This window comes from Oryzias latipes, chromosome 10 (genome assembly GCF_002234675.1).
Source record: "Oryzias latipes chromosome 10, ASM223467v1".
Taxonomy (NCBI): Eukaryota; Metazoa; Chordata; class Actinopteri; order Beloniformes; family Adrianichthyidae; genus Oryzias; species Oryzias latipes.
Window position 1 is genome coordinate 6,233,985 of NC_019868.2, and position 144,179 is coordinate 6,378,163.

A 144,179-nucleotide genomic window follows, 5' to 3' on the forward strand; every position below is an offset into this window, starting at 1 on the left:
TGAGAACTAATTGCCCAGGGGGTCATGATGAACTCAGGTATGTCCTTTAATTGACATGACAGCTGTTTTCAAACCCATAATCAGTCAGTCTGCCTATTTAAAGGGAGACAAATAGTCACGTTGCCGTTTGGTGAAAAGGTCTGCACCACACTGAACATGGACAACAGAAAGCCAAGGAGAGAATTGTCCCAGGACATTAGAAACAAAATTATAGACAAACATCGTAAAGGTAAAGGTTATAAAACCATCTCTAATCAGCTTGAAGTTCCTGTGACGACAGTGGCACATATTATTCAGAAGTTCAAGACCCACGGGACAGTAGCCAACCTCCCTGGACGTGGCCAGAAGAAGAAAATTGATGACAAATTGAGGAGACTGATAGTTCAAACTGTCTCCAAAGAGCCCAGAACAACCTCCAAAGACATTAAAGGTGAACTCCTAGATCAAGGTACATCAGTGTCAGATCGCACCATTCGTCATTGTTTGAGCCAGAGTGGACTTCATGGGAGATGACCAAGGAGGACACGTCTGTTGAAAGGAAATCATAAAAAAGCGAGACTGGAATTTGCAAAAATGCATGTTGATAATGTTGTTCTTTGTAGCCCAGTTTTATTTTATCTTTCTTTAGTCACTTGGACAGTCTGATCCTTCATTAATGGAGTTATGTGGGTTTTAATAAGCTGACAAAATTTAACCCTTGTGCTATCTTAGATGACCCCACCCTTTCATTGACGTGTTCGCCCTACCATGACAAAGGTGGATAAAGGTGGAAATATTTCATGTAATCCATGGACACCAGTGAAGATCACAAATCATTGAAGAAAAAAGGTTCAGAGCACTGTCTAGTGGGTCTAGATGACCCAACTACCAATGTTAAAGTGCATAGGATAGCACAAGGGTTAAAAGGATTCATGCTAGAGTAACAAGCAAACATATGTTTTCTATGCAACTGTAATTGTCACTTTAAAAAGTTATAATAAATAATCAGTTATTTAACATTAAGTAGTTACATTTATTTTTTCATTACATTTAGTTACATGTATAAGTTATATCTGGCCCTTTGAGGACAGCCACTATGCTAATGTGGCCCTTGGTGAAAATGAGTTTGACACCCCTGCACTAAAGGTACCTCCAACCCTGTTCCTCTTGAGCTATTGCCCTGCTTGTTTTGCAGCTAAACCCGCTTCAGTAATTCCTTATCAGCTAAATGAGTAATCGTAATTGATTCTGAACATTTTTTCTGCATGATGAAATGTCAAATTGACATTATTTTTAATCTCTGACAAAGTAAAATAAGAAAAACAAAGCAAATAATAAATGTGAATGTGAGTCTTTAAACTGGAAAATAAACATCCAGATGACTTGAAAGAAAAAAAATATATATATATAAAAACCTAAAACTGCATCAACAAAGTAAATCATATTTGCACATTTCGGTCTTTAATAAACTGCACATAACGAACATCCACAAACAACAATCCTTCAGTATTTAGTTGTTTACAATCTGCAAACATCCATAGATTTAGGTCCTGCTTTGACTGAATCTACTACGTGTTTTACGAAGCTGCTTGTACTGTTGTGTACAAACAGGCTGAAGACTCTCCGCTCTCTTGATTCCTCCTAGGTTCTGCTCTTTTCATGGAAAAGTCAAGTGCTGCATACATCTTTGCCGGCTCTTCTTTACCCTAAAAAAAAAAAGTCAAGTTAACAGATCGGAAATTCAGAGATTAAATAACAAAAAATTTATTTTTCTTGCATAAAATAAACGACAAACTCATTCAGGCAATAAAGGAGCAAAGTTGTCATAGTTTTACTATTGAATTAACTCCAAGGTTACAGAGCTCTTTGACAAGATAAAGATTGAGAGGTTTGATCTTTAAAGTAGAAGTATATGTAGAAAAGTAAAATGAGTTTTTTCCATTTAGTTTGCAGTAATTACCTGATTTGGATTTAACTGTTCTTCTGCTAAACTGAAAGTAATTGTTTCTGCAAAAAAAGCCACAGAATAAAAATATTAGTTATTGTGCAAAAAATCTGTCTTGTGAATTATTAATACATTGTAAGATATTACACATTTTAACAGTTTTTTTCACATTTTCAACAATTTCTTTGTCATCACAAATCATTTAATAGTGTTGTTTACTAAGTATGAAGTAACATCACATAAAGATCTAGATCATTGTGGTTAACTTGTAAATAACCGTAGTATTAGAATACTTTAAAATTGCAGCAATGCAAAACTGCAAAATATTTAAAAATTAACCTTTCTGATGTTCAGAAGTTCTTCTTCTGTATAAATAAGTAAGCAGGAGCACACAAACAGTCGCACAGCAGGCCAGCAGACCTCCCAGCACAGGAACAAGTGGATCCAGTTTGGCTACTAAAGATGAAACAATGTTCACTGAAGAGGTTTATCATTTTTATATATTTTATCACACATAAACTGATTCTCTCCTATTCCCCATAAACTCCTCAGGTTAAATCAGATGCCATTTTTTCACACATTGTTGTATGTTAAGCATTTCACAAAACAAGGTCACTTAGAAAACATCGATTTAACAGCCTCAAGATAAATCAAGATCTGAGGAGAACATACCAGAATACTTCATCTCCACTCTGGTTCCATTTCCAAACAGTATTTCTCCACACATTGCCACAGCACAGTAGTAGCTTCCAGCATAAGAGGAGTCATTCAAAGTTTTGGTGAGACGATAGACACAACTTTTTCCAACAGTTTGATTGTTTAAATCTGTTGGAGTAAATATGACACCAGGATGAGATGATCCTGATGCAGATCTGAACCAGTGAACATTCTGATTTCCAGGACATGTGATGATATTTTCTTCATTCTTGGAGATCAAACACTGGAAGTTCACAGACTCTCCCAGCTGTGCTGCTGCCAAGCCTGGGCTTTGTCTGACATAGACAGCTGGCTGCTCTTGACAATCTGTGAAAAAGTGGGAGGACAACTTGAATTAGCACTTAATGAATAAATGTATTGAGACTGAGTGTTGACGTGTTTTATTGAAAATGTATTACCTTTTACAGTCAGCAGGAATCCAGCTTTAAAAACTTGCAAATATTCTCCTCCACCTTGACAAAAGTATTCAGCTTCATCCTCTTTAGTAACTGAAGTGATGGTCAAAAACATCTGATCCTTTGAGTTGTTGACTTGAAGACGTTGGTTATTAAATGGTTTAAGTAGCTTTACATTAGAATAGGCCCCTGAAGCGACTGTTTCAATTATTTTCCCAGGAGACTGCTTATACCACTGGACAAATCTGCTCTCATCTTCAGTGAGTGAACAGTTAAAAGTAACCTTCTCACCAACTTTAACTTCTATTGTGGTGATCAGGCGAGGAGGAGCAGCAGTGTGAACAAGGCCTGAAGAAAAGAGACAACAACTGTTACTATAAGAGTTTAAAACACTTTTAACTTTGAATCTATACTGCCAAACGTGAAAATACTTGAATTAAGTAGTCAGATGATAGCATTAAAGCCCACTGTTCTTATCGTTCAGTACAAATAAAGTTTACTTACACACTGTAGACAGAAAAGTCAAAGCAGCCAGTTTTCCGATCATCGTGGTAGAGCAGTCTCATCTCTCACCACTGAAGTCTTCTTACCCAGTTAAGCATTTGGTCACAAGGTACTTTGGGTTTGCAGAGAGGAAACAATGTGATTGGCTGGAATGGAACTTAACTTTGGCCTACTATGGAGACCTCTGGGAACCTTAGTTTTGTTAGTTAAAGCAGTCACTTAAAGAAAATAATTAAGTCTTCAGTCCAAAGAAAAACAGAATTAGTCTGCTTGTAGAAATCTAACATCCTTAATGGTAAATTCTAAGTTCAGAAACAATTCACAATGTTCACAATGCAGAAAATAACCTTTTTTTAAATGTCAAGTCTAAAATATGACATTTGTTTTAGCTATATAACACATAAAAGTGTTTGTTTGTCCGTCTGTCAGTCTATTAAACACTCAACATGATGACTCCATATGTTTTGCCCAGAAGGAAAGTTAAATCCAGTATCCATTGATTATCAAGATAAGGAACAGTGAGCCTCTGGAACCTTTAGGAACCTCTTCACTTTAGATCTTAATTTAGGCCGGCTCACCTCAGTAAAGTGCAGGTAATCACTGCTCTGAGGCACCTTTTCTTCGTAAAAGACTCTGAACTGGCAGTATAGTAAACCTCTGCAACATCTAAAGAACACATGTTGATTTGAAACATGGTGTCTTTTCAACATTCGCTTCTTTCAACTTCTCCACCAGAACTACAACAGAACTAATACTCATGCTGATGCTCACAAGAGAAAGACTAAATCCCAGGTGTACATATTTTACATTTTTAAGCAGTCATGCATGGAGCTACACAAACCCACAAAGAAACATCACAGACCTACTCATAGCAAGCAACTTCTGTGCCAGACCAATAATTCCCATTTGCTCGGCTGGTGTGATCCCCTCCACGGTCTATAGAGAATGAAGAAAACCAAATCATGTCTGGGTTTTAAACTCTGGTGTCATAAGATCTGTTGCATCAGCAAGCTGTAATGTCAGTAATTGAGCATCACCCTTTAGAGTTGTCAAAAAGTGCCCTGATACCTTTTTGTGCTGTTTTGTCCCATGAGTCTTAATGAGAAACTGGCTGCAGCTGGGTAGGTGGTGGGACTAGCTGAGCAGTGGTCCACACTTTTTTTCAGGCCACTGACCAGTTTAATGTCAGATGATATTTTATGCACTGGCCTGTACGAGGCTGAAGTGGGTGTTCATTTTTTTTGTTTGTTTGTTTTATTTATTTTCCAGTTTCCCTTCATTTTATTTTTCAAGGCAGGTTCATCTTCATCCTCTATAAATTATCTACAGGTGGCTTAAACCTTATTTGTACACTAGATTTTGTGTAGGAACTATTAAAAATGTAATATAGATTTTCCCTTAACCCATATCTGTGATAGCCGCTTCTTCTCCATAGTCAGCTATAAACATCCCTAGCCAAGAAGGCTGTCTGTTCACAGAGTGCTGAGTCCAAGCATACCAAAAGAAAGTCTAATGAAAGGGTAGAATGTGGCAGGAGAAGATGCACCACCAAAAGAGACGACTGTGGAATTAATCAGATTATCAAAAGAAAAAGATTTGAGAATCTGCAGACATCCAGAAAGAGTAGAATGTGGTGAAGGAACAGCTTCAAAACCCCCACATTTAGATGCATTCAGGAAATGGACTACTACTGTCACTTTTCGACTGTCACTTCTGAGCCTGGACCAACAGAGGAAACGTCTCAACTGGGCCAAGGAGCAGAAGGGCTGGACTGTTGGCCAGCGGTCCATGGTCATGTTTTCTGATGAAACGAAAGAGTGACTTTCATTTTGGGAATCAAGGTCCAAGGATTTGGAGGAAGACTGGTGAGGAGCAGAACCCAAGCTGCTAAAGGTCCAGTGTGAAATCTCCACAGTTAGTCATGATTTGGGCTGCAATGTCCAGCGCTGGTGATGGTAAACACTACTTTCCTCAATCCAGAATCACTGCAACAGCCTACCAGAATGTTCTTAAGGACTTCATGATTCCTTTATGCTGAGGATTGGGATGGAGATGCAGATTTCATCTTCCAGCAGGACCTGGGCGCTGCCCATCTGCCCATACCCCCAGAAACACCCAAATCTGGTTTGGTGAACATGCCTTCACAGTGCTTGACCAGCCTGCCAACATGCCAGATCTAAACCCAAATCAATTAAACAGTGGGCTCTGGATCTATGTCCTATGACCACAGACATTTTTACAGGAAATTATTAAAATCAATATGCTTTTCCATGATGTAATCATTTTTTGGAAAGAGTCTGCATACGTATTGTTGTGAAGAACAGGTCCAGAGGACCAAAGCAGCAGACTACAGGCTGGTGGTGAGTGAAGGCTTATTGAGATGTTCCAGAGTGGAGATGGGAGTAGGGCTGACGGCCGGGAGCACGACTCAGGGCTGATGGCAGGCAGACAAAACAGGCTGGGTACAGAGCCAGAGGTCCAGACGGCAGGATTCAGCTCCCATAACGAGGACAATCTTTTAGGAGTCTGGGTGAGCAAATAGAATGAGGCTTGATGACAAAAGTGGCAGCAGGTAAAAAGGCGGGACTAGTCGAAGGGGCCGACGTTGGAACAAAAAACTCTCCGCCCAGCTCCTGCAGAGGCAGAGAAGAGGAAAACAAGAGAACACCAGGGAGAACAGGGATCTTATCACCCACCATATGTTCACTTTCTTGAAGGCCAAATGGTGATACCCAACAGATCCGTACTCTGAAATTCAGTGTCACAACATCTGCTTTTGAAGGAAAAAAAGAAATTCTGTGGAGACAATCAGTACTTGAATTTCAACTGTTGTTTTGGTTTCGGTTTCTGTACCACATTTACAGATTTGACATTTATGTAGTTTTGTCAACTACATAAACTTATTGAGACCTCCAAAGATTTCTTGTTCAGTGTGAGTCACTGTGCATCTTTTAAGAAATTAATGAAACATCCTGGTTACCTTTTTCATTGAAAAAACACACATGACTGTAGGAAGTGCGCTGTTTGGCACAAGCTTGCTTTTCAAAGTCACACACAGGTTGTGCAAAGAAATGCAGCTTGTGGTGAGCCACGTCTCTGCCTTTTGACCAAGCAGTCACGTTGTTTACCTAAAACAGACCTCATTCGGGGCTTCAACAGGAAGTGCTGAAAAGGTGAAGGTGCAACAAAAAGTCTTTTAACTTGATGCATTTGATCAGAATGATTTTTTCCTGCATCTGTTTGCCAGCAAAAGTGTCCAATATTCATGATTCCTTTAATTCACAACCACAGTGAACAGAAATTACATTAAAAATAGCTTTTTGAGTTTCAAACCATAAAAATAACCACAACAGTGAAAATGTTTCCCTGCATCTATACACTAAAAGACAGACATTTGTGTTTCTTACTGTTAGGAAGGTATCAATTCAAATCAAACTTTATCTATAAAAAAGCTTTTTTATACTCTACAGTTAAAAAAAAACAGAATAAAAGTAATTAAAATAAAAAGAGCCCAGCCCACCCTTTACCTCCCCCTCCCTCCATGATCACACACTAACAATGACCCCACGAACAATGAATACCTGTAGAAGTAAATTCTAAGAAAAGATAAAAAAACAACTATAAATAGTAGCAATATAGTTTGTTAAATTAGTGAAAGGTTTAGATTATGTTTCAGTTTAGAAATATAAACTATATTTATTTGCATGTGCAGAATATGCAAACTCCACAGAAAAAAGACCTGAAGATTCAAACCAAGCCCTTCTCGCTGTGAGGGAAGAGCGATAACAATCGCCCACTGTGCAACTTCTTACAAGTCATTCATTTATTCACAAGTCAGTCGTTCAGATGTTTGAAGGTTCTGAAAACGCAGCACAACATCAACTGGTGCACATTTCAAAGTCTTACTTTAGTTTTAAAGTTCAAACAATTGACTTAATAGAGCTTTAATGGCCACCACAACTGAAAACAGCTACCACAGAAAGGAAGACAAATGTGACACAATATTATTACAGGAAGGATAACATATCTCTGTGACTATATAGTAAGCTGTAAACACAAAGATTTGAAGCAGGTCTGTTTTCACATAGACCACAAACACACAATTTTAACTTGTCAGATTTACATGCCTGTTTTAGGTATTATTCTGGTTTGTGGAGTATTTCACTTCATTATAAACCATATCTTGCTTTTCTAGGCCCATTTAAACCTGAATCTGAACCTAAAACTACAACACAGCAAAAATATGCAGCAATATTTTTACTATAATTTTTTTTTATTTAAATTGTGAACAGAATCTATGCCTGGCATTAGAGGAGCAGAGCTTCCAACCTGCAGTTCACTAACATTTTATTTTTTTCTTTCTGTGCTGCTATCTCCATGATCTGTTTCCTGATTGGCAAAAACTGTATATGAATGTTTGCATATTCATATCTTGGTAACTTGGCCCGTTTATGGACAAATGGGGGCAGATTGTGGGAGTTGCATTCATGCACAGCTAACCGCAGTTTGGTATTCACAACAAGACTCTTGCATGAAAGCAGATGCTGCATGATTTTATAAATGTAGAAAGCATCTTCTGTCTTCTAGTGTTGTTTAAATCTACTCATAGTTTTAAAATTGAGGCCCCAGGTTACCACTGGGGAAAATATCTGTTCATTGTTGTACAGACAGACACTTAGAACATCTACTAATTCATGTCACTAATTTCTCATTTTTAAAGCACTTTAACAATATTTAACTGCATCTGTACATCTTTCTCCTACCTGGACAGCATCTGTCCATCCCAAAATTAGGATCAACATTTGGAATTATACATTTTAACCATTTAACCTTTGTCATTTTTTAAAGCGATATAAAAGTGCAGTTCAAGGCCGGCTTCTAGATAAGGAAAGACCCTTTACACTGACACCTCTGTTTGAGAGCAAAACCACAGCAATGCTCATGTTTCCATGCATCATTTGTTTGTTTTCGCATGCACAGACATGTGAGAGGGGCCAGAAATGAAAAAAGAACGTTGCGGTTTATCTTTTCTACAGAACAGTTGAGTGTGTTCATGACAATGTGCATTCATTAGATTTTTTTTAAACCAGATTAAATAACGAGGACTTCATCAGGAAGAGTGTTACGTTTTAAATCAAATATAAAATTGCATTCATAACGTCAAGGATTGAAACTGATGGTGGTGACCATCAGAGATTATGACCACAAGAGGTCACACTGACAATGAAAAAAAGCTGAGATCATTCTGATGGGTTTAAAGGCTGTACCACAGATTGGTTGATTTAGTTTGAACAGAAGTATAAAAATACATCTCTGTTCATATTTACATCCCTTTTGTATTTCACACAGAAAAAAGAGGTAAGAAAAAAAGCTGGGCGATGAGCCTGTAGTGTGTATTACCCGTATTTTCTATGGCGCTCTTTTTAATAAAAACCTCACAACATCTAAAGTGAATCCTGATCTTTTGATGACTTAAGTTAAAAAAAGTAAATATAGTTAGGCATGAGTTACGTAACAGTCAACCCAAATACACAAAGCAAATCCACCCAACCCCCCATTAACACACACACTAAAGGAAACTGTGTTCACACCTTTTCCTGCATGCAAACACTCTTTACAAAGCAACTTGATGTGGGTGAATTGAATGCGTTGAGGCCCTGCAACAGACTGCCGACCTGTCCAGGATGTCCCCTGCCTTCATCCACTGGGCCGGGATAGGCTCCAACCAACCAACCAACGAACGAACGAATGAATGAATGAATTTGTTGAGGTAAAGCTGGTCCTCGTTACACGTTTTGCTATAGAGACAGAGACCTCAAGGACACAGAGGACCAGTTTTCTACAGCAGAAAAAATAAAAGATTCATTATTTAGGCCGCAAAACAATGAAGAATTCATATTGAACAATATCAACTACATGGTAAACTCGATTTTTTTTTAACCGACTTGAGTTAACGAGTCACTCACCAAAGGGAATTGAGTTTTTAAAGTCATTTTAGTTATTAAGTCACTTATCCAGAGAGTGCAAAGTAGTCCACATGTTCACACAAACTTGACTTGCTCTCATGTCCAAATTATTCTAACTGTTATAATATTTAAAATAAAACAGCTTGCGTTTTTCTTTCTTAGAAACACAATGAAAAAGTGTATACGGCATGCACACAATGTAAATATAGTATATGGCAAACTTAAAATGAATGTAAATTAACCTTAACCCATAATCTAAATATCTCATAAAGAGCAGGGCTGCTAGGACTTAATGAGTAATTCTCTTCTTTTGTAAGTTTGGTTCTGAGAGTGTTTGCTTTCCGTTGCAGAGAGGAAAAAAGAATTACGTTACCATGATAACCTGGATAGTTTTCTACAAGTGCAGGTTAGAAGTAGAATAGAACATAGGTGGGTAATGAGTCAGTGGGCAGGAGGAATTGTGATTCATGAGTCAGTAAAGTTACTAACAAGTATTGAAGGGTTCGTTCATGACTCGCATATCGTTAGTTTTTAGAGCCATGACACCAATCTGACTATAGAAGCTAAGCAGAGTTGGGCTTGATGGCTGAGTCAGAAAAGTTATCTTTTGTAAAACTGATGGGGAATAACATAGAAATTATTAGTGTTTTACTGTAGCATCCCACAGTGGAGGGAGTTGCTGAAAGGAAAAACAAATCTGAGTAGACCAGTGGGCTTAATCACTCTGAAACGTCTTGAAGTCATTTTCCACCCACATTTATTTACAACAATGTATTAATTTGACTTTTTTTGTCCATGAACTGTTAATGCCCCTTTAGAAAAGTAAGCAGGTTTATTCTGAATTTTACTCTTGCTCAAACAATATACCCAACTGTTGGCAGGTGAACGTATCCTCTTCATATCAAAGTCAAAGTCAGCTTTATTGTCGAGTATGGAGAGGGGGGAGGGCAGGGAGGGAGTGGAGTTTCCTTATCGCCTGATGGAGGAAACTGTCCTTGAGTCTGCTGGTTCTGGCCTGGAGACTTTGCAGTCTCCTCCCTGATGGCAGCAGGCTGAAGTGTCTCTGGGATGGGTGGGAGGGGTCCCCTGCAATCCTGATGGCTTTGCGGGTGAGGCGGGGGTGATACATGTCCGAGAGGCCAGTAAGAGGGACACCGATGATCTTCTCAGCTGTTTTTACAATGTGCTGCAGTCTTCCGGCAGGATGCAGTGCAGGCTCCGTACCACACGGTGATTTAGCTGGTCAGGATGCTCTTGATGGCGCCCCTGTAGTAGGTCTGCATAATGGGGGGAGGAGCTCTGGCCCTCTTCAGTTTGCGGGGAAGTGCAGACGTTGCTGGGCTTTCTTGGCCAGTGATGCAGTGTTGTGTTCCATGACAGGTCGTCGGAGATGTGCATCCCCAGAAACTTGGCGCAGCTCACTCTATCCACTGCAGCACCATTGACGATCAGTGGAGTGTGCTGCATGTGAGTTCTCCTTAAGTGCTGCGTGTGAGTTCTCCATTTTCAAATTCTCTACCTCTGTTCCAAAAGCTGCCAACTGATGGCCTTGCTGCTCAAAGGTCCTTTTTTTGACAAATGTGTATTGAATGATTAAATTAATAGTGGATTGGAAATCGACAGAATTATTGCTGAATGAAATATCACAATATTCACAATCACTTTTTTTCCTACACCCCTATAGAAAACAGGAGATGCTGCTGTGAAGAAATTAAAGTACATCACCATAAAGAACTTAAAGGATTAATTATAAGCAAAAACATAAATGTAATAAAAGACACAAATATGAACACTGAAGGTATGGATAAATGGATATTCATTAGTCAAGGTACACTTTCAGAACTGTCAGGTACTGGGGCCAGGGTGGTTTGGTTAGGCTTTTGTTTTTTCACTTCCGGGTTGTTACTGGGCTTATTTTGGTGTTTCCGGTTTTTGTGCCGTTTCTCATTCTCGCAGTCTTTACGTTCTGTCATTATTTTCACCTGTGGCCAATCACGCTGAAAGTATTTAGCCTGTGTCTCCCCTGTCCTCATCATGGGACCGTTTTGCATGCTTTGATTGTGGTTTGTTCAGCTTCTGACATCAAAACTGTTTTCAACTTCAATCTCCTGCGTCCTGCGCTTGTGTCCTCACCTCCAAGTCCTGACATTATGGTCCCGTCAACATGGACGCAGCAGGCGCAGAAGATTCGTGGTCCGGCCTCGGTGACCAGGATTGGGTTATCCGCCAGCAGAAGGAACGGCTCAACTTTCTGCGGAGGGGAATGCTGGAGATGTCCGCCCGCCAGGAGCAGCATCTGTCTGCGATAGGTGATCGCCTCGACCAGTTGGCGCAACAGATCCAGCAGCCACCGCCAGCTCATTAATTCCAGCCGTCCTCCTCCGTGTCCATTCCGGTGGCTCCGGACCAGACGTCCTTTACCCCTGCAGTTCCGCTGGCCCGACCGGAGAGGTTCTGCGGTGCTTCGGGGGACTGTCGGGCGTTCATCACCCAATGTGAACTTCACTTTGAGCTCCAGGCAGCCAATTACCCCACGGATCGCGCCAAGGTGGCGTTCATCATTTCCCACCTCACCGACAGAGCCGGTGCTTGGGCTACGGCGGAGTGGCAACGTGGTGCCGTTTCCTGCCCTTCACTCCCAGCCTTTCTGGAGGCTTTCACCCAGGTGTTCCAGCATACGAGGCCAGGCAGGGAGGCTGCCCGGGCACTAATGTGGCTGCACCAGGGGAGGTGCCGGGTGGCAGATTACGCCATCGATTTCCGGACTCTCACGGCTGAGAGCGCATGGAATCCTGCGGCGCTTGCTGACGCTTTCCTGGAGGGTCTGTCAGAGGAGCTAAAAGAACATCTTTTCATCGCCCAAGTGATCCGGATTGACAGCCAGTTGCAGGACTGCCGTCCTTGATCTTCCTGTAAAGGGGGGAGCGGCAGTGATCAGACGTTACGATCTTTTGACGCTTTTCCTGTTCCCACAGAACCCCCAGCACCTCCGTCGGACGAACCTATGTGGTTGGGTCCTGGGCATCTCTCCTCCTCCGAACACAAACGACGGATGGCGGCAGGTGAGTGTATTTACTGCGGTTAGCGGGGTCATCTCTGCATTACTGCCAAAAAGCCGCCGCTCGTCATTAAATGTGGGCACACTGACGAGCGGAGGAGTAACACTAACTGGTTCAGGTGCCAATACCTGTTTGTTGGAGGGGCATCCTATGTTTCGGAATGGGGAGGTCCCTGTTCGGGCTTTGTTAGACTCTGGGTCTGAGCAGAACCTCCTGGACGCTGAGCTGGCCAAACAGGCCGGTTTTTAAGACTGAGAGGCTGCCCTGTCCTTTGTGGGTTGTTTCCCTAAATGGTGAGTCTGTTGCCACTATTACTCTGGTAACAGAGCCCGTTCACCTTATCATTTCCGGCAACGACCATGAGTTTATCCGTTTGGCATCTGGAGAGGACTATCAGGGACGCTCAAGCCCGGGAGCCGGACCGCCAAGTAGACTCTTCATTCCCAGGGCTGTATGGAGTCAGGTCCTCCAGTGGGGTCATGCCACGCGCCTTACCTGCCACCCCGGAGTCCGCAGAACCATCACCTTCCTACGCCGCCGGTTCTGGTCACCCAGTCTGCCGCAAGACACCCGGGACTATGTTGCTGCTTGTTTGGTTTGCGCCCAGAACAAAGTGAGTAACTAACCGCTTGCTGGCCTCTTGCCTCCCCTGCCAGTTCCGAGTTGACCGTGGTCCCATATCGCGCTGGACTTTGTGACCGGGTTGCCCTCCTCGGCTGGCAGGACCGTGGTCATGACAGTGGTGGATCGGTTCTCCAAGGCAGACCATTTGGTGGCCCTTAAGAAGCTGAACTTCTAAAAAGTTACAGTCTATGAAGACTCTCATTCATCCAGGTTGATTCCATCATAGTAGTAGGTTTAGGGGCTGTCATCTAGACTTTTTTTTTTATAGACAAAAGACGTTTCACCTCTTATCCAAGAGGCTTTGTCAATTCATGTCTGACAATTGACAAAGCCTCTTGGATAAGAGGTGAAATGTCTTCTAACTTTAAAAACTAACTCCAGATGACAGCCCCTAAACCTACTATGAAATAGTTACAGATACAAAAACAACCAAGTTATTTTCATCATCTTCTTTTATTTTGAATTTGCTGTAAATATGTGGAACTCAAACAAGCCTGATGTAGAAACACAGTCATTGCTTTTTTGGCTGTAAATCAAACATTGGCAGCATTCCGTATCTTTTTTTCTTCATTTTTTTTTTTGGTCATAAGCTAAAGAAAGAATCAGAAAGCTGTTCTCATGGTAATTGGACTCTACTTAGAGTGCAGTTTTCTTAACTCATTGTACAATGGTTCAAGTTTTTCCCTCTTTAGATACAAGCATTAACCACTGATAAAAAAAAAGCAAGTACCGGTATTAAAAACGGCCACATAAACAACAACAAAATCACAAATCAGCAGACAGCAGATCGGTGAAACTGCAAAAATTTTCAAGTAGATCATCGTTTTTTTTAGAAACCTTTGTTTTTCTTGGTGGTGGTGCTGCTTGGTATAGTTATGAAAGAAATTCCTGTCTTGCTTTGTGTCGTGAACTGAACATGACTTTGAATTCTTGTTTTATTGTTATAATAGTAAAAAGAAATTAAACTTCTTTAATTAAAATTAGTTAAAAACAATTGTAAAAAAAAAAAAAATTTCACAGATAAACAATTAATAATAATAAAAAATAATTGAAAGTTGAAAAATTAAAAGAGTCTAAACTCAAATCCCATACTGTGTTTAAGGATGGCAACCTTAGGATGTTAGCATTGTATTTATAAATCTGATGACTGATCTTATAATCAAATTCAGTTATAAAGTCCCTGCAGAGTGTGATGCCTATACACACAGACTGAATACTCCATGGTTTTTTTATCCCACCCAGGTTCTTTTTTGGTAGAAAAGTGAAGTGTTGCAGACGTCTTTGCCGGGTCTTCTTTCCCCTGAAAATTGTTGTGTCAACAAATGAGATTAATAAGAGAAATATTTTCATTTTTCTTGCATTAAACAAATAACATCAAACTCATCCAGACAAAATGAAATCCAGGAGCAAAGTCACGAACACAGATCGAGCTTTGTCATAGTTTCACTATTCATTTAACTCCAAAGTTACAGAGCTCTTTGACAAGATAAAGATTTAGAGGTTTGATCTTTAAAGTAGAAGCTTTATGTAAAAAAGTAAATGAGTTTTTTTCCCATGTGTGGATAATTTAAAGTAATTACCGGATTGGCACTTGACTGTTCTTCTCCTGAACTGAAGTTAATTGTTCCTGCAAAAAAGCCACAGAATGCATATCCCTTGAAATCAGTTATTTCCATCCATCTATTTTTTAAAACCTGCCACATCATATTTCCCAATGCATCATAGGGTTACACAGAGATAAACAACCAAAATATCATATTTAAGGGACAATTTAAAGACAACTAGTTGACCTATCATGCATGTCTTTGGACAACAGGAGGAAGCTGTATTAACCAGAGAAAACCAGGGCCTTCTAGCTGTGAGATTGGAATGTCAACCCTCAAAACCACCATGAAGCCCAAGGTTTAATTACTTTTATGTTACTTGTAAGAAATGGCAGAGTATGCAAAAACTGTCATTTAAAATAATAAAAATATAATAACAATATTAAAATAACGTATTGAAAAGAAAAAATTTAACCTTTTCGAAGTTCAGCAGGTGTTCTGTGATATAAACAACTAAACATGAGCACACAAACAGTCACACAGCAGACCAGCAGTCCTGCAAGCACAGGAACAAGTGGATCCAGTTTGAATCCTACAGACAAAACAATGTTCAGTAAAGAGTTCTGTCATTTGTTATTTATTGCAATGTATGAACTGTTTTTGTCATGTTCACCATAAAAACTGACGAATGTTAAACATTTTACAAAGGAATCTTGGTCTTCTTAACCCTTGTGCTATCCTATGGGGTCAAGATGACCATTGACATGTTCTCCCTACCATGACAAAGGTGGATAAAGGTGAAGAGGATTTCATGTAATCGATGGACACCAGTGAGGTTGACAAATCATTGAAGAAAAAAGTTCAGCGCACTGTCTAGTGGGTCTAGATGACCCAACTCCCAATGTTAAAGTGCCTAGGATAGCACAAGGGTTCACGGCCTTTATGTCAAGTAAAACCCGATATAAATCAAGATCTGAGGAGAACATACCAGAATACTTCATCTCCACTCTGGTTCCATTTCCAAACAGTATTTCTCCACACATTGCCACAGCACAGTAGTAGCTTCCAGCATAAGAGGAGTCATTCAAAGTTTTGGTGAGACGATAGACACAACTTTTTCCAACAGTTTGATTGTTTAAATCTGTTGGAGTAAAAATGACACCAGGATGAGGTGATCCTGATGCAGATCTGAACCAGTGAACATTCTGATTTCCAGGACATGTGATGATATTTTCTTCATTCTTGGAGATCATCAAACACTGGAAGTTCACAGACTCTCCCAGCTGTGCTGCTGCCAAGCCTGGGCTTTGTCTGACATAGACAGCTGGCTGCTCTTGACAATCTGTGAAAAAGTGGGAGGACAACTTGAATTAGCACTTAATGAATAAATGTATTGAGACTGAGTGTTGACGGATGATTCTTGACGTGTTTTATTGAAAAGGTATTACCTTTTACAGTCAGCAGGAATCCAGCTTTAAAAACTTGCAAATATTCTCCTCCACCTTGACAAAAGTATTCAGCTTCATCCTCTTTAGTAACTGAAGTGATGGTCAAAAACATCTGATCCTTTGAGTTGTTGACTTGAAGACGTTGGTTATTAAATGGTTTAAGTAGCTTTACATTAGAATAGGCCCCTGAAGCGACTGTTTCAATTATTTTCCCAGGAGACTGCTTATACCACTGGACAAATCTGCTCTCATCTTCAGTGAGTGAACAGTTAAAAGTAACCTTCTCACCAACTTTAACTTCTATTGTGGTGATCAGGCGAGGAGGAGCAGCAGTGTGAACAAGGCCTGAAGAAAAGAGACAACAACTGTTACTGTAACAGTTTAAAACGCTTTAAACTTTGAATCTATACTGTCAAACTTGAAATTACTTGAATTAAGTAGTCGGATGATAGCATCAAAGCTCAGCATTTCTAGCGTCGGTAGAATTCAGTACAAATAAAGTTTACTTACACACTTTAGACAGAAAAATCAAAGCAGCCAGTTTTCCGATCATCGTGGTAGAGCAGTCTCATCTCTCACCACTGAAGTCTTCCTATCCAGTTAAGCATTTGGTCACATGGTACTTTGGGTTTGCAGAGAGGAAACAATGTGATTGGCTGGAATGGAACTTAACTTTGGCCTACCATGAAAAACAATTTCCTTCGGGATATTAAAGTATGCCAGCCTGCCTGCCAACATTTTCACACCTTATGTTTATCCTAGAAGGAATGCTAAATCCAGGATTTGCACAATCAGGAAGAGCCATCTTACCATGGAACCTTAAAGCTTAGTTCACTCAGACCGAGATTCGCCCGACAAAATCTTGTCGGCCGGTCCTCTTTTGTCGCCTGGTAAATTCTCTGCTTGCAACCTGTCCAAGGAAAATGGATGGAAGTTCAGGAGGAAAACTATTGGACCATTCCAACATGTTGGATATATATTTTACCCGCCGATGGAAACACTGAAAAGTCACGTGTCCAAAGTTGAGTCCCTGATTGGTTGCCGATGCGACCTCTCCAAAGTTTAAACTTTTGAACTCTGGCTGTGCTGTCCAAATTTCCGCTCGAAAAGCCAACCCACTAAAGCAGGGGTCACCAACCCTGTGCCCGCAGGCGCCAGTGCACCCCTTGTGGCGCCCGCAGGGAATGCACCCAAAAAAAATCTTTTTTTTTTATTGAAGCAAATATTCAACAAACAACCACGGCATGTCTGTCAATGACAACAATATCAATTCTGAGATAAAGGTAGACAAAGAAAACCCAAATATGTAAACAAATATAACTTAAAAAATAATCACTAAAAGTAAGGGTCTATTACAAAAGTTTAAATAGATCAAATAAATTACACAATTTCTGGACATTCTTATGATTCATGTAATGTAAAGATTTTGAGAATAGGTTGAGGTGGTTGAGTAATCCATTAATGTGAGGATTAATATTCCTGTCTGTTTTTATTTACATTTATGTTTAAAAAGTTAAAATTAAGTTAAAGTTCTAAAGGTTTAAAAGTTTAGCTTTAGTGTGTTCAATAAATATTTATCTTGTTCGGCTGCAACCTAAAGTCTGTTTTGAAATTAGGCTCCCTCTGCAACTGAGTTTGACCCCCCCCTGTAATACGAGTCTAGAAAATTCATGCATGTTTTTGTGTGTAAAATGAGCAAATAAAAATAGGGCACACAAAAGGAAGTCCTCAAATTGTGTTTTTTTTTTTTTTTGGCGGGGGGTGGGGGTGGGGGGGGGGGGGGGGGGGGGCTAGGAGGTTTTTAGTGGCGCCCTTCATACCACTTGGTGCCCATGAAATAGCCCTCGGTCTCAAAAAGGTTGGTGAACCCTGCACTAAAGGCCTTTTCTCAGAAAAGACCTGACAATCATCAACCACAGATGAGAGGGCTTCACAGAGTTTCAGGAGGCTAATTTTAGGCAGGTGTTGTCATCAGTCGTTTCAGTTTTGTCTACCAAAAAAAGGAAGAGGAAAACTTTCACATTATCCAAGTTACATAAGTCCATCTACTGTGACTGCTCAGTCTTGTGCAAGGTCACAAGGGTCATTGTCTTTTTCATGTGAGATGGACACTTTTTCACAAGCCAAAGACATATCAATGAAAAATAAATAAATACACAATACAAACTATGAATAAAACATTAAACAGCCTGTTGCTTCTGTTGTTTCATTATTTCTTATGATCTTTAATAGGTAGGACAATGTTGGTGTTTTTTCTTTAGCTCAAAGTTGTCTCTTCTTTAAAGCACTTGTGAGATATGAAACATTAGTTTTTAGAACAACAGTAAGTTAACAAAAATTTGATCTTATACATATTTCTCTTCCTGAGGAAACTATTGTTTCTATGCTTACCGTATCGATATATCATACATCTTAAGCATACAAGGTCCTTTGTCTTTTCAAGCCAAATAAAAGTGCAGTTCAAGGCCGGCTTCTAGATAAGACAAGACCCTTAACACTGAAACGTCTGTTTGAGAGCAAAACCACAGCAATGCTTTTGTTTCCGTGCATCATTTGTTAGTGTGCACAGACAAAAGAGGCACAAGAAATGAAAAAAGGAAAGAAAATTGCAGTTAATCTATTCTACACAACAGTTAAATGTGTTTATGACATGCATTCATTCATTTTTTAAACTAGATTAAATAACGAGGACTTCATCAGGAAGAGTATTAAGTTTTAAATCAAATATAAAATTGCATTCATGACGTTAATGATTGAAACTGATGGTGGCGACCATCAGAGAGCATGACCATGAGAGGTTAAACTGACAATGAAGAAAAGCTGAGATCATCACTGTTTCTGATGCTGTACCACAGATTTGTTAATTTAGTTCAAACAGAAGTATAAAAATACATCTCTGTTCGTATTTACATCCCTTTTTGTATTTTACACAGAAAAAAGAGGTGAGGAAAAAAGCTTGGGGATGATCCTGTAGAATGGATTACCAGCATTTTCTATGGCGCCCTTTTTATAAAAACCTCACATCTGAAGTGAATCCTGATCTTTTGATGACTGAAGTTAAAAATCAGTAAATATAGTTAGGCAAGAGTTACGTAACAGTCAACCCAAATGCACAAAGCAAATCCACCCAACCCCCCACTGACCCACACTAAAGGAAACTGTGTTCACACCTTTTCCTGCATGCAAACACTCTTTACAAAGCAACTTGATGTGGGTGAATTGAATGCGTTGAGGCCCTGCAACAGACTGCCGACCTGTCCAGGATGTCCCCTGCCTTCACCCACAAGGGGCCGGGATAGGCTTTGGTAGCCCGAAAGGGATTTAACGGGTTAAGAAGATGAATGAATGAATGAATGAATGAATGAATGAATGAATGAATGAATGAATGAATGAATGAATGAATGAATGAATGAATGAATGAATGAATGAATGAATGAATTTGTTGAGGTTAAGCTGGTCCTCAGCACATGTTTTGCTACAGAGGCAGAGGTCACAAGGACACAGAGGACCAGTTTTTTACAGCAGAAAAAATAACAGGTTCATTCTTTAGGCCCAAAATCCATAAAAAAATCATATTGAACAATACTGAGCTGAGAGGCTAAGCAGGTTTGGGCCTGGCAGGTTATAGGGTGGTTTTCTGTCTGGATGAGAGCCGCAGAGAGCATTAATGCTTTTAAGAAAAGGCTCAAGACCCATCTTTTTTAACCTGGCTTTTAGCTAATACGTTACTGCTTTTATGTATTTATTCAGTTATTTATTTATATTTACTTTTTATTTTATTTATTTATTCATCCATTTTATCTTGTTTTATGAACTTGAATCTGATTTTTAACGCGTTATTTTAATTTACCTTATTTTAATGTTTTATTGTTTTTATCAATATGTTGACTTGTTTATTCTCATTTTTATTCATTTTTCTTTCCGGTGCTTCCTCAGCTGGAACCTCTCCCTCTGGGTCGGCTGCTGTTCAGGCACTGCAGCTCTAGATGGGGACCTGCATCACCACTTAGCTGTGGTGGAGCGGTCCCCGCCTGTGATGCTGCATTTGGCTGTCTATGCGGCTGTTCACGGAGGGGGACGTTCCAATTATTAGCGTTTCCAGCATCCTGTTTTTGTGCTCAGCCTATTTCTCATTGTCCTTTGCCATCACTTAGGGGGTGGGAGGTGTGAAAGGAGTGGGGGGCTAGGTACGGGGAGGGGGGCCCTATTTATTTATTTATTTTTATTTTATTTATTTTTAAATCGTCAATGCTTGTTTTTATATTTTGTTGTGTTTTAATGTAAAGCACTTTGTGTTATATTTTTATATGAAAAGTGCTTTATAAATAAAGTTTGATTTGATTTGATTTGATTTGATGTATTGTTGTGAGTTCTGGATAGGGTTCCTGCAAACACTCTGCAGTGTTTCCATGAGGAATTCCTAAGACTGTAAAAGTAAAGTGTTTCATCAGAAAGGTCATTTTCTTTTTTTTTTTTTTTTTTTTTTTTTTCGGTCAAAAAGGTCATTTTCTGCTCTCCTCTGACCTCACAGAGTGACGGAACTCCTCACCTTAATGACCCTGGTAGAGTCTCCCATGGCAAACAGGTCCCAGGTGATGATCCAGAAAAAGAATGATTCTGAATCTCTTTTGGAGAAGAAAGCCTCACAGGTGTGCGCCTGGTGACAGAGGTTCTTCCTACAGACTCTGGTTGGGTCCAGCCCAAAGTGACAATGTCGGTTCACTCCCTCATGTGCCCACCGCCTGTACCAAAGCTCAAAACGGCTGTTGCGACGTGGTTTAGGTCACAGGCGGGTGTCTAGGCAGCTCAACACCCAGTTAGGAACTTGGCTTTTGGGATTTCTAGTAAATGCTGCTCCAAAAAAAATAAAATAACATTAATTTGCCACCTATGTCAACTAAAAGTGTATCGTACAGAATATGTCAAATGGAATTTTCTTGAAAATAAAAGTAAAATAAATTATTTTTTTTCAAAATTCCATATAAAATATATTCAATTTGAATAAGAATTTCTGTTTTCTGTTCAGGTTTCATAGTTTTAAGGTTAGATTTATTGTGAAACCCTTTGAGCTGCTACATATACTTGATAAAAACATGAATTAAACAAACTAAAGACAAAGCACTTTTTTAGAGTTTGCACTGTAAAAGTTAAACTCTCTTAATGTCATTTACAGCTAAGACTTTAGATGAATCACATACGTCTCGGAATAAGAAAACCCCTCTAAGTATGTGAGTATCAAATTTAAGATGAAAAGAGCTTTTTCACCAGGTGTTACTTCAAATGCTGGGTTGGAAAGTTAGATCATGATATTTCCAGTGTGGTAAAACAAAGAATTAAGGCACCAATCAGATTGCTCAGTAGCTGCCCCCTCCCACTGTATAACATCACATTGAGGTGAATCATTTTAATGTTAATGTTTCGATTACCGGAGTCTAATCAAAGTGGAGTAAGACAGAAATGCATCTTATATTTTATTTTCTGCTGTCATTCCTAGATGGGTGTAAGTACAATTTTGAAATTCTCCCCAAAGACAAATTTTGGATTTCTTTGTATCTTAAAACATGCCACGATTGATTTGCTGGTGACTTTTCCAGTCTCTACAGATGACCTGACCTTTCAGACAAAAACTGTGGTTGTTGGCGATCATGTGAAGTTGGGATGTTCGCGCAGATCTGCAGGCAATGTGTTTTGGATGAGAACCATTTCTGGAAATCCTCCTGAATTTTTGGACAACTATTGGAGCAAACCAAAACTTGCATATAAAGCTGGAATACTTGAGCTGCAAATTGCTGATACAAGTCTACATGATACAGCATTTTACATTTGTGTGAGAAAAAAGGATGGAACTATTTTGTCTTTGAATCTAACATACCTTATAGTTCAAGGTAAGCACACTATCATGAAGTACAGACATTTTTTTATGTTTTTAACTATCAATAAATAATGTACGGTGTTAAATACATTACAGTTTATGTATGATTTATGATCTATAAATTGGTGATTCTTTTTTTTTCATTATTTATATTAGCTCTATGTTTTTTCTGTGTCAGAACCTGCTGTGTCCAAAGTCCCTTCATCTGCTCCAGAATGTTCAGAGAACTCCCTGACTTTGCAATGTTCGGTTCTTCAGGATTTTCAGAATAAGTCGTGTCCATCAGATGAGAACGTGTTCTGTTTCAGTGCGGAATCAAAGCACTCAAACACAAACAGGACTGCAGAAAGCAGCGGAGATGCTGCTGTGAAGGATTTCTGTTTCTCAATTTTCTTTAAAAATCTGACTTCTTCTGGGGATTTGAAATATTACTGTGCTATACCCAAATGTGAGGAGAGGATCCAGAAAAATGAATCACTGTCTCAATTTGAAGGTATGGATATGTGAATATTTGTTAAATTAGATGGTGGTGCACTATCAAACCTAATAAAACGCTAAAGATACAAGAAGAACTAAGCAATCGTAACTACCTTATTTGTTTTAAATTTGCAGTAAACACATGGAACTCAAACACGGCAGATGTAGTCAGAAACATGCTCATCGCTGCTTTGGTTGTAAGTCAGATGTTGATAGCATTCCTGTTTTATTTGGTAAAAAAACTAAAGAAAGAATCAAAAAGTTGTTGTCATGGTAAGTGGACACTTCTATAAATTAAGACGCAATTTTCGTAACTAATTTTACAATAGCTTAATTTGTTTCTCCATTTAGATGCAGTCCTTCAACAAATGCAAATATCGACCACAGACCTTCAAAATCAACAGGCAAGTAATAAAAACAAGTACTGCTGCAAAATATTCCAGTTTTAGGTATTCTTGTTTTCTCTTAAATTGTTCTCCTTGCCATCAATTTTATTTTCCCAGGAAAATGAAGACGTGCTGGTTTATTCAGCAGCAGTTTTCAGCAGAAGAATATCCTCTAAAAAAGAGACAAGAGACCAAGATGATGACAACAAAGAAGAGACTATCTACACAAATATTTCTGTTCATGAGCTTTGAAATGCATAACAAAATAAAAATAAAGATGTATATATAGCACACAGTCAAGGAAACGTTATTTGTTGTTATTCAGGTTAAGGTCCTTTTTTGATTGTTCCCTGAACTAAAAGCAGCTGAGATCTGTTTTGTACTCTATATTATATTTTTGTAGTTAACGCCAGTATTGTATTGAAAGCCAGTAAGACATTTTGAAACATTTTTGCAGTCACAACTGCCCTGGGTTATTGGGTGGATTTCATGTGTGGATACGGACTGTCGGAGGATGAAAAAAGGGGGAAACCTGTCCTCTCAGTGAGTCCTTAGAGCAAAAGTATTCATGCACATTTTTTACAGGCATGCTACCGGCGACGTGTTTTAGTACACACTTATACAACATGTAAGGGTGGGAGAAGTAGGGGAGATGCAGAGAAGTAGGGAAGATGCAGGCACGGCATATGGTTCCCCCCCCCCCCCCGCCCCAAGCCCTGCCCACAATGCAAGGGGCCCGTTTGTTCTGTTCAAGCAATAAGTGCAGTGGAATTTTAAATCCTTCTGCGCCACTTTTCTGAAGTCTGACTGTTAAAAATGAGGAAATTAGACAATCAGAGTGTAGTTTGTGCGGACATCCTACGAGCACATCCTGTGCGTGCAGGATTTGGGTCAGCCGGTGAGAAATAATAATGTTTATCATTAATAATTGGATTTATCTATACTTTTCCAGACGGTCAAAGCGCTTACACTGTGACCATTATTCATTCATTCTTCATACTTGGTGATGGTAAGCTACTGATGTGACTAGTGTGGTTTAAGGGCACCATACGACATTCGTCATAAACGTGTGCAACTTACATTAGCCTTACAAATACTTTACAATACATTTACCAGACGCGTGTCAATGGTACGTTCCAGTTTGATGACATGCCTTAAGGTGGCCCCACAAGCCTGAATGGAATAACCCAAAAACCTGCAGCCCCCGTACGGGTCAACTCCCTGTATGCCTGAACGTGACTAAGGCTTAAGGTGCTGTAACAGCCAACAACTCATTCATGATTTCAGGTTTTATGGTGTTAAACCGAATTTGTAACATGGCTTCAACCATATTTTTAGCACATCTAAGTCTGTTTGTACCACAGTTTCTACAGCACCACCAGTATGCGTAAATTTGTTAATTGCAGGCAAGCTGGGAGATCCTCTAGTAGTGGTGCTTTATAACATGCACAGTAAAAGGCAATCTTAGAAGTTACTGATGTGGGATGTTTACCACACCTGCCCCAGGTGGAGGAGTTAAAGTATCTTGAGATCTTCTCTTTGAGTGATTGACAGGTGGGTTGGTGCAGCATCTGCTGTCATGCGGTAGTGTCATTCCATTGTGGTGAAGAGGGAGGTGAATCAGGAAGCAGAACTGTCTAATTAGCAGTTACTTATTCTTCCAGTGGCATCACCGACATAGCATCTACAGTCACTGGCCATTTTATTAAGCACACCTCTCCAATCCGTTAACACAAATTTCTAAACAGCCAATCATATGGCATCCCCTCAATGCATTTAGGTTTGTAGACATGGGCAAGACGATCTGCTGCAGTTCAAACCGAGCATCAGAATGAGCATAAAAGGGGATTGAAGTGACTAAAAACAAACACCGTGGGATTAGGGGGGTTGCCTTGCGACATGATGGAGAAGATGTCAATAGATGATGTAGAAAAGAACCTCAAATGAAGTTTTTACAGCAGCGGTCCAACCCCTGGGCCGCGGACTGGTACCGGTCGGTGGGTCATTTGGTTACGGGCCGCACACAACTTACATTACTTCCGTTTTATTTATTTCAGAATCTGAAAGACGTTTTATTTAGAAAAATTGCCCGTTTCTCTGTTACATCCGTCTATGTTACTCTTGACGCAGGCCAATTCGCTCTTCACGGTCACGTGATAGGATACCGCTAAAAATAAAACCCAGGAACTAGCTAAATGAATAAAAAACAAACGTCTGGAAAGTTTCTTTGCTAAGTGGAAAAGGCCCAGCCAGGAGACAGAAGAGGAGCCTTCCGCTTGCAAAAAAAGAAAGCTACATTTAATAGACAGTATCAGGAGTCCTACTTAAAATACGGATTTATCCCAACGGGAGATTCCCTCCAACCATTCAGCATTGTGGTGAGTCGGATTTCCATGCACTTATTTTGAAGGCATTTTTAAATGTTATAAATATAGCAACCAGAGAGTGTTGCGGGCAGAGAGGACGTTGCTCATGTCATAATTCATGTTTATTGTTATGTTTAGAAAATATCACAGTTTTCATGCAGGTCATATCATATTATTTTGTTGTATTGTTGCGTCGGTCACGTGCACGTTTGGTCTGCTGTCAGAGTTCCACAGGCTGAGGAAGAACTCAGCTCAAATAGGGTTGAGCACGGGTGTTTCTTTTTGCCTACGGGTCCTTTCATCAGGCAGTTATGTTGTTTCACCCTTTGTTATTTGTTCATGTTTTGTTTACTTTTCTTTAGGTTGTGTTTACTTCTTTTTAGCACCATGAGTGTGGGAAGGGGAGAGGATGATGATAACACCTCTGTGATGTACAATGTTTAGCGTGTCAAAATAAAAGTGCAGAGTACGTCTTATCACGTGTCTCTGCCTCTGTTGTAGCGTTGCTGCAGCGTGTGTCCGGCACAAAAAACATACGTGTTTTTTTCCCCTGCGGGACGGGAGAAGACATAAAATCAATGCATCTCTATTATTGTGCGGAAATACATTTTTAGAGGTTTTGCGGGTGCGGGCGGGAGTGGACATACATATTGTGGGTGCGGGCGGGAATGTAACGCATACGTTGCGGGAGCGGGCGGTAATGGTCAGAAATTGGTCAGAAACAGGATGAACAAAACAGTCCCGCGCAGGGCTCTAGTCTGGGGGATATTTTCTTAGCACACTTTGGGCTCCTTAGTAACAACTGGGTTTGGTTCCAACACCGCAGCGTATCTGAGTATTGTTGCTGACCATGTCCATCTCTTTATGACCTTTATGAGAGCAAGCGTTAAGGGCAAGACCCTTAACACTTAACACTCCTACCAGCATGACTGTGCATGAATGATCCTGGTGATGCTCAGAGGGACTGTAGCTGCGAACTGGCAGTCACGCCTCTACCATCACAAGGTATGAATGAAGAGTGAATGAATAATAGACACAGCGCTTTGAGCATCTGGAAAAGCGCAGATAAATCCAATCCATTATTATTATCTTCTGATGTCAACTTCCAGCAGGAAAAGGCGCCATGTCAAAAAGCTGGTATTATCTCAGACTGGTTTCTTGAACAGGACAATGAGTTCACTGGACTCAAATGGCTTCCACAGTCACCAGATCTCAACCCAATAGATCACCTTTGGTATGTGGTGGAATGGGAGATTGGCATCATGGATGTACAGGCGACAAATCTGCAGGAACTGTGTGATGCCATAGATACTTTTGTACCGATATGCACTGACCATGAGTTTTTTTTTTTAATAAGTTTGAAAAAGACATGTTAAAATATAATTTTTAGGGTTACATGTTGGACATATTTCATCAGAGCTATTCTTTTCTTAGGCCTTTGTTATGTATTCCCATAACATAAAAACAAAAAAATTAAATTGAACTTTTAACTAAAGTCATTTTTTTAGTTTGTCAATTTGTGAGCAGTAAATACAAAATATTTATTCAGTTCAAAAATATTTATTTCAGAAATGTGAAAACATAGCAAAATAAGACAAAATTCGAGAGTGAGAAAAAGAAGGATCTTATGAATTCTCACCCCTGTACCTTATGCCATTTTATTCCTAAACCCAGTACTCCAGCTATCAAAGTTCAGGGCCCTATAGCTGAGAATACATTCAGTTACAGTTATACATGTACACCCATGTAAATCTCATTTCCAAAAGCACCAAAATGAATAACACATTATAATTTTAATCTAATGTTTTGTTTTATATATGTACATATTAATCAATAATCATATTCCTGTATTTATTCTTAAACTGGTTCTGTTCCACAACTTTACTTCACATCTTGAAACACAGAACATTTTTTTGTTTGTACATGCTTTATTGATAAGAAATTCCATTTTTCCCTAATATTGTATTTTTCTTCTCTTTTACACTGCAAATTTTATAAATAACCTTTGCATATGACTATGTAACCAAGTAGAATCCTTTAATAACAGAAATAAATAAATAATGGCAAAATAATTACACATCATTTATAGGTCTCTTTATTTGAAATATGCAATTATTCCTCTTACACAGTTTATGAGAACAGTTTTTTATGCATCAAACACATTCTAGATTTGTTCAGATTATGGATCTCACAAAATTCAAACTTCTTAAAATTTTGTCCAAAATGTAATTATTTCATCATTTTTGTTAACCGTCTTATTCATTATTAAATGACTAAAACTGAAATTGCATCATTTAAAACGGATTATTAAACTTCAGGATATGGTTATTAAATCTCGGAGAATGGAGGAGAAGAACAAAGATGTTAATTTTTAAGGAAGAACGGGTTAGATGTGGGCATTTGTGAGCAACACAACTCCTGTTAAAATACAAAGAAAGTCAGAAAAGGAAGTCAAGAGTGGCAGAGAAGTAAGTTGGAGTTGTCAGGACATGTATGGGACCTGGAATACAGTGGAGTGGAGTGTATCAGAGGCGGTAAAGGTAGAGGTGGGACTTTGAACTTTGAACTCCTTCTTGTTTGCCGTGGTGATGGACAGACTGACAGATGACGTTAGACAGGAATTTCTGTTGACCATGATGTTTGCAGATGACATTGTGATCTGTAGTTAGAGCATGGAGCAGGTGGAGGAATATCTAGAGAGGTGGAGGTTTGGTCTGCTGCACCTTGTCAGAGTATATGTGTAAAAATGGGAAAACCTCCAGTGGAATGGTGACGTGGAGCAGAGTTGAAGAAGGTGGAGGCCTTTTAAGTACATCGGGTCAACAGTCCAGAGAGTGCATAAAAGAGGTGAAGAGGTGTGTTCAGGCAAGTTAGAACAGGTGGAGAAATGTTACAGGTGTGGTGTGTTACAAGAATGTCATTCTTGTTGACACTCTTGTCATCAAGAAGGAAAATAAAGGCATGGAAGATGTAGTCAGAGCAGCCATGTTGTTTGTTTAGAGACTAAGAATGAGGCAGGAGCCTGAGCTGGCAGTAGCAGAAAGGAAGATGTTAAAGTTCTCTTTGGGACTGACAAGAATAGATGGAATCAGGAATGAATCAACCAGAGGAACAGCTCCATGTAAATATTTTGGAGAAAAATTCAGGGAAACAGATTGAGATGGTTGGGACATGTTGAGAGGAAGAATAGTGATTATTTTGGTAATAATTATGGTTGAGGTGGAAATAACAGGAAAGAGACCTAGAAAAAGACCAGAGACAGTTGATCAAATTAGTCAAGGAGACTGGTATGAATGAGAAGGAAGCAGAGGAAAGGGTTCGATGGGGGCAGGGTTCGCTGTGGTAACCCCTAAAGGGAGAAGCCAAAAGGCAAAGAAGAAACTAATCTATCCCAGATTTTTGATATCAGAATAAAAGGTCTCCTGAGGTGTTTTCTGCTTTCTTTTCGCTTTGCCAGCTTTCCTTTGAGTGAAGGTTGGTGTTGAATATGTCAGTGAATCTTCTTTATTCTGAGAAAAACACAGTCACTAAAATCACATATTTGACAATTAAAGATTGTAGTTGGATTTTTGGCTTCATTTTACCTTTTCGTGTTTCCGGTCATCAGAGGAGTGTAAGCCATCTACTTCCAGAGCAAGAAAGAGATAGCTTTAAAAAACAATTTAAGTTTAAACAGCTGATAATAAATAAAAATAATGAAAAATATTTCACCATTGGAAGTAGTGCCTGCTTTTCTCTTCATTTTATAAATTAAGAAAATTATGACAAAGATGCTGGCAGACAATGTTGCAAACAAGACAAGTAGAACAGTGTTGGCTTTTTGTAAATCCCACATCTGGAGTTCTGAAAAAATAAAAAAACACAGTTAATGACTGTAAATGGTTTAGGAAAGTTGAAAAAATAAATAGTTTTGGATGTTGCCCTTTTTCTTAAAACCTACGATGAAATATTTAGGCCACCCAAAAAATTAAAAAAATCAAAAACATTTAGAAGAATTAAGTTGTAAAATAATGAGATAAAATTCTTAATTTAAAAATTAAGTTCTAAAATTATGACAAAAAAGTCAATTTTATTAAATTAAACACCTAGATTTATGAATAAAAATGTTAATACTTAACAAAAATAAAGTTACAAGTTATAAGTTGAGACAAGATTACAAGATTAAAGTCATACATTTGTGATACAAAAGGCTGTTTACTTTGAAAAGCAGAAACAACAACAAAACAATATTGTGTTCAGAATTAGAGACGTAAAGCGCATTCTAAGCGGTTACTTTAACTTTGGTTTCACAAACAAGGAAATACCAAATCTTTTAGTGAGTCCTCATCGACTTTTTATTAGAATAAGGGTATTGTGACTAATTTGCAGGAAACTGAGCCTTTTCAGAAAAAGATTCTTGAACCATAAGTAGTGGATTCCCGATCCGCCCCATACAGAGATCCAAATACATTATGGCTCATGAATTCTTATGGTAAACTAAAGCCTTATGGCTTCACCATTAACGGCTACATTGATGAATTTAGTCAGCAAGTAATGTGGATGGAGGCTTACACCCCCAACTTTCTTTTTTTAAAAGAGCATGGCGTCTTCCTCATAACACTGAATTATTCCTAATAATTTCACAACTTTTTTATGGCCCGCAGCAGTCAAAGACCGGAAGTACCATATTGTATTTTTTTAATGGTGGCCCTAATATTACATTATAAAAAAAAAACCTATTGTAAAGAGAAAAAAAAGAGAAAAAAAACACATACCGGTCAATGTTGTTCCATTTCCATAAAAAATCTCTCCACATGCAGCCACAGCACAGTAGTAAGTCCCAGCATCAGAGGAGATGAAATTCTTGTTAAAGCTGTAGACACATTTCTGCACAGAGGGAGCTTCAGGAGTCCTCAAACATTCATCAGAACTGTTTCCATGAGCATAAATAACATGAGGATGAGATTTGTTTGATTGGGTTTTGAACCAGAACACTCTCTGTTCTGCTGCACAGGTTTCATGGTCAGAGCTGGAGAGGACTGAACACTCTAGAGTGATGGGGTCTTCTGGATAGACTTGATCAGATAAAAACCTCTCAGTGACAGCAACAATGTGTGGTTCTCTGCCTAGAAAATATAGAGTAATAATTATAGAAAAATAATCACTAAATATTAGTAATTTTTAAAATGGTAATGTTCTTACCTTTGACACTCAGAAATGTTCCAGTCAAAAATGTCAAATTCAGGTTTTGAACTTTAATGCAGTAACACCATCATCACTTTCCATGGCTCCATTTATTTCCAGAACAAAGGACCCAGGTTCTTGCTTTGCTGTAATGTGAGATTTCCTGATTTCATCGTCAAAGTCAAAGTTCATTGTTCCTCCCAGAAGTTCAGGCTTTTTCCCAGAAACAATCCTGATCCAAAATAAGTTCTCTCTGTAGAGAACATTCGTCTGGCGAGCGCACGTTAGTTTAACATCTTCTCCAACAGGAACCGTCTTTGTCGTGAAATGATATTCATTCGCACAATCTGAAAAAAAAGTTTTAAAAATCCCTCATTATTAATAAACTTAGGTATAGATTACCAACAGTTGTGCTTATTTATTTCATAAAAACACTGCAAATTCCAAAAAGTACTTACATCCATTTGTAATAATGAAAAGTACATAAAACAGAATCATCATTTTGTATTGGTCTACTGGTGGCTGCAGAGAAATAAAAGAAAGTCTTAGCCTGAGCGATCTAAATGTAATGATGGAAAAGGGGCGGGATCACATATAAAACAACCTGATTGGACTTTCTGCATGCTGACGATTCACTGTTAACCACAATGGAAATAATACCAGCCTTTTTCAGCCTAAACACATTAAACAGTAATCAAAAGAGAGTCTTTGTTCAATGTTTTAGTTAACGTTTTCCAACAATAATTTAAAGCAAGCTCAAAGGTTGATGGAACAAACCTCAGATTTTAGAGCATTTTTGACCGTTAAGCTGCTAACACTGATAAGATTAAAATGAACACAAACCAGATTAACAAATCATGGAGAGTACCCATTCAAGAGACACCAATAAGGCTAGGCACTCTGAATTGCTGCTTGGCCCCGTGGTCGAAACCACAGTCAGAGATATATCCCCTTCCTGAAGGTGAAGGGAGACAAGCCTCTAATCAATGAGGCTTGATTGAGGCTTGACCAATGATATCTAACCAGTTCCTCTTAACTTGGCAGCCGATGCACCTGGCTCTGATTGCCGCTCAAACCTTTCCTCCACCAGATGCTGCCAGAGGCTGGAGAATATCTGGTCTGGAAAGCACAGATTGCATTGAGGCAGTTTGTGCGGCTGGTTTGAGAGTCAGCACCACCAAATCTAAGACTAGTTTAAGTATCTGGGGGTCTTGCTCTCGAGTGAGGGAAGATTGAAGAGTGAGTTTGACAGACAGACTGGTGCAGCGTTTCCTGTTATGAGGTCATTTTGCTGTTGCCTTGTGGTGAAGAGAGAGGCGAGTCTCAATTTACCAGTCAATCTATGTTCCAGTACCCACCCATGGTCATGAGCTCTAGGTAACAACCAAAAGAACAAGGTCTCAAATACAAGCAGCCAAAATGAGGTTCCCCCACAGGGTGGCTGGGCATTTCCTTAGAAATAGGGCCAGACGCTCAGTCACCCAAAGAGACCCGCTGCCTCTCCACATCAAAAGCAGCCAGTTGAAGTGGCTCGGTGATCTGGATTTGGATGCCTCCTGGACGCCTCTCTGGAGAGGTCTTTCGGGCATGTCTGAGTGGGTGAAGACCCGGGGAAGACCCAGAACATGCTAGTGGGACCAAGGCTGTCAACTGACCTGGGAATACCTCTGAGTTCCCACGATGGGAGCTGGAGGAAGTGACCATGGAGCAGGAAGTCTTAGTTTCCTTTAATCAGCCACCAATTGTCCGAGTTCTCCCGGGTAAAAAGATGAAAGAGGCCCTTAATTTTCCTCAAAGGTATGCCTCAACCTCAACCAGAAAATTACATTGTTTGATTTCCTTTTTTTTTGGGCAAATAATGATGGAAATAAAGGCTTGTAGGAGTTTGCCATCTAACCTTGGAATAAGAAGGCCTTGTTTAAATTCCAACTGGTACCTCTGTCTGTGGAGTTTGCATGTTCTCCGTGTACATTTTTGGGTTTTCTCCTGACACTCAGGATTCTTTCCACAGTCCAAAAACATGCTGCATAGGTTAATTGATTAATCTAAACTATCTCTAGGTGTCAATGTGAGTAGGTGTGGTTGTGCAGCTCTGCATTTGACTGGCGACTTGCCAAGGGTGTACCCTGCCTTCACCCAACAGTCAATTTTTTCACGCCAAGCTTCTTACCAATTGTAGATTCAGTAATCCCAGCCTAGTGCACATCTACTCTTTGTTTCTGGTGTCCTTTGAAATTGTGGATATGTATATTCTATGCTAAATATATAGGCTACTGAAAGCCAGAAATTGTGCAAGTTTGTAGGTGACCAAATACTTATTTTATCAAGGACTAAGAACTATTATTTCATAGAAAATCTTACAATGTGCTTTCCTGGATTCTTTTTCCCCATTCAGTTGTTTATGAAGAGAGAGTGCACCTTGAAGGGTACCTATAAGGAAAATTGCAGGCCTTTCTCGTCTTTTGAAGTGGAGCATTTGCACAATTGAACACACTGTAATGCACCGATAAATGGTAAATGGTAAAATCTTAAATAATATCTATATATCGAAGGCCCTAAGCGCTTTACAAAACCATTCACTCAGTCACATTCACTCACTGGTGGCGGCCCCGCTGCCGAACACTGGCGCCAACCGTCCACCAGAGGCAAGGAGGGGGTTCAGTGTCTTGCCCAAGGACACTTCGACACATGGACGTGCAAGTCTGGAATCGAACCTCCTGTTGTACAGTGAACAAGAAACGATCGTAAATAAATATGAAGACAATACAGGATGGGTTAAAATAGAAAACGTTTCCTGATGTGCCTTACCTTGATGTAACAAGAGTGGTGTACTTTTAGGACTAAAATCTTTAAATCACTACTTTTTTTTAAATTACACTCTTAATTATAGGCTCATACACCATATGAAGAAATGTTAAACATTGTTTTTCCAATTCTGGACTTTTAGGATACTTGCCTAAGTAAGGCACAGTTTCACAAACCCTGTACAAAAAGTGGTAGTATGCATAGTTTATTGTTTGGTTTTGCTTATTTAAAGCTACTAAAACACAACAATGAATAATACCGTGTAGTTGATATCATGACTGAGAAATTATAACCATGGACATTTGGCATTCACATAAAACCATTTCACACCAGAGTCCACTGTGCTTTAGCTCTTGGTCCACTCTTTAAACCCATATTGATTGTTTTCCAATTTGCTACATTAACCATTTCAACTTTACTATGGGGTCATAGTGGTACTGTTTGAATTACCTGGCATGTCCTTCACTTCTCACACTTTAGTAAGTTTGCTTAGTTTACTAAGTGCAAACAAAAAGCTAAGATGTTTGTTCCAAAATTTAAGTTGCACAGAAGTAACACAAAAAATGCATCACATCCCCAGCCAGACGACTTCATCTTTTGATTGTGCAGCACTGCTTGTACCAAAAATATTAAAAAAAAAGAAAAGAGTAAACAATGGAAACTTCAGCATGGCAGTGGTTGGTCTTTAAAAATAGAGTGTGGTTACACAGTGGTTCTTATTCCTGTCAAGCAAACAGCCTAAACCTCAAGAGCACTTTTTTGTTGTTGAGCTGCAATGACTCAAATCTTTTCACAGTTTGACCAAGTCTTTTTTTATTTTATATTTTATTTGTGTGTGTGGGTGGGGGGAGGGGTGAGGCCTTCAATGGTTAATGTTTAGGACACACACTGATCTGTCAGACAAAACCCAGTTTGGAAATGTTGAGTAAAAAATTGTGGGGGGTTGGGAAACCAGATATATTGATTTGGGATTAATAAAAGTGTATAAACCAAAAGTTATTCTACTTAAAATTATTCATTAGATTTATTAGTTAATCAATAGGAATCCAAACTGCACCAGTTAGAATCTTCACTTCTTTTTAAATGTGGCTCACGTGCAGTCAAGTCTCTTCTGAGTAAACGTTGCTTGATCAGAAGGGGAATACCTCAGTAACCACAGATTTTGTCTGGCAGAGTAGCCAGACATTTTTTTGGTTTGTCTTTTGTTTTTTTTGCTGTGTTACAAAGAGAGACAAATACATTTTATGCAGGTTTGCCTTATATTCAAGTAAAATCTTTTCAAACAGCATTTTAAATCAATACAGACATCAACCAAGGAGCTTTTTGATGTCCTGTGTTCTCTCCTTTCATCGTGGGGTTACGTTTCACAAAAACCCTGCAATATGTTTAAACTCTCAAAGTTCAAACCTTCATAAGAAAATATGTCCAATAGCATAGAATGCAAACAAAGATCTGATCATGATCAAAGATTAATGTAAATGTGGCAAGCTGCATGTATTCTATGCAGGATACACAGCAAGTTTTAAAATGATTGACAAGGCCAACAGCCGATGCTGATGAGGAACAGTGTACTGTTTGAAAAAAAAAGCATGCAGCATTGCACTGAAAAAATCAAGATAACAAAAGGTGAACTGCAAAACAGAGAGGGAACACGGTTCATGTCAGAGAGTTAACGGTTTAGCCACACAGCTAATTTTTCTTTTATAGAAAGGTGTAGTTAAAAATTGGCCATAGGGTGGCATGGGGCCTAGAGGTCGACCTATTATTAGTTGCGGCATATATCAAATATCAATACTGATATTTGATATTTTGGAGTACTGTATATCTAAATTTTGAACTGTTTATTTTGGCCCAGGGGCGGCTGTGGTGCAGCGGTAGGGCGGTCGACCCGTGATCGTAAGATTGCAGGTTCGATTCCCGCCTTGCACGCCCATGTGTCGAAGTGTCCTCGGGCAGGACACTGAACCCCACCTTGCCTCTGGTGGGAGGTTGGCGCCAGTGTTTGGCAGCGGAGCCGCCGCTAGTGTGTGAATGTGTGTGTGTGTGCATGGGTGAATGGGACTGTGACTGTAAAGCACTTTGTGCCTTCATAGGAAGGTAGAAAGCGCTATATAAGTATACGCCATTTACCATTTTAGATGCAGTCATGCCTCTCTGTCTCAAAGCATTGTCCACCCATGGTTCCATGTCACACTACGAGCAACAAGGGCTGTTACTTTTAACTTGTTAATAAAGCATTAACACCAATGTCTCTTAATGCCGTTAACTGAGCCTTAAAACGTGAATGTTTGTCCTCTCTGTTCTGTGCACAGGTATACGTAGCTACAGTTCCTCCCACACAGAGTTTGCCTCTGGTACAAGTGACAAAGAATGACTCCCAGTACAGCCAAGCAGAGAGGTAGGCTTAAGCAGTGACAGTAAAGGTTAAAATGCTTAAAATGTTTTTCAGATACATGAAAATGAGGAAGGAGGGACCACCACCTTCCAGAGCTCAGGCGTAAAGGTCAAAGAAAAAGAGTTAGGAAAGCCAAGGACAACCAGTTTGAGGGAGACCTGCCTCCATTCTAAAAGGAGAGCAAGATGAATGTTAAAGGGACAGATCCAATAGACGTTACGCCTTCATGCACGTTTTTATGATATGATCAATGACAATATTGATAATACAAACCTGCATGTCCAAAAAGGAAAAGCCATGATGGCATTAAGCTCAGAGTACCTGAAAACAAGTCATGAAATGAACATGGTGATGTCATATGCCATATACCCAACATCCAGAATGAACCACTGAAGTAATGCCAGAGAACAGATTTGAGCAAACTTTAGGATACATTATGTACATTAGATCACATTTGTCAAGGACAATGTTGTTAAACTGTTCTATGGGAGTCAGAAGGGAGGAACTTCCCTCAGCTTTCCGGCCCATAGCCATGGATGTTAGAAACAAACCAGAGCTACTCTTCCACTGGAGAATTGTAAGAGTAGCTTTCCAGAGGCTTTTCCTCTATGCATTATAAAGACACTAGAGATTATCAGTGCCCTTGTCCAGCTGTTCTGCAGAGTTGAGGTGCCAAACGAAATTATCACAGATCAGGCTATGCATTTCACCTCTGGCACAATAAAAGAACTGCAGAAGGAACTGGGCATCAAAGGCAGAAGGAAAACCCCAAACTATCCAAAGACTGACGGTTTGATTGCAAGTGTCAACCAAACACTAAAACAGATGTTCCTTAAGTTTGTGTCAGATACAAGCCATGATTGTGATAAGTGGCTGCCTTTTGTCCTGTTTGTCTACAGGTAGGCCCTTTAAGCATCAACTGGCTTCTTTTTTTTTGACATTAAGAAGTATTGAGATGGTGCTGTAGTTTTTTGAGTTGGGTTGTGGACGATGCAGGTGCAGGTTCTGGTGCGGCCACACATAAAAGATACACCTGCAGAGGTTTGTGTAGCCACCTCAAGAGCCATCATGAATATGGGAGGTAGTACTTTTGTGCGTCTGGTAAGTATATTGTGAAGTATTTGTAAAGAAAACATAAGTTACACGCACTTATGACGTACAAGTCATGCTGTCATATTCTGTACCCTAATGCTGCACTCTAGCCATTAGTGCGGTGCTCACACTGACACCCAATTGATATTTCCTAATTTCTAACAGTAAGGCTGCAAGACTAGAACACGCAAAGGGCGTACAAAGAGCATGCACTTATTACTTCCACTACACTAATGGGCTCCTTTTACACTGCGCAGGTTTTGGAGGGTTAAAAAATGATCAATAAGTATGACATACCTGTGTTTGACCTACTTCACCCATTCTCTGTTGTTTAAGTGTTTGCTACGACTTGTAGCCTGCAGCATGTTTGTAGCATGCCCGTGTGCCCCATACAGGTTTGCCCATTTTTCTCCAGCAGACATCCTGTATATCCACTCATAAGCAGCTGTGACTGAGGCATTAATTAATTAAGTAAATTAATGGTCACTTTTATGACTTCAAAGCACAGCAAACAAGTTTAGCCATCTTTGCAAATCAATGATGTTGACAGTGCATGTCATAATCTTTAGTTGGAGTTATTCGAGCTTCAGGCCTCAGGTCAAAGATCCTGGGTCCTGCACTTGAGGCCTTTTACCGCCTGCTTCCCCCTGACGTGATGCCACAGCTGCTAATTCACACTGCTCCTTTCATGTGTATCTTTGGGAGCACCTATATCTGTGAACGGATGTTTTCTATCATGGATCTAAACCAGATCTTGTTCTTTCAATATGGTGAATACAAAGACCTTTCTAAAAAAAAAAAAAGAAAACACATCAACAACATACTGAAAAGGTTCAACATGCAAAACTGTAAACACAGAGAACCTCCCTGTGATTAGAACCTCAGTTGCACAGAAAATTGTATGAAGACGAAATATATTCAGTTATTATACTTAGATCAGTTATCTCTTTATTTTAAATTTAACTCAAGGTAACAATCTAACACTTAATCGTTCACAGAGATTTAGAACATAGAGCACATATCTTCTTTTAATATTCAAGTCATATATAATCTATCATAAATATATTAAATCAGAATTAAAGGGCCTCCTGGGATGTTGCAAATCTACCAGCTTCCCTCTTCGTGAAGGTTGCAGCTGAATATGTCAGTGAATCATTTTTACTCTGAGAAAAAACATAAAAATGAAAGAAATTACATATTTGAAAACAATTAGGACAGATAATGATTTAGGCATCATTTTACATTTTACCTTTTGATGATTTTGGTCATCTAAGGAGTGTAAGATATCTGCTTCCAAGACAAAAAAACAAAATTTTTTATCATATTTTTAAACACTTGGTATTTAATCAAGTAATATAACATGGTTTACCGTTGCAAGAACTGCCTGACTTCTTTTTTATTTTATAAAGTAAGAAAATTATAACAAATATGCTGGCAGAGAAAGTGGCAAACAAGACAAGGAGAACAGTGTTGGCTGTTTGTAAATCCCACATCTGGGGTTCTGAAAAAAAAAAACAGTCAATGATTGTAAAAAATGTAAGAAAGTTGAAAATAGAAATAATTTTTGGATGTTGCCCTGTTGTGCTGAAAGATGAAAAACATTTACCGGTCAGTGTTGTTCCATTTCCATAAAAGATCTCTCCACATGCAGCCACAGCACAGTAGTAAGTCCCAGCATCAGAGGAGATGAAATTCTTGTTAAAGCTGTAGACACATTTCTGCACAGAGGGAGCTTCAGGAGTCCTCAAACATTCATCAGAACTGTTTCCATGAGCATAAATAACATGAGGATGAGATTTGTTTGATTGGGTTTTGAACCAGAACACTCTCTGTTCTGCTGCACAGGTTTCATGGTCAGAGCTGGAGAGGACTGAACACTCTAGAGTGATGGGGTCTTCTGGATAGACTTGATCAGATAAAAACCTCTCAGTGACAGCAACAATGTGTGGTTCTCTGCCTAGAAAATATAGAGTAATAATTATAGAAAAATAATCAGTAAATATTAGTAATTTTTAAAATGGTAATGTTCTTACCTTTGACACTCAGAAATGTTCCAGTCAAAAATGTCAAATCCAGGTTTTGAACTTTAATGCAGTAATAAACACCATCATCACTTTCCATGGCTCCATTTATTTCCAGAACAAAGGACCCAGGTTCTTGCTTTGCTGTAATGTGAGATTTCCTGATTTCATCGTCAAAGTCAAAGTTCATTGTTCCTCCCAGAAGTTCAGGCTTTTTCCCAGAAACAATCCTGATCCAAAATAAGTTCTCTCTGTAGAGAACATTCGTCTGGCGAGCGCACGTTAGTTTAACATCTTCTCCAACAGGAACCGTCTTTGTCGTGAAATGATATTCATTCGCACAATCTGAAAAAAAAGTTTTAAAAATCCCTCATTATTAATAAACTTAGGTATAGATTACCAACAGTTGTGCTTATTTATTTCATAAAACACTGCAAATTCCAAAAAGTACTTACATCCATTTGTAATAATGAAAAGTACATAAAACAGAATCATCATTTTGTATTGGTCTACTGGTGGCTGCAGAGAAAAATAAAAGAAAGTCTTAGCCTGAGCGATCTAAATGTAATGATGGAAAAGGGGCGGGATCACATATAAAACCACCTGATTGGACTTTCTGCATGCTGACGTTTCACTGTTAACCACAATGGAAATAATACCAGCCATTTTCAGTCTACTGATAAGATTAGAACAATTAGAACATGTCACATCTTTAGAACACCTACAAACAAAACTTTATTAAGTGCAGTTTTGGAAAAAAATGAACAAATATCAGACTGGCTAGTTTGGCATCCTGGGCGAAACACTGCATGTCCAACCAAGCCCTACCCTTAACAAGTCAGAGCCTCCCTTCAAACAAACAAACAATAGCAAGACTACATAAAACAAGAAAACTAGGGAATATTCAATCTAAACACCAATGTCATTGGTAGAAATCCTTATTTCCACAAATAAACAAAAATTAAATCAAATAAATAAAAAATAAAATATAGTAACTTATTTATTAATCATGTTTATTTAGTCTATATTTTATATGTAATAAATTGAATTTTTAAATCAATATAGTAAAATAATAGTTTATACTTAATTTTAGTATTTTCAAATTATTCATATTATTACGCTTTTCCATGTTGTTCTTAAACACAGGAAACGTAAAAAATATAAAAAGACAAAACACTGACCTTTCTGGCCTTGGTTCCCCCCCCCCCCCCCCCATGTAATCAACAACTCTGGAAATGGGCAGTTTTAGTCTAAGAAACCAGCGATAGACAAAAACAAAAAGAAACTAGTGATGTTCCTTTTTCTTATTTTTGGGTGCCCAAAAAACAAGCGCGCATCTTGCCCATATTTAAAGACGCCTCTGTCACCAAATGTCACCATCTTTTCATTTATTCAGCTTTGCTAATCAGGTGAACGCCTTCATCTACCTTTGTAAAGAGGTAAAGAATAATTTGATTCTTGCATTTCAATGTGTCAGATTTGAACCTCAATTTGAGTAATGTTTTGGGATCCATCAATCGCAATGTAGGCAATGTTTCTAATTGACCTAATTATAGGCAAAAGAACAAGATGGAAACAGGCTGTTTTTGAAAGTCTAATTCTAAGCTTACCTTAATTTTGACTTTTTTGCTTGGTTCTACAAACCCAAGTTCTTCCATCACCGAGGTAATCGAGATAGAGGGAAGCAGGATTTGTGTTGGTCTCAGGCAACTAGCAGAAACTTTGACTCAGAGCTGTGGGAGAGAGCAGGATCTACATAGGCAGCTGCAGTGTAGTAGTCTGCAGGATTAAAACAAATTTGAAGTTATCTTGTAGGTAATCTCAAAGATTAATAACGAGATCTGTTTAAAAATAAACGGAAGCAAAAATGATATGAGCTTCAAAAATACATTATGAAAATAGGATGGGTGAAAAAAAGTCTTGTTTTTAGCACAAAACTTAGTACCAGAAAAGACATAAAATCTTTAAAAAAAAAGAAAGCAAAACTCAGAGACACTATTAGAAAAACTGAAAATTAAAAACTAAACTGAGTTCTTTAACCGTGCTCCTTCTAAACCAAAAGCTCTTTCTCTCTGCCAATCCATGGTGAGCACATCTCCTCAAAGGCTGTGACAGATTCTAGTTTCACTCAGAAATTTTGAACTGTTATTTCTCTTCATCGTTCTGTGCATGCACATTATTGATTCAGACATTATTGATTGATATCTGATTCTGGTTTTATTGCAGAATCAGAGTGAGAACTGCAAAACAAGCATGAACTACTCTCATGGAGAAGTTCTGCATGATACCTGAATGAAACATGCTTTAATTATGTTTAAAAGTGACACAAAAAGGTAAACAGTTCATTGGAATCTATATACTTGTCAAATTAAATGATTAATTAATTTCCATTGGATTTAATGCAATAAAACGCTGAACGTGCAGTTTCTATAAATTACTCATGGTGTTATGTAAACCTGTATTATCAAGTCCCTGACAGAAATGACAAGAATCACAAAGACGAGGTTTTGGTTAATATGTGTATTGTAATATCAGCATCATGTCTTTTTCAATCATATTCAGGATGGACTTTATTTAATGTTTATAATGATTTTGAGAAATAATAAGATCAATTAAGTTTATGAAGACTCTCATTCATCCAGGTTGGTTCTATAGTAGTAGGTTTAGGGGCGGTCATCTGGACTTGGTTTTAAAGTTAGAAGAAGACGTTTCACCTTTTATCCAAGAGGCTTTGTCAATTCTGAATTAGCTGGTCGAAGAGCTGGTATATATGCGCTCATGGGGGAGGAGTCAGACCTGAAACTGGATGGAATTGTCAACTTAGCCTACATGTTTTCGGTCGTTAAGAGTCCTTTCTCATCAGCTGGAGGTTGGGGAGCCAGTGACTCCCTCCCCAAACTGGTCATCTCTTTCAGCCGTTAACGACCAAGGTGGAACTGGTTCGGTTTGTTCGTGTTTCACACTGCCGTAGATGGATGGAAGAATAAACCTGAGACCACCATTCCTATTAAGAGGTTTATCCTTCTTGACAAAGATGGCTTCTTTCACTCCTCCCTCAAACCATCCTTTCTCTCTAGCCAGATAGACAAAGCCTCTTGGATAAAAGGTGAAACGTCTTCTAACTTTAAAACTAAGTCCAGATGACAGCCCATAAACCTACTACAAAAGATCAATTAAATCCTTTTTGTCATTTAGCATTTCAACAATTCCAAAACACTTTTAGTTATAAAAATCAACAATTCCAAAGAACCAGGATAAAATTTCCCATTAAGGAAGATCCTGGCATATTTAAAGTATAATTTCTTTGAACAAAACATTTTAGGTAAACTCCGACCAATGGGTTATATCGCTAGAGGAGACACGCCCGCTTGGGAAGCCTGGCCGACGGTGGTGGAGCGCGACGCCATCATGGTGAGGTCATTGGCGCCCACATGACAATGCTTTCTATAGCCTTTGGTGGCATCTAAGTAGCTTTTATATAATTTATATTTATTCGTATTTCTAAATATTTATACATATATATAAATGTATAATAATAATACTCTGCGCCAACTGTCCCGCCCACAACTCAGAATTTTTTTTATTGAGGCTAAAATTGACACAATCGTAATTATAGAACTACAGGGAACACTTTTACAACAGATCCAAAAACGTCTTAAAGAAAATTGGTGAAAAACAGTCAGACAAGTGGAGAGGAATAAGTACTGCTCTTTTACCATTGAGTGTAAACATGCATGTCTTGAAGTGCTGAGACGCCAGAGAGGACATGGAAGGAAAATGTATTCAAAAGTCTTTGGTTAGCAAATTGTGTCATGTCAAAGAATCCAAACCCCATCAAAACGTTTCTAAATCAGGGATGTCAGACATACGGCCAGATGGTTTAATCACGCCCACTCATGAAGAGTAAAAATTATAAGGATATTTTTAAAAAAAAGCACATTTCTAGTCCATTCCTGGGACGATTTATGTTTTTTTTAAAATAAATAACCAAAATGCGCAATTCCCCCACAAGGGTGTGCCAAGAAAAATTAATCCAAGGGAAACAGCATACTGTCATGGTTCCTCTGTCAGCCCCGCCCCTCTCTGCTCTGCTCTGGAGGATTCCCAGCTGTTGCCACTCACCTCGTCAGCCACTCTGCTCTGCTCTGGAGGATTCCCCAAATTACTTACCATAAATCTCTCCTGTTCTCCTTCCGGGTTCCAGCATCTGGGTCTGTCTCGAAGTCTCGAAAACCATGACACATCGATCAGGACCATATATATTTGGACAGAGACACATTTTTTCTAATTTTGTTTCTGTACATTACCACAGTGAATTTTAAATAAAACAACGCCGATGCCATTGAAGTGCAGACTTTCAGCTTTTATCCCATGGGTTGAACAAAAAGATTGCGTACAAATGTGTAAAAAATATTAAATATGTTTCTATAAGAATGATCAGGAGTGACACCCTCATGACCAAAATGTTGTCTTGTTTTGGACATATTTTATTTTAACAACATGGGTTATGAATCTTCAGACAAAACCAGAGGTATTTCTGAATAAACCCTTTCATAATCGAGGCCAAACTTTATTTATTTTAGATGTAGTTAATACAAGTCTACAAGGGCGGGGCCTGTCCAAACACACACTCAAATGTTATAAACATACCTGTTGGTTCCAAAAATGTTCACAAGTCAACATGTACACAATACGAATAATGTTCACACACGCATACCTATGTATTCAAACCAACTTGTGTGAAATATTTCATTCAATCACACAAAATATTAGTGCAAAGGTGAGCTAACACCTGTGCTCTAGTGAGTGTTTATGTTCTTCTAAAATGGATGATGGAATGTAAAAAGAAAGAAGGAGAGTGCCCAGTCATCCTTACACCAAGACCCCCACCTCAGCAGCAGTGGCAGCCAGAACCCCCCAATACCCGCACGGCAGCAGATAGAGAACAACCGCCCCCTGGGTGACCACATCCGCCACCCAGGCCAGGGCCAGCAGGATCGCCACGGGGCCCCCAGAGCCAGAGAGCAGGGAGGCACGGGGGGACAGAGAGCGCAGCCCCAGCCCAACCAGGAGAGCAGCCCCCCCACCGCTACAGGAGGGTCCAATCGCTACAGGATGGCCCAATACGCACCCCAGACAAGCACCTCATCACTACCCAGGAGTTTTGGGCACACCCCCCCCCCCCCAACCCCAGGTAAGAGACAGGACCTCTCTAGGGAGACCCGCCCCACACTCCAGGCAACTCGGCACACGGTTGGTCCAAGAAGGAGCAAGGCAGGGGCCATCCCCGCCCAGGAGGAGGACACCCAGGAGAAGAGGGGATCCTCAAGAAGTGTCGTAAACATGCCCCGCCAGGCTCACCCACAGTTGGAAATTTGGCGAGGGCCAGCGTTTAGGGACACCACAGGACTCGGACACCCCCCAGCTCAGGTGGGATGTGATCCCGGGCTCTTGGCCTTGCCAGAAAGCTCAGGGATCCCTCTCCCTGCATGGAAAGAGGGCTGCCGGGCCCAGGAAGACAGCACCCAGGGAACACGGCCGCCGTTGCCAAGGGCCCAGAACCCTTTACCAGGGATGGGGTAGGGGACAGATGTTCTGAGGTCCCACCTTCCTTGTGAAATGTGTGTGTGTGTGTGTTTATGTTGGAGTGTATATTTTAGGCCTCCTTTTCTAAATGCATTAGAAGAGCCTTGATCGTTGCAAGAAAAGCCAAAACACAATAAGAGAGGAAGTTACAATAAACAGAGTGAAACTGCTGTCTGCAGATGATTCTAAGCTTTTTACATAAGTGGGCTTTACAAAAAAAAAACTTGGGTCAATAAGTATTGTTTCCGTTTCCACATAAATATAAGGAAACCACCATAAAAATGAAATGTACCGAATGCCAGGAAAAACTTAAGCACTTTATCATAAAGCTGCAGCAGTGTACAGCTTAAGGTATAAAAGGTTCGTCACCAATAAAAGGTGAGCAAACACTTTTCCTTAGCAAATAGTGAAACAACAAACACCAACAAACTCAAGTTGTTGAAAGTTAAGTGAAATGACAATAGATACAATAAAAGAATAACAAAAAGACCTTAATAAGAACTAAATACATGTTTACATACAGAAAAAAAATGGCATAAATGTTGTCAGATAAAGTCTGATCCTTTGCCACATCTTTAGTTAAAAAAATGAAAGAGGAAATTACAAAGGCTAACTTTGGTTTGTTGTTTATCACTGTTCTATTTGTCTTAGGGTATTCCTTTTAACTAACAGGTTTTTCAGTCAAAGTGATGTGTTTCAAAAACACACAGCTCGTCCATAAGACCACATGATTTTAGGTTTGATGGCTGGAGCTGCATTTCTGTTAAACTGTGGGGTCCCGCCTAGAGTTTCCTGTTTGCTTTTTACTGTATGCCTTCTTGTGAAAAAACAAAAAGGCTTAGTGTGAACTTTTTTCTCATTCTGTAGAGGTGATGCATCATTTAACCAACAGATACCTGCACTGGTGGGGGGAGTTTTTGTGCATCGTTCTACATAAAAAGATCATACAGGAAGGGTTTGTCGACGTGTCCTGCCTTGATCCAACAAGAAAACAAAGCAGTTACAGTATATCAGTAGTGTTAGCTTTTTTCTATGTCAAGCCTAAAATGTGTTTTAATGCTCACTAAAAGAGCTTATAAATTATTGTTGACCAAGATTTTCTTGAGGGGGGGATAAGCCATTGGAAGCTTGATGTGCGTAGGCCCTGTCCTCTGCCTGTAAGCCACAGCCAAGCAGAAGATGGCGATACGCTTTCATTGTATTGACTGATCATCCACCATTAAATTACATTTTGTGTTCCACTTTAGTCAGCCTTGTAAGCACATTGTTATTGCAGTTTGATTTATGTTGGGACTTTTGGAGCGACTCATTTTAAGCAAATCAAAATCAACATTGAAAACCATATATATATATATTTTTCTATAGCAACCTTTAAAAGAATTAAAAAAAGAAGAAGGAAAATGCAAACTTCAACATTACATAAGCTACTCTTAAAATTTAGAGCGTGGTCACACAGTGGTTCTTTTTCCTGTCAAGCAAACTGTGCAAATCTCAAGCGAATAGTCTTTGAATGAGTGTCGTGCTGCAGTGAATCATAAAGCTTTTCATTGTAGTAACTGAAGCTTTGATTTTCTTTTTTTTCTTGGAGGGGGGGGGTTGTAATTTAGGACACACAGTCATTTTTTTGTCAAACAACTTGGAAATGTCTGCTGAGTGTGCAAAGTCTTTTGAAATGCCTTTTTAATGCAAAAACAACAAGTTATTTTATTTTAAATTGCTTATTAAATACAACAGTAAAAACATGAATCCATATTGTACCTGCAGGAGCCTCTTTAAATTGTGGTTCATGTGCAGTCAAGTCTTTTCTGAGTAAACAGCCGCTGTGGTTTATCAGAAGAACAAAGTCACCACAGATTTTGTCTTACAGAGTAGTTGTGTGTACGCAAACAGACACATAAACACTTGCAGAAATCAAATTCAATAAAATGGCACTTTTAAATCAAAATGATGTTGACAAAAGTGCTACCTCATTCCTATTCCCAACAACAACAAAAAAAAAGTACAATGCAAAAAACAGAAAGGTATTTAATTGAAAAGAAGAAAATATATAATGATGTGGCGTCACATATCAATGAGTACAGATACATCTTGAGGTTTGGCCCTAAACATCCTAGTTGAAGAAAGAATCCAGACAGAGACGAGCTTTAAAAACCACAGCTTTGAAACTGCAGCTACCTTTTAAATGAAACGACAGGATGGGGGTGGTGTTGTCTCTCTTTTTGAAGCAGGCAGAGGCAAATATGAGATGTCAGTTTGATGGCAGATTGAGATGATGGGGACATACTTTTGCAAAAAGTAAATTGATTCTGACAAATTTGTAAATATATGTGTGTTTAGAAAGTTTGAATGAAAAAACAAACAACTGAACATCTAATGATGCAGAGTCCTGGGTGTGATTTCTTTTCTTTTCTTTAAATGACTAAAATAACATACAGACAGCATAAAATTAAGAAAAAGTTTCATTTCTTCATCTGATTAATAAAAGGGTGTGTCGTTAGAGTTCCCGGTAATTTACTTTTCAGATTGTTTCTCTTGTTTAAATCCAAACAGTTGTGTTGTGATGCTATTGCTCTTTGTCCACTTTGTCCATCTTCTTCACCATCCTGTAAAATAAAAGGGTAATTGATAATCATGGGGAGCACTTTGTAGGTACTTTCTATTCTTTTCATTGCTGTGCTGGATCATGGGGTTATTGGAGGCTCTGATGGGCAAATGAGGCAGAGTTTGCTCGTCCATTGAAGGGCAACACAAAAACGGACACACATTCAAACCAAAGGCACTATTTTGAATCACCAATCAAACTATGAAGTATATTTTTCAAACGTGAGAGGAAGCTGGAGTGCCCATGCATACACCTTGATGAGGAGCCAACACTTCACAGAAAGGACCAAGAGGGGAATTAAACAAGGGCCCGAATAGTACAAACCATTACATCACCAGCATCCCAACAACAGTTTGTATTTGACCATTTCTGTCTCGGACAGTCAAAGTGCAAATCTCGACAAAAAGACTCAGAAGGCCATTGGATAATGAACAGCAACAATCTGCCACAGAAATACTGAATGATTGCTGCCAATGACAGATTTCTGAACACCTCGCTGCAGGAAGGAACGCTATCGCAGATCTTTCTTTCTGTCAGCTATTAGACTCTACAACACCTCATAGACACTGGACAATAATGATTGCTTTCATTAATTTTTCAATGCATTTCATGTTTTATTTGTACTCTCTACTGTGTTTCATAAAGTTATGGTAGCAAGGTTATTTCCCCTTTGTGAGATCAAAACATTTTTATTCTTTTCAATGATCTCGGTTGTAAACTGGCATTTGACAAAAAACAAAACAAGTAATAATTTGCCTTCCGGATTAAAAAAGGGCTGATGTTTATGTTGAATTCTGATCTCAGAAGATGAGAAATTTCTTTGGAAGTCAAAACACAGATGTGTAAAAGCATGTATTTGTCATATAAGTCCATGTATCCAGAACATGTATCCCAACTCCAACCATTTTTAAAAATGAATTACTCACATTTGTACAGGTGACCCAAAAGTAGAATAGCATGACCAATATATAATAACTATCTGCACAATAAAATTATAAAAACTTAGCAAAATTACAGCAAATAATTTTTGTGCTCTCCAATTCCCGCCAAAAAGAAATCACCATGGTGACTGGACTATAACTCAAACTACTTTATTTTCTTGATTGGAAAATCTGACTCAAAAGAGACCACTTCCTTTCCCACAGCTCACTGCTAAGTGTCGTTGCTTAATGTTGAAATTGTGATGACAGACGTCAAGCAGCACGTATTTTTCAAAATTGACCTTGATTTTTTTCAGGCCAGAGCAAAGTAATCTGAAAGCGTTAACCACTGTCTTACACAACTTGATTTGGTTGGAACTTGATTTGGTTGGAAATTACTTCAACTTTTACTCTTTTGATCTCTTTTAAAGTTTGATTTCTGTCATTTATAAGTAGCTTCCAATTCACACTAAATTGATTCTTCTGTGTTTTTCTTGGAAAATATCCATGTTTTTTCCCCAAATTTCTTTTGTCTCGTGGAATTTCCATACAACATCAGATTAACTCCAACCTGACCCTCAAAGTTATACTTACCAAATCCTTTCATTAACCCTCAGATGATCTGTCCTGCTCAGCGAGATCCGAAGCTTTTAACTCTTTTTTAAGAAAAAAAGAAAACATTTCAAATGAAAACAATTCACTCCACATTGACATTCAGGCTAAGATTTGCATCTTAAATTCAAACAATATATTATAATTCAAATAATCCTTTTGGACACGGGAAAAGTGAACAGTATGCAAACATTTAAAAACATCAAACGTGTTGGTAAGTTGGTAAAAGGATGATTCGCTGTGGCGACCCTCGATGGGAGAAGCCGAAAGAGAAAGAAACGTGTTGGTAAGTGCATGACAACCTGTCAACAAAATTGCAGCTACAAGGAATCTTTTTCTTTGTCAAAATTTTAAACACAAAGTCATTCAACTTTTTAATCTTTGTGTACATACTTTTAAACCTACAAAAAACACCAAGCATGTCACACATGCCCCTGAATGGTCAAAGAACGCCTGGACATGCTTTGCCAAGGACAGTGTGAACGGTACAATTGGCAAAAATGATAAATTTACCTCCATCAAAGGCCAGTGTGACTTTTGGTACTTTATATGTATGCAACTTTGTACACTTAGCTTAGAGTAAATAATGTACAAGTAAATTATGTAATAAGCATTAATGCAAAATGCCATTCGAAATGTGTGCTTTAGAAAAGTTGTTTTATAATGTTGACCACCATAAAGCATCTTGAAAATCCCTCAAACAACAATGATAAATAAGGTGTAAAATGTAAAACTCTGGTGTTCTAAAGCATACCTTTTTCCCTTTGCAGTGTTTGTCCTACCTTTGCACTGCTCACACTTTTGCTTTGTTCTCATCACAATTAGAGTGATGTTCATGAGTACACAACAGGCTAACAAGGATCCAAGGACGATGGCATCAGGGGACAGTTGTTCTGGAACGCAAAAATACAGTAATTTGAACTGTATTGTTCTCTTAGGTACACGCAATCAAGATTTTTAGTGACTTGACCTGTATTTGATGGACATCTATATGAGTAACAGTAAGATGCATTTTCATTAAAGAGGAAAGCATGTACCCATTGCTCAATTATTTTGTACTGCTGCCAAGTTAAGAGTCACACATTGTCTCAAACTGTGAGATAATCTAGTAGAGCAGAATTCTTTCCTAAAAGTCTTGTTTTTTAACTTTTGTTCCGTCATCAGCAAAAAACATTAACTGGTTATTATCAAAACATAGTTTGCTTTTGAAAACTTCAAACATATGTGGTTTAATCATAAATAGATGGAATACAGCAAGCATACTTATCTGCACTTTGGTTCCTTCACCGAACAGGATTTCTCCACACAAGACCACAGCACAGTAGTAAACACCAGAATCCGACAGGCCCCTTATTGTTTGGGTTAGATTGTAGATACATCTCATTCCTTTTTGAACATCACAGCTGGATCTGGTTGTGTAAATGAGGTGGGGATGTGATTCTGATCCAGCTCTGTACCAGTAAACTCTGTGTTTACCTGAGCACAGGTCTGAGTTTTCTCTGGTGTTTAACAAAACTGAACAGAAGAGATTTACTGACTGGCCTGAAAGAACTGCCTCCATAATGGAACTTTGGTTTACAAATATGGTTTTAGGTCTCTTTTTTGGATCTGTGGAATTAATAAAATCACATTGAAGAATATAAATTAGAAATATTGAAGATTTTTTAAGTAATACAGCAAATGAATTAATAAAATTTACCTTTTACCATCAAACGATTGCCACTGATGAAGCGGAGTTTGTAGGCTGCTCCTGCCTGACAGATGTACATGCCTTCATCCTCTTTGCTAATATTTCTTATGTTGAGGGAATATATATTACCTACATTCACCATATTGAATCTTGGGGTATCAAATTGTTGCTCCAGTTTTAGTTGACCAAAATTGCCTGAACTGACCATTTGGAACCTGTACCCAAACTGAAACTTGTACCAAAAGAATAAACCATGATCAACACCAGAAGTTAAGCAAGTCAGAGTCACATTGTCCCCAAGTTCAGCTGAGATCTGCTGAAGAAGCTCCAGGTTTTGAACCACAGCTACAGAGGAGATGCAAAAAAAAACATAGAATGTCATCAGACAAACATTTGAAGTACATACAAATGTTATTTTATGCCCAGCATGACAGTGTACACTTACTTAGTAAATTGAGCAAAATCAAAGCAGCCAGTCCTCTGATCATTGCTGCATTTCCTTCTCTCTTGCTTGAATGCAGACAACAGATAAAGCACTTCCTGCTGTTTTGTGGTGCTAGACGGTTTTTACACCCATTTCTTACACTGATGTTGAAGCAAGATTTCAACAACATAAGCAACACACAAAAAAACGAAAACAATAAAGACATTGTACCATAAAGAAATCAATTCAACAATTTGTGCTTTTCCTTTAAATATCTTTAAAATATGTTCCAAACTAATACTTGACATCATTGTCTTGTTTGAAATGAGTGTAAAAGTTTAAATTGGTTAGTTTTTAACAGTTTTAATTTATTTTTCCTAGATGTGTACATACTTCTGAAACAAGAAACAAAAGATAGTAATCATATTACTTTTACAAGCACACACACACACAATTAATGTGCTTGACAATACTTTTCTCTGGGATTGCTTTTATGCTCCAATAAAAACATTTTTCTTCTTTTGCAGAAGTGGCCTAGCACATCTGGGGTTAAGACCCTCACCCTAAATGGCTAAAGGTTTTAAATTTTAAAAAAATAAGGTTAAAGTCCCATTACGTGTCACACATCTTGGGAAATTTGATCTCCACATTTGACCCAGTCACTGAGGGAGCGGTGAGCTGTGCAGACAGTTTGCTCGGGAACCATTTAGTGGTTTAACTGAGAAGCTAACCCCTAAATGTTGAGTGTCAAGCAGAGAGGTCCCATTTTTAGAGTCTTTGGTTTGGTTTGACTTGGCCTGGATTTGAACTCATGACCTTCCAGTCTCAGGATGGACACTCACCCACAAGGCCACATGCGTGTTTGAAGATGGCACTGTTACAAATTCGTCAGGTATTGACAGTAGTGTTAGCCCACATGGACCACAACAGAGAATTACTGCAAAAAAGGTCACCAAAAAGCACACAGATTGTCAGCAGCAAAGCTGACAGCTGTGATCTTAATGTGATCATAATAACTTTTTGTGTAAAACAAGTCATAACTCACAATCCATTTATGTTTGTCATGATACGACAAGAGTTCAGAGTGACCCAAATGCTGAAACCCAGAAGGAGACTCGGACAACGGGGTAAGTCTAGTTTGATTTTATATAGCAAAGGGTGAGTAATGGCTTTTCTCCAGAGGTGGCGTGGCAGCAGGATTCCAGAGCGAGACAGTCAGAGTCCAGGCAGAGAACAGCGACCAGGTGAGTTCCAGAGGTGATTCTTCCTGAGACAGAGACGAGAGGAGCAATGAGTAACTTGAAGCATTGACAACAAACAGGAACATGAGCAGACCAGACTAAGCACCATGGGAGGAACAACGAACTGGCGTTGAGTGGAGGTCCAGGTGCTCCTTAAGAGGGTAACAGCAATAATGAGGTGAGTGGTGGCAGCTGGTCGCGTTTGGAACAGAGCAGGCGGGGGAGGGGGAGAGTAGCTGGCAGAGGCACCATGACAGTACCCCCCCCTCAACGATCGCCACCAGGCGGTCAAAGACGACGGTCAGGATGGGCGCGGTAAAAGTCGTCGATGAGGGTATGATCCAGAATGAGGGAACGGGAGATCCATGAACGTTCCTCTGGACCACACCCCTCCCAGTCCACCAAGAACTGGACCCCCCGCCCACGGCGCCGGACATCCAAAATCTTGTCGACCGTAAAGGCCGGGGCGCCGTTGATGGTACGGGCGGGCGGTGAGGAAGTGGACGGCCGGCAAAGCTGACTCTCGGTGACTGGCTTGATTTGGGAGATGTGGAAGGAGGGATGGATTTTAAGGGCAGCGGGAAGTCGTAACCTGACACAGGTGGAGTTGATGATGCGGTCAATGGTGTAAGGGCCAATGAACTTGGGAGCCAGCTTACGGGATGAAGCCTGGATGGGAATATTTCTAGAAGAGAGCCATACATTTTGGCCCGGTTGGTAACTGGGTCCCACCCCCCTATGACGGTTGGCGATCTGGCAGTTGCTCTCCGTCAGGAACAGAGCAGGCGGGGGAGGGGGAGAGTAGCTGGCAGAGGCACCATGACAATGTTTCAGTGTTACTCATGAGCAATTGCCCTGTTTGTTTTGCAGAATACCTTGCTTCAGTCATTACTGGTCACCTGGATCAGGCATGTTAAGTCAATTAGAAACTGGGCTCACTCAGTTCATGTGATGAGGAATTAGCTGCAAAACAAGCAGATAATGAGGAGGGCATTCCAAGAAGCATGTTTAAACTACCCTGACATTAAGCCTGAACTTTGGCTGAAATCCGCCTGAACTTGCTACTCTGGGTATGTCGGTTCCAAAAGACGGGATATGGGTTACCGTAATTACACTCGACTTGGTAACCCTGGGTTAATGCACGTGCACATCAAGTACATAAAGACATTCTCAATGGATCGCCGATTTCTGGAATCACCATGGAAACGCGTGGAGAACAAAAGAGAGCGCTATCCTTTAATGAGACAGAGTTGGAGATTAATGACGGCGTATGAAGATTATAAGACCATCAAAAAGTAACACGGCTGCATCATCATAAGAAAGTTTCTGCTTTTAAGGACAGACAAAGTAAACGCACAAGTTTCTGATCTTATTTCCATTTTCCTTGTGGCGCATATATAACCTTTGTCCAATTTTGCCACCTTAGATGAAATTCTTCTATTGGTAACAATTAATTGAGTTAAATTTATTCAACCTAATTTCTTACGTCTATAAAACTTAATTAGTGTTTATACAACTCAAATTTACATATTGATTTAACTTAATATCATTTCACAGTGATCCCTCACTATAACGCAGTTTACTTTTCACGGTTTTGCTATTTCACGGATTTGCATCGTGCATTGTGTTCAGCATTCTGATTGGCTAAAAAGTCACTCCGCTTCTTCTCTACCTGTGCGTCAATAACGTTGCAGTTTAATATGTACACGTACGTAAAACAGCTTGCCAAATTTAAATTACATACGTGCAAATTCTGTAGCAATTTCAAGTTTCTCTAAAACCCATAGAAGAAGAGCGACAACAACTGCCTATCACTGTGTTCTTCTCCCAAACAAACTCACCTGCACCGCGGGCTTCAAAAGGAGAAAACACTGCAGAGGGGAGTCAGGATGCAGCGGCTCAGTCTGTAGAGCAGTAAATACACCGGAGTCACTATTTGTCCGACTGTACTTTTTATTTTTTCACAATCATTTTTAATTTTCTCCCGATTAATCCAATTACTCGGGTCGCGGTGGGCGGGGCTAATCTCCGCAATTTGAAGTTTTCTGTTCACATCAATGATTCAAATTATTATTTGACAGTACAGTACAGAAAGTACAGAAGTTACTGTGACTTTGCAAAAAAATAATGGTTTATATGTTAAAAAATGCAAAAAAAAAAAATGTGTAGTGTATTCATTAGAATACACTCACATATTATGATAACTTTTTATTACTTAATCTTAACCTTTTACTGTTTTAAAGAATTTAACAATTTTTTAAGAATGTTCTGCTCCTCTTCATTTATGAAATTGTAAAATTTTCTGGCCGTCAATCAGTCTCCCAGGTGCTGCTGTAGTGGGCGCGCTAGCTCCAGTCCCTTGGGGCTTGCAATAGTCTGGCAGCCTGTTCATGATGTACCCCGCCTTTGCCCGACAATAGCCGGGACAGACACCTGCCAACCCGGCAGGCCCAAAAGGTTGATTGATACGACGCAGTGAATTGCCAATGTTCAGGTATTTGATCTCTTGTGTGTGGATCATGTTTGGTGTGAACAAGCAGGAAAAGGGCCCGCAGGTAAAAAAAAAATTAAAAGGAAAGCGTCAGCTCCCATCTTTGAAAGTGGACTCTTTCAACGCATTGCCACACTAAAATTTGTCTGACTGAAAATCTTGGTGTTGCATTGTAGAACATTGTAGCATTGAAGATGTTATTTCTGATTTAGACATAACACTCAAAAGCAGACTACAGATAAAATGTGTTTTGATGCATTTCACCAAGTATTACACAGGGAATTGGAAAGTGGAGTTGTTTTGGCTCTGGTGTGTCTGGGACACTTTCAGTGTATGTGTCCTCGGGAGTTTGGATTGCTGGATTTCTGTTCACTATAGGAGTCTCAACTGGGAGCTGTTTATGGACCCTTTTCCACTTGACGCTCGTGACACTGTCTAAATTGACCAATGACAACAGATCAACAGCTGTTTTAAAGAAATGTCACTGCCCCATAAAGGCAGTGGCTTACTGTATGTCACACCCTTTCTGGTGATCAGCCTTTTTAGTGATCTGAAACTCTTTCTCTTGTCCTCAACTAGGTTCACAACAAAGAGCTTGGTCCTACTGTGTCAGAGTAATGTGTTAAAGACTTTTGTTTACTGTTTATTGATGTATATGGTGATGTTTTGTCTTTTCATGTGAACCGACTATTCACTCTTTTTTTTTTATCTAACAGCCCTTTCATTTCTTTATGTTACACCTTCTTCTCCCTTTCCCTGAGGCAGGAACATAGTAGGGGTTTGTAGCATAGATAAACTGCACACATATATATAAATGGACCAACAATCTCTGATGTTACCCATAGGATTTGGAATAATGACAATGAACCCTGCTAAAAGCCCTTAACCCTCCTGTTATGTTGCGGATCAAATTGACCCATTTTAAAGTTTGAACATCTAGGAAAAATATCTAAAAGTATTTTTTCAGTATGAAACTTCTTCTGCTTGCCTTAATTAGTGTAATCAACGTATATAATGAATTTGGTTCATTTCACATATTTGCAACCCCCCCCCCCCCCCCCTGCATGTTTATATCACATAGATACTGTTCGGGTCAATTTGACCCAGCAGTCAAACTGGAGGTACAAGGATGTCTTATTAGTAGTACAGTGATCCCTCGCTGTAGCGCGGTTTACATTTCACGGTTTCGCTACTTCACGGATTGGCATTGTGTTCTGCATTCTGATTGGCTAAAAATTCACTTCGCTTCTTCTCTACCTGTGCGTCAATAACGTTGCAGTTTAATATGTACACGTACGTAAAACAGCTTGCCAAATTTACAACACGTACGTGCAAATTCTGTAGCAATTTCAAGTTTCTCTAAAACCCATAGAAGAAGAGCGACAACAACTGCCTATCACTGTGTTCTTCTCCCAAACAAACTCACCTGCACCGCGGGCTTCAAAAGGAGAAAACACTGCAGAGCGGAGTCAGGATGCAGCGGCTCAGTCTGAAGAGCAGTAAATACACCGGAGTCACTATTTGTCCGACTGTACTTTGTATTTTTTTCATAATCATTTTACATTTTCTCCCGTTAAATCCAATTACTCGGGTCGCGGTCGGCGGGGCTAATCTCCGTAATTTGAAGCCTTCTGTTCTCATTGATGATTAGAATTATTATTTGACGGTACAGTACAGAAGTTATTTGTTGAAAAAAACATTTCTCAAGTACTTTTATTTGTAAAACAAATGCTTGAGCCTGTAAAATGGTTTGTTCTCTCTTTTCAATGTACAGTAGAGTATTTATTTGTATAATAATTGTAAAAAAAAATGAAGGTTTCTACTTCACGGATTTTGCCTATCACGGGTTCTTTTTGGAACGTAACCCCCGCGAAAAACAAGGGTTTACTGTATTCCTGTATTTGCAGCTGTGAGACATATTTCACCCCAATCACACACATAGACACACACACACACACACACAGGTGCATAGGTGTTATGACTTTTGACAGGAACCATTTATGTGGGAAAACTCAACTCATATTCAGTGTACATTCAACAGGGGAGGGGCAAAATATTTAAAAGATTCTCTGCATGGGAGTCCTTCCAACATTACAGTCTGTCAGGCAGACCTTTACAAAATGAGCAGCAGAAGCAGAAATGTGACAGTCCAGGAGGCTCTGGAAGTCATCACTGATCATGATCAGAAGAAGACTATCTGGAGCTGAATCCTGATTCTAATGATTCTGATTTTGAACCAGATGAGGGAATAATTATTCCTGTTCCTCCAAGCAAGACATTCATATCAAAGAATGGTGAAATACATTGATCTCCATCCCCAAATATGCGTCAGACAAACTTGTCTGCAGAAAAGATAATAAAGACAGTGCCAGGGCCCACTAGGATGGCAGTGACCCATGTGACCATGTCAATACAATTCAATTCAATTCAATTTTATTTATATAGCCCAAATTCACAACAACAGTCGTCTCGATGGGCTTCATGTCAGTAATTGAAAATGTAAAACATGAAATCAAAAGGATCATAAATACATAGAATTCAATAGGAAAATGATAAATTGAACTAACAAACTGACTAGACTAAACTGGACATCCCTGCCCTTAGACCCTCCTTCGCGTAAGGAAAAACTCCTAATAAAAAAAAAACGGATTCCGGAACATACTAAGAAACCTCAGGTGTGTCCACATGAAGGAGGGATCCTCCCCCAGGAGGGACAGGCGTTTTACCAGAACTCATAGAGAATAATTAATTTATCTAACTTTAAAACTACATATTTAAAGTCCAGCAGACAAGCTTCATCCAGATGGAGTTGGGGGGACAGTCCACTTTGGAGTGGAGCTGCTCCTCCAGATCAAGAAAAGAACATCTGAGGTGACTTATTGGGCAGATCCCTCATTAAGGTTGCAGAGACTGACCAGCAAGTGCCTTGGGATCTCCCTGGAAATCTCTATTAGTCTGCAAGTGGATGCATTAGAATAGAGTGGAGCAGGGAGCCTGTGGCCTGCAGACTGTTGCTTCTATGTCGCAACCACAAGCTTCTACGAACTGATTCTTTTATTAACAACGATCTGAATAAATTCTCAGAAATGGAAGTTGACCTTAAGTTTCTTCATATATGTCCTCCATCATCTGAAAAAATGCCACATCATCATGTTAAAACACCATTTTCATCAGAGTGGGTCTTTAAGATGCTTTCTTACGAAATCAAGTTTTTGTCTTTTGTAGTCATTAAAAATCAAGAAAAAGATAGTAAATGTAACAGGTTAGGTTATAAAATCCTCCAAAAAATATTGACACTGGCAAACAAACTAATATATTCAAAATAGGATCACTTTCAGCAAAAATCCAAACTCCCCTTTCAAATAGACAATTGGCTGATGATATACAGAAATACAAAATGGATCGATGTCATCCTCATAAATCCGACATTTACATTCCAAGTACACAACTTTTAATAATCTCTTTTGTTTGCATAAATACAGGTCTCCTTGGACTCCCTCCTCATGCTTCTCTGTCTTTTTGACTTCCTCGAGGAGAACTCAAGTGCGACATAATGCAATCCGTCATCTTCCTCACCCTGTAAAGTAATGATAAATTATTAAAAAAAGGTGTTGAGATGTTGAAACATTCAGATTAACATTTGCACATCTTATGTGTGGATTGTCCCAAATAAAGCAGTGTTTATGTAAAAAAATTAGTAGGGTTCAGAATGAAGAAATGTATTCACAATCAATCGTAACACATTAAATAAACCAATGCTGTAAGTAAACATGATGCAGAAACTATAATGTCTAACTGTAAATAGGTCATTAGTAAACTAATTAGACACTGAATGCCAATCCACACAAACCACAATAACTATAAGAGGTGAAACTCAATCAATATTATATGGCAGAATTATGGTAGTATTCTTTCTCTTTCGGCTTTTCCCATCAGGGGTCGCCACAGCGAATCATCCTTTTCCACCTCACTCTATCATGAACATCTTCTACCCTAACGTTAGCCAACTTCATGTCCTCTGTTAAGACATCCATATATCTCCTCTTTGGCCGTCCTCTTGCCCTCCGGCCAGGCAGCTCCATCTCCAACATCCTTTTACCAATATATCCACTATCCCTCCTCTGAACATGTCCAAACCATCTCAGTCTGGCTTCTCTGACTTTGTCGCTAACACAGGCAACGTGAGCCGTCCCTCTGATGTACTCGTTCCTTATCCTGTCTAACCTGGTCACTCCTAAGGAGAACCTCAACATCTTCATCTCTGCTACCTCCATCTCAGCCTCTTGTCTCTGTCTCACTGCTACCGTCTCTAACCCATAGAGCAGAGCTGGTCTCACCACTGTCTTGTACACCTTTCCTTTGAGTCTTGCTGGCACTCTTCTGTCACACAACACTCCTGACACTTTCCTCCAACCGCTCCAACCTGCCTGCACTCGCCTCTTCACCTCTTTTCCACAATCCCCATCACACTGAACTGTTGACCCCAAGTACTTAAACTCCTGCACCTTCTTCACCTCAGTCCCCTGTAACCTAACGCTTCTACCTTGATCCCTCTCGTTCAGACACATGTATTCTGTCTTACTACGACTGACCTTCATACCTCTTCTTTCCAGAGCAAACCTCCACCTCTCTAGCTGTTCCTCCACCTGCTCTCTACTCTCACTGCAAGTTACAATGTCATCCGCAAACATCATTGTCCAGGGAGAGTCCTGTCTTACCTCGTCTGTCAGCCTGTCCATCAGCATAGCAAACAAAAAAGGACTCAAAGCTGATCCTTGGTGTAGTCCCACCTCCACCTTGAACTCCTCTGTCTGACCTACAGCACATCTCACCACCGTCATACTTCTCTCATACATGTCCTGAACTACTCTGACATACTTCTCTGCCACTCCAGACGACCTCATACAGTACCACAGCTCCTCCCTCGGCACCCTGTCATACGCCTTCTCTAAATCTACGAACACACAATGCAGCTCCTTCTGACCTTCTCTGTACTTTTCCATCAACATTCTCAAAGCAAAAATGGCATCAGTGGTGCTCTTACGGGGCATGAAACCATACTGCTGCTCACAAATCTCCACCTTCTTCCTAAGCCTGGCTTCCACTACTCTTTCCCACAGCTTCATTGTGTGGCTCATCAACTTTATTCCTCTATAGTTGCTGCAGTTCTGCGTGTCACCCTTGTTCTTAAAGATCGGGACCAGAACGCTTCTCCTCCATTCCTCAGGCATCTTCTCACTCTCTAAAATCCTATTGAACAACCTTGTTAGAAATTCCACTGCTGTCTCTCCTAAGCACTTCCATACCTCCACAGGTACGTCATCAGGACCAACGGCCTTTCCGCTCTTCATCCTTTTCAGAGCCTTCCTAACCTCATCCTTTCCAATCTCTGCTACTTCCTGCTCCACAACAACCACATGCTCCACAACAACCACATCTTCCTCCCTTCTTTCCCTGTCATTTTCCTCGTTCATCAGCTCCTCAAAATACTCCTTCCATCTTTTCTGTACACTCTCCTGGGTTGTTAGCACCTTTCCATCTCTGTCCTTAATCACCCTTATCTGTTGCACGTCCTTCCCATCTCTGTCTCTCTGTCTGGCTAGCCTGTACAAGTCCTTCTCTCCTTCCTTTGTGTCTAACCTGTCATAAAGCTCATCGTAAGCTTTCTGTTTGGCCTTTGTAGTATAAAAAATAAAAAAGGGAAATGGAAAAAATGGAATGGAAAGATTAATAATTTTACAACAACTACTAGTAACTTTTCATTTCATATTATCTTATTTATATGTGTGTTCAGCAACCTGAGATATGGATAGACTGCCACTGACATCAGTTAATAACGTAACAAATGTCCTTCTTTTTAGGAAACATTAAACTTTCCAACAATCAGTTTGGCTGAACAAACACATGAGCTTCCTCATGTATGAGCTTTTTTTAACCTAAATAATCAACTGGGTTGTAACAGCCACTTTTGCTATTAATTACCAAGTAACGGTACTTTTCTTTTGAAAGTTGGAACTTTCTTTTATGATGTTTAAATTATATTTACCAAGTCAGCCTGTTGATCCCCAGCTGGTCCATCATTTTCGGCATTAGTATGAGCTTTACCATCTAAGAAAAATAACAAAAAAAGTAATTATTTAAGCCAATGTAGTCTTTCAATATTTACATTTCTTAAGCTGCCTTCCAACGTGATTCACGTGGTTTCAATGTTAAGTCAATGTCCAGACGCATGCGAGCTTTGGGGCAGCTCATCAGTCTAGCAGCAGCGTGGTTTGAGCGTCAGGGCGCGGTTCGGGTGGTGCAGTCAGAGTTTTAAAAAATGTAACTTTGGTAAAGAAGATGCACCGTGTCAACCAAGCAGTGACTTAACTTTGGCCTTTGACATGCTCAATAAGCAAACGGTGGGTGGCGTCCAAAACCAACGTGGGTGAGAAGCTGATCTTTCTCCTCCCAAACTTTATGAACTTTTTCTCATTTAAATTGAGACAATAATAAAAAGTGACTCTAATTTAGTTTTTGTTTTGTCCCTCCTCTGACTAATTCGGGACAGCAAGTCATCAAACTGGGTCACAGAGAGATAGAAGTACCACTGAAAACAGCCGTCATGCTGTTGCAGCTCCTGCAGTAGATGGTCAACCTCACCGAAGGGGAAAAGTCTCTGAATGATCTCATGAACCCAGACATGGAGATGTGATTACCAATGCGTTTGTAGAGCTCTTCCATAAAAATAAACCTGATCTATCCACATCACCCATGCACTATAAATACACGTTTTTAAATATACATAGATGCTGCTCTATGTAGCGATCAGGCTATAAACATCTGGCAGTAGCTCCTCCCACACGCATATAGGGCTTCAAGTTTATGAAACATTTTTTTGAATTTTCTGCACATCCAAATAGAGGCGGCCGACGGGATTTTGTCACGCAAAACGCACTCGGTGTAAACATAGCGCTGGAATAAAATCATTTCGCAGTATCAGACTACTGGTGGAATAGACTTTATTTCTAGTTCCCTGTCCCTCAGTTCAAGCACATTTGTTTTTGAAGCTTTTAGTGGTAGCTGCAGCCTTAGATCACATCCAACTTGTCCATTTGTCTTTTTCCGATGTTTAAATTGAATAATATTTGACAACCTTTATCTAATTTAAAAATCTTTGTTGTTTGCATACTGTTTTAAAACTGTTAATCAGGTTCTGATCTGAGAATCTTGGTGTGCTTTCGGGACTCCGCATTCATTAATAATATTAATATTGGATTTGATTTAACTGACTTTTCCAGATGCTCAAAGTGCTTCCAACGTGTCCATTATTCATTCATACTTGGTGATGGATCTACTGATGGAGCCACAGTTTCCCCGGGGCAGACTGACAGAGGCGTGGCTGCCAGTTTGTGCCTACAGCCCCACTGACCATCACAGACACATTCATACGAATTGATACACCATTGGAGCCACACTGGAGGCAGGGAGGGTGAAGTGTCTTGCCTCCAGGACACAACAACAGATGACTGGGGTAGTGGGGATCGAGCCGCCAACCCTACGATCATTGGATGACCTGCTCAACTGCCTGAGCCACTGCTTATGGAAACATTTTTTAACATAAAAAATGTGACAACTGCTCTTAGGCAATTGAAATGCTATTTTTGTGGACATGTCTAAAATGTTCACACGACAGTGGTTTATTTGACCTAAGACACACGACGAGACATACGACTACAATCTATCCTCTGCTGCTGCGGCTTTGTGTGGGTTTGCAGTCTTCGATTTGATTGTGGTATGAGATTGTAAAATTGCTGAGCAGCATTTTCCTTATAGCAGATAAAATGATGGTTCTTGACGTTAAAAAAAAAACAGTGCCACAGTTGTACTAGTTATCTAAGGAGTGTGAGGAGTTCTGTACTTCTTTTTATTGTTGTTTCTCTTTTGGCTTTTCCCATCAGGGGTCGCCACAGCGAATGAGTCGCATGGTAAACTTGGCAATGTTTTATGCCGGATGCCCTTCCTGATGCAACCCTCTCAAAGCCACCTGGCTTGGTACCGGCACAGAAGTAGAGAAGGGAACAGGGAGCAGCCCGGAGTCGAACCCTGGTTTCACGGACGGAAGGCGCCGCAAACCAACACGAGCTAAACCGGCTACACTCTGTACTTCTTTTTATTATTATTCATTTTTGTGGCTTTAGTTTCAATTCCTCTGCTTAAGATTAATTGTTCTTATGTCTGAATACATGTAAAAGTCTTCCAAAACCTACCTTTGCACTTGTCACAAACTGGATTTTGCTTTTTCCAGGTCACAATTAAAATGATATTTGCGAGGACACAGCAGGCCAGCAGTGTCCCGAGTATGAGAACATACGGACACACGCCTTGCCCTGGAATTAGACAACATCACATCCCATTACTTTACTGTGCAGTCTGCTCATAACTCATTTCAAGCATCCACATTAAAAAAAAAAGACAGTTGTTAAATCAAAAACAGGTAAAACATTATAATATTGAAGGTCCCCTTCTTCCCTCTATTACTCTAGTCTATTTTGGGTTGGGGTTATCACTATCATCAGAACAACCAAGACAGGGTAGAAAGACGTTTTGAGCGCTCATTTCACATCATAACAACTTAATAAAGCAAAACTTACAGAACTGTTGCAGCCGAACTAATACTATGCTACACATTTAAAAGACAAATGGTAGATGGCGTCTACTTATTTAACGCTTTACTACCCTTTTAGAAGGCCCAAAGCGCTTTACAGTCACAGTCCCATTCATCCAATGTGGGGTTCAGCGTCTTGCCCAATGACATTTCAACACATGGGCAGGCTGGGCGGGAACCAAATCAGCGATCTTCCTCTCAGGGGTCGACCGCTCTACCTCTGCATCACAGCTGGCCCACTTTCACTTTTTATGATTTCATTTATACAATTTTTATTTGTAAAAACATTTGAGACTTCCAGTTTTTTTGTAATAAATGGCAATGAAAGTACATTTTTTACCAATTATACAATACTTTCCAATACAATAAAAAAACCAAACAAACAAATATGTTGAAATACTGTATCTGTGATGCATGTTGAGACATAACATGATCGGAGCACGGCTGTAGAAAGTTCAGCCTAAGCTACGATGAAATGAGCTTTCATTGTAACAGCACACATGCTGAGAACACCTTAATTAGATACGAACAAACCCTAAAGATGGAGAAGATTCACAACCGTCTAGAAAACAATAAGAATCATAATATTGGTGCAAATTTCAGTGACGGCATTAAGGTTTGTGATCAATAGAATAACAAGTAAAGGATATTCAATATTTTATCCTTTCCATAAAGTGGTTGCAACAATAAACATCAGTGACATCATTTGTCAGCCTAAATTATACAGCTTTTTTCTTTTGAAGCAAAGCATTAGACCTATTGGAAAGCCAGGCCAGACTTCCTTCACAGGAATCACTGGGTTACCTAATTGAAAAACAGTTTTCATTTCTTTTGCATGATTACATTTTGACCTTCTTTTAGTCCACAGGCTTTTACATTTTGTTTATTGGTGGACACAGGGATGCTCTTTGAAGGTACACTCTGGTAAAACAATTAAAGAAAAACATCGGACAGTTTAAAGGCTTTTTAGAAAAAACTGAACGCTTCAAAAATGTAAGCACAGATCTGTTCCACAAAGATAGGCAGTGGGTGCTGTTGGGAATTGTTGATCATTTCAAATTCTGCAGTGTTCATTTCACTCGAGATAAGATGTAATATAAAATAAATGGCTCTCTAAAGCCCAGCAATAGCATGCATATAGAAGACGTTTTATTAGTACAACACAAACTCATGTTTAAGTACGTAGGCTTACATACTTTAACCCGCTTTCCATTTCTGCTGTGTTAAAATTATTTTGTAATCCTATGTTGCAGTTCAACAGACACAGATTGTGAGCAAAAGAGGTCAAAACTAGGCTCTTTTTGTCACTGTATTGAATCAGATTCTTAGCTCTGCCAACATGAGTTTTCAAATATTACCTGACTTGTCTGTATCTTAAGCAACACAGAAATTATGTCATTCATTTTCATTTTCCCATTTCTTGTGATTTACTCTATTTCGGACAATATTGACCATGTTTCCTGTGATTTGCACAGAGTACTTAAACTTAAAGCACTAAGATAACCTTCTGGGCAAGGAGCCAACAAGAAACATTCACTCATCACGTCAATAGAACTAATGGGCTCTTGGGGGATGACATTTTTTTTTTTTAAATCATACAACCCTTCTGTGTATGGGTTGCTCACAGCATAGCCATAGAAAAATTTGCATGAAGGTTTTCTCTCTATGGGCTCAAAAAGGGGTCTACGGCCGTGCTACTTGGTGCGGGCCATCTCTTTGCCCTGCACAAGTTTGCCTATTTTTTGCCAGCAGACAACCCGATTTTCCGCCTCTAGACGGCTTGTATCTACCCATAAGGGCAGTTGTGAATAAGGCTTTGGTTCAGGGTGTGTATCTGGTTTCCATGACCTCCCAGTTTCAGGGCAGACACTCACCACTAGGCAACTACGCATTTGCCCAGGAGTTTAAAATAGAAACAAAAAAAAAAGTCACAAAAAAGGAGAATTGGGACAAAGTTTCCATTTGCTTGGTTTATGGTTTGGTGTCTTTTACAGTTTTATTGCTGTGTAAACCTTTTGTATCTTTTGAAAATCATTTTGCTTATCGTGCTTTTTTAAAATGAGATTTAAAACCATTTTTCAAAGGAACGATGACATCAAATACATCAAAACATTTTTTAAGGTAATTTGCAGAATGTAGCGAAACGTTGACTTCTTTTGTTTTCCAGTGTGTGCGGCATGTCCCAGTCCCATTCAAACTTTGGCAGCAACACAAAGATTAATACATAAACAGTTGAAGACAAATTTGATAGAAATTGACTTTTTGGGTTCATGAAGAGCAATTGCATAAATTGTAAGCTATGAACCTCATTTAACAAGCCACCAAAAGAGTATTTTACATCTGCCAGACACATTGTGACCACCTTATTTTTTTTAGAAATGTTGTTATCAGATTGAATTTTTACTGAACTATTTCTGACACTGAATAATTCCCTGGTGTAATTGTAACATATGGAAATGAAACATTGTGAAACTTACTTATCTGCTCTTCAGTATCTTCACCAAACAGGATCTCTCTGCAGGAAGACACAGCACAGGAGTAGAGGCCAGGATCTAAAGAGTTCTTCATAGGTTTGGACACATGGTAGACACAGCTCTTGTCTTCTTGATCATCACAGCGGGAACTGGTTGTATAAATGATGTCTGGCTCAGACTCAAATCCTGCTCTGTAAAGGTAAGCTCTCTGTTCTCCCAGACACCGATCTGGGTTTTTCTCGGGCTGCCAAAGAAGAGAACACTGCCGATTCACTTTGCTTCCCGGCGACACAGATTCCAGATTGGATCCTTGTTAGACACAGACAAGTTTTGACATTTTCTTTTTGTTTTAGTACAGCGTGTAGAGTAAAGTGAACAATTTGTTTACCTTTTAGGACCAAATGACTGCCATAAATGAAAGTCATTGTGTATGATGTTCCTGCCTGACAGAAGTAAGTTCCTTGATCCTCTTTGCTGACGTTTCTTATTTCGAGGGAATACTCATTTCCTTCTTTTTTGGCACTGTATCTAGAGTTGTTGAACCCTTCCTTAAGAGGAAGGTCTGGACTACTGCCAAAAGCAATAGTTTGGATCATAAAACCAAACTGCAGTTTATGCCAGTAAACCATTCGCTGTTCCAACCCAACAGTTGTACATTTCATGATCACATTCTCACCAAAGGTCGCCTCAGTAATGGAGATCTTTTGAGAAAGCTGCAGGGTCTGTGGCACAGCTAAATAAAAAACAGAAAAAAACAACCTTGAATTTGCAAAATGAAATGACAACGTTATATAGAAAAGTGCAAGCAATACCAAAATAAATGCAGTTTGGCATTTGTCTGGGTAACTCACCAACTACACATAGAAAAAGGCAGGCAGCCAGTCTTACACTCATTGTAGCAAAACCTCTCTTGTTTGACTGACGTCTACCCACTCAGAGAGAAGACAAGTTAAACGACTTCGGCAAAGAAGTGTCACGATGATTGGTTGATGAACTAAAAATACACTTCCGGCAATTTTGCAACTCAGCACATTTGTACCTTTTTTCAAATGCTGTTGAGAAATCAAAAATGATTTGTTTATCAGGAAATAATTTCTACTTCTTCCAAAAGTTTTTAATTTGAAACTGATTTATATGTACACAGAAAAAGCTTTACTTCTGCTTTTGTTGAATAGGCTTTACATATTAGATTTATAAATTCAATAATTATTTAATTGTGTATTTTCTTCTATTGTATTTTATTCTAATAAGCTAATAATCCAAATACTGTACTGATATGCTTTTGAACTATTTCATCTTTTTACACTTTCAGGGTTTTTTAGATTTAAGTAATTATTCCTGGCCTTGGCAAAAACTAAAAGCAGATAAATCTAGATGAATGTTATACTTTAGTAAAAGATGATGACCTATAAGGAAAATGTCATCACTGTTTTGTAAAGAAATCAAACTAAAATGCTGTTGCTCTTCTTAAGTCGTTTAACCTTCTGGAACAACATTTTTACCATGTGTGCCATTTGTTAACATATTTTTTTGTTGATGCAAAAACCACAACCTCATAAGCAGTTACCTTAGCGCTGTAAAAAATAGCACAAAAAAGAGGTCAAGAGACTCTTAAGCGGTGCTGTCATCATTGTTTCTTTGTTTCTTTGGAAATATACATGATAGGCTGTGTGTCAGCCAAATACTGCTGACAGTTTCGGATAATACTTTGTGTGTTTAAAGTGAGCGGATGCATGTTTTTTTTTCATAAGTTCATAAGTCAAAGTTAAACTTTATATTTAGACGCACAGTTTTTTAAATACTTGATTATTATGAAGCGACAAAACAGACTCTAAACTGCTTAGATTTTTTGTACTTCTATATACAAGCTGACTCCTTCAGGAACAAATTTACTTGTTAACATAACTACTTTCCCAGAAATAGCTCAACAGTGATAAAGAAATGCAGTCATTGGCTAAGAGTGCTGCTCCGGTTGTTTTGGGATGCACTGGGCCTTTTTTTCACCCTCCCCACTGTAACAAATCAAATCAGATCAAACTTTATGAATGAAGGGATCTTCACATACATTGTGCAGCTCAAAGTGCTTTAAAAAAAAAAAAGAAAAACAGACGGAAAATCAAATAAAAACCCAACCCACCCTTTACCCTCCCGCCTCTCATCCGTTAACACACTGTGACCCCCCCACACAATACTTATAAAGGTTAACTTATAAAAGAAACAGTCATTTTTTTCCATTTATCCCCCCTATTGCATAACATTTCATTTTTAACTCACTTTTTCTGTTAAAAAAGGGAGTTGTAATGCAAATGGTGATTTTGGTGTATTTTTAGCACTTTTCTGTTGGAAGACACTTCTAAAGAATAATAAGATTAAAACTGTTTTTTGAGTGTATCTTTATTCAAATCTTTGTGAATCAGGAGTAGACAAAAAAATGCAGTTGAAAAAAGCTTGTAGTTGTTACAACCAACTACAATACGGGATGTAAACTAGCAGGAGTGTGGATAAAGGGATTGTGGGAAATATTAGGAAGAATTCTTTTTCGTCTGCACTTGTCCCTTATTTTATATCCCTGCTCTGATGGGGCACTCGATGTACAATATTGAGAAATATAATTGACTTCCTTGATTTTGCTGCAATTATAAAAAAGGAAAAAAAGAGTGAAAAATGTAAAAGGAACACTTTCCATGTTGTGCTGTTAACATTTGAACCTTTGGCATCCATTGTTAATCTTCACAAAATCTTTTCTTTTTGTCAGATTAATATTTGTATTTGCGCTCTTGTGGTTATGTTTGGCTGTCTGTATGTTTTCAGAATTTCCAAATGTTGTTTGTTTGACAATAAGGGGGCAAGCGCCTATTTAGACTGAGAAAACTTAGTGAGCAGAAGCTCAGTCTAACTGGAAACCAAGCGGTTGGTTCCTGGTCCCGGACCAGAGTCCACGTGGGTAAATTAAGACTGAACATTTGTTCTGGATTGTTGGGGGAAATGAACTTTGGTTTATGTGAACTAAATGTGTCTGAAAACACCCTAAGGCCGTGTTTCATGAAAATGTGTTTTTCTGTTGCAGAGGGATTTTTTTCTTTTTTGAAAACGTCTAGCAAATAGCAATAATTTTGACTGTAATAAAATAAAATGACTCCCTACTAAAACATAGCATGTTATTTTGCTGCTGAAGGCTTGCATGTCAGCACCTGAGACCCCAAAAGCTTCAAACAAAGTCACGTGCACTTAAAAGTGCTGAGCTGTGAGATTCATGCTGTGTTCAGCTATTTCTTTGCACAAGGCAGTTGCACCTGCAGCTGTTTTTTTTACAGTAAGTGGCTTAGATGAAGCCTGTGTTAACAAATACAATCATGCCAGCCTACAACTTCAAAAATAAACTCACATGCTTTGGCTTCCCCTAAATAACAGTGAGGTTTTTAGGACATTTGCTTAAAAGGAGCTTGTATTTAGTTCAAATATATTATTGCAACCTCATACCTTGACAACATGTGGTGGAGTTATATACAAATGAAGAACTGCAGATGTCAGGGTAGAAATATTGTGATATCAGAGAGAGTCACTGAAAATAGGGTATTGTATTGAATCAAAAAGCAAAGTGCAATTTTTTTTGTTTCATTTTGGTACTCTTGATCTTGCCCACTGGGGATCAAAGAGTGTTGTTGTTGAGCTTTAGTCAAGTCAAGTCAAAAGTGAGTGTGTGTCTCTCTGTCTGTGTCCAGGGTGCATCCCACTTCCATCTAAAATAGATGGGACAGGGACCAGCAAACCCCTCAACCCTGGACAGGACTAAAGTATTTGTCTCAACAGCATTTACAACTAGATGCAGCTGAAAAATGGTCATACCTACTGGGGGCGCAAGTAGCCTGCACGAAAGAGTCGTAGACCAACCAGTGAGCCTATATAGCTAAAATGTTCGTTCACAACTTTTCTACGAACATGAAGAGAGCACTGGCTGTACATGAGAACTGGACTGAGTGAGTGTGACGTCATCCAAAGAAAATGGCTTACTTCTGATAACAATCATGTTAAGTCAATTCATTCACCATTTTTTCTCAAAACAGATGCTGCCATGTTGGAGCCAAACTATGCCTGTAAGCAGTGATTGGTCCAAATTGTTCAAAGTCATCATTTCTAGGGAATCTATCAATCAAACGTTTTGAACATTTGACATTGAAAACTTTTATCGAGGCATCTCATTGACCACTTTATAACTTGCAATAAAGAAAAAATGCAATAAAAAAATTTGGATTAACGAGAACGTGTTAAAAAAGTAGAATCATTATTCTGAATGACTAAGTAATAGCTTTTTATATCTCAATTAGCAGCCTGCTCTTTGCAGGCTTCAAATAGCAGGCTGCCCGACTGTTAAAAACAAGGATTTTAGACAATCAGAGCAAAGTTTGTGTGGGCATCCTATGGGTGTCTAACAGGCACTTACATATCACCCCATGTGCAGTATTCATTCAACATCACCCATATGTCATAAATGCCTGTAACTTATGTTAGCTTTACAAATACTTAATGACACACTACCACAAGCATGTCAATTGTACATTCCATTTTGAATGACATCCCTTCGGGTGGCCATAACGAGCCTTAAGGGAACTGCAAGATGCATATGTGCTCCCCTTAAGATTTAGCTGCTCGTCTCTACAACTCAGCTCTGCCGCTCAATACTGGTGCTAGTCTGTACCCACCAGGAGCAATGGGGCGTTCACTGTCTAGCACAAGGACACTTTGACACATGAGCGGGCAGGGCGTTAAACAAAACTGCTATCTTCTGATCAGAGGTTTACCGCTCTACCACTGCACCACAGCCCCCATAATTGGTCAATGACACAATTGCAAAGAGCTGAAATCAAAGTAACCAAAGCTCCATCAGTAACACACTATGCAGGGGAGGACTCAGATTCCCCCTGCCAGAGCCAGTACATGTCCAGACCCATCTGAAGTCTGCTAGAGAGCATTTGGATGATCCAGAAGAGGATTGGGAGAATGTCATCTGGTCAGAAACTCAATTTGTCGTGTTTAGATGAGAAAGAATGCCGAGTTGTATCCAAAGAACACCATGCCTGCAGTAAAACATGGAAGTGGACACATCATGTTTTGGGGCTGCTTTACATGGAAAAGATGAACAAGGGTTAATTCCAAAGTTCCCATGTTTGGAGCTTGCTCTACCTCATATATGGAAGTGTACTGGGGCAAATCAATGAACCATATAAGGATCCCAGTGGCTTGGCTTGCATTGGTACATGATAGCTGGACCATCTTCAGTGTGAATAGGACACAGGAAGGTAGAAAACCCCGGGAACATGTCCCAATTACCAGTTGAAATAACAGACATGTACAATTGATGGATTATCTCAACAAGGTAAAGGTTTTCAGTTGGATATTTAGACAAATGCTAAGGCAGTTTTGAAGAGAAGTGGGGGGAAACATATCAAATGTTTGCAGTTCTCTAGATGAGACTGGCACGCCACCGTCTTTTCTTTCCAATGCGGGACTTTCATGAAGTGAAGATTGTGGTCGGGATTAAACAGATTAAGAAAGATTTCATCCCACAGAGTGGTTTCTGGTTTGGTAGTCACATCCTCCTCCTCAGTCTGAAAAGCTCTAAACACAGCACAGGCAGAACAGCTTTCAAATATCACACGAATCCCCCTGGTGGTGCATTGTGTACAAATACAGGTTGACTTGGGTTGACAGCTGTGTAGGGTTTTGCTTTGTTCTACCCAACCAAAACTGGAGGCATTAACACCCCTGAATATAAGAAAGGTATAGTAAAAAGTAGGCTATCCTTTAATCCATAACTTATTTGTGCATATTTCTTGTAGGTAGCATAGCCTGTTGGGTCTCCACCAAAGTGTTGCTGTTCATAAACAGTCATTTTATTCAATTATCCGTTATCTTCCCCAACAGGGTAACAGGAAAAAGTGTCTGGAGTCAGAGAGAATATCTATTTTGACTTCCAGAGGTCTGTCAGTAGATAACCTTTCAACAACAATTATTTATAATGAAAAAAACAAGACAAAGTATGTTTTCCTGAAACCGCTCACTTTTACAGTTTTTTCAATAAATTCATTTGACACAAATTTCAGACCTGAATGTATTTTTTTCTTAGAATAATAATCATATTAAAAGCAAATTCTTTTTTTTTACAGGTTTTTAAAAGAAAAGCAGAGAGAACGTTACAATGAAAGGATTCAGTTTAGTGGTTGCCCCTCTCAAATACTTAGATAAAAACACTTGAAAAGACAAAATTCAAGCTACAACAATAAATGGTTTCACTATTTTGAAGACGCAGGTCAATGACATCTCCAGCTCTAGAAACCTAAACTCTTTGTTTTGTAATGTTGTATCCATTTATGTAAGTATAGGGGATAACTGTCAGATTTGGCATCTATTTGTTTTGCTAGTTTGTTGGGTTTTTTTAATTTATTTTTTTCTATTTTTCTTGTTTTTGTTTTGTTTTTTTGGATGTTATGGGGTTGGGGTTTTTTTTCGTCCTCTTGGTGAACTACATCTTACTTGTGCACTTTGTCCTTGTGTGAAATGTTGTAATTTTGTCTTTAAAATAAAGAAAGTTCAAGCCATAAAAAGAAAAGACAAAATTCAAATTGCAACCCCCCACAACCACCACCACCACACACATACACACAAACACATTCAGCCAAAGGACCATGCATTTACTCTAAATGGAGCTTCAGTAACAGCGATCAACCAAGCATGCATGTTTTTCCACTGTGGGGAGAGGCCCAAGAACAGAAATCTCACACATGTACAGAGGCAACAACCAAACTTCACAAAAACAGCGAGTGATGGTTGGACTAACCGCAACACCAAAGATGCATTGATGATCTCATCATTGCAACTGCTATTCCTGTTAAAATATATAACCACTTCCTAATCCCCTTATCTGTCACAGACAAAATGATGTGCATTTGACTGTCCTGCAAATGTAGCGCATTTGTTATCTTTGTTCTGTTTTCAAATGATTTTTAATTACATTTTAAGCAAAATCTTTTTTTTCACGCAAGTGTAACAAAAATTGCGCTGAGACAAATCTTAATGAAAGCCATCTAGTAATAACTTACACATAAAATTTCACAAAAATAATATTTTTGTAATGGATTATGGATCTTATCTACGAATTACATTTATTTTTGATCAAAATTATAAACAGAGGTTGTTTTGCTACCTTCAGTGCAAAATCACAGGTCTTTGTTAAACTAAAGGAAGTGGATTTTCTGCCCGTCAGCCAATCACCAGGCTTTTCTTTTCTCTAGTGTTTCTTCAGGCTGAGTTTCTTGTTTCTTTGAGAGAGGGGAGATCAGTTGAGCAACAGTGGTTTGATGTGCCACAATGATCAGAGGGCTGGCTACTTTCATTCTTCTAGGGGGAGTATGTGAGTGTTCAATGTGGTTCCAGAAAAAAATGTACATAAAAAGCATTTAACCATGATTTTGTCCTGTCTTCCATAATTTGTCATTTGTCTCCTTTTTTTCAGTTGTGATTGAAACCCTGGAGCTTCCTGAAGAAATCCCCTTGATTGAGGCAGAACTTGGTGATAATGTGACTTTCACATGTTCCTCTCAGGATTTTGACCAGGCACTGATGTACTGGTATAAGTTTCAATATGGTTATGTGATCCATACAATTTTAAAGAGCAGTTTTGGGAAATTTAATGAACATTTTGACGACTCAAAAATCTATACTGTAAAAAAGAATGATGATAAATTAATTCTCACAATAAAAAATGTCAGCAAAGAAGATGAAGCCGCTTACTTTTGTCAGGCAGGTTCTTCATACAACATGGAATTCATCAATGGGATTCATTTATTTGTGAAAGGTGAAGTATGTTCTTCTGTGCTTTTTGATGCCACATTGGAAACAACTGTTTTAATTAAAATTTGTTCTGGTGCATTTCACAGGTCCTAAAAATGAACTGAAATCTGGATCTGTGAAACCGAGTCCAAAACTGGAGTTGGTCCTGCTGGGAAACACAGTGAATCTGCAGTGTTCAGTTCTGTCTGAAAAGAATCTGTGTGCCAGAGAACGCAGAGTTTACTGGTACAAAGCTGGATCTAAATCTCCCGCAGACATCTTTCATGCAACCAGTCCCAGCTGTGATGATCGAGAAGGGAGATGTGTCTACAATCTGTCCAAAACCATACAGACTTTCTCCGATTGTGGCGTTTACACCTGTGCTGTGGTCTCATGTGGAGAAATCATGTTTGGTGAAGGAACCAAAGTGCAGATGGGTATGTTCTACTATCTAACATGTATGCTTTCATGAAATTTTAAATTTAAGAAAATTGAAATGTTTCAACTGTGAAATATTGTACAGTCTATAAAAACAGGAAACCATGTGAGAGTGTGGTCTCCAGCTGATGGTAAATGCAGTTGGTTTCCCGCTCTGCGGTTCTTTTTGTCTGTTAGTGTTTTAAGTTGCTTGTTCCTGCCCTTCTCCTCGTCACATCAAAGGCACTGCTTATCCATTTTTATAGTATGTGTGAAGGAAATTGCTTTATTATTATCATTATTTATGTTAAGGATATTCTTCCTCTTTCGGCTTCTCCCATCAGGGGTCGCCACAGCGAACAAGTCGCATGGTAAACTTGGCAATGTTTTACGCCGGATGCCCTTCCTTAAGGATATTGAAAAACTCAAAATGAAATTGCAGTCCCACAAAATCACTACATGAAAACACATTTATAATTATTTTCTTGGATTTGTTAACCCTAGTCCACCATATTAAACAAGTTAAATACAAATTTACTTTAAGAAATTTGACCCAAAAAAATTTAGGATAGAATATATAAATTATCACTGTTATTTAAATTAACTAAAAGATTCCTTATAATCCTTTTATTTAAACTTAACCCCAACTGTTACTAGTTACACTGAGCAAACCTTTAGTTAGTTGGTTTACATGAGCAAATGTAACATAGCATTTCTCCTTTTTTTTTATTTCAGCACAAGACATGTTGTGTACCAATGCTAAACAACATATCAGCATATTTGGGACACTGTTAGCCTGCAGCATACTTGCAAATATTGCATTATTTCTTGCAAGGAAGAGGCAAAAAGGAGTTTTCGGGCTCTGCAAAGGTGAGTTCATTATTCTTATTGCATCTACTATCTGTTCTAAATGGTTTTTCAGAAATATGTTTAAAACTGAAATACATTGTTAATTTGGCAAATACACATTCAGTTTTTGCTGTTTTGCTTGTTCATGTCATCAAAGTGACTTGAGGCTGCATTCAAGGGTGCGGTCACTTCCACTGCATGTGTGGATACTTTCAGCTGAAGGTTTCTCCTTTTCACAAGTTTTCAAAGGTCACCTCTTTTACTGGGGAGGAAATGTGCAGAAACATAAGCACATCTTAAGTTCATCATGAGACTTATTCTTCATGTTACCATGCAGCTCTGTATTACTGCTATCCACTACAGCAATTCTTGTTATTCTTCCGTAATTTTTTGCTAAACTAATTTTTATTAGTTTAGCAAAAGTTAGTATTAGTAATATATTAGTAGAATATATAAAATAATTTATAAAAAATGTAATTACCAAACTATGAAACTATACATAGTAAGTGTCTTATGATCAAAGTAGTTTTTATAGAAGACAATTTGAAGTATTTAATATTTAAACTAATGAATGAATATTGTAGTTTTAAAATGTATTTGTGAATATAATTGTGATAAACAAATTAACGGTGGCCCAGAGGTGCAAGACACATTTACATTTAAGATACAACAACAACAAATCCCAGCAAAAATGAACAAATACTAAAACACAACAGCAAATCTGCTGCAAATGAACAAATACTGAATTACAAAAGACAGCCCCGTTACAAATGACCACATCAGAAACACAACAACGAAAGCACGGATTCTAACAGAAAGTTATTTATCACTCTTTTCCTTATGTGGACATTATAAATACATGAAACAGTCCAAAAGCATTTTTTTTATTATATTACTACAGTAAAAATTAAAACAATGTTTAGCAATGTAAGGTTTTTGCATCTCATTTGTAATTCTTAGAGTTTTAATACAATTTAAAAAAATGCTTTTGGAGCGTTTCCATGCATTTATAAAGAAAACAGTAAGAAATAACTTTAAAATATCATACACGATTAGTTTTGTATTATGAAGCTTTCTGTTAGAAGCCGTGTCTCTGCTTTCGTTGTTGTGTTTCTGGATTTGGTCATTTGTGACAGATTGTTTTTGTCATTCGATAATTTGTCATTTGCACCTGGATTTGCTTTTGTGTTTTAGGACTCTGTAATTTGTTCCGCGATTTGCTGTTGTGTTTCAGTATTTGTTCAATTTTCCTGGGATTTGTTGATGTTGTTGTATCTTAAATTTAAAGATGTTTTGCACCTCTTGGCTATTTCACAGATTTGTAAAATGCAATGACCTTAAATTGTTTATTTCATTTTTGCAATTACAAACAAAAAACATTTTTTGTTCCTGTTTGAATTTTGCATTTCAATTTGATGAGACCAAATAGGAGTGCTTACATTCCAGAGATAGATTTATTTTTCTCTTCCCTTTATTTATGATCCTTTTTGATACGGTACGGAAGCCCATTGAGACGACTGCTGTTGTAAATTTGGGCTATATAAATAAAATTGAATTGAATTACCTTAAGACCCCAACATCTCACGCAAAAGCGAAACACCAGCTAACCACTGGTGCAGTGGGTAGCACTCTTGTCACAGCAATAAGGTCCTAGTTCAAATCCTGGCTGGGACCCTTCTGCATGGAATTTGCATGTTCAGCGTGCTTGGGCGTTCTCCGGGCACTCAGGCTTCCTCCAGTATTGCAAAAACAACTAAAGTATGCAACTGAGACAAGCTCTGGCAGTCTTGTGACCCCCCTTTGGGGTCATAAATTGGGATTTAGTTCTTCAAACTTTATATGTTTAGTGCTAAATATTCCAGTTAAGCGCATAGCGTTTTACATTAAAACTATTCCCCGATTCCTCTCTTCACCCAACCAGTTCACCATTAATTTTGGCCCTCACCTTAGGAACCACTAAGAGTGATTTGGGTTTGTTTTGTCACTTGCCCAGCTTTGTCTGAGAGAACACATGGCCTCTTGCAAGTGTGATTGCACTTTTCATGAATAATACCCAGTCTGTGCTAGAATCACTGGTGCAATACATTAATTCATTCATGTATGTATTTATTAGGCGATGCTGCAAGGTCCAGCCAGGCTGAACAGCTTAGATCAGCTGAAGACCAACCAAACCATGGGGTAGGTATAATCCAGACATTCTTAAACAATTGAAACATTTGACTTCTTTGTAATATTTTAAAAATACAAACTTTGTAACAAAGTAAAGATATGTTTTAGAGTTTGAATGTTGTGGAAATTGGAATAGACTAAACTATTTAATACAAAAAAATAAAATGGAAGTAGTACAGTATAGAAAGATGTAATCTTGATGTAAAAATATATATATATATATATATATATATATATATATATATATACATATTCTTGAACTAAAATCATACATTCATTTGGAAGCAGGACTCTGAAGCAGACCTGCATGCTTGGTCCAGACTTCTGGGAAAAAAAACTCTGGCCCATTTCACCCAAAACAAAGCATTAGGTGTAAATAAACGTTATATATATATTATAAGTGAGCGTTCACTTTTGCCAAATAGGGTAGGCTCTCTTCCGAAACAAGCTCTGTGTGACCAAGGTACCATCAGTGCAGAGTGGAGCCACCAAAACAAAAATGGCTGAGACAATAAAAGCTTATAAAAATTTAATTTAATGAACAATTTAAAATCTAAAAGTGTTGTTTTACTCCGATTAGCAGTACACAGATAAAACAATGAAAGGGAAGGGCAGGAATAAAACAGGAAGGCTGAGCCGACCGCCCGTGCAGGAGGGGAGGGAAGGGAGAGGCCGTGGGCTAAGCCAGTACGCGGCATAGCACCTCACTCCACTCCGTGCTGAAAACAAATCCACACACACAAGAAAAACGTGCAAAAGAAACTTCCACTACACACTAAAAGGGAAATAAACAAATACAGTGAGGGAACTGGAGTGAGGACGACGCTGCCAAAAGAGGCCAACCTCACCAACACCACACGCACCGGCGCCCGACTCAGACCTATGCAACAGTAAAAAGAAATCAGAGTCAGCCACACCATAAATACAGCACCACTCTAAAACACATTAAAATGTATAAAAAGGGTGGGTAAAGAACACGCAGTGGCTCATGACATGTGCCACACGCCCAGCCGCTTACAGCATCACCATGCAGGCAGGCAGCCACTCTCTGTCAACTCACTCCCTGTTCCTTATAAATGGGCAGACACAGCTGAACTACATCCCCAATCAAGCAGGCATGCACCTGTCACAGGCATACCTGCCGGTTCCATCTGGTACAGATCAAATGAGGTTCAAACACATGTTTCTATGTAATACATTTATAATAATCTATTTTCATAAATAAATTAACAAAAACATTACCTCAAGCGGGCCTGCAGCTATCAATTTTTGAGCAGTTCAGAGAACACAATTACATGTTTTTCACTAATCCTCCATTAAACCTATTGTGTTGAATTAACTATTAATTTAAAGTAAAATTATTTTACTAATTATATTTTGTTGTTGTCAAGAATAGCCTTTTAGCTAAAGTTCTGGATTTGGTTAGGATAGCAAAGGTGTTTGATTTAAAATGAAATGAGTTCATCTGTGCTGCTCTTGAGTTGAAATGCAGTGGTGGGGGTGCTCTGCAATTGTTGTGAGGCAGTGTGAGAAGGAAATTTAAAGCATATACACAATATTACCATTAATATTCTCTCACCCATATAAGTGATCAGAATCAGGTGTCCTGATCACTTGGCTTGGCCACAGGTCTGTAAAATCAAGCACTCAGGTATCAAGCACAAACATTTGCGAAAGAATGTGCCGCTCTCAGGAGTTCAGTGAATTCCATTATGGAACAGTCATAGGATGCCACCTGTGCAACAAATCCATACGTGACATTTCCTGTCTCCTGAATATTCCAGTCAGCTGTCAGCTCTGTCATAACAAAATGGAAGACTTTGGGGACACTAGCCACTCAGCCCCCTAGTGGTAGAGCACATAAACTGATGGAGAGGGGTCAGTGGATGCTGAAGTGCAGAGCACAGAGATCACCGACTTTCTGCAAATTGCTGCAGAGATCTAAACTTCATTTGACGTCCAGATCAGCCCAAGTACAGTATGCAGAGAGCTTCATGAAATGGGTTTCCATGGTTACTCAGCGCCAACAGTCCCACCCACAAATCAGATAGGAATTTTTAATGAGTTCCTGTTGCTCTGCAGATATTATGTCCTAAAAAAACAACACAGGTCTTTTTTAATTTAGGCTAAAAGCAGCATAATCATGTTTAAAAGACCACTGGGAACGGTTTTAACAATATTTTGGAGTGAATATTTAATCTTAAACACTAATAAATGTTTTCTGCAGGGTTTTGGGGAAACTGAGATGTGTTATGCAGCCTTGGATTTCACTCCAGGACAATTAAGAAGACCAAAAATCACAGAAAACCCAGCAGAGGACTATATATACTCACAGACAATGTTTAAAAGAAGAGTTCGTGAAGAGTAAACAGATTATTGTGTTAGTCAGTAACACAAGAAAAATGTTTACTATTTAGTTAAAAGTTAATGTAAGCAAATGTAAAATGTGGAATTTTGTATTATACTGTTTTTTGAATTGTACTATTGGCAATTTTCTTAAAAATAAATCTAACTTCTATAATCTAAGGACATGTCGTATGTGTGTTTTATTGTTTCCTTTTGACTGTTCAGTTAAAGAAGTTTAAGTAAAGAGCCTCCTTACACATTTTGCCCCATAATTTTTATTCTTCCTTCAAAAATTGACCTGTCCATTTCGACCGCTTCCTTAAAACTTGAGATTTTCACTTATTTTCAAATTATTTACCCACAGGCATTCTACCTTACAGAGCCCCTTAGGGGCCTTGGAAAAAATGTAATAAGTAATTGGCTACTGGTTTCTCACACGCATGAGAAAGTATTTGGTACTTAAGAGAAACTAAGTGGTCATTCAAGCAACGGAGACTTTTTACTTGAAAATGACATTATGTTGAAAGGTGACGATTTCAAAAAACATTGACCGAGCTTGATGGAGGAAGAACAGTTTACTTACAATTTGTCACACAGAGACTCTATAAATCCATCCTGAATTGAGTCTGATGCTCCACCAAACACAAAAACTCCTTTCTCCATTTGAAATGTCCAACTGCTCAAAGGGGCGTGCATCGCGACCACACCCCACTGCTGATCTATCCCACTTCCCTTTCTTGCTTTGCGTCCTGGTGGCATGTCCCTCTATCTTCCAGTGGCATGGCTCCATGTCCTCCGTTGTTGTCCCACTGCGGCTCATTCTTGGTTCCGCTCACCGCGAAAGGTGTCCACCTCAATGGGTCTCCACCACTGCTGGTCCTGCGCCACGTTCTCTCTAGGAGATGGGTCACACCTTGATCTGCATTCTTTCCCAAGGGAAACTGCCTACACCCTACCTCTGGTGGTGCAGCACAGATCTGAGAGGCAGTTAACCCCCGTCTTGGCCTCCTCTCTTTCCTCCTTTCTAATTCTGGAACTCTTCCTCTGTTTTTGACCAGGTCTCTTAAAAAAACGATCAATGTCAGATGTGCATCTTTTGCCTCTTCCACGGTTATTTCCATGAGGGGTTCAGGGTCCTTGTAATTTCGACTCACACCGTCCAGAACAAGGCGCCCAGAATTAACACAATAAAAAAACACGCCGTTACAATTACATGAGCTTATTGAGTTTTCTTTTTCCTTTACGGCTTTGCTTGTCTGGCATCACTGTTATTTTATGTCTGAATGTAAACTAAAAAGTCTTCTAAGGGTATGTTTTGGCACAGTTTATTGAAAAAAAGTTTTTGCGCTTGGAGGAGGTGGTTTTCAAAGCATATCGAATTTGACACATTTCTGAGTGGCGTATATACTTTTTAAGCGAAGCAATTGTCTCAAGGGTTTATTTATAAAATGATTGACAACCTGCTCATTGCCTTGCTGTGACTGCAAAACGCTGAGGCAGAGGAGGGTGGTGTGTTCATCCACTCAGTAGAAACACGCAATACAGAGGCGAATTGCACTATCTAGTCTAGTGCAAAATATGAGATACTTTTGGTCTGTACTGTAAATGTAACTGTATTGGAGATATAAGATATTTCCATTCTTGCATTATTATTTTTTGTCCGCTTTCTCTGGAACTCTGTTTGGGTGTGAAGTTAGACTGTGGTGGACTGAGCATTGTAAGGCACAGACAACAAAAAATGATATAAAAAAAGTTTACATTTATTTTTTAAAACATCTAGATTGACAATAATGGCCCCCTAAAAGAGGTCAAAGTAACAAAATTAACTGAAGCTTTAAATTTAACAGGAGAGGACAACTGAGCAGACCAACAAACTTACTTAAACTGACTGAACTGATTGAAAACAAAAGAGAACACATATAGTGGCTGGTCAGACCAACTAGACAGACAAGGGGGAACTGAAAAAGACTGAGACAAACTACAGCAAATAAACAAAATTAAAGGTAAATTAACATACACAAATAATTAAACTAATGAACATCAAAAAGAAATTAAAGCAATATTCAACACAAAAAGAGTTTCTTCTCCCCCCGGGCAATGGTACAGTCCAATTAGCTTGCTGAATTAGCCTCTGCTGACTTGCATGCATTGTTGTGTCAGGCATAACACACATTTGGAATCGACGTTTCATTACATCCAGCCGGACGTGATAGGGTTTGTGTCTTGTTTGAAAAAGAAAACCTCTAAAAGTGTGTGCACAATATAAAAAAAATAAATGACATGTGGTACGGGACGATTACTGCCCTGATGGGGGGCAGCATAGGCAGCCATAACAATCACATTGATTTTCTAAACATGTTACGTCTCTTTCGGGGTAACGGGCTTACACCCTACTTCTGCTGCTTGTGCAGAGGACATCCTGGACAGGTCGCCAGTCTGTCACAGGGCTGCAATCACACACCCATGCACAATCACATTTACAACTAGGGACCATTTAGAGTAACCATTTAACCTATGAAGTGTGTTTTTGGATGGTGGGAGGAAGCCCTGTGTATGCCTTGTCTGATTGTGGTGACTCACCTCTGTTTTCTGTGGCAGGAGTGGTCCACCAGCAAAAGAGGTCCCTAAGGGTACAAGAACCTTATATTGGTTCCGGGGAGGGAACCAAAATCATTGTAAAGGTAACAGGGGAGATTTAGAGTAGTAATTTTATTATTTGAGTGAATTATTGAAATGCTTTAGGAACAGCTAGTGAGTTCTATTTTTGTATGAGGAGATTGTCTATTTTTATAGGGGTTGGGGAAACTTTGAATGTAAATATTTTAATATTTTGTGTAAATAGATTATCTGTGGGAACCTGGGTGGATAGTAGCCCCCAAAAGAGAAATCCTATAAAGGTGGGAGTTGTAACTAGGGATGGGAATAGAAGCCCCATGAAGCTTCCCTTGGGGTTCATGTAATTGTGCCGGAAAAATGAACCACATTCAGGGCTTTGAAACCACACAGAACAGCGGCATCTGGTGGCGGACTGGACGTATATCAACATATGTTTCAACTAAGCTCCTTGTAACACTTCAATGTGGAAATGATGATGAAAAAACATTTAAAAAAACAATGTTGTTAATGAGGATTAGAAAAAAATAACATTAAACAACACCACGTGACGTTTTCTGTTAAAGGTGCCTAACACAGCAAAATACACATCACATGAAGAAAATAAACACAAAGAAAAAAAATTTGTAAAACACTGGTCTTGAACACAAGTACTCTGGATGCAAACCCAGTTGACAGTTCCCCTGAGCTATCCCTACTGCCATTATAAATTCATTGAGGTGTTTTATACATAATGTTCATGCATTGTCTTATTTTCTAAGACATTGAGTTGAAACGATCTTGAGCCACAGTATGTTTTTTACCAGGAACTATGGTAAAGTGCAATGAACTGCAATCTTGGGGAAACAATAAAACTGGTCGGGAAATGTTCGGGATTCATTTATTGTTATATTGTAATAGCGCACCCAACTTTTCATAACACAAGTGACATATGAACCTGGTTCGACCAAACGATGCATTTGGCGCGTCATATGTCATCAACCACATGATCTGCGCAAATTGACACACGGCCTGAAATATTGTGCCGAACCACTCTGTTTCATGAAGGTGAAACGCACGCCGAAGCGTCGTGTCAAACGGGCCATCACTAGTTGTAACCATTTGGAGGGTGGTTGTTGGTTAGTGGTTAGAGCTTGGGGCATGACTGTGAATGGTAACAGAGAAAATGGAAAAAAAAAGTTTTGAGCTAAACCCAAGTCCTGAGACTCCGCCTGTACTTTAACCATGATGACGGCCTATGAGACTACGAGCTGAACGTGACAGAGTCCGTGGAGAAAACCCAGACATGCACGGGGAGAAACTCCACACAGAAGGTCCCCCATTGGTCTTCTGTTTCAGGTACCCCAGCTGGGACTTGAGCAGTGAGCCTTGCTGTGGGGCAAGAGCGCTAACCACTGCACCACTGTTCAGCCCCACAATCCCATAGTTGCTTGAAATAAATTTTGGTTCAACGATGCAACTGCAGTACAGGCGTAAAATTCCAGTTGCGGGTGAGGTCACCAGCAGGTTTGACATTCTGCAGCAACTGGGGCAATGATGACGAGCGGTAGTGCCGTGGCAGAAAATTTTTAAATCAAAGTCTTGTTCACGTCCTTGATTTTGAATGACTTATCATGTGAGTTAGTTTGTGTTTTTTTTTTGTTTTTTGTTTTTTTGCATAATATAATTAAATGAATACAGTTTTATTGCGAAATAGCCTTTTTTTGACATTAATTGTGGTGATGAAAACATGCAGCTTTAGCAGCTTACTTGATGAGCAAAACAACACAGTTAAGGTAATTTCTAATAAATGCAGATTCAATCTGTTGTGATTTTACACAGCAAATTCCTGAAGCACCTTGGTCCGAAAAAAAACAACCCATTTAACCATAATTTAGAAAAAGAAAATATAAATTAATCAAATGTTTAACAATTGTAATACTTATTTTAAGTGTTATAAACTGTCTCCTGATGTAACAGTAGAAATGTTGTGCTTCCTGACAATGTTAATTAATTCACCCATGTAAAGAAAGTGAAACAAATGCAGCAAGCACAGAGCTCTGTAATACACAAACACTGACAGCTTTGAAAGGAAAAGTAAGCTTAAATGATTAACAAGCTGTTACTTTCATGTCATTTTTACTATTATCTTAAATAATCATTTAATTGGCAACAGTCATTTTATTTTTCCTACTTTTTTCCTGGTTTGAGCACAAGAGAGGAAGAAGTCAAACTGCAGCCTGCTAGAATGATGCCTTCTGTCAGCCCCTAAAGAGAAACCTCTGAAGCACTGCACCCAAAGACTTATCATTGTTATCTCCATTAACAGACTTCCTGTTCCTTTGTACAAATGTTTGCCATCGCACCATCTGGACAGAAGCAACTGTTACTGAGCCCCAATGTTGTGTCATATATTTTTAAATATATTTATTTTCTCAAAACAAATATGGTTATTCCTGTACAAGAAACTGAGCTTTCTTAATGTGATTTTAAAAACGTTTTTGTCTTTTAAAAATGTGAAAAAAAATAATAAAAAGAGATCCCAAATTACACCAACAAAAACCAGGACAGTCAAGTCTATTTAAAGTCTTCTGAGGAAGGAAAACTGATGACAAATATGGCACCAACTCTTCTTTGAAGCACATCAGGAAGCAAAATAAGTGCTTTGTAAAAATGTCTTTAGAATGATTGGTGGGCTTTACCACTTCAAAGATCTCAGGAAGTCCGAACGCTGCTTGAATGGGGAACACACGACTCTGTTCTTAGATTCTATCAAGTCAGAATGCTTTTAAAATAACATATCTACATTTTTTTTAAATCTGGTGTCCCATAAAAAATAAAACATTCATGTGATACAGTATTTTTAACATTTGTGTAAAATTTTGTTCATCTTTTGACATTTGTGTTTTAGTCAAGGATAATATTTTAGACCAATACTTTTGGATGTTTTTCAAGAAACTCACTTTTAGTGAATACCAACTGGGCAAATACAAAAACAAGCACCCTTGTGAAAAAAATAAAAAATACTGGTTAAGGAATAAAATTGGTAACTTGTTTTTATTGCATTGTGGCATTTGTGCGTCATTACCAATGAAACACTGTCAAAGCCGCATGTGCTTTGCAAAGGAGATGAGCTGTAAAATGTAGGTTGCGGAAGGCCATTTCTGTGTCAGACAAAACAAAGATTATTGTTACTCAGAAAGAGAGTGGCTTTGAGTATCAACAGGATAGTTACCCACATACCTTGAAAAGCTTTATTTAGATATGAACACTTTGTCTCACAGATAAAGGTCTGGGCTTTGGGGGGTATGAGAAATGTACCTAAATGGCTTGAGTTTCATTTTGAGTTTATTCAATTGGAACATACGTCCTTCAACACAGGAACAGCTTTCATATAATTAACAAAAATAATTCACAATCTGAGAGAATACAAACAAACTGAACAGTTAATACTTGAAACGCTAAAGGTAATTAAACCAAAAAGTCTCACCTCAAACAGAGTAGCTGCTTCAAAAAAAGTATAAAACTACTATGTAGATATAACAAATTATACATATTTTTAGTTTTGCTTCATCTTTGTCCTTTGGGTTGCTCCCTTTAGAGCTCACCACAACGAACCAATCTAACTCATCCGCTCACTCACACCAACCGCCCTCGTGTCATCTTGCATCTTGACTGCATCCATTCACTTCCTCTCTGGTCTTCTTCTATACCTCTTTTTTTGTAGCTCCAACCGCATCATTAGCATTACTGTCCCTCCTCTCAACATGTCAGAACCATCTCAATCTAATTCCCCTTCTTTTATCTAAAAAAATAACCTGACATGGGCTGTTCTTCCAATGTATGTTCATTCTTGATCAAATCCATCTAGTCACTCCCAAAAACAACCTCTGTCAGGATTCTGCCCTACCTTTATCCATACCCTACTTCTTAGTTTAAATACCCTGAGCTCCTTTCACTATTTAACAAAGTTTCTGTTCATCTGCAACCTTTCAGCCTTGTAACCACATTTTGGACCTGTTTGGACCTTTTTTATTAGATTTTGAGTAATGAAATCCAAATAAAAAACTTTGGAACATCTCAAAAGTTATTTGTGTTTTTCCATGATCTGCAAGAAAGCTCACACCAGCTCTTTACCTCCTCAGCAACCCTATAATTGAGTTCATACCAGAAACTTAATCTCTATGTGGACGTCTCTAGTTTCTTTCCGGCAGTAAATCTGGCAGGTCAGGCATCGGAGGATCAGGCACCGGCGGGGAGTCCTGCGGGTCCGGCACCTGCAAGGAATCCAAGACCAGCGTTGGGTCAGGCATGAATGGTGGATGGCCAATATGTCCCATCAAGGTTTTGATGTCAACAACGAGCTGGCTGTCGTGTTTTGGGCCAGAATCGTGGGGAGAGAGCTGGTCGGCCCCTTTTGGGTTCATGAAGGTGTGAAAATGACCTCTGAAAAGTATGTGGAGGTTCTAACTAAACACTTCCTTTCGTGGTACAAAATGAAGAACTGTACTTTTTGTAAGAAATTTCTCTTCCTGCATGACAATGCACCATCTAATGCTGCAAGGAATACCTCTGTAGCATTGGCCACTATGGGCATAAAAGAAGATAAACTTATGGTGTGGCCCCCATCCTCCCCTGACCTTGACCTTTTTAAGAACCTTTCGAGCAGGGGTCCCCAAATCCAGTCCTGGAAGGCCGGTGTTCTGCTGGTTTTCCAGAACCCCAACCGTATTTGCTGCTGATTACGCTGATCAGGTGTGTTTAGCCAATAAAGAGCTTCAATGGCAGGTCAGGTGGAAAACATGTTAGACAGTGGCCCTCGAGGGACCCCTGCTTTAGAGTATCTTCAAGCAATACATTTATGAGGGTGGGAGGCAGCCCACTTCCAAAAAGTGACTTTGGAAGACTTTTGAAAAAAAAAAAATACTGTTATCTTTGGGAGGTTTGTTCAATAACATTAAGGAGCAGTGGCTCGGGTGGTTGAGCAGGTCGGCCAATGATTGAAGGATTGGCGGTTCATTTCCCACTCCCTTCTGACAACTCTTGTGTCCTTGCACAAAACACTGGAGGTACTGGTTTTGCACAGGGGCCTTATGTGCGTACCGGCAGCCACGCCTCTGTCAGTCTGCCCCAGGGCAGCTGTGGCTGTGTAGATACCATCACTAAGAATGAATGAGGAGTGAATGAATAATGGATACCCATTGTAAGAACTTTGAGCATCTGGAAAAGTGCAGATAAATCCAGTTCATTATTAATATTATAAAAATTAAGAATTAATTAAGAAATTACATTGCCAAAATTATGCTGACTGTCATTTCACATTGAGTATTTAGAAATATCATAGAAAAATAGAGTTTGCCTAATAATTTGGAACACACTGTAGCTCTCTAGTTTATGAACACTGAACCAACCAGCAAAAGATAGATTTATGAAAAAGTGGAGGGCGGAGGTCAGAGCCTTGGAGGTTACCTGTTGTGACCAAAGATGGGTCACAAGATGGATCACATCACTGCAGATACTTTTAGAAAGATGCAAAGCAGAATAATTCTATAAAATATAGATTTTATTTGTACAAATGTAATGGGCCAAAAATCCTTTAGAGAAACTCTTTTAACTCTGACCAAAACTAACGTATTTTCAGAAAGTTTAATGATAAGTGAAATGTACAAGTGTTTTTTACTTTGGGTAATTCTATGTAATTTAGTTGATGCTACTGTATTCTGTTGCTACATACAAATGTCATTTTCAAAGGTAACAGTGTGAAAAAGTAGTTTCAGCAAAAAAGCAGGAAGTCTCTTTTTATTCTTTCAACCAATCACTATGATTTCCACTTTCTAAGCATCTTTCAAGTTATGCATAAATCATCTCTTTGAGTGGAAATACACCAGTTGTGCAAGAGGAGGGAGATGTGCCATAATGATCGGAGAGCTGTCTGCTTTCATTCTTCTCACTGCAATATGTAAGTTACAGTGTCGAATAAATAAAACAAGTTTAAATGCGAAGTAGGTGTCTTTTCCGCATCTTTGAATTGTTCTCATTGCATTTGTTTACAGTCGTGACCCAGCCGATGGAGACTCCTTCAAAGATCTCTTTGACGAAGGCTGAACTGGGCGATGATGTGACTCTGATTTGTTCAACTACTGGCATTGATAATAACCTACTCAGCTGGTTTAAGTATGAGTTAGGATATGTGATTAAAACTGTTGGTAAGATTAATTATGGAATAGTGCAAATGTATGGGCAGTTTAACTCTTCAAGATTCGGGATCATTCCAGAAGCTAAAGGGGGTTCTCTCAGCATAAGTAATGTCAGCCAAGAGGATGAAGGAACATACTTATGTCAAGCAGGATCATATTTAACAATGAGATTTTTTAATGGCAGTCACCTGGTTGTAAAAGGTAAAATGTGTTTCTTTTGTTAAAAATCAACAGAAGCTATTTAATTTATAGAAATTGAAAATTTTATTGTGTATCTCACAGATCCCACAAAGAAACAAAATGCCGTTCATGTGCAACAAAGTTCAGATGCAGAGTCAGTTTTCCAGGGAAACACATTCAATCTGCAATGTTCAGTTCAGTCAAAGATCAAGAAGAACCCAGATCCGTGTTTGGGAGAACACAGAGTCTACTGGTACCAGGCTGGATCAGAAACTCATGCAGACATCATTCACGCAACCAGTCCCAGCTGTGATGACCATGGAAGAAGATGCGTCTACAATCTGTCCAAAACCCTACAGAACTTCTCCGATTCTGGCATTTCCTCCTGCGCCGTGCTCTCATGTGGACAAATTCTGTTTGGAGAAGGAAACAAAGTGCGGATGAGTATGTGTTAAACTTGTTTTATGTAAAATTGACATACAAAGTTTTCAGGTTATTAATTTCAACTGATTATCTTTTGTTGACTCTGACTTTATAAAAAAATACTTTATAGATTTAAGGAGAAATCACAGACATAATTGGAGCAAATTTAAAATTCATAATGACTGAGTAGGATGTTTTCAGGTAAGACTTTGTACCTTTTGCTCCATTGTTTTGATTTTTAGGTTTCTGTAATTTCCTACTGTTTCCTACTCTCTTTGAAATCAAAGCTGTTCTTTCTTAATGATTCAACACATCTATAATTTGAATAATTAAAAAAAATGAGAACCCCTTAAAATCTTTTTGACACACTTTTCAAATTAAGTACTTCTTTTGTAGTTTCGTTTCCTATCAATTTCTGTAAAAATAAAAATATGCGAATACATTTAGTTTTTATTCATTGTTTAGACTAATCACAGTAAGGGCAGTGGGTAAAAAGTTTACATTTAAAAATTGAAATTATGCTTTGAGTTTGCCTTACATGGGAAACGTAAGGAGAACGTAGAGGTGCTCCAATTTAAATTTTGGATTCAAATTTGAGAAAAATAAGACATTTATGCGGAGCCCATGATCATAAATATTCCCACAATATGGTAATATTCAAATTTCTGTCTGTGTATATCTCTTTACAATGCATTGGAGACATGCAGTTCACTCCGTCCTGCTGCAAAAGTTGCTTTCCGCCGCTACTTCCTTGTCTCTGTGACCCACATTAGTTCAACAGGGGAAAATTCAGAACAAGAATCAAACTAGGGGATCTATTTATTATTGCTGCTTCCCCATCCCGCAGCGATCACCTTATAGTCAACAGAAACATTAATGAGGCAATTGCAAAATATATTTTATTACTGCTTTTAATCGGTTATCTTATTTACCATAAAGATGTACCCGAAAGCAATTAGGTTAATTTCCAGTTGAAAATATTGGGCGTGTGAAAGGTCACAGTTATTTCGTGGGAACAAATTAGTTTTTACTTTAGAAACGGCTGCATTTGTCTGGACAATAATTCAAATAAAAGCGCTTCAAACTGCAATCATTTTCTTAACATTTTCAACAACTAACACAAAAACTGCAGAAGTAATAGAAATATAAACTGTAAAAACATTTTTTTTTTATGTCTTTCTCATCCCAGAACAACCTGAGTTCCTTTATCTCCTCATACTTGGAACACTGTTGGTTTGCAGCGTCCTTGTGAATACCGCTTTAATCGTCATCGTAGGAAAGGGTTGTTGTGAGCACAGCAAAGGTACGTTTACCATGTTTACTGCAAGTATCACATACTGTTATCCTATGCAGTACATATTTTTTTTTCTTGGTGCATCAAAGATTTTTTATTTTTCAAGGATTTTAATTTATAGATAACTTTTTTTCCCCTTTTTTTCTTTAGTGAATAGAGAATCAGAATTTATGGAGGTATAGTGTAGAAAACTGAGTTAAGAGCCTGACCTCAGGCTGATTGCAGTGTCATTAAATTTACCGAAATGGACTGCAGTTTGAAGTTCTCTATCATGGCTCATATCAAAATCTTTAGTATGTAGGATTAAGTGCAACTTTCTTGTGCCACTAGAAGTATCACTGAAAACAGAGCAAAACAAAAAAACATTTTCATATCAAAGTTTTTTAGATTTTTATTTAGTTTGATCCTAATTGAATTTTCATTATACATAATACAAATAATAGGATTTATTAAGCTTTAATTTCGTTGTGATTAAAGTTGAGAACAAAACTTGAATTGGGAGATGAACTTCCCAAAAACATCCCACAGTATCTCAACTTACCCCACTTCTTCTGCCAACGCTCTGAAGTAGAAAAATATGGCAGCAAATAATCTCACTCCTAAATTATGTCACACCCATTTTCACCCATAATGTAAAGTGCATTCTAAATAAAATGTATTATTATTATTATTCCACAGCAAAGAATTGCAGGACATCGTGTTTACTGTTCTGCATTAGGACTACCACCAATGATAATGAGCCCAGATTTCACACTCCTAATAACATCACTTTCCTCATCTCCCTCTAACTTTAAACCTTCAATCTGACTGCTACAAGCAGGATGTGGAGCCAAACTAGATGGAGTATCGTTTGAAAGCTTTGGAGAGTCATTTCTGTAATCTTTAAATTGTTGTTTAGCTTAGTTCATTTGACTGATCCAAACTAAGTTTCATCTCCAAAGATATCTTAGCTTGCAAGACACATTTCCTTTTCAATGACACACAAAGCAAATCTCTCATTGTTGACCTATCACTTTTGTTACAGACAAATAATAATAGGGAATAAGAAAAAAGTAAGTAGGGTCTTGTTTTAAAAGTTTCTTTTATAATCTAGGTTCTATCTTGATTGATAAAAGTGATTCTAATTACTTTAAAGTTTGCCATAAGGAGTAACCCACCCCGTGTTGTCATTCACAAACCTAAGCTTTGAGTCCTTCTGGGATATGAACATGTCCTTATCTAGTATTACTTGTTGCTTTTAAGTAACTTTTCCACCCTTAGTTATGAATTGTGAGTACGAAACTACTTGATTTATTGTTTTCTTTGCTCTATGTTGCCCTTTTTATTTATATTTTTTAAATCAGATGCTGCAGCTCCGAGGCATCGTAAACGAGAGAAATCAGCCGAGGATGATACCAACCTGGTATGTATCATCTACCATAGATGCAATCTAAACGCTTTCAAACACAAAAACTCTATAATAAAACCAATATAAGAGGCTGTGTAAATGATTATTATTTAGATGTGTCAGGTTTTTGACACTCTTTATGTGGTGTAGGGCAGTAATGGTTCATTTCTGTGACTGTGGTTGCCACTACGATTCCAAGTCGATATTGGTTAATATAAACCATCCAATCCGATCTGATTCAGTGAACTAAAATGGATCCAGGACAGCTTTAGCAAAAGTTCAACTAGTGAGACTCAGATATAAATACGTGGTACTGAACAGTGCAGGTGAGGTTTGCCAGAATCCTTGTATTTCTTGCAAGAAGAATTTCCCCATTGTGGGATGAATAAAGTATCAATTAGTATTATGATAAGATAATTAAGTGTAAATTAAACAAACAAGTAAACAATAATGAATGTCAAATCCATCAAATCCATCCATAAATCATAATTTAGTTTCATTTAGTTCAGCCCACTGTTGTTTCTCCACATCCAAATAATATAAACATGACTTTATTAGAGCTTCTAGCACACTACATGGTAAATCGAGTCACTGCTAAATTCAAAGAATTTCCACACTTTGGACTGGAATGATGGACTGATCAGTTTTACTGCATCACGTGTTTTTTGTCCAATGTGATGAAACTTGGTCATTTTTATGTTGTAGTAAATTAACCCTATCATGTCTCAATCCAAATGGTATTTTCCATCAGTAATAGATCAATACATTTCATTTTGAAATAACTTTTTGATATATGGATCGATTCCAATAACAACTTGCCTTAGGCTGATCGATCTAGTTGAATAAATCGAATTATTGATTAATCGTTACACTCCGATGAATCAGGTCTCTGTTTTTAAGTTCGTATTTCTGTTGAAAGTAAAATAAAGATAACAAGAACAAGGACTTTTTTACTACAGGGATGACTGATCTGCTGCATTGCGTGTGGTTTACCGTTAACAGCAATGTCTTTTGTTGCAGGATTATAACAGGGTGTTAAAAACTGTTTTAGACTTAAACTTTCAGAGTTTTCTTTAACCATAGTTGTTAACATCACAATATTATCAGGTTTTTAAACAGCAAACTGCATTTAAGGTCTGTTTGAAACAGGAAGGGGCTTCCCAAATTAGCTGTTGGACAGAACAAGTTAAAAAAAAAATTAGCCTTATGTAAAGAAATGTATCAGACCTTAGTGACAGGATTACAGGGATTTCTAGGCTACATTTATAATCTGTAAAATTGTTCTTTTACAGGATGATGAAGAGGCTGAGCTAAACTACGCAGCATTGAGGTTTCCACCGAAAACAAAAAACCTGAGGAGAACAAATGAGTTTACAGAAGACAATTTCTAGTTAAAAATGCAAAGAAGATCTCAATATGAAGTGAAAAGCACTTTACACTCACAGTGCCATTCACACACACATATTCACGCACTGATGGCGGCTCCAATGCCAAATACTGGTGCCAACCTTAAACCACCAGGAGCAATGTGGGGGTTAGTGTGTTGCCTAAGGGGCGGGAAGCAAACTTGTTATCTTCAGAGGTTGACCGCTCTACCTCTGCACCACTTCATGTACTCAGCTTGTTCCACATGCCAGTCACAAGTATTTTTACAAAAATGCCTGCATATTTTGAAGTTGTTAGGGCTTGAAATGTACTGTTTGCTTATGTATGCAAATATGTGTGTTCATGTATTTTTGATACACATCTTGTATTAAGGATATATTTTTGTCTGACATATTTAATCAGTAGTTGCTCAGCAGAAAAAAACAACAGCAATAGAACATTGCCACGTGTATTTGCAATTAGATTTCTCTGTCCCATTCTGTGTGCTTGGGTGATGGGCTGAAGCAAGGCCTCCCTAAACTGCACCTCAGAGGTATGCACAAGTTAGGGGAGTGATAAGTACTACCGTTTAATGACATCATCAATAGTTGTCGGTCATCTACGTTAGTGCATAGCTGCCAACGTTTAGAAATAACGTCAATTTTTTTTAACCCGTTTTATCCCTTACAAAGTCAAGGGCTGTTGGTTCCTAACCCGGCCATTGTTGGGTGAAGGCAGGGTACACCCTGGACATGTTGCCAGTCTGTCGCAGGGCCACAATCACACACTCAAACACACACACCTAGGCACAATTTAAAGTTGTCAAGCCAGAGTTGCAAGACAAAACCCACACATGCAAACTCCTCACCTACAGGTCCCAGCTGGGACTAGAACTGGGACATTTTTTTTTGTGAGACAAGGTTACTAACCACTGTGCCACCATGCAGCACATGACAACAAGGGTCATGCAAAAACAGAAACCCAATACTTTAATTTAAACGTAAACTTCCATTCTTTAGAGCACACCCACGTGAAGAAAAGCTTTTCTCCTCTGGCCACAAGTGCAATGCAGATCACCCTACTGGCAGAGGGATACCCACCCCTAAGTCGCTACAGCTCCTCCTTAAAAAATAATTTCTGGACACCACTACAACAGGAGCAATAGGGAGGAGCCAGAGGGGTAGGGAAGCAATTCCGATTCAACCTTAGTGTTTTCTACTTCATTGATTTTTTTTTTCATGCATTACTTTGGTCTCTCACGACATTGTACATTGTGTGTGCATTTTGGACTGTGAGCTTTTTTCTTAACTTTCTGAGATCTGTGTTGAATGTTACAATGGCTTCTGATTAGGTTTAATATTGCAAGTTAGGGGGAAGTTAGGGAAATGTTCAACATATCAAAAGTATTTAATTCCAGATTCGCACATGAGTTTACAAAACATTGAATCATTATTGATATGCTGCTTAAGAGTTCATTTCAATAACGTTTTGACTTATCTTTATTTGACAAACATCCAACTTAAGAAACTGCATGTATGTCTTTACTGTAAATCACAACTTATTAGTTAATTCTCTGTTATTTTAGAATTTGAATGTTAATGTTAAAACTTTGTTTTTGATAAAAGCACTTTCATTTAAACATCATGCAAACTTCCTCTCAGAAGTATTTCATGAAGTAATGTGAAGTATTTTATGATTGTTTGTAGTTTTACATCACCTCTCATTCAACAAGAACTACATTTAATGTCACATCACAGCACAAAGTGTTCAGAACATTTGTGAATAAACATGCTTTTCTCGTTCTTAAATATTTTAACTTTTTCTGACTGAAATATATATACGCTTTTATTGGCTATTAGATAAGTCCGCCTTTTGGGTCAAAACAGTGATGAAACCTAAGAAACTGCACATTCTGAGAGCTAAGTAAAAAGAGAGATAACCAGAAAAAGATGTCTCCCCAAGTATTTCCCAGGACCTTTTTTTTTCCAATTTATTTTATTCATTTTATTGTGGATTGCTTTTTCTACTATTCTGAAGTTTATCAACCTTTTTGCTTCTTGTTTTGTAACTGATTAGATTATCTATGTTGAGTCTAAATTCCAGAAAACGTTCAATCCATCATGGTTGCCTGTCAACAATGTCAACAGCTTTCAGCCACACCAAGTCAGAAGATCTACAAGAAACCAAGTGGTGGATGCAAGCAATTTTTCACCCAGCTATAGTTTTTGGTTTACCTCATTTGTTTTTAGGATTACAATATTTCTTGTTCATTTTGATGTTTTACTTTCTATTCAACAAACTTTCGCACACCTTAATACACAGATCTTATTGTATTGGACCTTTTTTGCTATTGTTTATATTTTCATGTTAATCTTGTAATAAATATCAAAAAGGCAGTCACTGTCCATCTGGTTGTTTTTTTAATGATGAGGTCAGTGCAGAAGAAAACTTACAGCCAGAAGCAAAATGATATGTTATTGAAATAACTCTTTAATAATTTTTAGGGATAAGATTGCTACATTTTAATCAATGTGTACTTTTTATCTTAATAAAGTTAGAAGATCGTTCACCTTACCAGACAAATTACTAAATTTAAGTTTCTTCAATTTAATTGAACTTAGTATAGTCAAATTCCTGATTAGTTTGGAACCCTTTCACATCAATATAAGATGAGATCAGTGGTAGAGAGAAACGTCTTAACCTTTGTGCTATCCAAGGCACGTCAGGTTGAGAGTTGGGTCATCTGGACCCCACATGACAGTGCCCTGAAACTTTTTTTCCCAATGATTCTTGATCATCTTCACTGGTGTCCATGGATTACATGAAATCCTCCCCACCATTATCCACCTTTGTCATGATAGGGAGAACACGTCAATGTAAGGGTGGGGTCATCCGGACTCCATAAGATAGCACAAGGGTAAAAGGCAACATAACATTATGGCACAGTGTCATATCTCATACATTTCCCATGATCACTTTGTTTACTCTTTCCCACTGGCTTACAGCCCGTCACAACCCCAACCTAATATTAACATTGCAACAAAAATGGCAATATCGGAGCTTTCCAGTCGTACAGTTCTGATCCAGATTCTGCTCAGACAAGAAAAACAAAGATGTACATGGATCTCTTTGTCTGCAGGTGAATGCATCGGAATGGAGCGGAGCAGGGAGCTTGTGGCCTGCAGATTGTACTGTACTGTAGTTTTTTCAAATCACATTTTTTGCCTGCACTTGATTCACAAGATTTAAAATCAAGAAATACTCAGAAATGCAATTTTGAGCTTTTACATGTCCTCCATCATGAGCAAAAAGTTACATTAACGTGTTAAAAACACCAGAAACATAATTTTCATTTGAGTATGTCTTTAAGCTTCTTTTCAATGAGGACATAGAATTTCTAAAAACTGCATCGTAAATGTTTCTGCTGGCGCAGCTAACGATCACAATGCTTACATGAACTCAAGTCACTACCTGAATTAGTGGAAACAGCAAGTGTACATCGATATCATCACTGGAAACTGTCGTAATTTGATCAGATCTAAGTTTGATCACAGCCACTTCAGTGGGCCGCCAGTTTTCCTTCAGCTGCATGTTCTCATGTTCTTGTATCTCAAGATTGCAGAAAATGCAGAAAAAATTACAGAAAATCTTCACCAGCCGAATCATAATAAAACAATCGAAAAAGTTTGGATTCATTACTTTTTTTCTAGCCTCTACACCTATGCAACTTTGCTTTCACACCAATCTGAAAAAAAAGATAAAGGCAGCAGTTTCTGTGCCACCAGTTTGCTTAGATAAAAAGGCATGCCTTGCATCTTGAATGTGGGCTGTTTGCACCTTTTTATTCAAGCATGATTGGTGGACTTTACCACTTCAGAGTGCTCTTATCATGATGGCATCTGAAGCAGTTCAGAAAAGAAGAAGGTCACAAAAAAAACTGCTTACCAATGGAAAAGATACAGCACGCTCTTGAAAACAATGCAAACACGGTGTACTAAGTTAATGCGCTTTTTTAGCTGTAATGAAAATGCCAACCTTTGGTACATCGTTGAAGCATCTTTAAAATCCTTATGGAACATCCCAACCAAAACTGAAGGTGTTTTCGTGAACACTTCAGGGTGAAAGGATGATAAACTTTCAAAGCCCCTACTCTGCATGCTGTTAGGTATGCAGACATTTTGGCCACATGAACAGGAGACAGTGTTTACTTCAGTTACTTGTTAAAAAATCAAGAGAAAGGCAACGTTTCGAAGAAGTCGGTTTTGCTGCAAATGTTAAATATACGTGAGTCTCAGGGAGAGAAATATATGTATTTGACACACTGGGCATAAAGGTTTTCCACTTTCGGCAATATCACCACCAGTCTCTTCAGCAGTTTTAAACCTGTTTCTAAAAGATTTGTTCTTTTTTTACCCTCCGTGTTTTCTTAATTATCTCCCCTCTCCACTCCTTTCCCTTTTTTCTTTTTCACATAATTTTTCCTTCCCCTCACTTAAGCTGCCACATAACTCAGCCACACTACAATAGTACTGATCTGCACAACACACTTAGACACTCAACATGTCCAGTATTACATCACATGCACTGTACAGCATACATAAAGCCTCATAGCAACATCAAGCACACCATTATGTGTACATACTCATTTTTGCATTAATCAATAATATACAGTATCTAACATTCACCTTTACAGCAGCATGTCCACCCTAAGGTTAGTTACTTGGAATGTGCACAGAGCTGGAACCAGAGAGAAGAGACTGAAAATAATGACCAAATTAAAAGATTTCCAAACTGATTTTGCGTTTCTTCAAGAAACTCATATGTCTAGTTCATCAGTGAATATTCTCGCCACAGCAGACTTCTCGAACGTATATTCAGCTTGTTATAATTCTAGACAGAGAGGAGTAGCAATTCTGATAAAAAAGGAAGTTAAATTCACGGAAGCCAACAAAGTCATAGATCCAGAAGGAAGATTTATAATAGTCACTCTCTCCACTCAGAAAAAGGAACTATGTTTAGCTACTGTGTACGCCCCCAATGTAGATGACCCTTCATTCTTTCATTCCTTCTTCTCTGCGCTATCTGAGCATACAGAAAAACCGCTAATCATTGCAGGTGACCTCAACACGTGTTTAGATCCAGAGATGGATAGGCTAAATAACACAGGAAATCTTACAACCGGGCAGTCCACAAACACTGTTAAACAGTACATGGAGGATTTTGGTCTTTGTGATATTTGGCGATCATTCCACCCCACAAAGAGAACTTATACCTTTTTTTCCACAGTTCATCAATCATACTCCAGGCTAGATTATTTCTTGGTCAAGAGTTCTTTGTTGAGCATAGCTACTGAAGCACAGATCCACCCCATTACTATCAGCGACCACGCACCAGCTTCCCTGGCTCTAAAAAACAAAACATCACCATCTTCAGTAAGGAGCTGGAGGTTCAATACATCGTTGCTAAGAGACCCTAACTTTATCGACTATTTTGCTAAAGAATGGTCCTCATATTTACAAAACAATGACAACTCAGGAATTTCCTCATGCCTTTTATGGTAAGCCGGGAAAGCAGTCATAAGAGGCAAAACAATCGCCTTCTCATCCCACAAAAAGAAAAGAAAACTCTAAACTTGTGGATTTAGAGCAAAAAATCAGACTGTTAGAGGAAACCTACAGCAACTCTCCGGATGAACAAACTCTGCAACAAATAAAGAAAGTAAGAATCGAATTAAATTAAATAACTAATCAAAGAACACAGTTCTTATTACAGAGACTACGCTTGGAGAGGTTTGATCACAGTAATAAATCTGGAAAATTTTTGGCAAATCAACTCAAAAGAAAAAAAGAAACTGACAACTACTTCATCAGTAATAGACCTAACAGAAAACGCAACACATGATCTAGCCGCAAAAAACTCTGTTTTTAAAAACTTTTACCAATCCCTCTACTCATCCCAAATTGATCCTTCAGCCAATGACATTAATAGTTTTCTCAATAGCATAGATTTGCCTAGACCAACGGAGGAACAAATTACAACCCTGGAGTCCCCTTTTACTAAAGAAGAGCTACATAAAGCATTAACCAACATGCCTAGTAAAAAAGCCCCAGGACCAGACGGCTACCAGCAGAATTTTTTAAAGAGTTTTGGCAAATTAAAACCCCATTTTTCTCAGAATGACAATAGAAATTAAGGAAAACAATTATCTACCTCCAAATATGAACTCTGCCAATATAGTTTTACTTCTGAAACCTGGGAAAGATCCCACATCACCATCCAGCTATCAACCCATGTCGCTGATTAATGCAGATCTTAAAATAATCTGCAAAGCCTTAGCAGGAAGGCTGGAGAAGGTAGTTCCCTCTCTAATACATCCTGACCAAACAGGCTTTATAAAGGGTAGACATTCATCTACCAACATGCGCAGTTTAATCAACCTCATAGATTATACAACTATCAATAACCAAGAAGCAACCATTTTGTCACTGGACGCAGAAAAGGCATTTGATCGGGTCAACTTGAAATTTTTAATAGCCACCTTGAATAAATTTGGCTTTGGAAAATTGTTTATTAACTGTATTAAAATATTATATGCCTCTCCTAACGCTCGTGTCAGAACAAATGATCAAACATCTCCAAGCTTTAACTTACAAAGAGGAACCAGACAAGGCTGTCCACCATCTCCGTCTTTATTTGCACTATTTATTGAACCTCTAGCTGCTGCAATTAGGCAAAGTCGAGACATTGAAGGCATTCAAACCCAAAATCTAGAACACAAAATAAGTCTTAATGCAGATGATGTTTTACTATTTAGTCCAAATTCACAATCTTCCATCTACCAAATCATCTCCCTAATTAATACATTTTACTCAGTTTCGGAATACTCTATAAACTGGTCTAAAAGCACAATTCTGCCAATTAATTGCAATTATCTAAATCCATCACCTATTAAACTATAAACCGGCAACATAAAGTACTTAGATATAAATGTTTTTTCATGGCTTTCTGATCTATTCAAGCTAAACCACACCCAACTGCTTAAAACAACTGAGGCTGATCTCACTAGATGGAAAACTCTACCCATTTCCTAGGGAGAGTTGCAACCATAAAAATGACGATTTTTTCCCAAAATTAACTACCTGTTTTCAATGATTCCTTCCAAACCTCCAACTACTTGGTCCAAATCATCAGACTCATTCATTTCCCAATTCCTTTGGGAAGGTAAACCACCGAGGATCAGTGTGAAAACTATTAAAAAAACAAAAAAGATAGAGTACTACTACTCCGCGAACAGATTGGTTTATGTCCAAAAATGGCTTAATCCTGGTGTGTTAGATAAATCTTGGCTAGATATAGAGCATAATCTCTGTGATAACCTAGATATTTCTAATTTACCTTTATTCAGTTCTAAAATTAAACAACACAAATGCTTCAGAAGTTTCAACATCAGCTCATCTCTAACAGCCAGGTGGGATTTTCTTAAAAAAAAGAACCTCACATTATTTCCATGCCGACTCACCCCCATTTGGAATAACCCTGACATTTTAATTAGCAAAAACATGATTCACTTTGCTTCATGGAAGAACAAAGGAATCCATCCATCCATCCATCCATCTGGCTGTCGTTTTCCGGGATATTTCCCCCTGTTCAAAGCTGAGGTCGAATTCTTTCAGCTCATTTGAACTGCAGATTACCAAGGTTGGATCTGACTCTCCGTTTTATTGCATTTTAATTTACTGACCTCCTGGCCCTGCACGGGTATTTTTAGATGAGTTTGCCGAGTTTTTATCAGGTATTATAAATTTTAACTCTGTACTCATAATGGGTGATTTTAATATCCACATTGATGACTCTTCCTGTGCCTCTGCCTCAGAATTATTATTTATGTCATGTGCGGGAGGCTCGAGAGCCGGTAGGACCCAGACGCAGAGGCGGGAAGCAAACGGGTTCAGGGCTAGAGGGTTTAATTATAACAAAAGGGGCTGCAGAGCAGGATGACAACAACAAAACAAAAACTCACTGTGGCGTGGCGAGGCATGAAACATGGAAACATGAGTGTGGCAAAAACATGGAGACATGAACACCATGACAAAAGGTAATGGACCAGCACAGGAGGAAGGCAAAGACAAGACTTATATACAGACAGGGCAGACAAGACACAGGTGGACACGATCAGGGCTGATGGGGACCAAAGGAAGTAAAACTCAAGAAAACAGACAAGACAGGAGACTTTCAAAATAAAACAGGAAACAGAAACAAGACAGAACAAGGACCAAAAACAAGACAAGTTCAAATCATGACAATTTATAACTGAGTCTTTTAATTTGATTCAACATTTTTCTGTTTCCACCCATGACAAAGGACACACTCTGGACCTAGTCTTCTCCCTAGGTCTAGATATTAAGCAGCTTAGAGTTAAAGACAGTCACATCAGTGATCACTGCTGGATTTTCTTTAGTTTGATTTCCCCCCGCCCATCTTTACCCACACCTGTTAGAATGCAGCGGAGGATTTTAAGTCAGAATGTATCAGATAGATTCACAGATCTGTTTGATGCAAACTCTTTTAATCATTTTAACGATGAAGATTCTTTTATGCATTCTTTTAATGGTCACTGTGAAACTATTTTAAACACAATTGCTCCTGTCAGACAGTGTCTCTTCCAAAAAGTAATTTCTTTGGATAAATGCTGAAATTCATTCCTTCAGAAGACTATGCCGAAAAATGGAACGTCTTTGGAAAACAACAAAACAGGCTGCATCTTAAAGAACTGATCTCCACCCTAAATGACATAAAACAAGCTAGGTCAACATTTTTCATAAACTTATTTCAATGAACAAAAGAAACCCCAAAACTCTTTTAATACCATAAACACTCTTACATCATCCTCCTCCTCTCAACTCCCCAATCTTTCATAATCTGATTGTGGCACTTTTCTCCAGAACTTCTCGGCTAGGATTTCTGATGTTGGACATAACATCCCCTCCTTTAGTCGGTTCTCGGCCACCACCATCCCCTCAATTCTCACAGACTTGGTCTAATTTTTCTCCAGTCACAGTGGAGGACATCCATTCTCTGCTCAATAAGATCAAGCCCTCATCCTGCCCCCTCGATATAATTCCAACTCCCATTTTTCTCAAAGTGTTTGTGTGTATTGGTGCTGCCGTGGTTGACCTTATAAATCTCTCCTTGACGTGTGGATCTGTTCCTTCCTTTCTGAAGCATGCTATAATATATCCTGTACTTGAAAAACCTAACTTGGACCACTCTGATCAAAATAATTTCCGTCCCATTTCAAAACTTCCTTTTATTGCTAAGATCTTGGAGAAGGTTGTAGCAGAGCAACTAAGATCATTCTTAGAACAAAACAATATTTGTGACGTTTTCCAATCTGGCTTTAAAAAGAACCACTCAACTGAAACAGCTCTTTTAAAAGTTTCCAATAATGTGCTCATGGCGACAGATTCTGGTCAATACACCCTTCTCGTTCTTTTAGACTTAAAATCTGAGTTTGATACTGTAAACTATGAAATCATGCTCAAATGTCTTCATAACGATGTCGGTTTATCTGGTTCTGTCCTGTGGCGTACCTTAAGGTTCTGTATTGGGACCCATTCTATTCACTCTCTACATGATTCCCCTTGGGAGACTTATCAGCAAATTTTCGAACATTTCTTATCATCTTTACGCTGATGACATTCAACTTTATTGCTCCTTTGGAAAAAATAATTACACAATTCTATCAAATCTATTAGACTGCTTGGCCAGCATCAGAGTTTGGTCAAATGACAATCATTTACTCCTGAACCCTAACAAGACAGAGACAATAATTTTTGCTCCTGATGACAAAATTCCCCCCATCAAAAGACACCTTGGTTCACTGAGCTCTTCTGTCCAGCCCAGTCTCAGGAATCTTTGTGTCTGGTTTGATAAAGCTATGTCTCTAGACTCTCATTCGAAGGGCTTGGTCAAAAACTGTTTTTACCACCTGAGGAATGTGGCTAAACTGAAGACGATATCAACCATATCTGACCTTGAGTCGATCATCCATGCTTTTATCTCCTCTCGTTTAGACTATTGTAATTCTCTTTTTACTTGTTTTAACAAAAAGTCTCTTAAACGTCTCCAACTGGTCCACAACTCTGATGCAAGGCTTTTGACTGGAACCAAGAAGCGCACTCATACAAACCCTCTGCTTTTATATCTACATTGGCTTCCTGTTAAATTTAGAATAGATTTTAAGATTTTTATTTTAGTTTTTAGAGCCCTGCACGGACAAACCCCGATCTATATATCTGACCTTTTAACTCCCTACACTCCTGCACGTTCTTTGAGGTCCACTGATAAAAATCTTTTATGTGTTCCAAAAACTCATTTTAAAACTAGAGGAGACCTCGCCTTTCAGGCAGTCGCTCCCCGACTTTGGAATGACCTCCCCCTGTCTCTGTGCCAGATTGACTCAGTCGAGTGTTTTAAAGCTCAAGTTAATACTTTTTTATTTAGGAGAGATTTTAGCTGACTTTTACTTGTGTTCACTTTTGCCTGTTTGTTTGTTTATATGCCTGTGTGCGTTTTATTGGGTATCCCTAATGATTTTATATTGTTTTAACATTGTGAAGCACTTTGTGAGTCGCTTTCTTTGAAAAGTGCTATATAAATAAAGATTACTTACTTACTAAAGATTACTTACTTACATCAGTTTCAGCATATAATTCAGAATAGAACATTTATGTCCCTCCCAACGTTATCCTCAGTCTATGAGATTAGTAAAAACAAATTTCTACAATATCAGCAACTTAAATCAACTATAAGCACTAAATATTGCTTGACCCAAATAGACCTAGACCTTCCCCTTACAGTAACACATTGCATTGACCTTAAAAATCCAAAACTCACTTCCAAAATTTACAAGTTGATATCTAACATAGATGATGCAATTTACTTACCCATGACAAAATGGGAGTCTGAGCTATCATTGAATTCTAGTGATCAATTTTGGCTACAGATCTGTTTGAATGCCTTTAATATGACCAAAAGTCCTAATCTACAACTTATCCAATAAAAGATTCTCCACAGAATTCACTACACCGGACAGAGGTTATTTAAAATGGGTCTCGATCAGTCTGCTATATGCACACAGTGCACAGGTAACAACATAGAAGACTATTTGCACGCCCTGTGGTTCTGTTCCCCTGTCCAATCATTCTGGCGTAAGGTCTGTGAGGAACTATCAATCTGGTTTAATCATAAGATTCCTGCATGCCCCAAATTCTGCCTACTAGGTGACCTGAAAATCAACATAGAATCTAACAAGGCTTATATGGTTCTCACCGCTGTATGTAGCAGTGCGACTGACCGGGAACAGCAGCCGGGTGCCGTGCTGGGTGGCTGGTCGCCGTGGCGGGGGCTGGACTTGGGGTTCTGGGGCCTGGGACGGCTGCCCACGGCCAGTGTTTCGCCCGCGGCCGTTTTTTTGGCACTTGGCCTGGGCCCCCGGGGGTCGGTGATAAATCCTTGCCAGGTGTTAAGGGGTTCCCTTGTTTTGTTTTGTTTTTATTTATTTTTTAAATTTCATTTTATTTCTTTTATTATTATTATTATTCATTCATTTATTTATTTTTATCTATTTTTGGTTGCCCATTTATTTATTTTCTTTTAAAGTTATATAACCTCTTTTTGTAATAGTAAGACCTGTCCAACACAAAATGCCTTCAGCTCTTATCTGTCTGCTAAGTTGTCTAACAGAACAAGTTAAAAAAATAAAATAAAATAAAAACTTGATCTATTAAGATGTTTTTGATTGGAGTAGCTTTTGATTTCTGTGAATATGACATCATAATGCAGCAAATTCAACAAATGAACATCTTCAATTATTTAGAATCTATCAAATCTACAAAAGTTAAACAATCTCCAGACTTTTTATTAGAACACCAAAATTAGAAGCACTACTTTATCTTTGCCGAGGGGGTGAAATTACCGTAATTTTCGGACTATAAGACGCTACTTATTACCTGCACTTACAGCCCTGCGGCTTATTCAGTGACGCGGCTAATTTATGGATTTAATTGGCGGCCGGCATTTACGTACTTTCGGACTCAGTGAATGGTTTGAATTTTTATCTAACACCAAGCACAAGTCATTTGTTTTTCAACACACCTCTAAGCAGCCAAACAGCATGGACCTCACTTCAGGTCTTAGACACTTCAGTCATGGTTCAACAAAACGAAACACGCATGCCCAGCCGCATCCCAGAATCCTTTGGTGCCATTAGACCCAACGTGCACGTGATCGCCGCTACAATATGATGAAGCTTTCAAGTTAAAAGCAATCGTTAAAAGCAGCGTAAAAAAATTCACCATCACCAACGGGTTTGGAAAAGCCGGTTAGCTGCGTGGCGGAGAGAACAGCGCATGGAGTGAATTTACCTCTGAGTCATAGTGACTCGGCTGGCTGCACGTAAATATGTGGGAATAACATCAGCCTTTATTTTGTCGGGACACGACTGGAAACACAAATTGACGTGGTCGTTTTAATGGTTTCTAAGGACTGAGCGGAATTTTGCATTGAAAAACTCACAGCCTCCGTGTGAGCTGGAGACATGTCCTGCTGCTCGTTCACATAGAGCTGCGGGGCCGATGGCAGTCTGATGGCTCCCACACGTAACAACGCATCCGCCCCTCATCCACAATACTTACAGTATTAAATCCGATTGCTCTGCACAGACACGATTTGCTCCTCCCTGCAGCCGCCCTGGCCAGAGGTGTCGGAGAAGATAGGAAGGGGAGCGCGCGGGGAGAGCGCGGAGCGCAGAGAGGTGTCCGCGGAGCAACAGTGTTTGTTGTAAAGGGAAACTCCTGACGCACGCGCCGCGCTGAGGCGCTGGTATCGCGCTGAGGCGCGCTTTTCAGTCGCCGCTGCATTATTTTACCGGTGTGTTTTTTAACCAGCCCTGTTACTCCCATAACGCTGCCGCGACACAAGCGGAAGGAGAGTTTTACCCGTTCACCCCTCCATCCTCTGCTGCTACTTGCTCATTCTTAAACACATACAACAGTGTGGCGAGCCCGGCGTTGGCCCCACCTTTAGCCCCTAAGACTCATGGGAAATGGGGAATCGCGGATGTAAATTTCCTCATCATAACTGAGGGATGTAATGTTGATTATATGGTTACTGTTTGTAATTTTATGTATGATACCTAGATTGTCAATAAGTTAAAAAAAAATTAAATAAATAAATAAATAAAAAAACCATAACTGAGGAACTTGTGAACAGAATACAGGTCCATGCTGTTTGGCAGATGTGGGTATAGTCACTTACATGAGCCTGAGGCAAGGCTGACTCCTCCCACAGTGTGCCAATGCATCACACTCACTCTGGGTGGTTCACCATACTGCCTTCTATATGCGGCTTGTACTCTGACACGGCTTGTATATGTTCAAAAGTTGTTAAATACGTGAAAATGGGTGGGTGCGGCTTGTAATTGGGTGCGCTTTGTAGTTCGGAATTTACGGTACTTAACAACCCAAAATGTGACTGAGGAACACAAGTTTAAAATCTATTTTACCAACTGAATGATGGTCTGATGGAAGTTGTTCAATAATTTTCTTTCACAACTTTTGTACTTGCTCCTAACTATTTCTACTTAGTCAAGGGATTCTGTTGTAGCCCTTTCAGTCACGATCAGATTAAATGCCAGGTTGTCAGTGTTACAGTTTGCTATAGTTGTATATGCAAACAATTTAAAGTGGTTTGTGAGAGCTGTAAACAAAGCTGTGAGTGGGTGGGGAATAAGCTGAACCTTTTTCTTGGTTTGAAACAAAAAAATAATTTTATTCAATTTATTAAATGTCAGAAATGGTACATTTTCCAATGTGCTCCACCTTATTTGATCATTATAAAACTGTTATGATCAAGATTTGTTTTCATAGACGTGTTAATAAATTAACTTTACAGAATGTTCCAGAATGTCTTTGATTTTCCAGTTATTTTTTAAACCGAGCAAGATAAAAAGATTGCCTAAAATGCATAAATGCTACCAAATAGAATTAAAAAATAAGATGATTTTCTTTGTCAAATATGCAGGAAGTCCATTTAATGTACTTCAGCCAATCACCATCATTTCCCCTTCGAAATGTTTCATCAAGAGTGAGTAGAAAGGCTCTTTGAGTGAGATATCATTTGTGCAAGTGAAGGTTTTTGTGTCACAATGCAAGGAGGACAGATCACTTTCATTCTTCTCTGTGCATTATGTAAGTGTTCTTGACATACTCTATGCTGTGATGTATGAACGTTAAGTTTTGCTACACAGTTATGAAAATGGGTAAAATGTAATTATTTTCAAGTGTGTAATTATTTGCCTGTGTTTTTCAGCAGTCACTCAATCCCTTGCACCGGAACTGGTCCACATGATTGAGGCTGAAACTGGCAGTAATGTGACTTTGAAATGCTCAGCCTCTGGAACTGACCAACAGTTGTTCTTTTGGCATAAACTTCAGTTTGGGTATATGATTCAAAGTGTGGCAACAGGCAACATGGCAAACATAGCACTAAAAAAAAATGTTGAACGCTCAAGATTTAATGTCACAAAAGTGGGGGATGTGTATTCTCTTTTTATAAGAAATGTCAGCAAAGAAGATGAAGCAATGTACCTTTGTCAGGCAGGAGCATCCTACGCAGCAAAATTCACTAACAGCAGTCAGCTAGTTGTAAAAGGTAGTCTTTTTTGGTTTGTTTAGGATTTAAATGTAAAAAATTAAACATCCAATAAGATGTGTTTTCTATGTGTTTTGGTTGAATCTTACAGGTCCCAAAAAGAAACAAAAATTTGTTAAACAGAGTCCCGACGTGGAGCTGGTTCTGCTGGGAAACACAGTGAACCTGCAGTGTTCGGTCCTGTTAAACACCAGAGAAAGCTCAGATGAGTGTTCAGATGACCACAGAGTTTTCTGGTACAAAGCTGGATCAGAAAAACATGCAGACAATATCTATATAACCAATTCAGGCTGTGATGTTCAAAAAGAAAGGAGATGTGTCTACAATCTGCCCAAAGTCGTGAAGAATTCTTCGGATTCCGGCGTTTACTATTGTGCTGTGCTCTCACGTGGAGAAATCCTGTTTGGTAACGGAACTGAAGTCCTGATAAGTAAGTTTTTTTACACCCTTAATTCAATTTGTTATATTTTAACACAGCAATACAGAAAATAAATGCTATTTTGTCTCAGTCGAGACCATATGTTTGATCAAAACTTGTTGATGTATCATTATATATATTAAAAATACATGAAATTACTTCTTTTGCTGAAAAACTTTTTTTACAGTCTGCTAAGCATTAGAAAAAGTAAACTCAGAATTGACACATAAACTAGGTTGTAACTTTAACACAAAAAAAACAGCACAGACTGCAAAATTAACCAATCTGTACATTATCAGATGGATTTTCATCACAGCAAGAAATAAAAAAAGATTTTATTTAAAAATGGTTCGAGAAATTAAATAATTTGTTTAGAGAATAGGGATCATAATTTGTGGTTGATGATACAATTTACAGTCGACATTGGTTAATTTTGAACGATCCGATTCACTGACCTAAACCCGATCTAGGACATCTTTATCCAAAACTTCAAATGTTCAAATGTGTGTGACTCAGAGAAAAACACCTGGTACTGAACAGTGCAACTGAAATTTTAAATTTTCCTCGTATTTCTTTAAGATAATCAAGTGTAAATTAAGTATGTGTTCAAACAAAACAAGTAAACAAGAATGAATGTCAAATCCATTCACATCTTAGTTTCATAAACTTTAACCCACTGTTGTTTTTTCATATCCAAATAATCCGAAGGGAACATTCTTAGAACATTCTAGCACACTGGATGGTCACATGTCTTTGCTAAATTCAAAGTGTTTCCACACATTAGACTGGAATGATGGACTGATCAGTTTCTGCTGACATCTCATCTGTGTTGTCCGCTGTAATGCCTCAATCCAAATGGTATTTTGTAATACATTGTATTTATTTTATTTTTTTAATTATTTATTTCATTTTGAAACAAAATTTTAGTGGGTTAGGTTGATTTGATTTAATTCAATTACCAACTTGCTTCAGACAGAACAATCCGGGTTGGAATATAAATTGATTTACAGATTTATCATTATTCGCTATTAGACAACTATTTAGTGATATTATGGCAAAAACAACGAGCACATACTGAGCAACAATTCCTTCTTTCCTAAACATCCAGACACAAAATCCGTCCCATGTTTTCGCAGCAGAATTAAAACATTCAGTGGGTCGGTTGTTCAGACAATTAGAGATATGAATTGCAGCTGAACGGATAAGCCACCTCCAACAGCATATGACGTTCACAGATGATTGCATTTGTTAAGTGTATGCTCAGTCACTCAAATATGTGCTCTGTAAATGTAAAGTGGATCAATGTTTCAATAACTGTGTTTATTTTATGACTCCAGAAAAAGAACTCTGCCCGTATGTCATCATATTGGGGTTGACCTGCAGTTTACTTGTGACTTTCTCTTTGATTCTTATAAGAAGAAAGCAAACCCAAGTTTGTGACCAGTGCAAAGGTATGTTCAAATTTGATTGATATTTAGTAAATCGATGCACCCCAAAGAAACATTTTGGAGAAGCTCCTAGTTCTAGTCTGAAAAGAAGCCATTATTTAATGTTAATACTGCTGAAATTAAATCTAAATGTTCTGAAAACAAAACTGCACTTGCTCACATCCTCAGATTTTCTCTAAAGCTCTTTTAAAAAATTTAATATTGTGTGAAACAGTAAAAGTAGTCGTAGTAAAATGCATGTCCATTTGGTATTACTCAGATGTAACATATAATGTACCCAGCAGTTTGCTCAGACACACAGAGGTAAGAGACAAATACATCAGTAAAGCACAAGGGGGCATGAAATAACACAAATCTCAAGATTTGGGTAGGGTATGACTTCAGTTCAATTTATTTCTATATATCTTTCTTTGTTTTTATTTTTCATTAGGGGTTTTCACTGTTATTACCCACTGTCTCAAATGTTAAACACACATTTATGACATGATATAATTGTATTTATAAAATACAAAATGTAGATAAAAGGTAACACTATTAGCAAAACTTTTCCCGCCAGAAGTGTTTTTGAGATTTCATGGAAGTAGCCATTTTATAAGTTATATGCAATGGGTTTATAAGGAAAGTTTGGATGATACTAATTAGATAGGGGTCCAAGAATGGTTATATATAAGGTTAAGTATAGAGGCAATTCACTGTGATACTTGGCAAAAATGTTACACAGCACATTGGAAATATCACAGAATACAAATGTAAAAAAAAAAAAGTTTTTTTTTTTTTGAGGTCTTTATGTGGCCACTTTTGTATATTGTTTATGGCACTGTGTTCACACAGTTAGGACTTTATTTGCATATGCCTTCCTCCACTGTAGGCTGGTTAAAACATAAATAGCTACATGGGTAGGAAGTTTTGACAGCATTTTTCTTTCCTATTTATGTTTTGCAACCGTCACATGTAGGTTGATGTATATGCCTTAGCCTCTTTAGAACATATCCTCTCACACTGTAGATGTCTGTAACAGTGCTGACACAGACCTTTCTTTTTGTCTGCCATCATTGCTTTATTCAGTTGCCAATACTCTCTCTACACTTCAAAGGCAGTTTTAAACAGGCCAAAGACTAGCTTGGAGTACTTGATCTCTTTTTCAAGTTTTTAATTTTCATATTTATGATAAATACCTGTCATATCAGAACACACCATCATATCCTGTCAAGCCTTTACAGACATTAGGTTTTGTATTTTATCTAGAGGCATACTAACCTGTTCTATACTAGTACTGCTTTATTTGTATGTGTTATCCACCTCCATCTAATCCTAGACTCTCTATTCAGGCTGGGTTGAAAAAATCAATTGATCAATTTGAATCGATCCAAGCTTAATAAATCAATAATCAATCCATAAAAATAGAGATTGCTTACTTAATGCCAACGTATAATGGAATTTCCCATAGGACAGTGAATGCTAACGCTCGGTCGACCTAAACATACATTGCAGACTAAATGTACAGTTGTGCATACTCGCAGGCATGAATTTTCCAAACTCTGTTTTAACGAAACATTTTTTTAAATGTTACCATTTGTGGTTTAAAGCACCATTTTTTCTCAAATCATCTGGAATAAAGTGTGATGCTATAGTGCAAGCTCCACCTAGTGGCCAAACTGAAATGCCCTCCAAGAGAGGAGGAATAGAATGATCTGCACATTTTTGTTGGGCCTTCTATGTTTGAGAAACCATGTAACACTGTATGGTGTTAACACTGGTTTACTATTACTATTCACTGGTTAACACTGGTTTATTATTTCACTCGTATATTTTACAGTTTGTGAACTTTATCAGATAAGTTTGAATATCTTCAAAACATATATAGATCATATTGTGTTTCTATACAAATATGTCTGATTGTGTAAACTGTGTAAATCCAAAATCGAATCAAGTGAATCGACAGAATCAAAATTCAAAACAATCCAGGCTCTGGTGAATCGAATCGATTCTGGAAATTATTTGGTGATACCCAGCCCTATATCTATCTTCTTCATGTACACTGTCATGTACTTCTTCTCTACATCCATGAACCTCCTCTTTGGACTCTTTCCCAGTAGCTCCAACCATAGCATCCTTCTGCCAACATCCTCCTTCTCTCAACTTATCAAAAGCACTCTCAAACTTCTGCCCAGTATTTGTCTCCAAAACATCAACCTTGATCTGTTCCTCTGCTGGATTGATTCCTGATTCAATCCATCCTCATCACTCCCAAATGGAAACCTCAATGTCTTTATCTCTACTTCCTCCAGCTCTGCTTCCTGTCTCTTTCTCAAAGTCTTTAAACCCACAACATGGCTGCTCTCACAACAGTCCTCTACACCTTTCTTTTCATTCTTGACAACACTCTTTTGTTAAACATCACACCTGAAACCTTCCTCCACCCAATCCAACTTGCTAATAATACCCTTTAGGGGACAAATCCGTTTTAAAATGTTTTAATCTATTCTGCATTTATGTAAAAATTCACATATGTCTACATATTGTTTTAGACTTGGATTTTACTTTTGAGTACAACTCACATCACAAAAACCACGCTCTCTAATATCTCTAAAGCTAACTTATGGTCAAAGGCTTCTTGTTGAAACCAGACACAAAAAGATCACTTAATGCTTAAAGACACAGCTGGCTGCAGTTCTTATATTTTGGAAATAGAGACATAGACTTTATCAACCCAACGTTTCACAGTAAAAGTGCTTCCTGATTGTAGAAGTAAAAAGACAAAAAAAATCAATTGAGTTGTCATTTACTGTATATCTGTTGGTGTGTATGTATTGCACAGTAAGTGTTGGTCGGGAACGTTCTTTACTTTGTTGCATTTGTTTTGTCGTTTTTATCAATGAGCACATGAAATATTAAAATCCTCAATTTTATATTATTAAATATATAAAATAAATAATATTCAAATCTTTACCCATTTAAAATGCTGGAATCACCTTACTTATTGCTGCTTGTATTTTCTTTCTAGAAACAGGAAATCCTACAACGTTCCTTCCTGCTGAACGAGACATATTACCAGAAACCCATTTGAACAATGAGGTAAATGTAACAGACACAGTGGGATTTTGAAGCTTCTTAAACTTTGTTTGTCATGACTATAATACCAAGACATCGTAAATCAGATACAAAATCTGTTTAAAAAAACAAAGTAAATAAATGTAACCGCTAAAAATACTCTTTAAAAATAAAATTTAGATCTTAGTGAAAATGCAAAAGCAAATACTCACACTAAATGTATTTTGGGTATGGTTTAAAGCTTTTGATTACCATCTTTAATTTTTCTTTTAACAGAATAGTATCAATCATCTGCATAGCTAACAACACACTGCATCTCTGTATGCTACGTCTTACTTTCCATCTCGACATTAAAAGTTTAATCTTGCAGCAAACAGAACCTTCAGTTAACCTTTCCTATAATATAGGTGTATTGATTTTAAAACTGTAGTAGTAAAAATTAACAGTTTTTTTTTTTTCTTAGCAGGAAGTTGAAGGACCTGAAATAAACTATGCCGCATTGCACTTCTCACGGAAAACCAAATGGCCGAAGAAAAAGAGGAAGTTTAAGGAAGAATCCATATATTCAACTGTGAGACACTTCAGTGATGGAGAGGCTAATGAGGACTGAAGACACTGTTCTGTGATTCATGTGGAGTTAAATAAAAAAGACGTCTATATAATTCTGTGCAGTAATATTAAAGAAGATTTAGACAGCTTAACATAAGGGACATCTGCTGTTTTGAAGTTGGTACAATTAAATATCTAAATTTAAATACATTCTTTTTTTTAACCTATATTAAAGATTGAGTTTGGAAATATTGACATTAAAACATGAATGTTTTTGTTCTACACGGTGTGCTGTTACTGTGTTATAAAGTGTGGAACTGGTGTACAATGTAGGGCAAGTTCTAATCCATTCCAGTCTCATACAACTATATCTTAAAAGCTTCTTAAAAATTCCCACAAACCCAAAGGGCTGTACAATTGTTTTAAATAATGCTTTTGTCACAAATGCCTTTAAGGCATGATATGGGTTCAAAACCCAAGTTAACTGGATCTGAGAAAAATATTCTAGACATCATTCTGCTTGAGTGGCCAGGCCCCTTCTTTGCAGGGGGAGTGTTGTTCTAACCTCTCATGTGCCCTAAGGTTCCATCTAGGGACCAAAACTGCTTGTTATGTGCCTTCGACCTCTTAGCATAAATGTAAGCCGCTGCAAAGCAAAATATGGTTGTAGAGGGGAAGTTCCTTCAAAGCACATGTGTCAGAGAGCATAAAAGTTTATAATTTCTTAGAATAAAAAATAAAAATTGGTGTGTATTTATTCATATGTAGGGGGGAATTTGATTTGAAATTTTGGATTGGGCAACTATACATTAGGACTATGTAAACACTGTCCATATAACCTAACCTGACAGAATCAAATTTAAAATGATTTATGCTAGAGTAACAAGCAAACATATGTTTTCTATGCAACTGTAATTGTCACTAAAAAAAGTTATTGAGAAATAAATGAGTTATTTAACATTAAGGAGTAGTTACGTTTATTTTTAATTACATTTAGTTACATGTATAAGTTATATCTGGCCCTTTGAGGACAGCCACTGCGCTGATGTGGCCTTCGGTGAAAATGAGTTTGACACACCTGCTTTAAAGTGAGGGGAGGTCACCTGCTTCCTGTAGACAGTTTAGAGCTGGGACTAGAGAGACAACTGCTCCGGGAGAGAAGTGTGACTTACTGGAACCCGATGTATTCTCAGCCATCTGGTGAAACAAAATCAATGGGAAATTTGTCATGGTGCCTCTGTCAGTCTTGCCTCCCCTCCCCACTCTGCTCTACTTTCCTGATTGGACCCAGCTGTGGACGCTCACATCATCATCCACCTGACTTCATAAGGATATCCAGTCCCAGCATATATTGCCAGTTCGTTGCCCCTTATGGTGCTTACCTGGTCACTTAAGTTATGCTTACTATGCTCTCGTACTCTTGCTATCTTCTAACCTCGCTCCTCTGCCTCATCTACAGGATGAATTACCACGAGCTCTTCTCCTGGGTCCTTCCATGTATGAGCAGTCCAATACTCATCTACAATCCTAGCCTCAAGCCATGCCACGACTCCAGCCAAGCCTGCTTCAAATCGTCAAACTCTTCACCTTCAGGACTATTTCACCCACTGCCCATACATAGCCGGCCTTGGTCCCACATCGCCGTCGACTTCGTCACTGGGCTTCTTCCTTCTCAAGGCAACACTGTAATTCTCAGTCATTGAGCGATTTTCAAAATCTGTTCATTTCATCCCTATCCCCCAGTTACCCACAGCCACTGAAACAGCAGATGTTTTGGTCCATCAAGTCAAGCAGATATCGTATCGGACCATGGTCCTCAGTTCATATCCCAGGTGTGGAAGGCCTTTTGCTCTGCCTCGGGGGCCACGGTCAGTCTCCCCTCTGGATACCAGCCCCAGTCCAACAGCCAGGCGGAGAGGGCAAATCAAGAGTTGGAAGAGACTCTATTGTCTTGCCACTCAAAATAATAATGACTGTTCCAACCATCTTGTATGGATTGAATATGCTCACAACACTCACACGTCTTCCGCTACAGGGATGTCTCCAATCGAAGCCTCCCCCTACTACTTACCACCTCTGTTTCCGTCCCAGGATCTCGATTTGGGTGTGCCCTCGGTCCAGCACCATCTCCAACGGTGCCAGAGCATCTTGCACATGACCAGGGCTGCTTTCCCAGGCCCCAGGGAGAGCAACTGCCGCATAGTTGCTATCCGGAAACTGGCTCCTCTATTCATCTGTCCTTATTTCGAGAAAATCATAAATCCCTCCTGTGTCCGTCTTCTCGGCTGCTGGCTGCACTTAAGGTTCATCTGTCATTCCATGTATCTCAGATAAAAAATGTCCAGGAGAGCCCTCTTTCCCCGCCGTCCACTTCCCCTCCGCCCACTCGTGTCATCAACGGCGCCCCGGCCTTCACTGTCAGCTGGGTGTTGGATGTTTGGCACCGGGGTCGTGGTTTCCAGTTCTTGGTGGACTGGGAGGGTTACGGTCCTGAGGAGCGGTCTTGGATCTCCTGTTCCCTCATCCTCGATCCGGCTCTCATCGAGGATTTCAACCGTGCTCATCACGACCGGCGTCCTGGACCGCCTGGAGGTGGTCGTTTAGGGAGGGGGTACTGTCATGGTGCCTCTGTCAGTCTTTCCTCCCCTCCCCACTCTGCTCTACTTTCCTGATTGGACCCAGCTGTGGATGCTCACTCATAAGGATATCCAGTCCCAGCATATATTGCCAGGTTGTTGCCCCTTATGGTGCTTACCTGGTCACTAAAGTTATGCTTACTATGCTCTCGTACTCTTGCTATATTCTAACCTCGCTCCTCTGCCTCATCTACAGGATCAATTACCACTATCTGTCCTCCTGGGTCCTTCCATGTATGAGAAGTCCAATACTCATCTACAATCCTAGCCTCAAGCCATGCCAAGACACTCCAGCCAAGTCAAGATCCTCAAGCCACACCACGACTCCAGCCAAGTCAAGATCCCCAAGCCACACCACAACTCCAAGCCAGTACTCCCGGTCGCCACACCAGTCTCATCTCACCAACTAACTCTTGTGTTTCTTTCTGGGTTACAGCATTTGGATCTGTCTCGCCAAGCAGAACATGACAAAATTGGGGAATGCTGGAAGCTCATACTACAGGGGCATAGGGCATCTTGCCAATTTAGTTAAAGTTATTGCTGAGTTAAATGCAGATTTTTTCTGTCAGTCCTTTTCTAGCTATGAAGGCAACCATAAAGCATTATTCTACAATCACAGAGGGTTCAGAAATGCACTTTCAAGCAACCACGTCTGATGAAATGTCCATGTAAACTTATGTAAAATCATATTTCAGCTTTCACGTTCAAAACTCTCATGTTCACTTTTCGCCACGCAAGTTTGTTTTAAACCTCTACGTACTAAATATAAACAATGAATCATATAAGCAACCATAGATTAGGATTTGAATCATACGTTGTCAAAATAAATCGATTCACCCCAGTAATTACTCTCATAATTGTGCAAGCACTTTTATTGTCCTCCTCTCTTGTTTATAATTATAAAATCCTTTTCTTTTTTCGATTTTCACTTTGAAATAATTGAATGTTATAGCTGTTTATCTCCACTAGTTTATCTCCTCCAAAAAAACAAAACAAAAACACATCAGTTGGATCTATACATTTATTGAATACTTTGTGAAAGAAAAGGACGACATGATCATTGAGGGTAATTCGGCTTGTCTTTTACTGCAGTCCGCTGATGGTGATGTTTTTGAATCCTCGACACAACATGTCGATTCATCGCCGTGTCAGATTAACTCCATATTTCACAAGGGCTCGTTTTTAAGCGTTCCTAAAGACAGTACAACACAGTAGCAACCTCCAAGAATAAACACGGCAGCCACAGCAAAACATTTATAGAGCAATGCAAATTAACTATCACTAGAGTGAACAGAAGCAACAGCATATATGAGTTGGATGAGGCTAAATTATAGGGAGCAGGAGGAGAGGAAAGAACAAGAACCTAATCAGTAGGCTGAGAACAGGACAGTCATCCAAGGAGCAGTAAAATGTTAATTAAAAGGTGAGAAAGAATCATATTTTAAGTTTGAACTTCTTAATGCCGCACTAACAACAATCTAGCCAAGGGCTAATCTGCCCACTATTAACCAAAAATAAGTTTTCTTAGTTTAAATGAATCATGTGTTCAGGGTGGGCCTCCTCTAATATTTGAATATATTGTCATCCATTAATTCCGTATTGCTCTTCAGTCTTGTTGTATTTTTGTGAACACTGCAGCACTATATAATTCATTCCAGTTCCTTTGTTTTCCTGCAACATAGTAATATTATAAGTTAGTGTAACCGTTACACATGCAAACAACTAAAAATTCTGTAAGGAAGGGTGGTGTAGGACCCATAGTGCTGGGACTGGGCTTGAATGTGGCAACTTAAAAATGTAAAGAATCAATTTCAAAATATGACAAAAACACAAAGAGAATGAACTACATATTGGTTGACATCAGCAGATGGTGGGAAAAAGCTATACTTAAAACCACTTACAATTCAAACAATTTGAATGTAGGTATACTGAGGGTATTAATTGATCTAAAGACAGCGGTGGATGAATAGAAACCTGAATCTGGTCTACCCAGTAAGACTCTCGAAAAGGGCAAATTCCAGATGCCCTAAAACCCCTACACTGGGTGGGAGGAGGGGATTTAAAGAAATATAACAAAACCTCAGCACTGTTCCAACCCTCGAGCACGTAATAAAAAAGTAGGGGCCCCAAAGAGAGACCCGACAAAATTTATTGTCTTTTGCAGCTACAAAATAACATTTCTCAAATAATTAAAAAAGAAAAAAAAATGAATTAAAGGAGGGCTTTTTAATTTCAGATGCTTGATAGAAAGTCATTAAAAGCATTGACCAACTGGCACATTCAATTCTAATATGCATGTTATTTATTTTAGAAAAGGCATCAAAGGAATTTTAGATTTGCATTGTGATTCTTTATTAGGCTTGATAACAGTTGGTAAATGTATATTATAAGACAATGTTAATCTGTCAGACCCAAAATAAATACATTTTATTAAAACTTAGTAATTCTAAATAAAACAAGTCTCATTTTACTAAACTATAGTTTTCAATTTTACGGATTTAATGTCATGTTTAATGCTTCTGTGCTAACAATGAGGACTGGAGACTGCCCAGTTCCTTCATCCTCACTGCTGGTAGACCATTCAAAGTAAGCTAATTTTATGCATATTTATATATGATTTAAAAAGTTAAAATGTACATCCTGTGATTCTTATATTAATAATCTATTAATTTTCTTCAGTTCCCTGTAATATTTTTGCACAATTTTTTATGATCCTCTTTCTGTGCGGCTCAAAGCGGCTCAAAAGGCAAAAGTCCCTAAATGAATCAACAAAGTTATTTTTGTCTGATCGCTTAAGCATAATTTTATTAATTGTAAACTTACCTTTGTGTTGGATAAAAAACGGGCATCTTCTTTTCTTTGATTAGAATTAGAATGACATTCACAAATACACTGAAGGTCAACAGTACAACAACCATGATGACTTCCCAGCTTAATAGACCCACTGGAAGAAAAAAAAATAAACACAAAATTTTTGAGTTGAGCTGAGGTAAACCAACAACTAAGAAGGATTTAAATTTTTTGTCAATTACTTGTCAATTTTTTCAAATGTTTCTTTTATTTATATTTAAAATGTCCAAATCTCTGTGCAGTGCTGCATTAATGTTGGTCTGTAAAACGTACTTATCTGTACTTCAGTCCTTTCACCAAACAGGATTTCTCCACACGAGAGCACAGCACAAGAGTAAAGGCCAGAATCCGAGGAGTTGTGTATGGTTTTTGACAGATGGTAGTCACATCTTCTCTTTTCTTGAACATCACACTTGGAAGTGGTTGTGTGAATGATTTGTGGACCAGATGCTGATGCCGCTTTGTACCAGTACACTTGGTGTTCACTTGCACACTCTGTTGGATTCTCTTTGGTTTTTGAAATAACTGAACATTGAAGATTGACTGTGTTTCCCTCCTGGACCAACTCCACACCTGGACCTTTTTCCACGTTGTTCATTATGGGCTTAGTTTTAGGATCTGTGAGATTCACAAATAAGGAATTATTAAAAGAAATATCAGTGATTGGTTTAATAAAAAAATGCATCAAACATATTTTACCTTTAACAACTAACAAACTGCCATTGATGAATTCCATGTTGTATGAGGATCCAGCCAGACAAAAGTATGTCCCTTGATCTTCTTTGCTGACATTTTTTATGATAAGAACATGTTCTTGACCAGCTTGAGTGGAAATGAATCTGGAGAAGTCAAACTCTTTTTCAAGTTTTGGTTCTCCTCCAGCGGTTTTTGAAATTAACTGGATCTTATATCCAAACTGGAATTTAAACCAGTAAAGCAACCGTTGATCAAAGCCAGTTGCTGAACATTTCAGAGTCACATCATCACCAAGTTCAGTTTCAAAAAAGAAGACGGGTTGAGAAAGTTCCAGGTTTGAAGGCATCGCTAAAAAAAAAAAAAGAGAAACCAACCAATTAATTACAAAATAGCAGTTTTGGACAAATGTGGTAGAAAACTCAGTTTTACATCGTACAGCATAGGATATAACTTACATAATGCACCAAGAAGGATTAAAACAGCCAGTCCTCTCATTGTGGCACAGCCTCTCTCTTGCACATCTGAGGTCTTCCAACTCAAATGAAGATTTAGTCATGAGCTGAAAAACCTTTTACAAAGTGGAAATTGCAATGATTGGCTGAAAGAGAGAAAATGTACTTCCTGCTGTTTTGTTGAGTGTTTGTCCTTTTATTTTGGTTGATGTAAAGCCAGTTTTCTTTACCTAATGCACATTTTTATTGCCCTAAATGCAAAGTAATTTCAGTGTTAGTAACTAAGTTTAAAAGAAACACACTGTCATTATTTTTTGTGGTCTGTCAAAAGGCACATGAAAACAATATATTTTCCAAAAGAAAATTAGGATTAATTTAAAACACATTTTTAACGAAATAGTAGAACAAAGTGCATTCCACAATAAAAATATTTTACAAATCTATATGACTTGATGCTAAACGGGCAAAATACTATTTTGTTGATCTGTCCACACTAGCGACCACCCCACTCATGATCACAGAGGACGTCACTGCAGGATTAACTGCTGCCAGAAGGTCACGACAGGGAACCTGCTCATGGATAGATGACATGACTTCTGATGGAAATGGATGTAAGTTCAAGCCTTTGGAATCTTAAGTACTCGGACATTTGTATTTGTTGGAAATAAAGTCTACCATTCTTGGTGTCATGGTGGCCTGGCAGACTCCTCCCCCTCCCAGCTCTGCTCCAGACTCACAGCTGTGTCCACTCATCTCATCCCCTCCCCTCACCTGCTTCATAAGGAGACTCCTCTCAAGCATTCTTCGCCAGTTCGTTAACACTGATGGTCTTGCCTTCCACGAGTGACACCCGAGTCTTTCTACCAGCTGAGCTGAAGCTGAACTCCTCTACGCCTCCCAAGAAATCCAGCCACGCCACCCCCAAAGAACTCCTGCCACGTCAAAGCTAAGATCCAGAGCTGCCTTCTTCTTACATATCCTCCATCCTGCTGACGATCTGCTCCATCTAGTCCCACGACGCTCCACGCCTCAAGATCCGCTGGCTCCTACAAAATAAAACCAGTTACTTTCCCTTTCACTTACTTGCCTCCTCCTTCCGGGTTACAGCATCTGGGTTTGTCACGTGATCCGGTCATGACAGAACGAACTGGCCCAGACACCGACCCAGCTGACCCGGAAGGACTTCACCTTGCCGTCAACCAACAGGGTATAATGCTGGGACGCCAAGCCGACGCCCTTTCTCAGATGGCCTCCGCTCAGCAAGACCTTTTCCGACGTCTTGATGGTATGACACAGACACTATTAAAATTTACGGGTCAATTCTCCGGTCCCACAGTTCCTGCTCCCTCACCACTTTCCGGCAACATGGTCACTTCCGCTTCCGCCTCGAACCCGGAAAACTATCGTCTCCAGCCGGAGCCTTTTCATGGTGAAGTAGAAAATTGTGGCGGTTTTTTACTTCAATGCCAGCTGTTATTTCAACAGGCTCCCCGATATTACCACACGGATCAGAGCAAGATAACCCTGGTCGTTAACTCCTTACGGAATAAAGCGCTGCAATGGGCCCAAGCCTTCCTAGCGGCTAACCCTATCACACACCTCCCGTTTGAACGCTTCATTTGTGAGTTCAGACTTGTTTTTGACCAACCTCGCAAACAGGAGGAGGCCACCAGACGCCTGTTAAATCTAAAACAGCACAACCGGTCCGTCAGCGACCACGTCATAGACTTTCGCATCTTGGCTGTCGAAGCTGGCTGGACTGACCCCGCGTTACGAGGTATCTTCTATCGATCTCTAAATGAAGCTATAAAAGATCATTTGTGCACCCAACCCGAAGCCTTTTCTTTTGAGGATCTTGTCGCAGCTGCCTTACGTTCTGACATACGCATCAAGGAGCGCCAGCATGAACACCCCCACACGGTGCGTAATACCATTCCGGCTGACTCTCCTCCGCCTTCCACGCCTGAATTTCCTCCACAGTTTGTTCCTCGCAAAACCCCTGAAGAACCAATGCAAATAGGACATTCACGCCTGTCTGCTGAGGAGCGGCTGAAACGCAGAGAGGAGGGACTTTGTTTCTACTGTGGGAATCAGGGCCACCAAGTCTCACAATGCCCTCTCCGTTTAAACTCCCGAATCCCCCCGCTAAAAGACAGGCCGCGGGTGGGTAAGTCAGTTGTTTCTTTGCCAAAAGACTTCTGTTATGTTCCTGTCAAGCTTTGCTTCAAGTCTAAGATCTCTGACACTCATGCTCTCATTGACTCTGGTGCCGAACAGAGCCTCATCGATCAAACCTTAGTTCAACAACTCTCTCTCCCTATAGAACCTCTAGACACCCCCATTAACGCTGCCGGATTGGGGGGTCAATATCTCTCATCCATTACTCATCGCACCAAGCCCTTATTACTCATCACATCAGGTAACCATCACGAGTACGTTCGGTTTTTTGTCACTATATCCCCTTATTGTCCGGTGGTTTTGGGTTATTCTTGGCTAAAAACCCACAACCCCCAGTTTGACTGGGCTAAACAACGCATTATCAATTGGAGCGCGTTCTGCATGGCTAACTGCCTACAATCCGCTATTCCCTCCGTATCCCCATCTAGCGATCACATCCCCGATGACATTGATCTTACTTCCGTTCCACATTGTTATCACGAACTTAAGGCGGTCTTCAGTAAAAGTAAAGCAAGTTCGCTGCCCCAACATAGGCCATATGATTGCGCCATCAACTTACTCCCAGGCGCCACTCTCCCCAAGGGACATTTATACAACCTCTCGGGGCCCGAAAAGGCTGCCATGGAGACTTATATCCATGAAGCTCTCTCTTCCGGTCACATTCGTCCTTCCTCGTCGCCCGTTGGAGCCGGGTTTTTCTTTGTCGAAAAGAAAGATAAATCTCTTCGTCCCTGTATCGATTATCGAGAGCTTAATCAAATAACTATCAAGGATAAGTATTCTCTCCCCCTCATCAGTTCTGTGTTCGACTCGGTCCAGGGGGCTCAAATCTTCTCAAAATTGGACCTGCGCAACGCCTACCACCTCGTACGCATAAAGGAGGGCGACGAATGGAAAACGGCCTTTACTACACCTCTTGGCCATTATGAGTACCTTGTAATGCCATTCGGCCTAACTAACGCTCCCGCTGTCTTTCAGAGGTTAGTTAATGACGTCCTCCGTGACTTCCTGAACCGTTTCGTATTCGTCTATCTCGATGACATTCTGATCTTCTCGCATGATCCGGTTCAGCACGAAAACCACGTCCGTTTAGTTTTGTCTAGACTACTCGAAAACCAGTTATTTGTTAAGGCAGAGAAGTGCCAATTCCACACCGCGTCCATTCAATTCTTGGGGTACGTTCTTTCAGCAGGCAGCATCAGCCCTGATCCTGCCAAACTCGAGGCTGTCTCCCAGTGGGAACCTCCTAATTCACGCAAGAAACTACAACAATTTCTAGGTTTCGCCAACTTTTACCGCCGGTTCTTCCGCAACTTTAGTTGTATTGCCGCCCCTCTCACTAAGCTCACCTCCATTTCACGACCGTACGTCTGGAATCCTGAAGCCCAGAAAGCTTTTGATCAGTTGAAGTCTCTTTTCGTCTCCGCCCCAATCCTGATCCAACCTGACACCTCCAAACAGTTCATAGTTGAAGTTGACGCCTCCGACACGGGTGTGGGAGCGGTTCTCTCCCAGAAGGAAGGGTCCTCTGGCAAATTGAAGCCCTGCGCTTTCTTCTCCCGCAAACTATCCCCGGCTGAACATAACTATGACGTGGGCAACCGCGAATTACTTGCCATCAAGCTGGCTCTGGAGGAGTGGCGTCATTGGCTGGAGGGGGCTACTCACCCGTTTATAGTCTGGACAGACCATAAAAATCTTGCCTACCTGCGCACTGCAAAAAGACTCAATTCACGTCAAGCCCGGTGGTGTCTCTTTTTTGACCGTTTTCAGTTCACTATCACTTACAGACCCGGAAGCCGTAATACTAAGCCTGATGCCCTCTCCAGGAAATACAGCTCGGATGACGTTTCTCCTCCCTCCCCCATCATCCCAGCTACCTGCATCGTGGGCAACCTCACGTGGGATATCGAAACCCATGTCAAAGAGGCCCAAGGTGAGGAAGCCTGTCCTACATCCTGTCCTGATGGCACTCTCTATGTCCCTACGTCCCTCAGGTCTGACGTGATTGCCTGGGGTCACAGCTCCCTGATTGCCTGCCATGGAGGGGTTCATAGGACTTTGTCCATGCTCCGAAAAAGATTTTTCTGGCCCCACATGGATAAGGATGTACGTGAGTTTATCGCAGCTTGCACCGTCTGCGCTCGCTCTAAATCCTCCAACACGCCCCCAGCTGGTTTTCTCCATCCCTTGCCCACTCCTCACCGTCCCTGGTCTCATCTAGCGGTGGATTTTGTCACTGGGCTACCGCCTTCGCAAGGCCATACGGTAATCCTGACTGTCGTTGACAGGTTTTCGAAGGCGGTGCATTTCATTCCCCTTCCTCAGCTCCCCTCCGCCACTGAAACGGCCAAGATTCTGGTGAACCAAGTCTTCCGCCACCACGGCATCCCCTCCGACATCGTCTCTGATCGGGGTCCCCAATTCATATCACAGGTATGGAGAGCGTTTTGTTCTGCGCTGGGTGCCAGTGTGAGCCTATCCTCAGGTTATCACCCGCAGTCCAACGGTCAGGCCGAGCGTGCCAATCAAGAGCTTGAAGCCGGCCTCCGTTGTCTCGCCGCTCAGAACAAATCTGACTGGGCCGAGTACCTCATCTGGATCGAATACGCTCATAACACTCACCCCTCCTCTGCTACTGGCATCTCCCCTTTCGAAGCATCTCTAGGCTACTCTCCTCCTCTGTTCCCCTCCCAGGAGCTCGACCTTGCTGTCCCCTCGGTCCAGCATCATATGCAGCGCTGCCAGCGCGTCTGGGCCCAGACTCGTGAAGCCCTCCTTCGCACTAAAGAGGCTAACTGTCGTTTTGCCAACAGGCACAGGGTGGAGGGTCCCAAGTATCAAGTCGGGCAGAGGGTGTGGTTATCCTCCAATAACATTCCCATCCCGTCCACGTCTCGGAAACTGGCTCCCCGATTTATCGGCCCCTACATCATTGAAAGGATCATCAACCCCACCTGTGTTCGCCTCAAGTTGCCGGCGGCTCTAAAGGTACACCCATCTTTCCATATCTCGCAAATTAAACCTTTTTTGGACAGCCCTTTGTGCCCGCCTTCCGTCTCCCCTCCGCCCACCCGTATCATCGACGGCGCTCCGGCTTTCACGGTCTCCAAGGTTTTGGACGTTCGCCGCCGTGGCCGTGGCTTCCAGTTTCTGGTGGACTGGGAGGGGTACGGGCCTGAGGAACGCTCGTGGGTCTCCCGTTCCCTCATCCTCGACTCTTCCCTCATCGCTGACTTTTACCGTGACCACCCGGATCGGCGTCCTGGACCGCCTGGAGGCGGTCGTTGAGGGGGGGGTACTGTCATGGTGGCCTGGCAGACTCCTCCCCCTCCCAGCTCTGCTCCAGACTCACAGCTGTGTCCACTCATCTCATCCCCTCACCTGCTTCATAAGGAGACTCCTCTCAAGCATTCTTCGCCAGTTCGTTAACACTGATGGTCTTGCCTTCCACGAGTGACACCCGAGTCTTTCTACCAGCTGAGCTGAAGCTGAACTCCTCTACGCCTCCCAAGAAATCCAGCCACGCCACCCCCAAAGAACTCCTGCCACGTCAAAGCTAAGATCCAGAGCTGCCTTCTTCTTACATATCCTCCATCCTGCTGACGATCTGCTCCATCTAGTCCCACGACGCTCCACGCCTCAAGATCCGCTGGCTCCTACAAAATAAAACCAGTTACTTTCCCTTTCACTTACTTGCCTCCTCCTTCCGGGTTACAGCATCTGGGTTTGTCACGTGATCCGGTCATGACACTTGGAGAGCTTCGTGATGAAGCTAAAGCTGTGACAAAAGCTAAGATGAAAGCAGATATTTATGCTGAGCTCATATAATTTTGGACAATAAAAGCCTCTCATCAATTATGGGAAGAGGGATGCATCCAACAATAGGAGAGAAACACTTTGAATTTGGAGGAATTATTACATAAGGGCAGGGTGAAAACCGTGAATCGTCAACCTCTACAAGACACTAGCACCATTACAGAGGAACGTTAAGAGAATTACTGACTACATGATCGGGTCAGAAACCTCCATCACAATGCTCGGAATACGGGTGAGGCAATGAGTAGCGCTCTTCCTGTTGCTGTGGTTTTAAAAGAACTGTCTTAAAGTTTTGAATCATATGTAAGGCACAACCCAAAGTAAGGACAATATACTGTTTGCTCAGTTCAAATGAGCTAGGCATTTTTGAAGATTCAGAGAAATCACCTCCAGCTAAATCAAGGGGACAGCATCAGGATAACCATGGCGAGAGCCACTCGAGGGCACACTCAATGGAGCAGAGACAACAATGATGCACCCAGTGACACCACTTGAAGACACAAAGACAAAGCAGATAGAGGAAAACCACACATGAAACCGGAAGCAGATCTGGAGCTGCCTCAGCGCTGTACACCTTTGGGTTTGAGAATGAAGGAACTGCGTTTCATCATCTCTTGGTCAACGGTCATCTCTGTTGTATTACATATGTGGCAGGCAAAGGGCCACTTAATTAATATCACCTGTGTGCGCCAGCTGCTTCACTGGAAAGCTGATAAAAGCCCTTCCCCTCTGTTAAAGTTAGAATCATTCTAAGACCCACTGCTTCAGGTTGGAACGCTCAGCGGGTGTGCAGCATCAGATGCTGTTTGGGTGCATTTTCAGCCCCAACTGGGTAGGTTTGGTATTTGCCGCTGCACCATTACTAATCTGTCAAAATGTGTTTAGAATACAGGCTGTTTTTTGCTGCTCAAGCGAGTCCTGTTTGTTGTCCTCCTAAGCTGCGGGAGCAGGTATGTGTGTGTTTGTTTTATTGGCTTTTGTTTTTTGTAGTTGTGCTAATCTACCTTTATTTGTATATACTATCATTTGTTCAAGTGAAGGTTTTTGTGTCACAATGCAAGGAGGACAGTTCACTTTCATTCTTCTCTGTGCATTATGTACAATCAGGACGGACCACAAATATTTGGACAGAGACACATTCTTTCTAATTTAGTTTCTGTACATTACCACAGTGAATTTTAAATAAAACAACTCAGATTGCATTAAAGTGCAGACTTTCAGATTTTATTCCATGGGTTGAACAAAAAGATTGCATAAAAATGTGAAAAACTAAAGCATTTTTTAAACACAATCCCTTCATTTCATGTAATTGGACAATTGACTTCCATGCTATTGCATTGGCAGGTGTGGACAATTCCCTTGTTATGTCATTATGAAGCAGATAAAAGGCCTGGAGTTGATTAGAGGACTCGTGCATTTTTAAGATTTTGCGGTGAACAGTCAACATGCGGTCAAAGGAGCTCTCCATGCAGGTGAAAGGAGCCATCATTAAGCTGAGAAAACAGAAAAAAAAATGCAAGAAATTGCTACAGTATTAGGAGTGGCAAAATCAACAGTGTGGTCCATCCTGAGAACGAAAGAAAGCACTGGTGAACTCAGCAACGCAAAAAGACCTGGGGCCTCATTTATACACGTTGCATACGCACAAAAGAAGGCGTACGGCACTCTCTACGCGATAATTGATATTTATAAAAAGCAAACTTGACGGGAAAATGTGCGGTCCTTCACGCAAGCTCTGACCCAGACGTACGCACAAAAACGGGTGAAATGAGAAATGGCGACACCGTCGGCAGATGGAAGAAACACGTGAAAGTGAAAATGACAATCCTGCCTCTCATAAATAACATTAGGACTTCACAAAACAAGTCTTACAATTAACAGCCTACACAAACACCCGTTTGATCGATCAGCAGTGAAAAAAAAAATCAAACGAAAATTACAACAGAAATTCAAATGAACACTTATTTGCAAAAAGAAAAGTGAAATATGTTCTGCAATATTGGCATGTAGTGCAATTCATCCTCATAAATAATAGTTAACAGAACGAAATAATGTACAAAACTGATATTCTCATCAATGTGTCCGTCTGGCGGAGCAGATATAGATAGATAGATAGATGTATTAATTGTCCACTGGGGAAAGTTGTTTTCATAGTAAAACATTTCTTCATAAGCTACGGAATTATGGTATTCATTCATATGCCTTTGGTTTGTTTTATTTTTGATAAAACAATGTATGGCGTATGTCTCAACCATTCAGAAAGCAACAAGAAATTACATTTGCGCTGATTAATTTCCCATTTCCACGTTGATTATTAGCGACATCTAGCTTGTCAGATGCAAGTAACCCTTGTGCTATCCTATGGGGTCAAGATGACCATTGACGTGTTCTCCCTACCATGACAAAGGTGGATTAAGGTGGAAAGATTTCATGTAATCCATGGACACCAGTGAAGATCACAAATCATTGAAGAAAAAAGGTTCAGAGCACTGTCTAGTGGGTCTAGATGACCCAACTACCAACGTTAAAGTGCCTAGGATAACACAAGGGTTAAATGGATGGAAAGAAAATGCCCCATCACAATGCGTAATGACGCACAATGGCTGATCTTGCGCTCTTAGAAGATGTGGCAAAAGGAAGAATTCGGAGTGAACGCATATTTAAACAGCAAGAAGACTTGCTGGCAAACGAGGACGAGTGGCTTATGAGCCGGTTCCGACTTCCTCGAGCCGTCCTGTTGGACCTCTGCGGGCTTTTGGGCCCGGCGTTACAGAGGAGCACTCGGAGGAACCATGCCGTGCCTGTGTCACCCGGTGCATCTCGCGCGTCGGTGTCCCCCTCTGCCTCAGTCACCACTCCAGTTAATAGGGATTCCCCAATAATTGCCGCCAGTCTCTCATCAAGAGGGTTAGCTCCGGTGTCCCCTTTCCCCCGCCCGTGGCAGACACACTCTGGCGATGGAGCGCTAGACGTTTTTTTGCCTTGACTTTGATGTCCGACCATTTCTTTTTTATTTCGGCCACGGTCCGAGGTTGTGAGGCTACAGCATTTACGGCGTCTGCCACCGTTTGCCACTCACGTGCCTTTTTGGCATTAGTAATGCCCACACTGTGCCCTCCAAGCAACATTTTTCTCCTCTTTTCCACCTCGCCAACGATAACGTCTACTTCACATTGAGTGAAGTTACGTGTTTTTGATTTCCTCTCTGTGTTTGCGATGATTTCGCAATCAATGAATATTAACTTGTGGGCGTTTCACGGACTATTTATGGGCAACTATGGGCGTGTCATGAAGCCACAAAAGCTGCGCTACATTTAGAATTGATTGTGATTTATTAAGGGAAAAATCCGTAGGATGTGCGTCCGCACAGTTTTATAAATCCGAATATTTCTGTGCGTACGCACGTCCTATGTTTCATCCGTACGCCAATGAGGCCCCTGGACGTCCACGGATGACAACAGTGGTGGATGATCGCAGAATCATTTTCATGGTGAAGAGGAACCTGTTCACAACAGCCAATCAAGTGAACAACACTTTCCAGGAGGTAGGCGTATCAATATCCAAGTCTACCATAAAAAGAAGACTGCATGAAAGTAGATACAGAGGCTACACCGCAAGATGCAAGCCACTCATAAGCCTCAAGAACAGGAAGGCTAGATTGGACTTTGCTCTTGTTAAACATCACACCTAAAACCTTCCTCCACCCACTCCGAATTGCTCATGCCTGTAGGGGACAAATCAATTCGGAAATGTTTTAATCTATTCTGCATTTATGTAAAATTTCACATATGTCTACATATTGTTTTAGACTTGGATTTTACTTTTGAGTACAACTCACATCACAAAAACCACACTCTCGTATCTAACTTAGCTAAATCATGGTCAAAGGCTTCTCGTTAAAACCAGACACAAATAGATCACTTAATGCTTACAGACACTGCTGGCTGCAGTTATTATATTTTGGAAATTGAGACATAGACTTTATAAACCCAACGTTTCACCGTAAAAGTGCTCCTTGAAAGTAGAAATAAAAAGACAAAAAAATCCATCGAGTTGTCATTTATATCTGTTGGTGTGTATGTACTGTACTGTAAGTGTTGGTCGGGAATGTTCTTTAATTTGTTGTATTTGTTTTGTTGTTTTTATGAATGAGCACATGAAATATTTTTTTAGCAGGAAGTTGAAGGACCTGAAATAAGCTATGTATTGCACTTCTCACGGAAAACCAAAATACAGAAGAAAAAGAGGAAGTTTAAGGAAGAATCCATATATTCAACTGTGAGACACTTCAGTGATGGAGAGGCTAATGAGGACTGAAGACACTGTTATGTGATTCATGTGGAGTTAAATAAAAAAGAGGTCTATACAATTCTGTGCAGTATTGTTAAAGCATATTTAGACAGTTTAACATAGAGGACATCTGCTGTTTTGAAACTGGATAAAACGTAATTACTGTTTTTGTCTTATTACTGAATTTAGAAATATTGACATTAAAACATGAATGTTTTTGTTCTACACTGTGTGCTGTTACTTTGTTATAAAGTGTGGACCTGGTTGACATTGTAGGGTAAGTTCAAATCCATTCCAGTCTAATAAAACTATATTTTAAAAGCTCCTTAAAAAATTCCACAAACCCAAAAGGCTTTACATTGGTATGAAGTCAAATAAACATACAGAAAAATAAATAATCTTTTTGTCACAAATGCCTTTACGGTATGATATGAGTTCATAACCCAAGTTAACCGCATATGTGAGCATCTGAGAAAATATTCTAGACATCATTCTACTTGAGTGGCCAGCCACTCTACTTTGCGGGGGGGTGTTGTTCTAACCTCTCATGTGCCCTAGGTTTCATCTAGGGACCAAAACTGTTTGTCATGTGGCGTCACCTTCTTAGCATAAATGTAAGACGCTGCAACACAAAAGATGGTTATAGAGGGGAAGTTCCTTTAAAGTGAGGGGAGGTCACCTGCTTCCTGTAGACAGTTTAGAGCTGAGAACCAGTGAGTGAGTTGCTCTGGGAGAATTGTGTGACTTACTGGAACCCGACGTATTCTCAGCCATCTGGTGAAACTAAATCAATGAGAAATTGGAGAATGCTGGAAGCTCATACTACAGGGGCAGAGGGCATCTTGCTGATTGAGTTAGTAAGTTATTGCTGCGTTAAGACAGATTTTTAGTCAGTCCCTATCTAGTCATGAAGGCAACCATAAAACTTTATGCTACAATCACAGAGGGCTCAGAAATGCACATTCAAGCAACCACGCCCAATGAAAAGTTCATGTAAACATGTAGAAAAACAACTTTCAGCTTCCACGTTCAAAACTCTCATGTTCACTTTTCGCCCCGCAAGTTTTGAGTTTGTTTTCGAGCTCTATGTACTACATATAAACAATGAATCATATGAGCAACCATAAATTAGGATTTGAATCATATCATACTATCATAGTTTTACAAGCACTTTTATTGTCCTTCTCTCTTGTTCATAATAAATATAAATTACTTTTTGAGTTGCATTTCTTTTTTTTAATTTTAGTTGCACTATGGTTTCATGACATAATCAAATGTTGTCGAATCATCTCCACTAAAAAAAAAAGGAGAAAAAAAAAACATCACTTTGATCAAGACATTTATTGAATACTATGTCAAAGAAAAGGACGACGTGACCATTGAGGGTAACCGCCTTGTCTCACACTGCCTTCCGCTGATGGTGATGTTTATGAATCCTGGACACAACATGTTGATGCATCGCCATGTCAAACTGACACAAGTGCTCTCTTTTAAACATCCCTAAAGACAATACAACACAGTAGCAACCTCCAAGAATAAACACAGCAGCCACAGCAAAACAGCTATAGAGCAATGCAAATTAACTAGCACTAGAGTGAACAGAAGCAGCAGCATATATGAGAGCATGAGGCTTAATCATAGGGAGCAGGAGGAGAGGAAATGAATAAAAGAAAAACTAATCAGCAGGCTGAGAACAGGACAGTCATCCAAGAAGCAGTAAACTGTTAATTAAAAGGTGAGACAGAATCATATTTTAAGTTTGACCTGCTTAATGCCGCACTAACAACAATAGTCTAGCCAAGGGCTAATCTGGCCACGATTAACAAAAAAAAGTGTTTTTAGATTATATGAATCATGTGTTTAGGGTGGGCCTCTTCTAATATTTGAATATCCATTAATTCCGTCTTGCTCTTCAGTCTTGTCGTATTTTTGTGAACACTGCAATACTAAATAATTCATTCCAGTTCCTTTGTTTTCCTGCAACAAAATAATATAAGTTAGTGTAATCGTTACAGATGCAAACAACTAAATATATTGTCAGGAAGGGTGGTGTAGAACGCATAATGCATAACTTTATGAAACAAATTCTAAATATGACAAAAACACAAAGAGAATGAGCTACATATTGGTTGACATCAGCAGATGGTGGGAAAAAGCTATACTTAAAACCACTTACAATTCAAACAATTTGAATCTAGGTATACTGAGGGTAATTAACTGATCTAAAGACTGCGGTTGATAAATAGAAACCTGAATCTGGTATACCCAGTACCTCTCCCTAAAAGGGCAAATCCCAGATGCCCCAAAACCCCTACACTGGGTGGGAGGAGGGGATTTAAAGAAATCTAACAAAACCTCAGCACTGTTCCAACCCTCGAGCACGTAATAAAAAAGTAGGGGCCCCAAAGAGTGACCCGACAAAATTTATTGTCTTTTGCAGCTACAAAATAACATTTCTCAAATAATTAAAAAAGAAAAAAAATGAATTAAAGGAGGGCTTTTTTTTATTTCAGATGCTTGATCAAAAGTCATTAAAAGCATTGGCCAACTAGCACATACAATTCTAATGTGCATGTGTTATTGTAACCCTTGTGCACTTTAATATTGGGAGTGGGGTCATCTAGACCCACTAGACAGTGCGCTGGACCTTTTTCTTCAATGTTTTGTGATCTTCACTCGTGTCATGGAATAAATGAAATCTTTCCACTTTTAACCACCTTTGTCATAGTAGGGAGAACACGTCAATGGTCATCTTGACCCCATAAGATAGCACAAGGGTTAAAAAAGGGCACCAATAGAAATTTTGATTTGCAATGGGATTCTTTATTACACTTGATAACACTTGGTAAACTTATATTATAATGCAATTTGATCTGTCAGACCCAAAATAAATACATTGGAAAAACAAAAATGTTGTGATTCTAAGAAAAAAAAATTTCATTTTACAAAACTATAGTTTTAAATTTTATGGATTTAATGTCATGTTTAATGCTACTGTTCCTTCATATTCACTGCAGGTAGACCATTCAAAGTAAGCTAATTTTATGCATATTTATATATGATTTAAAAGGTTCAAATGTACACTCGATAAATCTTAAATTAATAATCTATTAATTTTCTTCAGTGCATGTAATATTTTTGCACCATTTTTTATGATCCTCTTTCTGTAAAACGGCTTAACAGCCAAAAATCAACAAAGTTATTTTGTCTGATTGCATAAGCATAATCTTTAAACGGTATGCTGCACATTATTATTTAGGTATATTCTGGATCTTGAAAAAGACTGTTTACTCAAGTAAAAATTGTAAACTTACCTTTGTGTTGGACACAAACAGGCATCTTCTTTTCTTTTATTAGAATTAGAATGACATTCACAAATACACTGAAGGTCGTCAGTGCACCAAGAACAATGACCTTCCACGACAATGCACCCTCTGGAATGAAAACATTTTTTTATATAATTTTTGACTTGAGCTGAGGAAAATAAATAACTAAGAAGCATCTTAATGTTATCTGGGCTTTCAAAGATTTTTTTTCTCTCAATGACTCATCAATCTTCAAAATGTTTCTTTTATTTATATTTTAAATGTCCAAAATCTCTGAGCAGTGCTGCATTTATGTTGGTCTGTAAAACGTACTTATCTGTACTTCAGTCCTTTCACCAAACAGGATTTCTCCACACGAGAGCACAGCACAAGAGTAAAGGCCAGAATCCGAGGAGTTGTGTATGGTTTTTGACAGATGGTAGTCACATCTTCTCTTTTCTTGAACATCACACTTGGAAGTGGTTGTGTGAATGATTTGTGGACCAGATGCTGATGCCGCTTTGTACCAGTACACTTGGTGTTCACTTGCACACTCTGTTGGATTCTCTTTGGTTTTTGAAATAACTGAACATTGAAGATTGACTGTGTTTCCCTCCTGGACCAACTCCACACCTGGACCTTTTTCCACGTTGTTGAATATGTGCTTAGTTTTAGGATCTGTGAGATTCACAAATAAGGAATTATAAAAAGAAATATCAGTGATTGGTTTAATAAAAAAATACATCAAACATCTTTTACCTTTAACAACTAACAAACTGCCATTGATGAATTCCATGTTGTATGAGGATCCAGCCTGACAAAAGTATGTCCCTTGATCTTCTTTGCTGACATTTTTTATGATAAGAACATGTTCTTGACCAGTTTGAGTGGAAATGAATCTGGAGGAGTCAAACTCGTTTTCAAGATGTGGTCCTCCTCCAGGGGTTTTTGAAATTAACTGGATCTTATATCCAAACTGGAATTTAAACCAGTAAAGCAACCGTTGATCAAAGCCAGTTGCTGAACATTTCAGAGTCACATCATCACCAAGTTCACTTTCAAAAAAGAAGGCGGGTTGAGAAAGTTCCAGGTTTGAAGGCATCGCTAAAAAAAGAGAAACCAACCAATTAATTACAAAATAGCAGTTTTGGATGAATGTGGTAGAAAACTCAGTTTTACATCGTACAGCATAGGATATAACTTACATAATGCACCAAGAAGGATAAAAACAGCCAGTCCTCTCATTGTGGCACAGCCTCTCTCTTGCACATCTGAGGTCTCCCAACTCAAATGAAGATTTAGTCATGAGCTGAAAAAACCTTTTACAAAGTGGAAATTGCAATGATTGGCTGAAAGAGAGAAAATGTACTTCCTGCTGTTTTGTTGAGTGTTTGTCCTTTTATTTTGGTTGATGTAAAGCCAGTTTTCTTTACCTAATGAACATTTTTAAAATGTTTTTTTTGCATTTTTTAAATGCAAAGTAATTTCAGTGTTAGTAACTAAGTTTAAAAGAAACACACTGTCATTATTTTTTGTGGTCTGTCAAAAGGCACATGAAAACAATATATTTTCCAAAAGAAAATTAGGATTAATTTAAAACACATTTTTAATGAAATAGTAGAACAAAGTGCATTCCACAATAAAAATATTTTACAAATCTATATGACTTGATGCTAAACGGGCAAAATACTATTTTGTTGATCTGTCCACACTAGCGACCACCCCACTTATGATCACAGAGGACGTCACTGCAGGATTAACTGCTGCCAGAAGGTCACGACAGGGAACCTGCTCATGGATAGATGACATGACTTCTGATGGAAATGGATGTAAGTTCAAGCCTTTGGAATCTTAAGTACTCGGACATTTGTATTTGTTGGAAATAAAGTATATCATTCTTGGAGAGCTTCGTGATGAAGCTAAAGCTGTGACAAAAGCTAAGATGAAAGCAGATATTTATGCTGAGCTCATATAATTTTGGACAATAAAAGCCTCTCATCAATTATGGGAAGAGGGATGCATCCAACAATAGGAGAGAAACACTTTGAATTTGGAGGAATTATTACATAAGGGCAGGGTGAAAACCGTGAATCGTCAACCTCTACAAGACACTAGCACCATTACAGAGGAACGTTAAGAGAATTACTGACTACATGATCGGGTCAGAAACCTCCATCACAATGCTACGGAATACGGGTGAGGCAATGAGTAGCGCTCTTCCTGTTGCTGTGGTTTTAAAAGAACTGTCTTAAAGTTTTGAATCATATGTAAGGCACAACCCACAGTAAGGACAATATACTGTTTGCTCAGTTCAATGAGCTAGGCATTTTTGAAGATTCAGAAAATGACCTCCAGCTAAATCAAGGAACAGCATCAGGATAACCGTGGCGAGAGCCACTTGAGGGCACACTCAATGGAGCAGAGACAACAATGACGCCTAATATTTTTTTTTTTAAGGTGAAGAACAAAAAAACAATGTGCAAAAGTGTGCAGGAAGAAACACACCCAGTGACACCACTTGAAGACACAAAGACAAAGCAGATAGAGCGAGGTAAACCACACATGAAACCGGAAGCAGATCTGGAGCTGCCGCTCCAGTTTCGAGTTTGAGAATGAAGGAACTGTGTTTCATCATCTCTTGGTCAACGGTCATCTCTGTTGTATTACATATGTGGCAGGCAAAGGGCCCTTTAATATCACCAGTGTGCAACAGCTGCTTCACTAGAGAGCTGGTAAAAGCCCTTCCCATCTGTCAAAGCTAGAATCAGCCTAAGACCCGCTGCTTTCAGGTTAGAACGCTCAGTTGGTGTGCAGCGTCAGATGCTGTTTGGGTGCGTTTCCAGCCCCAACTGTAAACTGGGTAGGTTTGGTATTTGCCGTAGCACCATTCCTAATCGGTCAAAACTTGTCCAGAACACAGGCTGTTTTTTGCTCCTTACCGTGTGTTTGTTTGTTTTATTGGCTTTGTTTATTTGTTTTTGTGCTAATATACCTTTATTTGTAGGAGCCACTGTTTCATTTTTTTTTTTTACTGTATCGACTGTTTCATTTTTTTTTTTCTCTGTGCACAATTGTTTGGCCATCGCCACTGCCAGGACTCCGAGGGGCTGAGTTTGGCTCCAGCTGTGAATTCAGATGACAGCCGTCCGTCCGCACGTTGGAGCCGCGTGACGTGGTTGAATTGAGAGCACTTAGTTCAGTTCCCCCCTCTTGTCTCCCTGGTGCACTGGACACCGCCAGAGCTCAGATCATCAGCTTGGCGTCAGTGGCTGCCGCTGCACGCAAGAGGGATGATGTTGGGACTTGTTGCACCAGGTTGAAAGACTCCAGTCGAGCCAGAGGAATTTATGCAGGCTTTGCCCTGACCCATAATTGTGGTGATTGGGTTTGTTTTGTTTTGTACTTCTTGGTTTCATGTTTTAGGAGCAGATAGCTTTATTGCTAACCCCTCTGTGCAAGCCGGGCGGTGACCCTCTTTTCCTATCCTGTGTGTGTGTGTGTGCGGCATTCGTGCCCAGCTTATTTTGTGAGTGTGTGTCACTGAACACCGCCGACATGGCGAGAAGGGTAAGGATGTGTGTCCTTGTCTTTGTTTATTTTTCATTTTAACAGTGGGCTCTAGGAAATCCCTTTTGTATAAATAAAGATATGTGTATTTTCTTATTTTCTTGCTCGGTTTCCTATTTTGGAGAGTCGTGCTCTTATTTGTTTTTAATTTTCTGGTGGCTTCACCCAAAAAAAAAGCATGTTTCTAGTCCTTTCCTGTGGCGAGTTATGATTTTTAAAAGAAATAACTGAAATGCGCAAAACCACCTCTAAGGGGAGCAAAGGAAAAGCAAAACAGGTGAAACAGTTTATTTCTGCTTGTGCTGAAAGCAAAACCTAACAGCGCTGCATCTGGGTAAGATGCAGTTTGGTTCCTCGTGAGCCTCATCGCTGTTACGTTGCTATAAGAATGATCAGTAGTGACACCTTAATGACCAAAATGTTGTCAAAAAGAGAGAAAAAAAGGGTTGAAGTGGAGTCCAGACCTTTCCAGGAAACATGGACAGAGTTTTATTAGTTCACGGAGCTGAATGCAAAACCTGCGTGCTTGGTATGTCATCAACAGGTCGCAGTGCTCGAAAGAATATAACATTCAGCTCCACTATGAGACTCACCATAAAGAAACGTTTCACTATTTGCAGTTAGGAAAAAATAAGATTTACCAAGTATTGGCTGGACAGAAAAAATAACCGTCTCCATTTACTGCAGCTGTGACATCATTGATGGAGCAGTGACAGCTGCCTTATTGCAAACAAGTTGCAAACATCCAATGTTTCGGAAAGTGAACTTATAAAAACTGCTGAAGGCTGCAGTAGTTTTGTGCCCCTAAAAGCAGTCGACCTTTGCCAACATAAGTCTGTCAAGGATTAAGATTACAGACACGGCATCTCTGAGGACACAAATAAAGGAATCCAGTCACTATGAAAGCACTGACATCACAGATGTGTACAGCTGTGCATATTTATTAAAGGTGTTGAAGAGATGTCACAGCAGAGTTTCTTGAGTTGATGGACACCATAAAAGCTGATGACAGAGTCAGCTCTTTGTAGTCACTGATGGTGCCCCATAAAAGGTCAGGAAGAAGGCAGGTGTTGCAACAAAATTCAGGCAACCAACCAGGAAAAAATTCTTGGACATTTTATTGTGTTTTGCAAACTTTGTCAACACGTCAAGTTCATCTACACCAGACTCTGTCATCCATGTCTTTATGGACGTTGTTTGTGCACTGGTGCACAGTCATGCTGGAAGAGGAAGGGCCCGTTCCAAACTGTTCCCACAAGGTTGTGAGAGTGGAATTTTCCTAAATGTTTTGGTATCCTGACACATTCACAGTTCCATTCACTGGCACTAAGGGGCCAAGCTCAAGTCCTGAAGAATAATCCCACATCATAAACCTCCTCCACCAAATTTTACAATCGGCACAATACAATCCGAAATGTACTGTTCTCCTGGTAATCTCCAAATCCAGATTTATCCATCAGATGCCAGATGGAAGAACGTGGTTTCATCTCTCCAGAGAGGCATTTCCACTGCTCTAGATTCCGGTAGCGGCGAGCTTTACACCACTGTATGCGACGCTGTGCATTGTGCTTGGTGATGTGTGGCATGGATGCAGCTGCTCGGCCTTTGAAACCCATTCCATGAAGCTCTTTGCATTCTGTACTTGGGCTAATCTGAAGGTCATATGAAGTTTAGAGCTCTGTAACAACTGACTGTGCAGGAAATCGATGACCTTTTTGCACTATGCTCTTCAGCGGATGCTGAAGCACTATGTGCTGAACAACATAGTGTATCCACATCCGCTGAGCCCTCTCCGTCAGTTTACGTGGCCTACCACTTCATGGCTGAGTTGCTGTTGTTCCCAAACTCTTCCATTTTGTTATAATAGAGCTGACAGATGACAGATTATTTGAATGGGTGAGCAAATACCTTTGGTAACATAGTGTAGAACGGATAAAAATGTAAATAAATTTGTACCCAAAGTACTGTAAATTTTTTGAATCTTTGAAGAAGAAAAAGTTAGTATGGAAACATTATTTTGTCGACATTAAATTAGGGTCTATAAGGATTTTTATTTATAATTCACCAATAAATGTTTTCACTAAAAATCTAGATTTAAATCATTTGAACAAGAAAATTACACAAATTGTTATCTTTTTCAGTAGGACAAAACATTGTGGTTTTGATCATAGAAAAAAAACTGTTCTTCTAGTTTGGTTCTTAAGGCTCTAAAGGTCAAGTACCCACAGGTTTAAAATATTTTACAATGTTATTTAGTCGATCTAAATCAACAATTCATTGTCCTTGGAAAATTCTGGGGGCTGCATATTATTTTTTTTATGACCAGAGGCCTGTAGGCCAGTGGAAATTTGAACGCAGGCCACATTTAGCCCATTGTACAGACTTTGGACATGCATGTTCCAGACCTTTCGCAATTTAACACAAACTAGAAGGAACCAAATGTACCCATGGTAGAAACAGATGGGATCAACAAATTAACCAATTTGCTTACTATGAGTTTATAATGTTATCAATCTTCTTTCAAACCTGGCTTTTAGCTGAAATTTGAAATGTATTTATTTGGTATTCATTTTTATTCATTTTATCTATTCACACATTTTGTGACATCTTTTATGTATTTATCTTTATTGACATTTTAATTCACTTTTAGTGATTATACACCTCTATTAAAGTTTATTTATCTAGTTAATCTGTTTTTAATTGTATGTATTTTATTCATTTTATAGTTTTCGTTTTTTCGTCCTGTAAAATTGAATGAACTGGTCATTGTTGTGGACAGGCCCTCAAAATATTGTTACCACACCTCAGTATCTATCCATGTTTTTCACTTTACATCTTATTTATATATTATTTTATGTTTCATTATGTTTGGGGGGGTTTAAGTACTGTATACATTTTTTGTGTGGGCTGCACGGTGGCACAGTGGTTGGTGCTCTTGCCTCATAGCAAGAAGGCCGGATCGGGTCCCGGCTGGGGGACCTGGAACAGAACGCTTTTCTGTGAGTCCAAGGACATGCTTCATAGTTTAATAGGATAATACTCTAAATTGTGTGAATTTGATGTAATAATAATAATAATAATGGATTGGGTTTATCTGCGCTTTTCAAGACACTCAAAGCGCTTACAGTGTGTCCATTATTCATTCACTCCTCATTCATACTTGGTGATGGTGGCTACTGTTGTAGCCACAGCTGCCCTGGGGCAGACTGACAGAGTCGTGGCTGCCAGTTCGCGCCTACGGCCCCTCTGACCATCACCGGGATCATACATACACATTCACACACCAGTGGAGCCACACTGGAGGCAATGTAAATGGGTGTGTGATTGTGGCTCTCCGACAGACTGGCGACTTGTCCAGGGGACACCCTGGTGTCTGAAAATGCAATTTTTTAAGCTTGATCATTAATGTTAGTTGCAGAAGCACAGCTCTCCAAGTGGGAATTTGTGTCCTCTGTCATGCCAGTCAGGGATGCTGCAGCAGAAGAGACTCAGCTAAATCCCAATAAAGGGCCAAATAGTGACACCTTTGATTTTCTTGATGATTTTTCAGGTGATGTTGTTTGTTTTTTAATTCACTTGAAAATATTCTTGTAAACCGTACTGATAAAGTTAATAATTATTATTCTGACAAAAAAGTGTGGGTCAACTGGGTTGGGATGCCTTACTCAATTTTTCATTCAAATTTCTGTGGTAGATTTTTAAATACTTGTATGTACACTTATGATTAATTACAAAATCATTGATGGAAAAAATGAATAATGAAAAAATGAATGTCATATGTGTGTATTGTTTTCAGTGCAGTGGGGCTCACCACCTTCATTTCTGACAGCTACCTCGACTAAAAAATCCAAATGTGAGCAAACAAAAAACTGTATATAAATCTTTCTTTGGGAGTGTATCAACACATGTTGTGCCTTTTGTAGAGTCTGATGACCTAGAAATGTCCAAGTGTTCCCTCCAACAGCAGTCTTTTTTTTAATTCTGTTACAAATATCCAATGGAGATTAACCCAGGAGCTGGGAGACTCGACCAGACTGGATGACTTCATGGTTTTTAATCATAACCACAACACAACCAAGTACTGAAGACGCTTCGACAACAAACACAGGAGCTTCCTTTGATACTGCCACTAAGTGAGAGAATTGCTGGCAGGTGTGACCGATCATGAAGGTCACAGACAACCGGAAATGAGAAAAACCAAAAGAAAAAAAAACATTTGGGGTGACCATAACAAAATTCTATCTAAAAAGGAAATGTAAAAATTATTTTGTGTGCTACATCCACTATATTCCTGTTTAAAATTAATATAATATAATAATGTACGTGTTTTAAAGTATATACAAAATGTTGTGGAGTAGTAAAGAAATATCTTCAAATTAAATAATAAACTGATTTCTTCCTGTTCCTTTGAAAAAGGGAATTGAACATTATAAAAGCTGTGTCTCTTTTTAAAGACCACAAAAAATGAGCTCTTTTTAAACTAAGCAACTATTACTGCTATACTTTTAGGAAACTTTTACTTTTAAATAAAATGTCAACCGCTCAGCAAAACAGCAGGAAGTACATTTTCTTTCTTTGAGCCAATCGCTGTGATTTCCACTTTGTAAAAGTTTTTTCAGCTCATGACTAAATCTTCATTTGAGTGGGAAGACCTCAGTTGTGCAAGAGAGAGGCTGTGCCACAATGAGAGGACTGGCTGTCTTTATCCTTCTTGGTGCATTATGTAAGTTATATCCTATGCTGTACAATGTAAAACTGAGTTTTCTACCACTTTTGTCCAAAACTGCTATTTTGTAATTAATTGTTTGGTTTCTCTTTTTTTAGCGATGCCTTCAAACCTGGAACTTTCTCAACCCGTCTTCTTTTTTGAAACTGAACTTGGTGATGATGTGACTCTGAAATGTTCAGCAACTGGCTTTGATCAACGGTTGCTTTACTGGTTTAAATTCCAGTTTGGATATAAGATCCAGTTAATTTCAAAAACCGCTGGAGGAGAACCAAAACTTGAAAAAGAGTTTGACTTCTCCAGATTCATTTCCACTCGAGCTGGTCAAGAACATGTTCTTATCATAAAAAATGTCAGCAAAGAAGATCAAGGGACATACTTTTGTCAGGCTGGATCCTCATACAACATGGAATTCATCAATGGCAGTTTGTTAGTTGTTAAAGGTAAAAGATGTTTGATGCATTTTTTTATTAAACCAATCACTGATATTTCTTTTTATAATTCCTTATTTGTGAATCTCACAGATCCTAAAACTAAGCACATATTCAACAACGTGGAAAAAGGTCCGGGTGTGGAGTTGGTCCAGGAGGGAAACACAGTCAATCTTCAATGTTCAGTTATTTCAAAAACCAAAGAGAATCCAACAGAGTGTGCAAGTGAACACCAAGTGTACTGGTACAAAGCGGCATCAGCATCTGGTCCACAAATCATTCACACAACCACTTCCAAGTGTGATGTTCAAGAAAAGAGAAGATGTGACTACCATCTGTCAAAAACCATACACAACTCCTCGGATTCTGGCCTTTACTCTTGTGCTGTGCTCTCGTGTGGAGAAATCCTGTTTGGTGAAAGGACTGAAGTACAGATAAGTACGTTTTACAGAACAACATAAATGTAGCACTGCACAGAGGTCTTAACACCTTTAAATCCTCAAAGAAGCCAAATTTCTTGTCTTGTTTAAAAAAAGAAAAATTTCTAAAAGGTTAAATTTTTAACAAAAAAGGATTTAGAATATTGAGAGAACATTTGCTTTTATTCATTGTTGAAATCACTGCATGATGTAGAAATAGTTCTGGGTACGTTTAAGGCCCGCTACGGCTGTACAAACGTGATGAAGATTAATACCTTACTATTTCAATGATGTCTTTGCAAACCCCAGCACATGTGTGTTAACATTTCCTGCAGCGCTCTACATCAAAGATGTTTCTCAGTAATTCCTTTTTCTCTTGCGCAACACGTATAGCAATCTCTGTCTTTGATTGTAACTCGCTGCCTTTACCATATACTCTCAATATAAAACCAAAGTGAAACTGATATCTTTTTTTTTTTGTGAAACTGATATCTTAACATATTATGCAGCAGAATTCATGAAAGTCTTTATGTTAACCTGTACATATAGGAAAGAGAAATGTTTTCAACAAAATAAAGTTTACATTATTTTACTTTCCCAGGATGTCCTGTTGTGTATGTGATCTAAGACAAAATTATTTGTTCTATGTTGGAGCAAAAGTGATTTTTTTAAATTTAAAAAAAAAATGAGGTAGGGGACACAGTAGATGTTTTAAATATTCCAGTTTTTGATATGTGTTTCTTTTTTTCTGATTCCAGAGGGTGAACTTTGCTGGGATGTTATTACACTTGGGATACTGTTAACCATCAGTGTTTTTGTGAATGTCATTTTAATTCTTTCCAGAAGAAAGAAGAAGCTTGAATGTGTGCAACACACAGGTAAGTTCAAGACTTTCACTTATTTAAAAAAAAACTATTAAAACATGATGCTTGTGAGATGATGTCAGACAAAATAGAATCAGAAAACATAATGACTTCATTTAATTCCACTCCTGTGAAATTTGTCTGTTTAACAGTTTCACAAAAATGGTACAGCACAATACATGCTAAAAATTAAAAGATGCAAAAATACCAATATGTAAAAAAATTCAAAGCAAAATTGTAAATGTTTTTTTAAGTCAAATATGCATAAAAAAGCTGCTGAGCTGAACGGCTTAACTACAGAGTGGATGAAAGAAATTACCAGTTCCTCCTGCTCATGAATTACTTAATTTCACATTTTCAAAAAGGATTTTTGTCAGAAAGAGAAATACATTAGCTTTACAAAATACACATGCCAAGTGTAATCTAAGGCTACCTTCACACTGCAGGCTGAAAAGACCCAATTCCGACTTTTTTTTTTTGCCCCTATGCGACCTGTATCTGATCTTTTCATGACAGTCTGAACAACACATATCCGATCTTTTCAAATGTGACCCAGGCCACTTGGGTATGTGGTCCTGAATCCAATACGTGTCCGATCTTTTCAAATGCCACCTCTGTCTGAACGGCCAGGCCACATAAATCCGATCGGTACGTCATAATTCTGCGTTGAAGTAGGAGGGACAAGAACATATTCATCAACCATGGCGGGCGATGCTGCTGTCAGTGGAAGGGAAGCGAGGTCACCAATTGGATTCATATTTGGGGTGACAGCTCTATTCAGGCCAAACTCAAGGGCTCTTATCGCAACCGGGCGGTGTTTGAAAACATTTCCAGCTAAATGGCCGGGAATGTTTCCAGGGATTACTTTTTTGTTCCCTTTCCAACCGTGGTCAGAAGAAGCGCGGGGGAGACCCTCTTCTCCAGGGCCGAAGGCGGATCTTCCTTCTGGGTTCACTTCCCCGTTGTGACCCTCAGATTCTCCAGAGCGGGTTAATAAAGAAGCCTGCTTTTTTTATCGTTCTCCTTCCTCCATAACACACAACATGAATGCGCGCCCCCAAAACACTTCCGCTGCCCCCTCTCACTCCCTACTGCGCTGCACGCGCTCTCTCCTCTCTCTTGCACACACGCGCGCGCGGCCCCAGCACATTCACATCCCCATTCCACAACAGTGGGTACAGACGATCCTGGCTCCAATGCATTCTTAAAATAAGAAGATTGTAATTGTGCTGGTTCCTTTGTGAAAATAAATGTAATAATGTAAAAAAGAGCTCCGCT

The 144,179-nt window shown here is 39.2% G+C and overlaps 9 protein-coding genes, 2 long non-coding RNA genes and 1 pseudogene across 15 annotated transcripts in view; 5 read left to right on the forward strand and 7 right to left on the reverse strand.

The window, feature by feature from the left end:
* Positions 1-1,414: 1,414 nt before the first annotated feature.
* On the reverse strand, positions 1,415-2,394 carry LOC111948072. Its single transcript, XR_002874053.1, has 3 exons — positions 2,264-2,394; positions 1,940-1,986; positions 1,415-1,685 (listed from the first exon to the last, which is right to left on the reverse strand). It is a non-coding gene; the product is annotated as an uncharacterized LOC111948072 (long non-coding RNA).
* A 19,203-nt stretch (positions 2,395-21,597) lies between these two features.
* LOC110014253 lies at positions 21,598-23,212 on the forward strand. Its single transcript, XM_020701025.2, has 6 exons — positions 21,598-21,681; positions 21,776-22,066; positions 22,232-22,546; positions 22,666-22,803; positions 22,882-22,934; positions 23,034-23,212. Exons 1-6 carry the CDS (start codon positions 21,639-21,641, stop codon positions 23,166-23,168), a joined length of 975 nt encoding a protein of 324 aa, XP_020556684.1. The 5' UTR covers positions 21,598-21,638; the 3' UTR covers positions 23,169-23,212.
* Positions 23,213-27,351: 4,139 nt separating this feature from the next.
* LOC101166605 lies at positions 27,352-31,865 on the reverse strand (annotated as a pseudogene).
* A 5,797-nt stretch (positions 31,866-37,662) lies between these two features.
* On the reverse strand, positions 37,663-39,279 carry LOC101165317. Its single transcript, XM_004073021.4, has 6 exons — positions 39,214-39,279; positions 38,771-39,103; positions 38,344-38,694; positions 38,107-38,238; positions 37,987-38,024; positions 37,663-37,900 (listed from the first exon to the last, which is right to left on the reverse strand). Exons 1-6 carry the CDS (start codon positions 39,254-39,256, stop codon positions 37,814-37,816), a joined length of 984 nt encoding a protein of 327 aa, XP_004073069.3. The 5' UTR covers positions 39,257-39,279; the 3' UTR covers positions 37,663-37,813.
* A 7,072-nt stretch (positions 39,280-46,351) lies between these two features.
* LOC101165565 lies at positions 46,352-50,695 on the reverse strand. Its single transcript, XM_004073022.2, has 6 exons — positions 50,614-50,695; positions 50,178-50,513; positions 49,742-50,086; positions 49,261-49,371; positions 48,461-48,522; positions 46,352-46,947 (listed from the first exon to the last, which is right to left on the reverse strand). Exons 1-5 carry the CDS (start codon positions 50,654-50,656, stop codon positions 48,473-48,475), a joined length of 885 nt encoding a protein of 294 aa, XP_004073070.1. The 5' UTR covers positions 50,657-50,695; the 3' UTR covers positions 46,352-46,947; positions 48,461-48,472.
* A 1,025-nt stretch (positions 50,696-51,720) lies between these two features.
* Positions 51,721-52,617, reverse strand: LOC111948053. The gene is made up of 2 exons (XR_002874045.1): positions 51,940-52,617; positions 51,721-51,859 (listed from the first exon to the last, which is right to left on the reverse strand). It is a non-coding gene; the product is annotated as an uncharacterized LOC111948053 (long non-coding RNA).
* A 4,920-nt stretch (positions 52,618-57,537) lies between these two features.
* On the reverse strand, positions 57,538-66,369 carry LOC101171174. 2 transcript variants are annotated; one of them, XM_020706394.2, is made up of 7 exons: positions 66,297-66,369; positions 66,122-66,178; positions 65,834-66,015; positions 65,449-65,754; positions 62,574-62,693; positions 60,371-60,432; positions 57,538-57,901 (listed from the first exon to the last, which is right to left on the reverse strand). In XM_020706394.2, the coding sequence occupies exons 3-7, from the start codon at positions 65,868-65,870 to the stop codon at positions 57,776-57,778; spliced, it is 651 nt and encodes a 216-aa protein (XP_020562053.1). In that variant the 5' UTR covers positions 65,871-66,015; positions 66,122-66,178; positions 66,297-66,369; the 3' UTR covers positions 57,538-57,775. The 2 variants fall into 2 exon arrangements, with proteins under 2 accessions (XP_020562053.1, XP_004073093.1); XM_004073045.4 differs by having other exon boundaries at positions 65,834-66,178; positions 66,297-66,363.
* Positions 66,370-72,810: 6,441 nt separating this feature from the next.
* Positions 72,811-79,233, forward strand: nitr20 (novel immune-type receptor 20). Its single transcript, NM_001137599.1, is given in 6 exon segments — positions 72,811-72,853; positions 72,956-73,298; positions 73,384-73,709; positions 74,425-74,559; positions 76,652-76,716; positions 78,935-79,233. Coding segments are annotated over 3 exon segments (522 nt in total). The 3' UTR covers positions 73,520-73,709; positions 74,425-74,559; positions 76,652-76,716; positions 78,935-79,233.
* A 6,743-nt stretch (positions 79,234-85,976) lies between these two features.
* Positions 85,977-88,524, forward strand: LOC111948060. Its single transcript, XM_023959445.1, has 3 exons — positions 85,977-86,076; positions 87,699-88,043; positions 88,125-88,524. Exons 1-3 carry the CDS (start codon positions 85,977-85,979, stop codon positions 88,475-88,477), a joined length of 798 nt encoding a protein of 265 aa, XP_023815213.1. The 3' UTR covers positions 88,478-88,524.
* Positions 88,525-106,697: 18,173 nt separating this feature from the next.
* Positions 106,698-112,951, forward strand: nitr22 (novel immune-type receptor 22). Its single transcript, NM_001137600.1, is given in 6 exon segments — positions 106,698-106,740; positions 106,862-107,203; positions 107,295-107,633; positions 108,959-109,072; positions 112,074-112,144; positions 112,584-112,951. Coding segments are annotated over 6 exon segments (1,056 nt in total). The 3' UTR covers positions 112,731-112,951.
* Positions 112,952-130,889: 17,938 nt separating this feature from the next.
* On the reverse strand, positions 130,890-134,180 carry LOC101171922. The gene is made up of 5 exons (XM_020706395.2): positions 134,101-134,180; positions 133,655-133,999; positions 133,229-133,573; positions 132,905-133,024; positions 130,890-131,567 (listed from the first exon to the last, which is right to left on the reverse strand). The coding sequence occupies exons 1-5, from the start codon at positions 134,138-134,140 to the stop codon at positions 131,503-131,505; spliced, it is 915 nt and encodes a 304-aa protein (XP_020562054.2). The 5' UTR covers positions 134,141-134,180; the 3' UTR covers positions 130,890-131,502.
* A 6,835-nt stretch (positions 134,181-141,015) lies between these two features.
* The window catches only part of LOC110015715, a 9,271-nt gene continuing 6,107 nt past the window's right edge, over positions 141,016-144,179 (forward strand). The window contains exons 1-4 of one of the 4 annotated variants that reach the window (XM_020706397.2): positions 141,016-141,185; positions 141,287-141,631; positions 141,713-142,057; positions 142,882-142,916. In XM_020706397.2, coding sequence (XP_020562056.2) covers positions 141,146-141,185; positions 141,287-141,631; positions 141,713-142,057; positions 142,882-142,916 — 765 coding nt within the window. In that variant the 5' untranslated portion in view covers positions 141,016-141,145. Of the gene's footprint in view, positions 141,186-141,286; positions 141,632-141,712; positions 142,058-142,796; positions 142,917-144,179 lie in introns of all 4 variants that reach the window. The other 3 variants (XM_020706399.2, XM_020706396.2, XM_020706398.2) reach the window with 3 other exon arrangements.

Coding starts and splice junctions, on each gene's coding strand:
- LOC110014253 (XM_020701025.2), top strand. CDS start 21,639: ATGCATCTTATATTTTATTTTCTGCTGTCATTCCTAGATGGGT. Junction 22,067..22,231: donor AACATACCTTATAGTTCAAG/GTAAGCACACTA, acceptor TTTCTGTGTCAG/AACCTGCTGTGTCCAAAGTC. Junction 22,935..23,033: donor CAGACCTTCAAAATCAACAG/GCAAGTAATAAA, acceptor TTATTTTCCCAG/GAAAATGAAGACGTGCTGGT.
- LOC101165317 (XM_004073021.4), bottom strand. CDS start 39,256: ATGATGATTCTGTTTTATGTACTTTTCATTATTACAAATGGAT. Junction 38,695..38,770: donor AACATTTCTGAGTGTCAAAG/GTAAGAACATTA, acceptor TATATTTTCTAG/GCAGAGAACCACACATTGTT. Junction 38,025..38,106: donor GTCAGGCAGTTCTTGCAACG/GTAAACCATGTT, acceptor TCTTGGAAGCAG/ATATCTTACACTCCTTAGAT.
- LOC101165565 (XM_004073022.2), bottom strand. CDS start 50,656: ATGATCAGAGGACTGGCTGCTTTGATTTTGCTCAATTTACTAA. Junction 50,514..50,613: donor GATTTTGCTCAATTTACTAA/GTAAGTGTACAC, acceptor TCTCCTCTGTAG/CTGTGGTTCAAAACCTGGAG. Junction 50,087..50,177: donor CAATCGTTTGATGGTAAAAG/GTAAATTTTATT, acceptor TTAATTCCACAG/ATCCAAAAAAGAGACCTAAA.
- LOC101171174 (XM_004073045.4), bottom strand. CDS start 66,339: ATGAGTGTAAGACTGGCTGCCTGCCTTTTTCTATGTGTAGTTG. Junction 62,694..65,448: donor AGATACTGAAGAGCAGATAA/GTAAGTTTCACA, acceptor GTCTAATTCCAG/GGCAAGGCGTGTGTCCGTAT. Junction 57,902..60,370: donor GGGATCAACAGGCTGACTTG/GTAAATATAATT, acceptor ATTACTTTACAG/GGTGAGGAAGATGACGGATT.
- LOC111948060 (XM_023959445.1), top strand. CDS start 85,977: ATGTCCCATCAAGGTTTTGATGTCAACAACGAGCTGGCTGTCGTGTTT. Junction 86,077..87,698: donor CCCCTTTTGGGTTCATGAAG/GTGTGAAAATGA, acceptor ATTTGTTTACAG/TCGTGACCCAGCCGATGGAG. Junction 88,044..88,124: donor CAGTCACCTGGTTGTAAAAG/GTAAAATGTGTT, acceptor TGTATCTCACAG/ATCCCACAAAGAAACAAAAT.
- LOC101171922 (XM_020706395.2), bottom strand. CDS start 134,140: ATGAGAGGACTGGCTGTTTTTATCCTTCTTGGTGCATTAT. Junction 133,574..133,654: donor CAGTTTGTTAGTTGTTAAAG/GTAAAAGATGTT, acceptor TGAATCTCACAG/ATCCTAAAACTAAGCACATA. Junction 131,568..132,904: donor TGTTTGTGTCCAACACAAAG/GTAAGTTTACAA, acceptor ATTTTGTTGCAG/GAAAACAAAGGAACTGGAAT.